Source organism: Pseudomyrmex gracilis, unplaced genomic scaffold (assembly GCF_002006095.1).
Source record: "Pseudomyrmex gracilis isolate BER0280 unplaced genomic scaffold, ASM200609v1 scaffold_58, whole genome shotgun sequence".
In the NCBI taxonomy this organism is placed as follows: Eukaryota; Metazoa; Arthropoda; class Insecta; order Hymenoptera; family Formicidae; genus Pseudomyrmex; species Pseudomyrmex gracilis.
This window is the reverse complement of record NW_018020642.1, coordinates 701665-817271: the sequence shown is the minus strand read 5'-3', so window position 1 is coordinate 817271 and position 115607 is coordinate 701665. Positions and strand designations below refer to the sequence as shown.

The 115607-nt window shown below is 37.1% G+C and overlaps 16 protein-coding genes across 32 annotated transcripts; 9 read left to right on the top strand and 7 right to left on the bottom strand.

Moving 5' to 3' along the window:
- Nucleotides 1-1988: 1988 nt before the first annotated feature.
- On the top strand, nt 1989-20750 carry LOC109853977 (TBC1 domain family member 1). Of its 5 annotated transcripts, XM_020426610.1 has the most exons (16): nt 1989-2429; nt 2687-2835; nt 14574-14723; nt 14858-15049; nt 15216-15527; nt 15655-15853; nt 15944-16057; nt 16307-16532; nt 16622-16942; nt 17039-17328; nt 17480-17653; nt 17741-18057; nt 18167-18419; nt 18531-18649; nt 18753-18977; nt 19094-20750. In XM_020426610.1, the coding sequence occupies exons 3-16, from the start codon at nt 14595-14597 to the stop codon at nt 20033-20035; spliced, it is 3813 nt and encodes a 1270-aa protein (XP_020282199.1). In that variant the 5' UTR covers nt 1989-2429; nt 2687-2835; nt 14574-14594; the 3' UTR covers nt 20036-20750. The 5 variants fall into 5 exon arrangements, with proteins under 5 accessions (XP_020282199.1, XP_020282201.1, XP_020282200.1 ...); XM_020426612.1 differs by lacking the exon at nt 2687-2835; XM_020426611.1 differs by lacking the exons at nt 1989-2429; nt 2687-2835 and adding an exon at nt 3374-3711.
- A 1126-nt stretch (nt 20751-21876) lies between these two features.
- On the bottom strand, nt 21877-26493 carry LOC109853978 (U4/U6.U5 tri-snRNP-associated protein 1). 2 transcript variants are annotated; one of them, XM_020426615.1, is made up of 11 exons: nt 26172-26492; nt 25641-26092; nt 25385-25513; nt 24881-25300; nt 24612-24756; nt 24116-24390; nt 23955-24042; nt 23678-23876; nt 22407-22593; nt 22108-22262; nt 21877-22028 (listed from the first exon to the last, which is right to left on the bottom strand). In XM_020426615.1, the coding sequence occupies exons 1-11, from the start codon at nt 26332-26334 to the stop codon at nt 22001-22003; spliced, it is 2241 nt and encodes a 746-aa protein (XP_020282204.1). In that variant the 5' UTR covers nt 26335-26492; the 3' UTR covers nt 21877-22000. The 2 variants fall into 2 exon arrangements, 1 of the variants encoding a protein (XP_020282204.1); XR_002250169.1 differs by lacking the exons at nt 21877-22028; nt 22108-22262 and adding an exon at nt 23369-23492 and having other exon boundaries at nt 22513-22593; nt 26172-26493.
- A 331-nt stretch (nt 26494-26824) lies between these two features.
- Nucleotides 26825-30747, top strand: LOC109854042 (zinc finger CCCH domain-containing protein 3). Its single transcript, XM_020426736.1, has 8 exons — nt 26825-27096; nt 27485-28114; nt 28299-28404; nt 28504-28592; nt 28698-28869; nt 29163-29321; nt 29458-29653; nt 30235-30747. The coding sequence occupies exons 1-8, from the start codon at nt 27033-27035 to the stop codon at nt 30640-30642; spliced, it is 1824 nt and encodes a 607-aa protein (XP_020282325.1). The 5' UTR covers nt 26825-27032; the 3' UTR covers nt 30643-30747.
- A 248-nt stretch (nt 30748-30995) lies between these two features.
- LOC109854006 (LETM1 domain-containing protein 1) lies at nt 30996-32781 on the bottom strand. 2 transcript variants are annotated; one of them, XM_020426670.1, is made up of 3 exons: nt 32004-32781; nt 31770-31919; nt 30996-31673 (listed from the first exon to the last, which is right to left on the bottom strand). In XM_020426670.1, the coding sequence occupies exons 1-3, from the start codon at nt 32724-32726 to the stop codon at nt 31494-31496; spliced, it is 1053 nt and encodes a 350-aa protein (XP_020282259.1). In that variant the 5' UTR covers nt 32727-32781; the 3' UTR covers nt 30996-31493. The 2 variants fall into 2 exon arrangements, with proteins under 2 accessions (XP_020282259.1, XP_020282260.1); XM_020426671.1 differs by having other exon boundaries at nt 31601-31689.
- Nucleotides 32782-34253: 1472 nt separating this feature from the next.
- Nucleotides 34254-41640, top strand: LOC109854036 (transmembrane GTPase Marf). 4 transcript variants are annotated; one of them, XM_020426723.1, is made up of 15 exons: nt 34254-34531; nt 34709-34868; nt 35022-35104; nt 35938-36223; nt 36375-36501; nt 36603-36996; nt 37081-37188; nt 37407-37427; nt 38581-38734; nt 38827-38965; nt 39113-39426; nt 39622-39917; nt 40027-40197; nt 40286-40482; nt 40580-41640. In XM_020426723.1, exons 4-15 carry the CDS (start codon nt 36037-36039, stop codon nt 40782-40784), a joined length of 2313 nt encoding a protein of 770 aa, XP_020282312.1. In that variant the 5' UTR covers nt 34254-34531; nt 34709-34868; nt 35022-35104; nt 35938-36036; the 3' UTR covers nt 40785-41640. The 4 variants fall into 4 exon arrangements, with proteins under 4 accessions (XP_020282312.1, XP_020282311.1, XP_020282313.1 ...); XM_020426722.1 differs by lacking the exon at nt 35022-35104; XM_020426724.1 differs by lacking the exon at nt 35022-35104 and having other exon boundaries at nt 34706-34868.
- Nucleotides 41641-42080: 440 nt separating this feature from the next.
- LOC109853992 (proteasome subunit alpha type-6-like) lies at nt 42081-43481 on the top strand. The gene is made up of 5 exons (XM_020426644.1): nt 42081-42278; nt 42448-42542; nt 42651-42732; nt 42812-43241; nt 43328-43481. Exons 1-5 carry the CDS (start codon nt 42203-42205, stop codon nt 43383-43385), a joined length of 741 nt encoding a protein of 246 aa, XP_020282233.1. The 5' UTR covers nt 42081-42202; the 3' UTR covers nt 43386-43481.
- Nucleotides 43482-43493: 12 nt separating this feature from the next.
- On the bottom strand, nt 43494-44468 carry LOC109853993 (probable small nuclear ribonucleoprotein Sm D2). The gene is made up of 3 exons (XM_020426645.1): nt 44358-44468; nt 43854-44109; nt 43494-43698 (listed from the first exon to the last, which is right to left on the bottom strand). Coding segments are annotated over exons 1-3 (363 nt in total). The 5' UTR covers nt 44360-44468; the 3' UTR covers nt 43494-43593.
- A 286-nt stretch (nt 44469-44754) lies between these two features.
- LOC109853997 (pleckstrin homology domain-containing family F member 2) lies at nt 44755-47425 on the top strand. Of its 2 annotated transcripts, none has more exons than XM_020426651.1 (8): nt 44755-44795; nt 45276-45340; nt 45520-45657; nt 45745-45808; nt 46375-46500; nt 46636-46742; nt 46844-47101; nt 47301-47425. In XM_020426651.1, the coding sequence occupies exons 1-8, from the start codon at nt 44780-44782 to the stop codon at nt 47328-47330; spliced, it is 804 nt and encodes a 267-aa protein (XP_020282240.1). In that variant the 5' UTR covers nt 44755-44779; the 3' UTR covers nt 47331-47425. The 2 variants fall into 2 exon arrangements, with proteins under 2 accessions (XP_020282240.1, XP_020282242.1); XM_020426653.1 differs by lacking the exon at nt 44755-44795 and adding an exon at nt 44796-44852.
- A 1075-nt stretch (nt 47426-48500) lies between these two features.
- On the top strand, nt 48501-49350 carry LOC109854017 (ribonuclease kappa). The gene is made up of 2 exons (XM_020426690.1): nt 48501-48744; nt 48891-49350. Exons 1-2 carry the CDS (start codon nt 48676-48678, stop codon nt 49113-49115), a joined length of 294 nt encoding a protein of 97 aa, XP_020282279.1. The 5' UTR covers nt 48501-48675; the 3' UTR covers nt 49116-49350.
- A 304-nt stretch (nt 49351-49654) lies between these two features.
- LOC109853996 (major facilitator superfamily domain-containing protein 12-like) lies at nt 49655-52637 on the bottom strand. Its single transcript, XM_020426650.1, has 8 exons — nt 52167-52637; nt 51726-52072; nt 51407-51614; nt 51120-51328; nt 50671-51036; nt 50410-50566; nt 50135-50256; nt 49655-50031 (listed from the first exon to the last, which is right to left on the bottom strand). Exons 2-8 carry the CDS (start codon nt 52030-52032, stop codon nt 49928-49930), a joined length of 1473 nt encoding a protein of 490 aa, XP_020282239.1. The 5' UTR covers nt 52033-52072; nt 52167-52637; the 3' UTR covers nt 49655-49927.
- A 732-nt stretch (nt 52638-53369) lies between these two features.
- LOC109853994 (serologically defined colon cancer antigen 8 homolog) lies at nt 53370-58557 on the top strand. Of its 4 annotated transcripts, none has more exons than XM_020426648.1 (9): nt 53370-53844; nt 54073-54213; nt 54547-54832; nt 54935-55718; nt 55850-56088; nt 56267-56381; nt 56614-56731; nt 57747-57823; nt 57907-58557. In XM_020426648.1, the coding sequence occupies exons 1-9, from the start codon at nt 53825-53827 to the stop codon at nt 58305-58307; spliced, it is 2181 nt and encodes a 726-aa protein (XP_020282237.1). In that variant the 5' UTR covers nt 53370-53824; the 3' UTR covers nt 58308-58557. The 4 variants fall into 4 exon arrangements, with proteins under 4 accessions (XP_020282237.1, XP_020282236.1, XP_020282235.1 ...); XM_020426647.1 differs by having other exon boundaries at nt 54532-54832; XM_020426646.1 differs by having other exon boundaries at nt 54496-54832.
- A 6621-nt stretch (nt 58558-65178) lies between these two features.
- LOC109854023 (cytochrome P450 4C1-like) lies at nt 65179-71616 on the top strand. Its single transcript, XM_020426702.1, has 12 exons — nt 65179-65882; nt 66000-66106; nt 66326-66416; nt 67525-67710; nt 68566-68659; nt 68998-69100; nt 69211-69316; nt 69442-69548; nt 69642-69710; nt 69948-70116; nt 70242-70421; nt 70491-71616. The coding sequence occupies exons 1-12, from the start codon at nt 65729-65731 to the stop codon at nt 70655-70657; spliced, it is 1533 nt and encodes a 510-aa protein (XP_020282291.1). The 5' UTR covers nt 65179-65728; the 3' UTR covers nt 70658-71616.
- A 14168-nt stretch (nt 71617-85784) lies between these two features.
- LOC109854000 lies at nt 85785-95825 on the bottom strand. 3 transcript variants are annotated; one of them, XM_020426657.1, is made up of 4 exons: nt 95650-95825; nt 94270-94313; nt 93202-93462; nt 85785-90260 (listed from the first exon to the last, which is right to left on the bottom strand). In XM_020426657.1, exons 2-4 carry the CDS (start codon nt 94283-94285, stop codon nt 86140-86142), a joined length of 4398 nt encoding a protein of 1465 aa, XP_020282246.1. In that variant the 5' UTR covers nt 94286-94313; nt 95650-95825; the 3' UTR covers nt 85785-86139. The 3 variants fall into 3 exon arrangements, 2 of the variants coding, with proteins under 2 accessions (XP_020282246.1, XP_020282245.1); XM_020426656.1 differs by lacking the exon at nt 95650-95825 and adding an exon at nt 94698-94835; XR_002250170.1 differs by lacking the exon at nt 85785-90260 and having other exon boundaries at nt 93373-93462; nt 94141-94313; nt 95650-95821.
- Nucleotides 95826-96538: 713 nt separating this feature from the next.
- On the top strand, nt 96539-99099 carry LOC109853999 (dual oxidase maturation factor 1). The gene is made up of 8 exons (XM_020426655.1): nt 96539-96743; nt 96996-97204; nt 97321-97378; nt 97508-97642; nt 97798-98020; nt 98125-98336; nt 98407-98602; nt 98679-99099. The coding sequence occupies exons 2-8, from the start codon at nt 97040-97042 to the stop codon at nt 98854-98856; spliced, it is 1167 nt and encodes a 388-aa protein (XP_020282244.1). The 5' UTR covers nt 96539-96743; nt 96996-97039; the 3' UTR covers nt 98857-99099.
- Nucleotides 99100-99129: 30 nt separating this feature from the next.
- Nucleotides 99130-108489, bottom strand: LOC109853998 (dual oxidase). Its single transcript, XM_020426654.1, has 20 exons — nt 107850-108489; nt 107496-107573; nt 107175-107336; nt 106680-106867; nt 106262-106466; nt 105673-105839; nt 105279-105515; nt 104550-104995; nt 104281-104482; nt 103495-103821; nt 103013-103237; nt 102604-102822; nt 102111-102314; nt 101718-102030; nt 101205-101579; nt 100870-101087; nt 100314-100775; nt 100008-100163; nt 99797-99925; nt 99130-99704 (listed from the first exon to the last, which is right to left on the bottom strand). The coding sequence occupies exons 1-20, from the start codon at nt 107932-107934 to the stop codon at nt 99576-99578; spliced, it is 4527 nt and encodes a 1508-aa protein (XP_020282243.1). The 5' UTR covers nt 107935-108489; the 3' UTR covers nt 99130-99575.
- Nucleotides 108490-110601: 2112 nt separating this feature from the next.
- Nucleotides 110602-114835, bottom strand: LOC109854045 (MIF4G domain-containing protein). 2 transcript variants are annotated; one of them, XM_020426738.1, is made up of 9 exons: nt 114517-114835; nt 113357-113441; nt 113130-113229; nt 112490-112700; nt 112097-112331; nt 111853-111971; nt 111642-111785; nt 111235-111363; nt 110602-111014 (listed from the first exon to the last, which is right to left on the bottom strand). In XM_020426738.1, exons 1-9 carry the CDS (start codon nt 114553-114555, stop codon nt 110781-110783), a joined length of 1296 nt encoding a protein of 431 aa, XP_020282327.1. In that variant the 5' UTR covers nt 114556-114835; the 3' UTR covers nt 110602-110780. The 2 variants fall into 2 exon arrangements, with proteins under 2 accessions (XP_020282327.1, XP_020282328.1); XM_020426739.1 differs by lacking the exon at nt 114517-114835 and adding an exon at nt 113834-114197.
- Nucleotides 114836-115607: the final 772 nt, after the last annotated feature.

Here is a 115607-nt window from a genome sequence, read left to right as displayed (position 1 = left end):
TGAAGAAAAACAAGTTACAAAAATTACAAAAACCTTCATAACTTCTACAATATTGTAGATAGAGCTTCGGACCATAGCACCTCTTTGATAGATCTCGTCGAGATCTACAACTTTTGTCTGAAGCTTTTTCTTAGCCCCTTAATTTTAAAATACCAAAAACAAAAAAAAATTTTTAAGTGGGCGTTATAATTATGAGTGTAGGAGTCGACTTGAGTTAAAGTAGATATTACACTGGTGTAATTTCAATCTTCTATTGGTAATAGTTTTCAAGATAAGAAACGTAACTTTTTTTTGTTGTGTTTGCGCGAATCGGAAGTAAAGATGTAATATCATCGTGCCCCACTGTATCCGAATCTGAAATTACTTTAATATTATTTTCTGTAGAAAACATACTGACCTAATCGGTTAGGCAGTAACTTTTGGTTAGAATCTAACCCGGTTAGGGCCTATTTCTCTGTCTAGCTTTATCTAATTGATTAGGTACTAACTTTCTTAATCGGTTAGGCTCTAACGTGTTTAAGATCTAACCCGGACTGGGGCTATTCCTCTGACTAGCTATATATACTTGATTAGGTACTAACTTTCCTAATCGGTTAGTTACTAACTTTCGTTTAGGATCTAACCCGGTTAGGGCCTATGAGTGCGAAGTTTTGGGAATGACTTTTTTGGGGTGCTTTTTGTAGTGTGTGAGAGTATTATCATATAGAGAAATTGTATTATCAAAACTTTAATTTGTACAATATTAAACCCGTATTGTAAAATTCTTCTGATAAAATTGAAATAAAAAGTATATATTCCAATATATGTTATATACGATATGTAGCAAAAAAATGAATGTCGTTAGAGGTGAACCGATATATTGCTTTATGTATTAGAATAATTATTTTAAAAAATTAAGAAATTACGAAGCGGAAGACTAATAATTTATATACGCAAAATATTTAATCGCGATATACGCGGTAGANGTACAACAGAATAATATAATTAATTGACGAAGAAATTTACTTATATACGAAATTGCGTGCGAACTCATTAGAATGAAAAAAAACATACACTCAAGCGTAACACATACACAAAGTATAAAGCTCCAAACTCACGCTCCACGCATCATTCGTACTGCGAACGCACACATAAAGTGCACGCACACTGTCAGCCGCTAACTCACATCCAAACTTACTCTACAGTGACGCAAAGACCAAGTCTTAAAAAAAAAAAAAAAAAAAAAAAAAAAATCGTAGAAATGATATATTTGCATATAAAGAAATCAACTTAATTCATGTATATACTTATGGAAATGCATAACGACCTTTCGCAATTTTTTCTTTTTTTTTTTTGACAAATATGATTTCGACAGAACTGTTGTGTTATGAGGAATCATTTTAGTGCACACGTGAAAACGTGAATTCGTTTATATGTTTATACACGCACATATATATATAGACATAAGCACATTCACGAGCAACATCCTCTGAACGGCTCTTAATGTCCCTATATTCAGATATTATTTCATTTTAGTGCAATCATTGCAGAATCATCGTTATTCATGATGCCATTTTGTAACTTATTTTTTTTTTTTTTTTTTTTTATACATACTTTTATATGAAATAGGTATTATTTTTTTCTATACACTTTTCTTTCGACGTTCAATTGTGCCTTCTGATATTTGCCTGAAGATGGCGTAACTCTAACCTGACGTGATCCAACTTCAATATATGTGTATGTGTATGTGTGTTTGAATTAGAACGGTTTGACTTATTCCGATAGGTCGTCCGTCAGGATTGGTCGATTCTACCGATGGACTTGCGCGATTGGTCAATTCTCGCAGAGTACCGGACTGAACCATAGGCTGCGGTCCGTTTCAACGCTTGGGCGCACATTTATCTATAGTATACGTGACATGTACTACTAGATAAATGCGCGTTCAAGCATGAAACGGACCGCAGCCATAGAGGGCGGAAACGTCTAGTGTCAGTTGTGTAAATATCTCTTTCTTGCGAAAGACATTCCCTGGCGCTCTCTCTGTCTCTCTTTTTTGACAGTCGACTGGTGGACGAGGATAAACAAAAGCGAGTCCGAGCGAGTCGCTGTACGCACGAAGACAGGTTTTATGTCATTTGCAATCAACGGGGGTTACGCAGGTGCTACGTAACGCGAGCGACAAACACACGCGACGTGTTCGACACGGTGGTTTTGTAACGAGAATTCTGCGTGTCCTTCTGAGATGCTCCGAGTGATGCGTTGCGCGTATCTCGGCCGATGAGATGCGGAGGAGAACGAGATCGTCTGCGGTGGAACGACTGGATACGCGACGACGTGAATAAGAACGAGGTCGCGTCGAGGAGAACAATCCCTGGACGCTGACGTAAATATTTGACGGGCGAAAATTTCTGCGAAGAGTAGATTGGATCCAGTGCTGATCAGCGAGTTAGGTGAGAAAAAATATAAATCATCTTTCCTGTTGAGATTGTTTCGCGCGAACTAATGGACAATCACACGCGCTGAAATTTCGCATTCGGAATTGAATTAGGTTAGGTTATGTTTTCGTAACTTCGTACGATTTCGGGAAACGAAATGATAGCGCATCGCGCGCGGTTCGATAATTGCGGGCTTTTGTGCACGCGCAAAATGTAAACAGGAAGCGATTTTCGCAACGAGGCGATTACTATCGTTGAAATTGACGTTGCAGCTGCGATTGGATGGAGCGTACCTGATTCTGGAAACACCGTTCGTCGTTTTGCACGCGATTGCAGATTTTCGAGTGAATGCTCACGGAAGAACTTCGTGGCGAGTTTCTCATGCGACAATCTCGAGTCTACGAGAATCAGTGAGATTCAGGTATTGTGCGCATCAGAAAATATCTCAGTTTTTAGTATAATATATAACATGAGCTGATAAGAATGTGTTTAAAACGGCAATAATACATTTTTATAGGCCTTAGAACGAGCTCGTTAAGGTCTGTAAAAATGTATTATTTGTATTTTACACAAAAACGAGTAAGAATTACATTATACATTCGTCATATATTTCATTATATATTTAATTCAATTTAATAATTACAAATACTGAGAATAAAACAATATTTATTATTAGTCATTATTGGTCTAAGCCACGAGAACATTAAAATACACATTAGCGTTACATGTATATTTATTTATTATTATAATAGAATAATTGTACAATAATAGTACAAGTTTTTGTGGAGTGTCTTGTGAATGATTGCCGATTTTGTGTATGTTGCGCGATATGTATTTTACATTCGTCTCGCTCCAATAAATCTAGCATTCTAATCACTTCTAACACGTATGTTTCTCAGCGCGAGAGAGAAACAGATCCTGATCTTCTCGATATATGTAATCACCGAGTAGCCAATCGCCGAGGAATCGCTGCTCGCTAAGCGGCCAATCGTGAATCTAACAAGCGATATGTGTTGTTCCGCCGCGACTATTATTAAGTTTGTCCTTAACCATTCGTCAGGATTATCGCTCGCAGATCTCGAGCTGTCGTCGCGCCGATTGCATCGCGGAGAGACACCTTCGTATCGTATCGTGAATACAAGTGGCGAATCTTTGAAACGGATGTCTCGTCCCGCTTCGCCTTGTCACGCAGTCTCGCGCGGTGAAAGTCGATTGGGAACGGGAGTTGGTTTTGAAGTCGACGCTGATTTTCGAATAGACGAAATTGGGAGAAAAAGCGAGGAAGCGCAAATCTCCGGTGAGTGAAGTCTCCAATTTTTTGGGGAAAGACGTTCATCTCTCAAACGTTCAGAAATTTCTCATGTCACGGAGAAATCGCAAATAGCTATTACTGTCTGATGTGCTCGATGCCCGTGGTTTTTTCCTTCTTTCTTCCCGTACGAGTTCCAATGCATCTATTCGTCCCGAGGCTGCAAAAGCAGCTAGAACCGGTTTGATAAACAGCTATTTACAATTTTATTAGTCGCACGAGCTGTTTACACATGATAAACATTTGGCCGCTTGTTATGTAATGACACCTCGTCGTTGTTGTTGTTATATGTTTATTTTATCTCTTGGCGCTGTCACTCGCAACGCTGGATCAGCTGAATCGAAGACGCGATTCGAATGCGCATATTGGTGGCTTGTAAACAACTTTGGTTGATTCACTCGTATCGGAATTGAAACAAAGCCATAAATAATCTTATAGAGACGAACAATAAAAGAAAAAAAACGACAATGCAAGATCTAAGAAAGTTAAAAAAACTTTACGACATCGTACGACGATACGAATTGGACTTACACACATTCTCGAAAATTGTTTTGGACAACAATTTAATTGACAACTTTTCACGTTTTTATTATATTGTCGCTATCCGAGATATCGAGCTCTTTTTTTCAGTTTCTTCGACGATACAAATGCGCTCGCGCTGATAAATATGTTCAGTTCCCCAGAGAAACGCCTCTTTCGATGTTTCATCATGAATCACTTTCGCCGCGCGATAATGCGAGTGAATCCCCCGGCAAACTCGTACGTATAAAATCGATAAACGGTTGTTTCGGATGCAATTCGCGTCTTTCGAAATAATAAATGACAACGTCACGAAAATGACGGATACCTGTCAAGTTTTCATTTATTGATTGTTCTTCGCATGTAACGCGCGTATTCGTTGTTTTCGTCTTGCGATGTAAAAATAGACACACGCGTCAACGTGTCCAATTGAAAGCGCAAAAATTGAACGTGAGTAGTTTGTTTTGCTCTTGTTTACTACGCGTCTACGAAGAGAGCACGTGCAGTTTATACAAATACAAGGTGTCCCGTAACGATTAGTAAGCTCTGCAGGGAGTGAAAGAGGGTGAAATTTTGAACTAAAAGTTCTTTTTTCATTTTTGGCTTAGATCATTATTTACCGAGTTTTTAACTATTGAAATTCCTCAATGAGACGGCTCTCGTACAAAGTATGCAGGAGCGTCGCGCGCTGTGCGACTTCTCGCGCTTGTCCCGATTACATTGCTTCTGCATTAAAAACTTCATTCTACTATGTCGCGTTAGGTAATATATGAATAAATAAATAAAAAAACAGAAATTAATCAACTAATTGATTTATTTGGAAAAATTATTGATACATCGTCCAAAATTAATGAATCCATAAATAATTAATAAGTAAATAATTAATGTTAATCGTGTCTTTTGACATTTTTATAATTCAAAAAAATAGATTAATTTAAATAATAATTACTTACTCATTTATGTATACGAGTTATTTCTTTAAATGATAAAAACGTAAAAAGACACGAACATTAACATTAATTATTTATGTATTCACTAATCCCGGACAATGTATCAATAATTTTTTCTAATAAATCAATTAGTCGATTAATTTGTAACTGTTTTTATTTATTTATTCATGTATTATCTACTGTGACATAGTAGAATAAAGTTGTAACAGAAGCAATGTAATCGGAACAAGCGCGACGCCCCTGCGTACTTTGTATACGCACCGTCTCATTGGGGAACTTTAATAGTTAAAAACTTGGTAAATAATGGTCTAAGCCAAAAATGAAAAAGAAACTTTTAGTTCAAAATTTCACCCTCTTTCACTCCCTGCAAGGTTTACTAATCATCACGGGATATCCTGTATAATATTACGCGTGAAAATTCCCATCCGAGATCATGTAAAAATCACACCGCACGTGCGAATCTTCGCTAGTAGTAATAAATATTTTAGTATTGTATTTTTATTACGCACAATTTTTGTTTTTTGTTAGAGAGAAGAAATCGACATTACGCAACTTCCGCTTCGTTGGATTGATTTGAATCGGCGCGAAGACAGCGTCAATAACAGTGTCATTACGGTATTTAGTTGTTCGTAACGACGACGATCGTTCAATCGGTACAACGTTAATCAACTCCTAATCAACGCACCAATATAACAACAATGTTACACGCATTTCCTTCTCATTGTTAACGGTTGATACTTACCACTTGACGCTTTTTACAGATGACGCACGTGACCGAGCGCAATTGAACGTTCGTGGAATTTTACCGGAATTTTCCAGTTTTTATCCTGTTTTTTTTAGCGAAGCGTTACGAAAACAAAATGTTTTTTCCTTAACCTTTCTGGGGCGGAGGGGGAGGGAGGCGGTCACGCTTTTTATCCCCGTGACCAGTCACGTTTCGCGCCCGATGATTATCATTAAAGAAGCACGGACTCGGTTTCTTGCGGCAATAAAACGTGTTTGCGATTATGCGAAACACACACACAAAGTGCTCTTGTAACTCCAGCAAGGCCAACAAAGTTGCATGCAACGTATATAACTCTGTGTGTCATTTTTACAAGGATATTCTCTTCTATCTGCACATAGTGTGTTTAAATTAAGATTTGTCTCGTATCAAACCGTCTGCGACATAAATAGTCACTTGCATCAAATGTATTTTGAGAAAAATAATACTTTTTTTCCGATTTCTTATTATCTAATCTCGTCGTCGAACTGTGTCGTTTTGCGTTCGACAGCACTCGACGATGTGTGGTGACGCTTGAGTGCGCGATTTGCGCAATCGGAAGAAAAAGGAACGAAAAGAACCTTTCATGGTTCACCGGCGTGCATCGGCATTCGTATTTCACTCCGTTCCGGATGTATACAGGTCGCGATCGCTCGTTAGAGCGGAGCGATTACGCGGTTCGCTTTGCATACACATATACATACCTCGCGGTGCAACAAATGCAACTTGTAGGTATCGTCTCTCGCCGCTGCGTCTCATCTCCGTAGCACAAAGCGAAAGAAAAACATCGCGATGATAACACACGGGTATGTAAATTCTCGCAAACGAGTTGCCGCATAAACGAGAGATAATGCGATAACGCGAGAGGGGAGGGAGAGAGGATCGGTCGCGGTTAACGCGGTGCGATTCTGGGAACGCTGGTAAAGAGATAATTAATAATACTGTTCATAATATTCAGTGGTCTTTTTTTTACTTTTTTATTGATCAAAACTATACATATCTATCGATGCTAAGAATTGAAAAGCAATAAGACCCGCGAGAGTCGGATGAGAAATGATAAGAACAAACGTAATTTTTATTACATAAATTTTCTGGCGTTTTACACGTAATTCTGTAAACCCCGGTAAAAAAATCGCGTTAGACATAAATGTCCAGGGTTTACAGGATACGTACCTAAAAAAAATAAAAAAAAATAAAAAAAAAACCTTTACCGGATTAAGGTTAAAATTGTACTCAATAGTTACCTGATATTTGATAATTACAAGTTACACACAGGGGCACTTTCGCGTTAAAATTGACTTTTGAGTTTTAGTTATCAGCTGTAATTTCGAAGATAGACGTATCCGAAAATCTTGCGCCATATCAGAAAACTCGTTGTTTATCAGATTCGTGGAATCGTTCGGGAAATAAACTCATGCATCCTAAACAGGGGGCTGGCGACGACGCCGGCAACCTGACAGCGGCAACGCAACCACCGCCGATCGAGTGGTTTATTCGGCGTCGCGGCGCTCAGAATACGTCAGTCTGTGTTTGCTCCGCCGTCAGCGAAGAAGACAAACGACGTAAAACGGATCTAAAACGCGAAAACAACACGTTCCGCGAAACAAAACGGGTGTAGAAGTTTTTAGATCGCGCGAGGAGTTTGTCCTCAATTCTCAAAAAAGATAGAACAGTGAAAATATTATAACGGGCTTTAGATTTAAACAGTGAATTTTGCGAAATGTTTGATATTTTTGTTACATATATTTAACCATTGAACAAATGTAGTTGAAGACGATCGCTGTTCGCTCGAAATTCGTTTTCGAATATTGTTGTTACGTTCGGTTGGGATTGGACTTTCATGAGTGCAAATTTGCACATTCTCATTCGTGCAAATTAATTTGCGCGTTTCTCGAGACGCTTCTTCTATTGGCATTCCTCGCGCGAACACTTCTTGTGACACTGACTGCCTCGTTTCTGGGGAACTCTCTCGTGGCTATTGAAGACAATCAACGGGAAGTGAACGACGACAAAATTCTCTTCAAGAGAAACACACAGTGCGTGTAATTGAGAAACGATAAGTTCGGACAAACAAACTCTTCGATCCGAAAAACCGATCAGTTTCCGACTCGATCGATGATGCAACCGCGGCGAATGCAACGTGCAACCGGAAGTGTTCGGTGAAAAAAAAATCTTCGAAATTAACCGGAGACAAATTAACGGAAGACAAAATGATAACCGTGCCGATGTCAAGCTCCAGTCCCTATGTGAAAGTCACGTCCTATAGCGACGCGAGCACCGTCGCGAGAAAACCCTTGGTGAGTACGTCGGAAAATCACGTGTTTCGCACTCGTGCGAGCAAATTAGCGCAGATAAGAAAGAAGAAAGAATTATTAGGTTTGCGTAAGAAACAGTAAAACAGTAAAGCACGAGACTAAAAGCAACAAACAAAAATACTCGTCATTCGCGAAACGCGTTTTTTTTTTTTTTTTTTTTTTGGATTACGTAAATTTCATTATTACGTAAGCGCGCACCGATAGGTAATGATGCCGTGCGCTCGTCATTAATAGTTTCAATGAAACTGCACGCAAATTATCCGTTGACCACCCAAGTTTATTTGCGTAATTCTCAAAAAGCGAGAGAACTCGCGTTTTTTGACCACAATCGAACGTTAACAGAATTGACATGCGTCAAAATTTTGATCTTGTTGAAAAAATCTTCACGCGGCGATTTTTTCCATCGTTTTAACTTGGAGCGTTTGTCTGGATAATGATCGTGATTTTTTTTTTTTTTTATTCAAAATGTTACATTTTTTCCGAAATTATTCGAAAACTCGCATTCTTCGCCGAGGATTTCAATAAAATGTCGGCGGTAATTGATGACGCGCGAATAAAGAGTTAATTAGAGCCAAGTTGACGCCATTCGAGCGAAACTTGTCGTTTCAATACTTGTCGGTGACCTTATTAATTTTCTTCGTCGCGTGTGTTTATCGCCTGGAACTTCTTTATTAGCGAATCTGTTTGTCGTCGTTATCGCTCGTTCCATCGCTCCGTTCATCTCAAGGTTGCGGCAGGAATGTTTTGTTGCGAATAAAACTGAAAGCTTCGCTTTCGAGTTCTTCTCGAGTCCGTTGTTTCACCGTTTGAATTGTCGCCGAAAACAATCGCAATAAAAAAACATATATTGCGTTAATTGAATCGTTGATTGAATTTTGATTTTTCAGCGAATTTCAAAGTTGTGCGCGCGCATCGTCTCGGCAGAAAACGTTCACAGCGAAACTTCGCGAGATTAAAATCGTTGAGCGAAATTTCGGGGATGGGAAAAATTATTTTCGATTTACCCGAATTTTTCCGAATGAATCGTGAATCACACTCTTCCCTCCTTTCTTCTGTCAAGCGCGTGCGGGCGTATTTTCGCGAAACCGAGCGTACAGTCGATCTAAATTTACATCCGCCGAACACGAGCGACGTGAAATCCCAAACTCGTCTCACTAACCGTTGACTGATCGTGTTTCGATGTCTTCGCGAAGAAGCGCAACGAGAGATCTCTCTTTGCAAACATTCCTTTTGCGAATAAGCCGCGAATTCAGAGAGTTGCGTCTTTTCCAAAGTCATTTTCCTGTCGCGCGCGCGCGCGCGCGCGCAAGAAGTTCATTTCACGCTCTCATTTATAAATACCCTGATTCCTGACCAAAGGTTCTGGTCCAAAGTGCGGACTGCTTTCATTAATTTTCGCGGACGAGACAGTTTCTCGCGCGTGGACGTGTAATTCCGAAAATGTTGCCGCTGGCAACGAGTCCGGCATACGCAAGCGGATCGGATGGGGAGAGACACGCGTCCTCTTTAGAAACCGCTGTGTGACTTGGCAATGAATTTTTTCCTCCTCCCCCTTCCAGGTTGATACCGATTTGATTTACAAAAGATCGTTCGACACATGCCTTTCCTTCTCGTGCAACACATGCACACACGTATGCATTTGTTAAATCGGATCGTCGGAAGATTGAGAGCCCGGGACGTGAATCGTACGATTGCTTCCTTGTTATCATTTGTTAAAGAACCCGCATTAACTTCGCATATGTCAATTATTGGAGCAATTGATGCCGCGTAATTGCATTCGTGACGAGAATGAAGCCGCTCGTCTTCGCCCGCGCGCAAACGCGCGGTAATAACACGACCGATGATTGAATAGTAAAATGATGAGGTAATCGAGTGATCGAAGTATTGATTTATCGCTTAACTCCTGGCGCGTAAAACGATCTGAGAGCAGATCGCGCGTATCTTCGATTATTTTTTACTGAAAATAAAAAAACAAATAGAAAAAATACTAGAAAATGTAACAAAAGGGTTGTTCCATTTCCCCGAACTAGTTCAGAGTTTATATTTTTTTCTTCCATGAATAAAAAAAGATAGAACTAGTGCAGCCAGTGCAGGAAAATAAAACCTAAAGAAAAAAAGCGCAGAAAAAACGAGAAAGACTTAGAAGAATCGGAAGGATATTGAGAAACACTGTGCCATAAGTTAGTGCCAGTTTTTCTTCTCGTTTCGTCAACACTTTGTGTTTATCAGGTTAGATGGCCGCGAGCGACGATAGATTTTTTCCGAGATCTCTCTACTAGTTCTCGCTGCTGCATCTCGTTGTCGCGTTGCATCGACGATGCGGAAAAAATTTGCCGCGATGCCTAATTACTCTTCCATTTTCATGCCGAAAGAAACAAAAGTTTCTCGGTGCGAACGCGTTTCTTTGCAGAATGCGTGTAGTTTTCCACGTCGGTTTTACGTGGCCGTTGTCGCGAATAAACTCTTGTAAATGTCCTTCGGATCGGTGTGGAAGTCGTACGTGCAGACTATCTCCGAGTTGATTTCGAGAAACTTTTGAAAATCCGATTGACTTAATAATTGTTACGACGGAATCGCGTATATTTTTTATAGAACCTCGCGAATAAAAACAAATGTAATAAAGATATAAAAATAAACTGATTTATCAGTTCTTTAAGTTTCTCGCTCTGTTTTTTAATTTTTAGAAATTATTAAAAATGGCGAAATGTTGCTGAAGAACGTAACGACGCGGAATTGTATCGTTTCTCTTGAACATCGAGCGTTCCCAAACTTCGCTCGTTCGAGCGAAAGTCCGAGTATTCGTGAAAGGATTAGGACAAGTCGCCCGTATGTAATAAATAATTATCACGCGGAGTTTACCGTGTGTTCTGAAATGTATCCGGTTTATTACTCGGATACTTTGAGCTATTTATACGCGGTGAGGCATACGAGTGTACGTTCTACCGCAAGAGAAAAAGAATATTTTAGAAGAATAAAAACCAAGTATCTCGCTTTAACAATCTCGTTCTGTATAATAATCGCTCCTCGACGAGGAGCTGGTTCTGACGTAATTACCGATATTATTGAAACCGCCGTTTACCCTGAGCAATAACGCAAAATTCGATTCTCCGGAGAAGAAAAATAGCAAAAAAAACAGCGATCCCATTTTAATAATTGCATTTGGGGTGTGTGTCCCACGATCGAAAGTGACACAGTCCTATTATCGTTCGATCATTAATAATTGATGCGTTGTTATTCTCATCGTGTGCGTATTTACATAATCGTGGTGCTTTCAGCACGGTTGCTAACGAGGCGTATTATAACACGGACGCCGGAGGTCGTCCGTGGGAGAGAAAGAAAGACAATGATGAATCCATCGTGTTCCTCGACACGCCGAAGAAGTTTCGCACGAGGAATAAATTAACGCTACTTAACATTAACGCACACTTCAATCTCTCGTCTGCGCGACGAATCGTCGGCGTAACTGCACTCACACAAAACGAGAGTTTCCTCGTTCGTTGAATAGAAAATAATACGGCTAAAATAAATATAATAGTACTCGTGAGAATGACATATGTATATATATATATATATATATAATTTAATCGCGCAGTAGCGGCAAATGTTTTATAATTACACCCGAGCGTATATTCGTTTCCTGAGCGAAATGTATTTTGTTCGTTTTAATATTCCGATTGGAGATTTAATGCTAAGTTGCAAAAAAACAAAAAAACAAAAGTCGAATCAATTACCTTGATTGAGTTTATATAAGAAGTAGCGTAATTATTCTACACGACGAGAGAATGTTAAAAAGGTCTTCTTGGTGTCACGATTTTTCTAGAAATCGACTGAACTTGGAATAACACAATGATATAATTTTTCTATTATATATATTTTACGCACATGTTCTTTCCAACAATTCAATGGGATCGCGAAGTACATATTTAACAAAAATAAAATAATAAAAATATCCAAAATACGAGGCGGAATAATTATATAATGGCGAAGGAACGATTGATCTTTTTGTGCGATTTTTTTTATTGCGTTCGTTCTCTCTCGTGAAAAATCGCGTCCACGTAAACGAGCGGGTTGCCGTTCGGGTTGTATCATTCTCGCAATCGTTTCAATTGAAACGAAACTCTCAGCGTTCTTCGCGCGCACGCAGCGAGATTGTTTCCCGCACGTGAATCCAATCGCTGCCACGCGCTCGCACGACATCGATTCGTGCCATCCTCGTATCCAATACACATGACGTACAATTCATATAGTTACAATGACGAAATTTAACTCGATCAATTGAGATCGAAGACAAAGTCGAGCGTGTGTGTCTCTCTCTGTGTGTGTGTGTGTGTTCACGCACCGCGCAAAGTGCCAAGCACTTAGAAGAAAATAGTATCGGCAGAGTCGAACGTTCTATTTTCAGCGTTCCCGACGAATCGGGTCCTATCGATGAACGCGATGATTTTTATTTCTCTCGCGTAAAGTAATATATTTTTATTCTTCCGAGAAACGATATCGTTTCTTTATTTGAAAAACAAGCTCCGAGTTTGTTCTTCTTCTCTTGTTTCTAATTTCTCATTTGATTTATTTCAGTTTTCTTTTTATGCAACATGTGTTTTGCTATCGCGCGCGACATATACTTCTTGCTCTTCTCCCGCACACTCGGGATTATTTTATATTTGTGTATATTTTCGAAACACGTTTATTTTTATACGACTGGAAAATCCTTAATGTCGGATGTCGGACGAATCTACGCGATAAAACTTATTTTATTACAGTGTATTCTACAAAAGTGTTAAACGTGCACTCGTCCCTAAAAATTTAAACTACCGTGAGAAGCGCGTTTTGTTTTAAACGAGCTTTTAACATTCTTCGTCAAACTGCGTGAGGAATCGAGGAACAAGTTGTAACGACAGGCTTACGGCGTTTCTGTATCGGATGTCAATACCGGGTGTGTACCTACAACTTTGTGAAAACGCAGAAGGGGACGTAATAAAGTAAAGCACGGAGGCCTTAATTGGATACAAGAAGCCCCTGTTATTTAACCGACTATCTGCATTCCGTGTCACCAAACAGAACACCTTCTTCGGTCAAATATTTATCGGTCGTCAAGATAACCGCGCTGTGTCGCGGATTATCGAAGGCTTTTGGATTATATATATATATCAACCTCTCGACGTCACGCGGACGCTTGCTTTGTATCGACGGTGTCGACGACGACGACGACGACGACACATACCGTCCGTCATTCGCGGAGATTACGATTGCAAAAACAAGACCAGATGTTTCTGTCATTATCGCGCAAGTATCATATGTAGACATTGTCCTGTGACCTCCGTAATTCTCATCGTCCATGTCTATTGGTCGCGGCGAGACTCGTTAGAGGAGAATTATGTCGCGCTCAATCCCACGTCTGTCGCAACGTGGATAAACGAGTGACACGCAATAATAATAACACCGGAGAAATCGAGCGACCTTACCGGGAAAATCTGCGCGTTCCGGTCTTGCATTGAAAAGCAAATTGAAGTCGAAACGAAACGTATATGTACACGTGAGTTTCGTTTAGGTGGTGCGGTGTCTGCGATTAATCTCGTCGAGATAAAATGTGAAATCAATCCGATGAATCGTCTCAAGCCTCGTTACTTTTCTCAATTTCTGCTGCGAGCGTTACATCCCTTTTTTTTTTTTTTTTTTTTTTGTCAAAGACGAGCGTTGCCTTCATTACGCGTCCTAAATTCTGGTTGAAATATTCTCTCTCTTCGGGCGAAGTCACAAAGATGAGCACCAGATGCGGAACGTGAGAAGAAGTTGAGGAACGAAAGAGAGAGAGACGCAAGAACGTGCAAGAAAGACAGGGAATGAGAGAGCCATGCAGTCCACGAGTGCTGCTGAAATGAGTTATTTTGGTCCACGGCCACCGGCCACGTTTGGTGCACGTTTTCTTGCGAAATTCGTTTGGTATATCAATGATCCCGCCGTCGACGAAATGTTGTGTTTCAAATTATTTCTGAACAGATTGAGCGTTTTCGTAGCAAATCGGTCTCCGGTCGAACGTCGGATTCGAATTGTGCATCGCTCTTTTATCAGTTTGCGAACGTCTCATCTTTCTTAGATAATAATGTTTAAATTTAAACTCTATCAAGATCTTCTTGCTTAGATAAAGCAGCAGCGTAACAAAGTAAGACACAAGTATTATAAAAAAGAAAAAAATAAACTTAGCGACAATCGTGCAGCTTCTCAAAGAGCCTGAAGCAAACATGATGTTTCATGCGGGTGCCTATTAGTTGCTGTTACGTAACGTTGCGGCGTTTGTTTCATTCGTAGGTTCAACAGTTCTTGAGAGACATGAAGGAGCATTCAGCGGCCCAACGAATGGAGAGAGATAAGGACTTGCCGCAGCGGTCGCAGAGCAGCGCGGCTAGCTTGACGTCTATAGGTGCCGATATATCTCCTAGTTCTTCCCAATTCTTCGAAGTAATTATTTTTTCATTATAGTTCTTCTTGTAGTTTTCTTTGCTACTTAAGGAAAGATTGAATAAAAAAAAAAAAACAAACAAATTGTATAAATTTTCATTTGTATTTGTAATAATGACTCAAAAAACTTTCAGGTGTTTTACGTTGGCAAGATTAAAGTCTCGCATGCGAAAGTGCCGGAATCGTTTATCGACGACGCTTTGATTAAATTTCGCGTTCATGGACTCGAAAAATCGAGATCTTCAACGAGCAATCTTCTCTCAGATTGTCAACGGCTAAAACGCCAAGCTCTGATGGCTTCTATGAATAATAGAAGAAACAGTACGGTAAGAGTAACTCTGATATTCGCGTTCTTTGTTTTCAAACGTTATCGTCGAATCGGAAAACTTTTTGATCTGCGTAAAATACACGTTGCAACAGCCAGTAAAGTATATTTCGATATTTGTCACACGTTTGGCAAGCGGAAATGTTAACCGTTAACATTTTCAACAGGAATCCACTGCCAGTGAATCGGGCAGTATCGAGAACGTGTCGGGAAACAGCAGTACAATTCCAAGCGTGAATTCGCTTGGAGTCCCGCCAGTGCTAACCGGTTCGGTGGAAACTTTCCCAAGAACGACCGCCGGTCTCGCTGAGAACGATGCTCGTGATAAGAATCGGACGTCCGAATCTTCCGTTAATTCTAATATTACCGTACCTGAAACGATGCGAAATCGCGCGGCATCCACCGGCAGCGTCTTGAGCGGCAGGCGAGATTCTGCGAGCAAGGGGAATGACGATCACAATCGCACTATGCTGTTCGAAGTACGAACCAAGCTTTTAGACTAAAACAAAGACGTACCTCTAATATATTATAAAGTTTTTTTTTGCATTTATTCTCCGGTTTTGTTAATTTTAAAGATATTTTAAGTAAATTTTTTTATATTTCCAGGTAGGACAGTGTGAGTTGATACTGATCAGTCCCGACAGAAAGCGCATAGTTCTGCAAAAACAAGTAAGGGACGTAGCCAGTTGCGCGAAGGGCGTAAAAAATACCGAACACTTTGGAATTGTCTGCAAGGAACCAGACTGCTTTATCGGATATGTCTTCAAATGTCAATCCGGCTCTGTCGCGGATGATCTTGTTGCAGGCAAGATATTTTAACTGTAACGCAGGACATATTGTTTGTTAAAAGTCCGATATTCAACGCTATTGTCACAATTTTATATTTTCTTTGCAGCGATTAATCAAGCTGTCACATCTTGCGATGTCACAAGGAAGGAGAGATATCCTGTGTTCTCTTGCGAACATTGTCCTATGTATTGGTACAATAAGCTGTGTCAAGAGATCGAAGGTATGTACAATATCTGCATCAGTTGCGTCTTTGTGAAAGTGCGATAATAAATTAATTTTTTTTGCGTACGTAAATCTTTTTATGTGATGCAAAGTAACATTCTATATTAATTAGAATAGAATTGTTGTTCAATTCGAATTTTTGTACGTGTATTAATTTACATGTTAAAAATAGATTTTACATGTGTAATCTCCAGCGTATGGATCTCTCAAAGTTCAATTTCTTGATTTAGCGAATCTTTTCTTCCAGGACAAAATGATACAAGAGTACAAAATATTATCTTTTCGCGCATGGTGTTGCTGCCGGAAGACGAGCAGGAGCTCGTCGTAAGTAAATATAAAGGCGCGGAAGCCGCGGGCACCATTGGCGCCGGTTCGTCGAGCCTCCGTGAGCAAAATCAATTTCTCATGCGATTGTTGCGCGCTCACTGCGAATCGAAACAGGCTAGACACGTGCACGACACAGCCGAGAACAGGTATCACATCGCTGAACGTGATTGTAAAGATTCTCCATCGGTAGATTGAAATAATGCACAAACGAAACATTTTATATTTTGCATTACAGGAGTGAATTCCTCAATCAGTATTTGAACGTCGGCGTAGGCAGCACGATATTTATGAAAGCGAAACGCTCTCTCACAAACAGTTTTGACAATCTGATGAAGAGGAAAGGTTCACGTGACGACTTTGGTTTGGGTCCGCAATTGCGTGATCCGAACCATTTGAACGCAAATGCGGGAATACAAAAGAGCAATAGTCCGGACACATCGCGACATCCGTCCATAATGGACACCTCGCCGGAATCGAGTAGACCGAGATCATTGCGTGTCTCGCCCGAACAACAAATCATCGCGAACAACGGGCCGAAGAGTTCCATGATGGACATGTTAGTATAATTTTTGTTTCCAGGTGTATTTTTAACTACTATCTTTTTTTTTTTTTTTTTGATTTGTTATCCTTTTCGTACTTGTATTTCTTGTAGTTTTTTGAAAGTCGGTAACTCACCGAAATCGTCACCGACGGAAACTGATGGAAACGGTACGATGCAAGCCAATGGCTCGTGGCGGCAGACGATACTGAACAGAGTTGTGACACCAAACAAAGATCGCAATGCCAAAGAGATCGAAGAAGTTGGAAATATAAGTATCGTCAAAAGTTCAGAGACACCCGTGAAACGTAGGACAAAACAAGAATTGCGCGATTTGTGGAAGAAAGCGATCAATCAACAGCTAATACTCATAAGAATGGAAAAGGAGAACGCAAAACTTAGAGGTAAACAGAGATCTTATGTATCTGGAATGTATATTTTCAAGAATATTACATGTATTTTATATGTTTTGTATGTTATTACATTTATAAATTTACAATTGTCTCATATACAACATATATATATTGACGTTAGTTTTTCCACTGAAAATTTTAGAACGCCAGGAAGAAGCAAGTAAGAAGGAAGCGGTGAAGAGAATCAAGTTGGAATACGACGAACTCAGCAGCTGCGCGCGCAAAGTGGTGGAAGTTTGGGATCTCCTCATTAGCAAAGAATCGCGAGTCTCCACAAAATGTGATAACCAAATGCTTTTGCACGCTATCAAACAAGGTAAGCAGAAACAATATATCTCGCAATTGCAATTTGAAAATCTTTACTCTCGAGATATATTAAATTACACAATGTACGCATACACAGGTGTGCCGAAAGGAAAGAGAGGTGAGGTCTGGCAATTTCTGGCCGAGCAGTTCTGCCTGAAGCAACCGCCCATAGACACTCAGGATTTTCCGAATTACAACACACCTTACGAATTGCTTCTGAAGCAACTTACGTCTCAGCAACACGCTATTCTCATCGATTTGGGAAGAACGTTCCCAAATCATCCGTATTTCAGTTCACACTTGGGACCTGGTCAATTGGCGCTTTTCAACTTGCTGAAAGCTTATTCCTTGCTGGATCACGAAGTCGGCTATTGCCAAGGTCTCAGTTTTGTCGCCGGCGTGCTTTTATTGCACGTAAGTTTGATATTTTTGTTTTTACATTGGTTTTTTTTTTTTTTTCTACAATTCGGTAATAATCGAATTTCTATGAAACATGGACAAATTTATTTGATTTTCTTATTAGATGGCAGAGGATCAAGCCTTTTTCTTATTGCGACACCTAATGTTTCGTCGAGGGCTCAGAAAATTATATCTGCCCGACATGGCGGCACTGCAGTTACACTTGTATCAACTTTCTAGATTGCTACATGATCGTTTGCCGGATATTTACAATCATTTCGATAAACACGAAGTGTCGCCTACTTTATACGCCGCTCCATGGTTGTTGACTTTGTTTGCCAGCCAGTTTCCTTTAGGTTTTGTTACCAGAGTTTTCGGTAAGATACACACGCGTTTGTTCAATTTGTAACGACAATTTACAAAACTATATTTAATTTTAAAAAAATTGTTTTTAATGATTTGTCTTTTTTTGACTTGATTTCTTACAGATTTGCTATTTTTGGAAAGTTCTGAAGTGCTCTTCCGTGTAGCAGTCGCACTATTAGAAGAGCATCAAAGTCAATTATTAAATTGCGACAGTTTTGAGGAAATTATGGAATATCTCAAAGTAAGGTCATTCTACTTTCTAACGGCATTCTACTATCAAGCTTCGACACAACAAGAGGAAAGAAAATTTATTTCAATTATTATATTTCTATTTTTGACTTTAGGTGCGTGTACCAGCAGTGGACAAAGAAAGCTTAGATCATATCATGAAACGAGTGTTTTATCCCGATTTGGATATGACGAAGCAATTGAACGAATACAGAGTCGAATATCAAGTATTACAAGAGGAAATGATCTCGATGAAGCCGCAAATGGAAAACTTGGAAAAGTACAAACTGATGAACAAGCAACTCACGCAAGAAGTTGCGCAACTTAGTGAGCAGCTTGAGGTAAACAAAAAAAACGCAGTAACATTTTTAAAAAACGATTCTAAACTTACCTCATTTTACACGTCTTTTATCGCTTTCTCGGAAAATGTGTTATAAATGTTGAAATTACATTTCAGATTACCATGAACAATCTGCGTAGACTCGAAACAGCGCGCTCGATGCAACAAGCGACCATCCACAAACTTGAGTCTCAGAATCGCGGTCTCGAAGTGACCGTGACCACGTTAGGCGAATTCATTCAACAGTTAGTAGATACGCGCACCGACATCGAAGTGTCGGGCGACGTTCGCAGAATACTCGCTCAACTGAGCATGGTCGAGAAACGACGAAACGCAGGCAAGTCTTATCCGTTGAAAGTAATCGAGGACAACAAATACGGGATGATAAAGAGCAATTCGACCGGAAGAGAGTCTCAGGCTCTTTTGAAGAACAACAACATGGACACGCCGTATCCGTTGAAATCTGCTCTGAGCCAACCGAATCTGGCGACCAAGTTCTCCTCGTTCTTTTCGAACTCGCACAATCATATACAGAAGCAACGCGCGCAACTGGCGGCCCTCAGGAACGAGTATACCGAACAACCGATACGGAGCAACAACAACAACAACAACAACAACAACAACAATAACAACAACGACGAGAACGATCCTAAAACGGTCAACATCGACATTCAGATCACGGATACCATGAATCTTGCCAACAATCCGATTCCCCAAAGCGAGAGCAATCTCAAGGTTCCGGCTACGAATCTGGAGAAATCGATATCGTTGCCGCTGAAGATCAAATTGAAATCGTCAAAGTCGGCTTACGAATTGGGATCCGTGAAGAAGGTACCCACGAGTAAGCTCGAGGCCACGAACAACGACTTGCTAACAAATTTAACCGGGACCGTGCATCCGCTCGACACCTGCAGCGACGTGAACTTCCGATACGGCGGTACCACGAAACTGAAGTCCATCAAACCCGTTAGATTATTTAGTCCGAGTTGTGGAAGCGAGGATGTCGGTGGAAGCAACAAACAAAAGTCTGATCAAACCTCCGACACTTTAAACAGATAACAATCACTTTCGAATTCGTCTTCGAGGAGTGTTTTATCAAAGAGAATTTTTATAAAGAATGTATATTTAAAACGATATTTCGGCGACGAGTAATGTTGTCGTCGGTTTTAAGATTTACGGTAGGATTACGTCTTCGTGTTTATAACTGCTCCGCGTTCTTTTTGAGTAAGTTTTTACAACAGCAATTCGTTTAACTTGCGTAATTTTGGAGAATTATTTTTTCTTATGACTTGAAACACTTGGATCTGATTTTTGATGTTTGCGATTAGTGGAAATCGAATGATGAATATCGCGTCAGGATCACATTGAACGGCAATAGTAGTTGCGTGTAGATAAACAAAGCCAACAGAAAAATCCATTGTTTTTAGATAACATTAAAAATCTCTCTCTAATATAATAACGATCAAAATAACACACATATCTGTATTCAAAAAGAAAAGAATCGAACCAAGGTGCTAAACCGAACGTACGTGCAACCAGTGTGTCAGAGATTGCCAAAGAAAGTGCCAAACTTTCTCTGCATGAGAATACACATTTCACAGTAGAATTAAAAACAAAAAACAAAACAAAAAAAAAGATTTTAGTTACCCAGAAGGTACTGCGTACATACTGCGTACATACGCATGCATAGACGCGGTTGTGTGTCATCGGCTGGAAAGAGACGGACGCGTGTATTTATAAAAAAAAAAAAAAACAAACAAAAAAAGGCCATTAATAATGTAATAAGCCGCTGTGTAAGATGCAAAGAATTAACTATTAAGTATTTTTGCACAAAAAAACGAGCCTTGTGATATCAGGGATATATACTTAACAGTATGTATGTGTATATACGTACGTATGTATATACATATTACTGTTTTTTTTTTTTTATAGTGAAGAAATTTTATCCTCATTACGAAAATAGTATTGACAACGTTTAATATCCATATCAAACTCGTTGTAAACTTAGCGAATAAAAAGTTTACTCATTATTATTCGCGTAAAGATATATATATATATTATATTTAACAAAAAAAAGTAGTGATATATATCTCGACAGATACTTACGATATACAAAAAAAAATAGAAAAATAATATATTCGTAAAGATAAAACTATATTTTGTAGTATTTCTCTCTTTCTCTCTCTCTCTCTCTATTTCTCTCTCTATTTCGAACTGTTCTATTTAGCAATTATTTGTAGTAGAGATGTATGGTTTATAGAAAGATGGCGCAAGTATATCTTATGACAAATAAAAGTATGTATTTTACACGTCCAGTTATTTAAATACCGCAAATTATATGCGCAAGAGATATATATTTAATTTGTAGATTTTCACATTTTCACATTTTTCTTCGTTGACTTGTTAATTTTTTTTATTTTTTTTTGTAATATATGGTAGACGTGTGAGTGTACTAAAAATTTTTATCTCATCTGCGACAACTCGGATAAAATTATGTGCACACACATTTTTTCTTCCGTCGCTTAAGTTCTCTTTCTGGATATTTTTGGTTCGTACATGTGTATTCGTAAGTGCGATTCGCACTTTATATTCTGCAAACTATCACAAAATTAAAAACTACACATTTCTTTTTTACACAATATATATATTGCGAAGTATAGAACTCATACGTGTGTGATCAAGAAATATTGTTTATGTATTTTGTGTGTGGAAAAAAATGTTTCATTATATAAAGTAATATCCATAAAATTGTTGCTTTTTTTCATCATTATTTTTTAAACATTGCACTATAGAATTAAATAAAGGTTCAAACCGTGAGTTTATCGATTATCAGAAACGAATAGGTTTTCCTCGCTCGTCTTTTAATTTTTCTGTGCCAAGTCACGTTAAAGTTGAGAACATAAATTTTTTTTTGTTTTTATTTCCAAGCACTACATACGTAAGATTATGTACAATTCTTGCCTTTTTTTTTTTTTTTTTTCTTATATATATATATACTTTGCTTTTTATGTATTTTTATTTTCCTTAGTGTTTCGTTTTAGCTATGCTAGTCCTGGAAAAAAAATTCATTAAATCATTGACATATTTCGCAAAATTGTCAATCGCAGATAAAGTTTTGGATATTCTCTTACGTTTGCATCTGTTTACTGCCGCTAAGCACTATATACGGTGACTGGGTTTCCTTCTGTTTCGCTTGCAACAAGTTCAGCGTACCTAGAGGTGTATCCGTTGAGGACATTCGTTTCATTAGAACTTCCTGTTCGGCTTTTTTCATTCTCTTCTCAACCTAAAATATCCATATTTGAAAGCTCATTATTATTTTAAACATGAATTTGATATTTAAACGAGTTTAACACATTGCGACTTAAATTTGTATTGTGAGTTAAATACTTTTTTTTTTACTTCAATCTATTTGATCTGTTATAAAAACCTTATTTTTGCCCGGGCCTTTTCCGTGGAACTTGTGCGACAAATATCGAAAAGCTTCCTTGGCACTCAAGACGTGACCGTCATCGTCGATGTATTCGAGCTTGACGTTCGGTTTGAAACCCTCCTTTTCCTTGAAATCGGACGTCGGTCCGTTAAAGCGATCTCTTCTGCCGAACTTGTCGTCGTCTCTGAAACGAAAAAACCATCACATAAACGTAGCAGATAAACTGACACCTCGATGCTGTGTTTCTTCTTTTCATGTCAGCTAGAAATGTGCCTGTATTTTTTTTTTTTTTTCAGTATTTATGTAACTCATTCAATCAAGTTTTGAATACAGCAGATGAAAATATAAAAAGCCCTTTGAAATACGGTGTTCTGAAACTTGTGTATCCACTACCAACACAGACAAGTGAAGAATAACGCTCGTCAATCTTCGGAATACGCATATTATGCGATCGAACTGAAGTAAATCGAAACAAGCCCGATGAAGCAACAATTTTTTTGACAACGCCGAACATAAAGTTTTCTTCCTTCCGTTTTTCTTTCTTATCTTGCGACATGTTTAAACTATCTAATCTACTACGTTATCTATATAATGTGTCTTTGATATATATCGTTTTTTATATATTATTTATGAAAAAACCCGATAATTGTTTATGTAAGATAAAAAAAACATTTGTTTTTTTTTATATTATTCTTATTCGAAAATGTAAAACATTTAAATATTAAATTCTATATTGAATCTATGAATCGCGATAAAATTTGCCGATATTTACTGAACACGTGCAGGTTCTCTGTATGAGTACTGTTAAAAATTAATTCTCTATAACATTCATATGTTGTGAACAATCCAGCGATTTTCGGCGCTGAGGCGATTGCGCATCGATGAGGTCGAAAACTTGTCTGGAATCTCATATCGGGAGATCCGCACAGCTTTACAGAAATCGCATAACATAAACATACCTTAACAAATCCTACTCTCTTCTCGGCCTTCTGTTCGCCTCCGATTAAGCGGTAAACTCTCGTAGTGGTAGCGGATCACATCCGTTCCGAGCACCGATTTCCGGGCTCTACTTTAAACTGTTAACTGACAGTTCGAAATTCACTAGAGACTTGTCTAACACAGTATTGTATAAACGCGTTCGACGCAAGACCCACTTCTCGCGTATTTTCCCTCGCGACACGCATCTTGTGTTAAAAAATAAAAAAAGTAAAAAAAACGTAAGAAATGATCTTGTGTCGAATCGCGCGATAATACCATGAGTCGCTTACCCGTAAGTTTTGTCCTCTATCGAGTAATTCTGTGCTTGAAGATGTGCAAATCGCGACGCCGACGGCCGATTGCTATCTTCTTTCTGCAAATAACCTTTACTCATAGCTAATTTCAAAGCACCACCTACCCCCTGTCCGAGAGACGGCTCGGCGTCCAAAATTGCCGCCTCCATCACGACTGGTTCCGTGGTGTTCTCGTCTATATTAATATAATAAATTTTACAGAGATGCACAAAAGAGAGATAAAATACAAATTTGCATTGACTAATAAAAATACCTAATTGCACTGTGTTCCAGGCACCGCGACCGTCGTCTTCGTCTTCGTTCACTGGTGGCTCATCCTTGACCTCATCCATGTCGAAATCCTACAACATTCGCATAACGAATCTGTAACGTCACATCCAACACAAATGCCAACATATCAGTTTCTTTACGTACCATAAGTTCCTGTCCGTTTTCCTCTCTATTGCCAGAAAGCCCATACGTAGGTATGTCGCCTAAAGTTCTACAAAATTCCGCGGTAGAATTGAGAACAATATTTCCAGATTGACTCTCTTCCGAGTTAAGAATTTCTTGTTTTATCGTGTCTATGGTTTTCTGAATTCCGGATAAATGTCCTTCCTTCAGTCGTTGAGCTTTCTTCAGAGCCAATTGCAACTCCAATTCTTTGTCATCTTCTTCCAGCTTTATTCCAGTAAGATCTTCTTTGGGAGCTGATTTAAGTAATTTACACACGTGTATATAAGTTGAGAGAGCGCGGATAAAATAATATATTTATTGCAGAATTAAGTTTTTTTTTATTCTCAAATTAAGAAATGCAGCTGATATCTAAGTAAATCAACATACACTCATTCGATGTACAAAATTTTAATACTTATCAACTTTTGTAGATAAATATTAAAATTTTACTTCCATCTACTTTATAGAACTTTACCTTCCAAATCATCAACATCTAAAGTATCACTGTCCTTCGAATCATCTGGTTTTTTTCTCCTCCTACTTCCAAGATCCCTAAGGTAGTCATTTTCTATAGGTACCAAATCGTCAGCTCTGAGTTTCTTCTTTCTAATTTTTCGAATCTAGAATCATACATTTTAAATAATATCATATACCGTATATAAATCGCAAATTAACTATGTATTTCTTAAAAAATAAAATTGAGCAAATACACAAAACACCAAATTGCACAAGTTTATTCTCTACCTTTTTCTTTGGTTTCTTAAACTTAGCAAGTTCCTCTTCGTTGTAATATTCACTTGCTAACTTCGGTTCTGCTATCTGTAGCGACTCTAATTTTTTATTGGCCAGACGTTGCTTCACTATCTCCACTTGACGTCGTTTTACATCCATCGCGTTGTTAGTTCCGAGAACAAAATTATCCTTCTTCTCGCCATCAATTTCCTCGTCATATTTCTCCAAAATACTGCTCTTAGAAAATCCATATTCGTCGAAGTTTTCATCAGCGTACGGATCGTATGTGGGCTTTTTAGTTTTGTTTAGAATACTGCGTTTGTAACGCTCGTTATCAATTATATTGACATTTACAAGTAAATCGTTACTTTCGTCCAACACTTCTTTATCTTTCAACGTTAAGATCACAGTTTTACCTTCTTCAAATGATTCCTGTAAGACATTTTTAGTATCTAAGCACATCTAACACATACATTCAAATTGTGTGAACAATATATGATAAATTATTATACTTACAGGATTGTGTTCAACTGTGAGGCCTTTTAGATTCTTTTCTGTATATGCAGCGTTACGAGCAGTATTTATTTCTTCTTTCACCAAGTTGCCAATTCCAAACTCTTCATCTAGTTGATCCAATACCTTTGCCTAAAATTACAACACAGTATTACACAATATTATATTTATTATTATGACATTATATTTATAATAATCTATAATAGATATTTATCTTACATATAAATTATTGACAATAAAAATAATAGTAAAACATTACTCTTTGTTCTGCTTTCTTCTTTTCTTCCTCTAATTTTCTGGATTTGTTGATCCACACTTGGGTGTCATCATCTGAGTCGCATTCACCCAGAGTTTTCACTTTTGCCAAATTAGCTTCTATCTGTCGCTTTTCCTTTTGAGTTCCTAACTTCTCTCTCAGCTTCTGAGTTCTGATCTTGTCGCTGTTGTTTGGTGCAGGCTTGTGATGAAACTCTCCCAAATCATCCTTGATTTTAGTGGGATCATCCTTTGGTGTATTGTCAACTTCCAATGGCTTCAGGCCCAACTTTGCACGAAGTTTGTTGGTTTCCTCAATCGACAACGAGGCTTGTGAACTACCACTCTTGGTAATAGGAGACGGACTGCGCTGCTTGGAAATCTCCGGCGGCGGGGGCGTAGACGGATGCGATGATTTCGAGATCTTCGGTGGCGGTGGCGCATTGACAATTTCAACTGCAACAGAGAAAAAGAAGATTATAATTTTTTGCAATTCGCGGGTGCAAAGCTTGTTTTTTTTCTATCGCGCATGTACCGTCGCTGTCGTAATCCTTGCGTTCTTTTCTCCGGTGCTTCTTGTGATGCCTGTGCTTTTCCGATTTCTCGCGCTCGGGCGTGTAGCTCCTTGAGCGACTGCGGTGACGCTTCTTCTTGGCATCGCGCGACTTCTCCGTCTTGTGATGTTTGTGCGAGCCCATGATTCAGAACTTTCTCGTTCAAGGATCTGATCGTTACAAAACTTCTCCAGTGGATATCCAGTGGTATCGAATCCCGCACACGCAACCCAACGTTACTGGAAAAATGTATTATCCGCCATGATTTTCTAGTTGATTGGTTTGGTGCAATATTGTCTCAGCGAACCGGTTAAAGCTAGTCCATACGCCATTCTATGTATTAATGATATTCTGTCGTGCGTTATTCCCGTGTATTCTTCTAATGACAAGACCCGCGAACGTCGATTGGTTGTCGGATAGAGAAATTCTAATGGCTTCTGCATAGAGAGCGGGTGATTCGTGGTTTAAAAAAAAAAACAAACAAACAAACAAACTACACGATAACCCGTCATGACGCTGCTTTTAAGGAACAAACCAATCAGAGTTCTTGATCAGGCTAAAAATGAAAGACTGCGATTGGTTTATTCCCGGAATGCGTTGAGCGAAAAATATTTTTCTTCACCCATGATGTTTCTCTACGTCATGCTCTTGTCCTCGCGTAAATCCTCCATGCTTGTTTCTTTGTGCAAGTGTTTCCTGCGAATAATCGTCGGATAATCGTGCGCTTAGATAAGCAAAACGGAAACGAAAATGTGCGTTGTAATTTACTAAAACGGAGATCGACAAATTGAAACGAATCGAAAGACGAACGAGAGTGAGTTTGAGTTGAAAGTAGTTGAAATATGGGAGGTCCTTCATCCGCGATCGCCGAAGCCAACATATTCAACGAACTTTGCATTATAAAAAGTAAGATTGCAACATATTGTAGTAGATGGAACCGATAATTTTTTACTCTTGATATCTCTATTTGTACGAATAGAACAAATGCACACGGATAAGCGACTTTAACCTCAATTCGTCTCTCTTGTTGATAAACAAGAGAAGAAAAGGTCAAAATTACCTGCGCGTGGAAAACTAAAGACATAAACCGAAACGAAAGAAAAACCTATTTGTTTTTTTTTTTTCTTTTCACATGTCTATTGTATTAGGCATAAGTTTAACTGCAATATTACCTGCGCGTGGAAAAACTAAAGATATGTAAATCGAAACGTAGAAGAAAAAAAACTTTTTTTTTTTTTTTTTTTTTTTTACATGTCTATTGTATAAATTTAACTGCTTTTTTTTATAACCGCAGATCAGATAGAGAAATTAATTGCAATACAGTCTGCCAAAAAGATGAATTGTCCAAACAGAAATTTCATATATGTGAAGCCTCAAGTTTGTACAGCTCCAAAGAATGAAATCAGTTTTATTTCTGCGTCAGTACCCAAGAAATCAAGTCAAAATCAACATATAGATCCGAAATTGCTTCCTACAACAAGTGTACATATTAATCCCAACTTTATACCGCAAAAACCAACGGTGCATATCAATCCAAGTGTTCATGCTAAAGATGTTCATATGATCCATGTAAATCCAAAAATAATGAATCATATAGTTAATCCAAATCAATGTACACCAAGTAATAGAGCGAATCTGAGTGCAACAGAAACAAACATAGACAAGACTGTTAATCCATCAAATGTCAAAACATCTATACATGTTAATCCAACATTGTTAAAACACTTAAAAGAAACAATGACAAATTCTAAAGAACCAGTCACAAAAGAGCAATCTGTTTGCTCCAAGTCAAAGCCTTTTAAAAACATTAGTAATCAGATTTCTCCAAAGAGAACTAGTAACACTGGCATTGTGCATTTGTCAAGAAGAAAACTTGTGAGAGTAGCTTCTACTACAAAAGTATCAAAAACCCCAATATCTCAAGGTGAGTTTTTCAGTTCTACAGAATTTGTAGATCTTTCTGTAAGTAAGTTTTTATTTAAACATTAATTATCCAATAGATTTACTTAAACATGTAACTATTTAAATATGACGCAACATTTACTTAAACATGTAATTGTTAAAATATCTAATAAACTGTAATGGAACGTTTGTTCATATAAATTCAGGTAACAAATCTATCAATAGATCTAAAGTGACCAAGTATAAGATAGACAGAACTGTATTGCAAGTAAAGAAACTTAAAAGAAATTGTTTAGAAAGAAGAAAAGTGAGGTGATTATATCTCGTTATGGATTACAATCTCATATATTTTAATTGATTATACACCAAATAAACAATTTATATAAAATTGTGCAAATATTTACGTTGCAGAGACGACATGACAAAGCTTGTCACTATTGGTGATATTGTTTACAAAGCTTCGAAAAACAAATTAGTTCGAAACAACTCGCCATTGAAACGTACGTGTGTTACTGTTGTGTACATTTTATATTAATCACTTATCTTAACGTTTTACTTTGTCAATATACGTATTACTGCGGTAATATGTTTTGAAAAATTTGCAGGGAGAAAGTCGATTAGTGGAAAAAGCAGTAAACTCAGTATTGCTACTAGTGCTAAAAAACAGCGAGCTCTTAGAAGAAGCTTTAACATGCTAAATCGCACGTTAGAAACAAGTAGCAAAACGCGACATTCTTTCAATATATCGCCAAAAACAACATATAAAAATAGTATTAGGTACCATTTAACTATAAATACAAACTGATCAGTTTTTATTTTTATTTTTTTTTTTTTTTTTTTTTTTTTTTAAAAATTGCTTAAGTTTTTTATTGAATATGAATTGAGTTTTCAACAGGTTTATTTTAAATATCATAAATTAAAAATAATGCAATTAAAAAATACGCTTCAATTTGTATTGCATCTTAAAGAAGAATTGTTCTCAAACCATGTGCTCATATTAGCTTTTTGTTTGTTAAATGTTTATAAACATTTTTATATTTATTGAATCACGATATTAATTTTTCTCATAGCAACAAAGCAAAACAGAAAAGCATTCGCATTTTGCGAAATAAAATGCACAAAAATAATCAGCCGTGTTTAATATTTCAACGATTTGGTTCTTGTCCGAATCACAACAAAGGCACTTGTCCCAAAAAACATGATAAGAAACAAGTATCACTTTGTAAGAAGTAAGTTGCTGCCTAAATTAAACACAATACTTTATATAGAATTTTTACGCTAACTCTTGCAATAGATGAATTAAAATTTTAATGTTACAAATAAAGGTCCACTTTTTAACTTACATCATGTAAATTACGTACACAGATTTCTGCAAGGGAAGTGTCTCTTGGACAAGTGTCCTCTATCGCACGACATTGGACCCGAAAAGATGCCAACGTGCAAGTACTTCCTCGACGGCCGTTGCACAAGGGACAATTGTCCCTATGTCCATGTCAAAGTGTCTTCGACCACACTGATATGCATAGATTTTCTGCGAGGATATTGCGCCAAGGGAAATAAGGTCAGTGAATTCAGTTTCTGTTTAATCTGTTGTTTGTCTACATGTAAACTTTTATGATGTAAATTGTTAATTACTTGTTAACCTTTTCGCTCTAAAGAGCATGTGCATACGCCCTCGAAGAACAAACGCTCGGATAAGAAGAGCGTTTACGTTTGTTTTTCAAGTTTATAGAACAGAAAATCCCGTCGTAAGAACTCCGTTAGCGACGCGTTCCTCTCACAGCAATCATATTTTGTCACAAGCGCACCGGAGCGAAAGGGTTAAACTATTATAATCGATTTCATTCTTAGAGTTCCTGAGTAAAGTTATTATAACAGAAATCTCAGACGCGGGCCTGCGAGTTGCAAATTGTTTAGTTACACTGCTGGAATAGATTTCTCAGGTAGTGGCACTGACTTTTGTTTGCTACGCAGCCCGTAGAAAAAAAATGCATAAAAAAGATCTAAGATCGCTGATTTAAGCATAGACGAAAATTTTATATCCTCGATGATATTACAGACTTTAGAATGAAAAAACCGTCTCATCTCAAACTAGTGATAGTAATTTTGTAAAGCGTGGAACACTGATTTATTTCTCTATAGTGCCAGCGACGTCACCAATATCTTTGTCCCGAATTCGACCGAGCGGGAAAGTGCAAACTCGAAAAGTGTCCCTATCCCCACAAGTCCCATTCCTCTCATCCTGAAAAGAATGCGAAATATTCGAGCAAAACGCGCGACGTGCGAGAACACCAAGCCGCGTCAACTGCAAGGAACGAGTCCGAGACACCGAACCCAGAAAGCAGACCAAGATATTACGAAGTAACAAACGACGTATCTCGAGAATTTGAGAAGAAAAAAGACACTGTGCATTGTATCGACTTTGATTCATCTGTGAAGGAAACGGACAAGTCCTTGCCGCGAGAGAATGGACACGCGTCGGAAACGAAGAGTAATACGAAAGAACAGGTTTGTATCGGCGGTTATATTCCTATCGATCCTTCTAATTAACGTTTTATACATGTACATTAATTTTAGAGCAATGAATTTTTCAGTTACTTTAAAGGTTTTGCCATCGAGTCACTTACGAATTAAGTTAATATAGTATTTTTAATGTATATAAAAATATATATATAAAAAAAAAATAGTAACTTTCATATTTAGAAATTTTATTTTTAACAATTCTTATATATAAAACGTTTTTTTTCTTTTCATGCAAGCATTTGTACAAATATTAGAAAATTTAATTTACAAATTAAACTTTCCAATATTCTCCATGTAGTTGTGGTAGATCTGTGTATATATATATATATATATATATATATATATATATATTATATACATGTATTATATAACTACGTAACAAATATAAAGTATTATAAATTATGTATATATATGTATGTTATAAATATATTAATAAAGAGAAACACTCGTACGCAATATACATCCTTGTTTCTTTGGTACAACCATCATCACATTTGGTAGTTAGTTTTTTGTACAATTAAACGACGATTTCACAATTTCTTTAAATTAATTACAAATTTTTCTAAATTACTTTTTCTAACATACAAGGCAATAAATATTTAACTGTGTACAGGAAGCAATTTGTTTCATCTGCTTTTTTTTTATTATTATTTAGAAGTTACACAGAACCGTACTGTGTGTAGAAAATGTAAATCACTGGTACACACATACAGAATAAAAATATTGGTTATCTGCACTCATGAAAGCATACTAATTTTTTTAGAATTATTTTTTAAGAGCTAATATAAGATATAGAAACTCTTTTGGTCAGAACTTTTAATATACATAAGTGATATCAAATATTTTGCAAAAATGCCACAAGCAAACTCCTCGTTTTCTTATTTATATATAAGAATCCAATTTGTCGAATGATTATAAGCTAATAAAATTGGACTATGTAATAATAAAGATATATTATCTTTGTCAACGGACGCTGACACTACCAACCATTGCTCAAGCCAAGTTCTCATACTTTCTACAGACATATTTGTTGGGTTTACGCCTCTAAAGGATAACGCCTAAAAAGTAAAATCACTAAATAACAAAAATATATATTTATAAGACAAGATGTTTTTCAAGAATTACAACAATAAAACATGAATTAACTTATCTACCCATCGCATTGCTTCGTTAGGCATCGCCTTCACACCTCCTTCTCGTACGATAGCCCGATCCATACGCAATATCAACATACCTCTTTCCATCAGTCTTTTTCTTTTAAAAGGCCTCCACAAAGACATACCATGTATCGCTAATAATTCTTTCTGAAGTAAGATAATACATATAATGCTACAAGGTCTTCAAAGTATAAATTTTCAAGAGTATAATAATGAGATGTGCAGACTTACTAGGTGTTTCCTTTTGAGACTGTTCAGAGAATACGGTGGGCCTGAAAATAATTCGGAACAGGCTATAATATTCTTGGTAGTTGGGTGTGTGCCACTTCCCAGACAAGCTATAGCATCTCGCCACTTTATTTTTAGCGCTTGGTTCTTGATGCTCTTGAGCTCTGCCTGCATGCATCTGAACAACGACCTGTTGTGTTTAAGTCTCTTCTTGTGATCTAACAACATGAACTCCAGCTTCTGCTGCAGCGTCCAGTAATGGGACGAGAGCAGGTAACGTGGAAAATAGATGGCGAGAGGAAAAATAATGTAATTCGTGAAGGGTATGGCCGACAGCAGGAACAACGGCGACAGCTTTCGTAGGTCCTGCGGCATTGTGTGCATCAGTTGCAGCTCTTCTCGCGTCAGGCTGTCAGTACCGTTCTGGTTCTGCTTCTTGATCGCGCTGACAAACCGCTTCAGGTCCTTGTATACGTCCTTGCTGCCGACGCTGAACACGCGATAAACCTGGATCGTGCGCGGAAATTTCTGTTCCAGCGTGTGCTCGTAATTCTTGATGTAATCCATATACCTGCTGAACCAATACTTCTTCAAATTCGCTACTTTTCCCGACTTCTCGTCCGTTTTCATCACCGTCACGAGACGTTGCGTTGTCGAGACGCATTTCGAGGATTCCAACGTACCGACGCCTTCTCGTATTAATGTCCTGCATATCGCTTTGTACATTTTGAGATCTTCCGCGATAATAAAACACAAACCTAACCTAACCTAACCTATAACGAACTACGTATTATACCCGGGGAATTGCAGAGTTCTGTCAAGTAGTATAATAGCTGAGCAGCCAATCAAGTTGTTGCCTCAAATGTAGCGCAAAATTCAAATACAATATTATTAATAATTATAAGATCAGACTATAAAAGACCATTTTTAATATTATAATATTAATTAATATTCGCAAATAATTAATAAATAATAAAATTATTAAAATTAACTATATTATTATTTAATAAATATCAATCATTAATTTTTATGACTTACCTATCTACATAATATTTATACTTTTTACAAAAAAAAGACGCAAATATATATTTCACTATAAAAACGACTTGAAAGCTAACAAACTTGACACTTAGGCTGCGTTCGGGGAGCGCATTATCAGCGCTGTTGCATCATTCTGTCTTTGTTGCTCATTAGATGTGATTACCAAAGTAAGATTTTGGAATGTAGCCCAGAAGATCGATGTGTATTATGCAATGTAATGAGAAAATGGGCGCGTTCAGACAACTCAACAGTTGCACAACGGTTGAGAGATAATTACTTCTGATTGGATCATACTTTTGGATCCGCTCAGATTTTGAAGAATACTCCTATCATAAGTGATGATCTCTCAACCGTTGAGTTGTCTGAACGCACCCAATGACAAAAGTGAGCGAATTTACTAAGGCCTGGTTTATACGGGCAATAACTGTTAATTTATGCCGGAACCGGTAGAGTTTAACTATAGGATTTCAATGCTTCTGTTTATACAAAATTGCCGAATGCGTATAAACAAAAGTATTGGAATTCTATAGTTAAACTCTACCGGTTCCGGCATAAGTTAAAGGTTATTGCCTGCATAAACAAGGCCTGAATCGAGTGTACTTTGCCCGCTTTTCTACTTTTCCCTGTCCTTCCGTGCGCAGTAAAATTCTCTTCTCAAATTGAACGCAGTATATATTCTATAGTTTTGAACAGAGAGAAACCTGAGAGCGGCCATCCTATTGTAATTTTTTACGACGGTTTCAACCGCTGGTTTTAGCCGTATTTCCACAAAAGTGGAACTCAAAGGTCGTTCTACATTAAACGCAAGTATCTGATCTCGTGGAATTGATTAATTGCAGAGTCAAATCAGCCAATCGACCAACGTGATTGATCAGTTCCACGAGACCTGCTACTTGAGTTTCATGGAGAACGGCCTTTGAGTTCCACTTTTGTGGAAATACGGCTAAAACCAGCGGTTGAAACCGTCGTAAAAAATTACAATAGAATGGCCGCTCTCAGGTTTCTCTCTGGTTTTGAAAAGGACTGTTCGGATCGCGCATACACGTTAAGTCTATGTCACACTACGGATTAGGATTGAGATTGGATTGCAATTTGGCCAATCAGAGAGAAGATCACTAAACTTAGGATTGGTTTTCTTTTTTCTAATTGGTCAAATTTCAATCTAATCTCAATCCCAATCCGTAGTGTGACATAGGCTTTACGTCGAAGTCGTTTTATAAAAACGAGGAAAGTTGCGCACCACTGTATTGGACTCCCTTCTCTCTTGTGAACGATTTGCGATCCGAACGGACATTGCAAAAGCTAGCAGAAGAAATTTGTCGGAGAATAAAACCACGTGTGTGTTCAGCGTTGTCGGATTTTGTTAAATATTCGGATAAGTTTCTTATTGCACACATATTATTTGTATACACTTGTTAATCTTGCAACGAACATTTATTAAACAGACATGAATATTATTATTCATCTTTCAACGCACAACTATTTATAGGGTATGTCAAATATTCTTTATTGTTGATTTACATTTGTTATTTTTTAATAGAATAGCTATATATACGCATAACATACATATATTTGCAATTTTTGTTATATTTATATGTATTATATATATTTTTAATACCAATAGAGGTTAGTTTTCAGAGTAACAATGTACAAATTTTTTTTAGCAGCTTTATTTGCTGAAAATCTTATTTTACTTTGTTGCTCCACGATTGCAACTTTGTTAAAAATAGGACTTAAACATGACCTAATGTGAAATACATTAACAAAAGTGTATACTTGTTCTTTCGTGTAAAGAAGTGAGCCGAAAATTTCGACAAAAGATCAAAGGTATGTTAAAAAAGATTAAAACGTTTTTTTTTTGCATTACTTTCTATAACAATACAAATAAATTATATATACATATATATATACATATATGTACGTGTACACATATTTGTATGTGTAACAATATTTAACAGCGATGTTATAAATTGTTTTTAGCTGTTTTGGACACACAGAAAAAACATTCAAATAATTATATCACAAATTAGTCTACGGATACACCAATGACTAAAGATAAAAAGGTTGCATCATTGTTGTTGATATTAATGTTATGCTTGTTACATATATCTGTTTGTTATAAAAAAATATACAGGGTGTTTAAAAATTATTATTTTAATTAAAACAATTTGTTAAGGAAAAATTGAATTCTTTTTCTTTATTTTAACGTTGTATACAAAAAAGTTGAGACATATTTATTTCTTTTTTAGAAATATGTATTATAAAAATTCTTTACAAGATTTCACAAATTAGATCATTATATACTTAAATAATATTTGATAATTAACAAATTTATTCTTAGAATTTTGTCTTATTGCAACTCAATTTTATATAGAGCAAATAATGTCAGTGATGCCCTGTATGTTGCGTTTTTTAAATTATTTTATGGAACAAAAAATAGATACAAAAAGCTGTACACAGATCAGCACTGAATTCTCCTCTGGACAGATTGATTGGAAAAGAATGATGCAATCAGAAAAGGGAAAAGAATTCCTTCTTTTCATAGACTAGTGCTGGTCTATGTATATTTTTGTAAACTTTTAGTGCTTGTAATATGTACATATACATTTGTCTTTTACTTCTGTTTTTTTGTATGTTTTCATTATATATATATATTATGTTGCTTTTTATCTTCTTTGTCCTATTGATTTTTCTTTTTTTCTTTCATCAGTCAGTTTTGCATAAATGCAAAAAAAAAAGATTGTTTGCTTCTAAATGCAAAATTGACTGAGATCTTGTAGTTTCTTTTCAACAATGATCAGCATTGTTACACCTCTTAGTTTTATATACGTATATATATATGTACCAAATATGTATGTGCTAAGCTAATTTTAACTCCTGCTTTTTATGATTTCAGTTGATGCATGCTGTGCACTGTGTATCAACGTCCTATTCACATTGCACCATATTTTTATTATTTTTGCCAAATACATTAAATTTACACTAGAGATCTAAAATGGCTGCCTATATCAATCGCACAATGGTACAACCGACCAAGATTGGAGGGGACAGCCAACTTCGATCATCAGATATTAGAAATGATAATTCTCCTCTACAGATTTTCGTTAAAGCTAAGAAAAGAATAAACGATATATTTGTGGACATAAGAAAATATGTAGAAGAAACTGTAGAATTTATGACATGTGAGTATACAAAATTATAAAAAGAGATTTTTATTACCTGTAGTATTTTTATATTAGAGTATTATTATGAGATATACACTGTATTTAAGTGTTTTTCATGTTTTTGACATCGTTTATATCTACAATTTCAATTTAATTTGTAAACTTGTAGTATTGCAAGCTGATAGCAATATTGTAACACTAGAAGAGGCAGAAAAAGTCAAAAGTTACATTGATAAAGTGCGTGCAATAAAAGATGTTCTTCGAAGAGATCACATGAAAGTCGCTTTCTTCGGCAGGTGAGTAATTACATTGAGTAACATCTGTATAACATACACATATTTAGTATATTTAATTGCTTGTATTATAAATGTATATAATATTTGTATGTATATTACAGAACAAGTAACGGAAAAAGTACCGTAATTAACGCTATGTTGCACGATAAAATTTTGCCGAGTGGAATAGGACACACAACAAATTGTTTTTTGCAAGTGGAAGGCTCCGATAATGGGGAGTCGTATCTCATAACGGAAGGATCCAATGAGAAACAACCAGTTCAATCTGTTGGGCAGTTAGGTCACGCTCTTTGCAAAGAAAAATTATGCGAGAGTCAATTAGTAAAAATATTTTGGCCGAAGGAGAAATGTTTGTTGCTGCGAGACGATGTAGTGTTTGTAGATAGTCCAGGAGTAGATGTAAGTCCGAATCTCGACGAATGGATTGATAAACATTGTTTGGATGCTGACGTTTTTGTTTTAGTAGCTAATGCAGAATCGACTTTGATGGTTACAGTAAGTATATTTAATTTGTAACAAGCAATGCTTAATATTAAAGTTTAAAGACAAAACTCATTTTCTGCTTTCTTTCTTTTGTAGGAAAAGAATTTCTTTCACAAAGTATCAACAAAATTATCGAAACCGAATATATTCATTTTAAATAATCGATGGGATGCCTCTGTCTCTGAGCCGGAATTTTTTGATCAGGTATATATTTTTCAAGTATTACGTTTAGAAAAAAGAATTAGAAATTGTACCAATAACATATACATCGTATTTTTGAAAATTGAATTTTAGTCTATAATTTTTCTTTTATTTTTTCGCAATTTCTTTTGTAATTAAAAATGTTTTTACTGTAACTTTTAAAACTTTATATTATCGTACACATAATCTAAATGAACTTTAGTAATATTTTTATTTATTAGCTGGTCCAAGAACAAAAAGAGGTAAGTTTACATATTTTGTATGATTCTACAACTTATGTTGTACGCTGCATATGTAATATGATCTCACAAACACGCACATGTCACACATAGTTTATTTTTATCGTAAATCACTTATGTCTATTAAGTTTGGAAATTCAATTTTTGTTACAACGAGAAAGTAAAATAATAATAATAATAATAATAATATGTTCATTTCTATGTATGTTTTTTTTAATTATCGCACTTTATAAATGCTATGCACAAAAAAGTCTACAAAGCATGAATTATTCTTATAAGAAAAACTTGGGAATTTCGCACTTAGCAATTGAGTTGTTTACTCAATAGTTGTCACAATTTGAGACAAAGTTTTGTGTGGGTGTGTGTGTGCGTGTGTGTGCGTGCGTGCGTGCGTGCGTGCGCGCGCGCGTGAGAGAGAGAGAAGAAGGACAAAAAGTATCAAATTTTACATATTACATTTAAAAACTGTTTATGTAAAATGTTTAATGCACAAACTATTATTTTTTTGTTTACATCTATTTGTTTTTTTTGTTTTTTTTTGTTTTTTTTTTGTTTTTTTTTTTTTTGATAGCAACTTTTTAATAAAAGTCTATGCGCTATCATTGTGATTAAACACATTGTAAGTTGTGTAATAAATAAGTATAATTTATTTATATATTTCTTGCTCCGATAGGAAAACATTTATGAAATTACGTGACAAAATCTTGCATAAAAATTGTGATTTGCAATTATGGAGATATATTTTAAGAAATAGATGTAAAAATATTGATCTTTTATAAAATATTTGTAACTGTTTGCAAAATTAATTTCCAAATACTATTTCGGCAAAACAATAACGATATGGCGAATCATCTTAGCAGTATGTTTGCAAAATTAAATTTAAAAAGAAATTGTTCAATAATTGAGAAAAAAATTTCAGCTATGTGATGTTTAAAACATGTAGAGAAATATAATTGCATATGAAGAAATCAAATTAATTCATTTATATACTTAGAGAAATGCATAACGACTCTTTTCTAATTTTTGACAAATATTATTTACAAAATTTTATTTTGACAAAACTGTTGCGTTATGTCGAATCATCTTAGTGCAATTCTATTTTTGTGCAATATTTTTTTGTACAATTTTCACAATTTGTCTGTTGGGGTGTGTGTAGGTTCGAGCACAACATCAAGAACGCGCTGTTGATTTCTTATCGAGAGAGTTAAAAGTGTACAATCCGAAGGATGCCGAAGACTATGTTTTCTTTATTTCAGCGAAGGAAACTCTTCAAGCTCGTTTGCAAGAACAACGTGGTCAACCTGCTCATAGTAATATTTCTCAAATCGCTATTACATTTTCTTAAATTTTGAAGTTGTTTTATTAGTACATATTTAATGTTTAATTTGTTATAAACACGTAGACGGAGCGCTGGCCGATGGATTTCACAATCGATATTTTGAGTTTCAAAATTTCGAACGAAAATTCGAAGAATGTATTTCGAAGTCCGCGGTAAAGACCAAATTCGAGCAGCATTCTCAACGTGGTAAACATATCGCAACGTAAGGAAATGTATTACGTATTTTTGCAGTTGTGCGATTTTGTCTTTTATTTTTATTATTATTATTATTATTATTATTTATTTATTTATTTATTTATTTATTTATTTTTTTTTTTTTTGTATTTGTAAAACTACCGTCTTATTGCAGCGAAATACGTGACACGTTAGACGAAATATTGGATCGAACGCAGAAAATGCGAAGTGAACAGTTAAATATCAAGAAAGAAGTGCACAATAAACTGAATTTCACCGAACAACAATTGATACAGCTTACTCACGAAATGAAAGAAAACATTCACCACATAGTAGAAGACGTAGACCAAAGAGTTCGTAAAGCTTTAAGCGAAGAGATTCGTCGATTGGCTGTTTTGGTGGACGAATTTAGCGTTCCGTTTCACCCCGAGCCGCTCGTGTTAAATGTGTATAAGCGAGAACTTCACACGCACGTGGAAAATGGTTTAGGTGAGATGAATGTTTTAAATAAAAATACATTTTTTTGATACGACACGTGAAAATGTTACTTAACAATCTTAATAATATTTTTATATTATATTTATAGTTTTTTTATATTATATTTTTAGTACAATATAGTTTAATAACAATATAATTTTATTTAGTTTAATAACAATTCTGACATTTCTGTTATATTTTTCTTAGGATCAAATTTACGAGCTAGACTCAGCGACGCTTTAGCGACAAACATGGAAAGCTCGCAGAAAGAAATGACCGAAAGGATGGCAAGTTTATTGCCCGAAAATAAGAAACACTTGTCGCTCAACATTCTGCCACGGCGTGAACGGTTCGAGATACTGTATCGATTGAACTGCGACAATTTGTGCGCCGATTTTCACGAGGACCTGGAGTTTCGTTTTTCATGGGGTTTCACGGCTCTAATCACAAGGTTTGCGGGGAAACAGGGTCACAGAATAGCTGTAGCCAATTGTCCGCAGGAGGTGAGACTGTGAAATTGTTTAACAGATAAAAATAAACATAATATAAACATTTATATGTAAATTTAATACGTATAATTTATATGTTTGTTTACCTTTTTTTTTTTCACAGATACCGCCCTGTATTTCGTCACCTGCGGATAGTATAGATTCGTTAAAATACGTGTCGGCCACACCGAGCAACTTTCAGGCGAGGTCCGACGACTGGTCTCTAGCTAGTCGTATAGCAGTTGCGTCCATAACGTCTCAGGGCACCATGGGTGGCCTTCTTATAGCTGGTTTTGTACGTATCGCGTTGTTTTTTTCACCGTGTTGAATTTCTCTATTACAAGAAAACTAATCTTGAAATAAATCCATTTTCGTGTATATAGATGTTAAAAACAATAGGTTGGAGATTGATTGCAATAACTGGTGCTATATATGGCGCTTTGTATCTCTATGAACGTTTGACATGGACCAACAAAGCGAAGGAGCGTGAATTCAAACGACAATATGTTACACATGCTACGCAGAAGCTTCAAATGATTGTAGATCTCACTTCGTCAAACTGCAGTCACCAAGTTCAACAGTAAGAACGCAACATAAGTTTTTATATAATAAATACCTGCACTAGTTTCTTTTTTTTTTTTTATTGTTACAATCATGTTATATTTCTCATGCAACAGAGAGCTCTCAAGCACATTTGCACGACTCTGCAATTTGGTGGACGAATCGATATCCGAGATGAACACTGATCTTCGAGGTATAGCGACCACCTTGGAAAAATTGGAAAAAGCGGCGGCTAAGGCGAAGCACCTTCGAAACGAGGCGAACTTCTTGATAAACGAGCTCGAGACGTTTGACGCAGCGTACTTGAAACCCTTGAATTAGATAAAGTGTTGAGTTTGAGGCAGCATAATAACGTCGGAGAATTAGTACTAAATACTTATTTTATAATTAATTTACAAATTTGATTGCCATCCTGCTTTCAGTGAGCGATAATTATGTGACATCCAAAATGATTTAGACACACTCGTTAATATAAATTTCGTGTTTTTATCGTACGTTTGAGAGATTTAGTAATAGTTTTTTTTTTCTCTCTCTCTCTCTTTCTTGTATTCTTTTTGTACATATACGAAAGAGTCAAAGTTACGTTGTCTAGAGAAATATATACATATAAGAATTGAGAAAACACGTTTTTGACAGCTAGATTAAAAAAATGTACTATAATAATACAAGGCGCAAGGTCTTTTACATAGTATCATTGAATGTTTCTACTTGAGAGACACAAAAAAAACTTGAATCGTGCAGCGGGAGATAATAACGTCTTATAATCGATTTTTATGTTACATAAATTATCTTTATTATTTCAGCAAATTGGTGTTTCGATCTGTAATTTGATATATAACATTGTGTGACATTTAAAAGCAAATGCAAAATAACGTTTTTATGCGTGTGTATCTGTATGTATATAATTTTTGAAGATACATGTACAAATAATTCCGAAATTTGATTAGATCGTGGCATTATTGTATGTGTATATATTTCTGTTGAATTTTGTTTGTGATGTAAATCGAATATAACGAGCTTCTCTTTGATCTATTACAGATAGTTTCTTTTATTTGGCTAAAAGAATCAGACGCTATAGAAATCTATTCTTTTTGTTAGGATGTATTTATTGAAGAATGTATGTTACACTTGTACAACCACTTATAAATAAAATATTATTAAGTAATTGAATAATGAATTCCACAACATGCATTTTGTATGGTTTTTTGTGCGCATGGTTATTTGTTACACGCCACTTTTGATATTTCCCGATTGATAATATATAAATTTGATCATCGTGTATTATCTCTTGACACTGTGTTTTTCCGCTTCGTGTGCGTTGCGGATTTTTTTGCCTCCAATCGTTAAATCATTTTAATTTTTTTGCTCTCGTAGAAAAGTGGCAAAATGATTGGTTCGCGTGATAAGCTAATTTTATACACTGAGTTCGATGAGAGAAGAGAGTCGGCGCATAGGGGAAGAAAAGCGGACAAAGTGGAGATAGCGCGAAACACTCGCTGGCGGCCAATGGCTGTGAACTGGGAGGAGGCTTTTATCCGCTCCGATTCTCCTCTCTCATTGAACTCAGTGTAGAACCGAAATATATCACAGAGGTCTCTAACATCGTAGCCGAGAGACAAACGTCAAGATGGTCGTTCTCGAATTCATATGATTCTGCTCCATATGAGTTGACGCTTTTGCAGAGCGGGTTGAGCTCAGTAAAAGGCTGTATAAATCGTCGATTTCTTTACTTAGTGAATATGGCTCGCGGTAGCAGTGCAGGTTTTGACAGACATATCACGATCTTTTCGCCGGAAGGTCGGCTTTACCAAGTAGGTAAGAATTGCTGAAAATTTATTTATCCGAATCGTACGTATTGATGGCACAAAGTCTAGGAAGTCTAGTCTGTGTACAACACGATTGTTTGTCATGCAGATAACACTGCGTGCGATTTGTACTTTTTTGGATGTGCTAATTAAAATGTGTATTTACAAAATTCTCATAGAATATGCCTTCAAAGCCATCAATCAGGGCGGTCTGACCTCTGTAGCCGTAAAAGGAGTTGATACTGCCGTTTTCGCAACACAGAAGAAAGTGCCTGTAAAGATCTCTTAAAAAATTTATTTTTGCAATATATCCAGCACACTATATACTTTGTCAATTTGTCAGCAATGTGTGTCTCTAATGTTTTCTTTGTTTTTCTCATAGGACAAGTTACTCGATGCCTCCAGTGTTACCCATGTGTTCCAGCTGACAGAATATATTGGTTGTGTCATGACAGGCATGATAGGTGAGCTTTGGACAAACATTTAACAACTACTGTCAAGTCATCTGTCTTGTCATCTTTCTGATTTGCTGATTCTGTGCAGCTGACAGCAAGTCCCAGGTGGAACGTGCTCGATACGAGGCAGCCCACTTCAAATACAAGTACGGCTACGAGATACCTGTGGATGTACTCTGTCAGCGTGTCGCCGACATCAGTCAAGTGTATACGCAGAACGCGGAGATGCGACCGCTCGGTTGCTCCATGATGCTCATCGCGTACGACAAAGAGAAAGGTCCCTGCATTTACAAAACTGATCCAGCAGGTTACTTCTGTGGTTATAGAGCTATTTCTGTAGGAGCCAAGCAAACAGAAGCTAATTCTTATCTCGAGAAAAAACTCAAGAAGAAACAAAATTACGATTACGATGAGACTATACAACTAGCTATCACTTGCTTGTCGAACGTTTTATCTGTGGATTTTAAACCGACAGAAATCGAAGTGGGAGTTGTATCGAAGGATAATCGCAAATTCCGGTAAGCGATTTCCGACAGTCTTGGTATTTGCAAGTGCCAGCTCTTATCACGTTACAATTTTATTGATAAATTTTTTTTGTTTACAGGGTCTTAAGCGAACAAGAGATCGATAAGCACCTAACTGCGATTGCTGAAAAGGATTGATAATTTTTTATACATTTAAAAATAAATACTATGTGTCCAACACAATTTTCGCTACATTCAATATTCAATAAATTATGCATATGGATAAGAAATCAATTGCGTACAAAGTTGTGTTCAAACGTCAATGATATTGTGCAGTCTTATACATGAAAATTTTATTCTTTTTTTTTTGTAGATAGATTTTATGAAACATTTTTCTCTTAATTTATTACTTTCCTGCGGCAGATGCCAGTGGATTCCTGAGCACCAAGATAACAGAATCTCCACGTAGAAACATTTTTGGAATATATCTATCTTTGTTTACTGGTTTTGCCTGTAAATAAATAGCAAAATGCATATAATATTGACAATAAAATAAAATATTAACTCTATGTTAAACTATCGCAATGATTTGAATCATTTGGAATTCTCAGGATGAAATATTCTATCAATTCAACTGATAATATGCGAACTATGTACATTAGTTACCTTTTTCTTGCCCTTTCCTGTGCGTGGTTGTTCAGTCCACATTTCTTTAACATTCTCCAGAACCATATTGCAATGCCTGTCAAATGCTTTTACTCGTCCAAGAAGTTTCTTGTTGTTCCGACAGTTTATCAATACTTGTGTATTATTTTTAACCGATTGTGTCAGAACACAGAGTGGTCCGGTGTTAAATTCTTCTTCTTCCCTCTTTGCTAATTCCTCCGGAGTCATCTCAGACTTGGGTTTTGTTAGAGAAGACCTGGTACACGGTAATACGATTGTATAAAATAGCACGATCAAAATGTATCTCAAAATTTTGTTTCGATTATATCTTTTTATAAAAATTTTTTATATCAATAGCGCTATATCAAATAAAAACTAAATTTGTCTGAAAATCAAGGTTATGTGCGCACATCATATTGCGTATGTAGCAAAATAAATTGATATTGGCAATTTGACTCAAATGTTGAGTAAAGTTGTAGGATAATAATAAAAGTAAAAACTTACATTTTTTTTTTGCAATATTAAAACCCGTTAAGCCCAAAAATTTGCTTCACGCTGTCTCACGCCGTTTTCAGCTGTTTTGAAGCCGCTAATCGCTATGCGTCCAATCTCTGCCTTCAAAATAAAATTAACTGCGCATTTCAATATAATCAAAACTTCCAATAGAAAGACGCTTTCTTACTGGCTCTTGCACACGGAACGATTCAAAACGTAACGCGACAGCCAATCACTTTAACATTTTTTCGTGAGGGCAACTTGTTGATTGGCTTCCGCGTTGTTTCGTGTCAAACATTTGTGGGCGAGGAGCTTCATTAACCAATCGGCATCGTTGATTCTCCGTCTCGCTTTCTCTCACTTTCTCGAACGAGCGAACTGACGAACGTGATTCATACTTCCTGCTGTTGTCAGCCCTGATTCATAGGATCATGGTCGACCGATTGGGTTAGTTCGTGCTCTGCTTGTTAGCATTTAATTAATAAAACGGGAGTTTACAAAAAGGTGAAATCGAAACCGCGAGAGTGATGCGAGATAACGTTCGCGTTCTTCTTTTCTTATTTCTTTCAATTGGGGACGCGATGTTCCTTCCTTTCCCACATCGCGCTCATTCACGCGCGGTTAACGCACCTAAGCCGAGCCTGTGTTTTTGACAGCTTCGAGATGCCAAAGAGATAACTCGGCTCTTAGCTGTGTTTCTTTTGTCGCGTTTCTTCTCGCGTTTGAGACAAACATGACCGTTTTCGGGCGCGTTGTTCGAATAGAATTAAGAAAGGGAAATACGACAATTATGTAGCTGACGAGAGTAAACTCGACTCCTTAATAGAACAGACATTTCGTTATACTTTAACTACAACAAGTTTACTCGAAAATGACTCACAAATTCTTCTGTGGATTTAATCTCTCCCCTGGCTTGATCTGTTTTAGTAAACAGCGAGGCCAATGCCAGGCGTATTGCGATGGTTGAAAACTGCTTCGGCAGTTCAGGTCAGGTAAGGAAGATTCACGTGCAAGTTTATGTGAAGACAGTTTCCCCCCGTAGCATGTAAAACTGTCATCGTAACAAGTTAAAGTTTATATGGCTAGTGACGATGGTACGCTGATAGGTACTGATAATCCTACATACTGAGATAACAACAGCTCACTTGTGAACATTTCTTTTCTTAACTAGCCACTTGCAGTCCCTGGCAGAGTGCTGGTCGGAGAAGGAGTCCTGACAAAAATGTGTAGAAAGAAACCCAAACCCAGACAATTCTTTCTTTTCAACGACATATTGGTTTATGGCAACATCGTGATTAACAAGAAAAAGGTATGTGTACAGAAAAATGTTGGTTTATATATAGAGACACACCACACTGTGGTATATAATTAATAAACTTTAATAATTCCATTATAGTACAACAAACAACACATAATACCATTGGAGGAGGTAAAATTAGAGTCTCTAGCTGACGAGGGACGTAAGTATATTATATCATAATTACTATACTGCAAACTCCGTGTTGAATATTATCACAAGTGAATTAATGAAATAAGATCTTTTTATTTTATTACAACTCTATGTTATGTACGTGGAATGTCCTGAAAATGTCTTCAAATTATTGTACATAAATGTTTTATTAACTTTCTTAGAATAATGGTTTTACTAATATTCCCTTTCTCCTTTCCCTTTTTTCTCTTCTCTATCAGTCTCTTTTTCTCATGTGCGTATGTAAGTGTGTGAGGAGTGGGTGGATGGTAAAAATACATAATATATATGTTGCTATATGTTGTACACGCGATATGCAACCTGCTCCGCCACAAGTGATCATCTTTTTTATACTAGAAAAATTAATATCTTACATTTTCTGGCTTAAAACACAACTTTATTGTAAGCAAATAGTTAGAACTCCTTATACATTTACTATTTTACTGTAAGTAGACTTCTTTACGTATGTATATGTACTGCAACATGTGTGGTGCATTCTAATCGAATAAGATCACATCTAAAAAAAATGTTGGTATAGTATTGGATCATTATTTATAGAATATCGTAATGGATGGCTCATTAAGACAGTAACAAAGTCGTTTGCTGTTTATGCTGCTACCGCAACAGAGAAACAAGAATGGATGGCACATATCACGAAATGCATCGAAGACTTGTTACGAAAAAGTAAGTAGAAAATTTTTTATTATAAATATATACGCAACCAAATCCTCTGTCTCTCTTTCTTCCTCATTTCTTCTTCCCCTCTCTTTTTCTCTCTTTCCCTCTTACTTTATCGAGGTGTTATTTTCTGTGTTTTAGGCGGCAAGAAGCCGGTCGAAGTTCATGCAGCTGTTTGGGTACCAGATAACGAAGCTACAATTTGCATGCATTGTAACAAAACACAATTCACAGTATTAAACAGACGGGTAATTTCAATATATTATATTAATTATATACATTATATCGATTCAGTTAAGATTCAAATATAATTAAGATTGTATGATTATTTTGTTTTTTTCTCTTTCAGCATCATTGCAGACAATGTGGAGCTGTGGTCTGCGGTCCCTGCAGCAACAAAAAATTATTACTGCCGGGACAGGGAAACGGAAAGGCCGTCAGAGTCTGTCTGCAGTGCTACGATGCTGCCAGTAAAGTCAAAGCTCTACCCGGGACTGCTGTGAATAGCTTAAATAACAAGGACCCGCAACGCAATTCCGCCGACAGTTCGGGCGGAGATAGTTCTGGCGACGACGACGAGGGAAACAAGGAGGAAAATCACGATGAGGTGAGCAACCGAATTTTAATCTTGTAAAAGTAATATTTGTCTAAGATCTTATAAAAGTAATTTGTCTGAAAAAATTAGATCTGTTATGTTCATCTGTTTAGTAATGAGTTCAATTACAAAACGTCAACGTGTTTATTCGCGTTTGCGCTATAAAATCTACTCAATATGCGTAATGTAGACTTGTACTTTCTCTTTACAGCCTAAATTCTATTCCACACTGGGCCGATGAAAATAACTGTACATCACGACGAACAATATAAATAAGACGAAAATTTTATGAAGAAATATTTTTAATATTGTATTATTATAAATATATAAAATATATATATATATATATATATATATATATATATATGTATATTTGCCGATAGAGAGAAAATTTACAAAATTATTCTGAAGAATGAAAGAATTATATGAGAGAGTACACACATATCCCCCCCCCCTCTATGATACATAATGAGTATACACTCCCCACACAAACATACACAAGCACGTGCGTACTTTCATTCTTCAACAAAACGTAACCGTAACATGTAAATTGATACTAAACTTTGCATATATATCTCATTAGATTATCTATACTTTGTTAAAAATTATAAACTACAATGTTCGCTAATGAAAGAAACTCGACTATTAACGTAAGCTATGTTATAAATAATATAAGACAACTCGCGCGAAAAAATAAAAAGATAGCATTTTTTCTAAGGATAAGCCAAAAATTTATATCCGTTAAGAGTCAATCTAGAACTTTGTAACTCGTTTTGTGATTATTACGATCGGGCTGATTAGCGAGAATTTGACGTAGATATGATTGTTTTTATCAATATATTTTAAGAAATATACACCACATTGTGCCTTCTTACATCGATGAATACCAGATATATATATATATATATATATATATACGTGTAAGAAAATTGATGTAATGCAACAATGAAAGAATGCATTTTCAGTATGCAAAGTCCAATAAATTTTTAGTGTATAGCGATTTCTATTATTGCAAAATACATTGTAACTTATATACTATTGCATTGTATATATATGTGCTTTTTGTGTAACTGCCCAGATGAAACTGTATACACTGTATACGCTGTATTATGAATAATTTTAAATGTGCGGAATGTGTGTAAACACAAAAGATTGATAAGCGATGAAAAAATGTTAAAATAATACGAAGGAAAACAAAGAATGAAATAACTTTAGAATAAAATACATTTGCTTCTAACTCAAAAATATTGTTATCGAAATCACGATTGTTGCAATTCTCTATTTTTAATTAGTTTTTGAATTAATTTTCTACATCTTCTGAAGTTCTAGTGATTTTCTCAAGCGCGCATGCGCGGAAAACCGACAACAATGCTGACAATTTGAATTCCCTGCAATCTCTCTTGTAAAACGCCCTGTCGATATTAGTCGATATCACTGGACCGTCACATGATTACAAACCTTATCGTTGTGCGCGAAAAGAACGGCGATCGCAACGAGATTTAATTAATTTTCAAGCGTTCGCGTGAGCAGCGAATGCAATTGAAGTGAATCCGATTGCAGTTTGACGAACGAATCCATCGTTGAAGATGAAGATCTGCGGACCCAAGTACGCCTTGTGCGGTTTAGTGTTATCTGTTTGGGGCATATTCCAACTGGTGAGAATAATTACGGAATACCAGTTTATTATCTTTTAATTATTTATTCGTTTTCTTACACTTTGCTCTACATCTACAGATAATTTTATATTTATGAACTGTAACTAGAGAAAAAATTCAAACATCAATCTTTCTTTTATCTTTAGCTCCTCATGGGAGTGTTCTTCTACGTACGGAGTGTAGCACTGGTGGAAGACCTTCCGCTGGAAGGAAAGAACATCACAAACATAAACACTTTCTACGATTTAGTGGAGCGCGGCTACACGCAGAACGCTTACAACTGTTGGATCGCCGCCTGCATTTACGTTCTTACCTTTCTCTTCTCCGGACATCAGTTCTATCTTAATTCTAGGTCGTCACTCAGTGTGTGAAACAATATTCATTGGTATTTAAAGATATTAAGAGCTATTCTATTTGTGTAACTCTGTAAAAAAGTTAGAAAATTATCAAAGAAGGTTTTAAAGTGCGATCACACATTGTATTATGTATTTCTGTATAGTGGCTCTTGCTGTTTTCATTAAGTTGGTGCAAGTGTAATATCTTTCTGTAACAAAATCAACTTCCAAATATTTAAATAAGTGCAAAATAGATATATATTGCGTTACATTTGTCTATCAGTTTATGGGTTATTTTTTACCTGTATGTATTGAAATATTTTATATATTTGAAATATTAACAATATTATCAGATTCAACAAGAACAAGAGGAAGAAAAAGAAAATTTATACATCAAACTTTACATTAGCTTTTAGGATTAAATAAGTTTACTGTAAAATAATTTATTTTTGTTTTATTTACATCATATATAACAAGTAGAAATATGTATATACATAGATATATATATTTCAATGATTAAAAATTTATATATTCATTGTTATATAGTTATAATTTAATAAAGTAATCATTAACAGTCTTTTTAATAAACATAAATCCAAATATATAACAATTCCACAATTGTAAATTTCAAATACATATAGAAATCGTTCATAATAATGTATAACATTATAATGTATAAGTTGCATTTATTTTTTTGTTAACAACAATATAAATATCAGTATCTTTGCAGTTTTTTTTACACATCTCTTGTGTGCTAGTATACATATTTACAAAATACATATTAATGTACATCTTGCGATTGAAGGAAATTAGTATGTAAATTTAAAATATGTATAATTAGAAAATGGTCACTGTACATTAGCGTTATCTTGTTGTTGACTAAAGGAATTAGTGTAGTTCTCGTTTGAAGATTCTATAAAACTCTCCTCCCGATTGTGCAACGTGTCAAAAACTGAAATAATTTTTCACAAAATTATTACATACAGCAAAACGAGCTAATGTCATCGATTATATGTAGAAGTTATTCCGATAAAAAGAACACATTTTCAACATACTTATATCATGAGAAAACGGTTTAATGTACAAGATCATTAGCAGAGCAAGTGTCGCCGATGAGCCACAAACGTATGCAAGAATGTTTCTGTAATACTCATTAGCGTATCCTTGTGACAAGTGTCTGCAAGATAAGCGACATCAAAAACAGTTCGCTTTTTATTATACAAATATCATCAATTCTTTCACACAAAAAATAATTGAAGAGAGTTTGCGTTTTTGTGCGTGTATTGATTCAAACAATAATTTTATATTGTAATTTGTAAATTATACTAACTTTACTAGATACTGAATGAGCATAACCATCAGGCCATTACTGAGCTTGTCAGTAAAACTCATAATTCCGTAAGCAAAAGCACCGCTCTCAGTGTGTTTCCCTATGAGATCCGCGGTAACACCGAGACTAGTCACCAACATTATCGCACTGGCAGAACCTGGCGGGAGATGCAGCACAAAAGTTAAATTGTTTTATATAAAACTTTGTAAAATTTATATTTCACATTCTCTGTACTTTAGACTTCAAGATCTCACACTTTACCTAACAATATCGCTACAACGTAGATCTGATATTTGATGTAGTTTTCATTATCATCACCGAGTCGTATCCATATGCAGGAACAGATTCCCAACAGCGCGCCAATCGAATACGTAATCTTTCGACCCAATTTCGTATTGAGTCTCTCGATGATCAGGGACATCAGAAAGCTGCTCAGGTACATCGTCAGCGGTATGTAAGCGAGAGAAGTCGCGGGCATGTTCAGCGATTCGTGCAAATACAGAGGTATGTAAATCTGACACAGATTAATGAACAGTCGCGTCAACATGTAGATCCAGGCTACTTGATATAATCTGACATCTTTCAGTAAGGTTGACGCCGATCTGCTACTTCTTTGCAAGAGGCTACCTAAAATCTTCAGAATTGTCACGAAATCCATTTATATACTTGTTGAGTTGTTTGAACGTTTGGATTATTGTGTTTCGCACTACCATTGGCACTGCCATTAGCTCCTTCCTTGACGACACAGTGGAATATCATAGATGCTGCGAGGCCAGTCGCCATTCCGATTAGAACGACCTTCTGAAACTTGTAGATATCATCAGGCCCGATCTGAGTGTCATATTGACCACTTGTTATGTGCAGTATACTCCACATGATACAGTAAACTAGCACATTGGAGAACACAGTGAATGTAAATCTGTTTGAAACAGAACATAAAAATCTCTTAAATCTACATTTGAGTCTTTTGACACAAAAATCTTTGTACAGTTGTCACCTTATTGCTATAAGCTCTGTCCTCTCGTGTTCAGAAAGCGTAAGCTCTGGTACCAAGGCCAGGTGCGATATTTGCACCGCTGCCCAGCCAAACTGAAAGATCACTACAAAAGCGGCGTAATAGATCAACTGTGCATACTGATGCGCATTTTCACAGCCAATGCACGGCGAGAATATAAACGGAAATCCGAACAACACACAGATAGTGCCTGCAAAGCAAATGTTAAGCAACATGTTAACAGAAATACAAATAAATTGTGTATTAACAAGTATATGCAAAAAACACGTTAATAAATAAATATCACATGAGTGATGTGTACCTATCAAATGCCAGGCTTTTCTTCTACCGTATCTACACAGCCAGAAGTCGTCTTGTCTGTCGGATTGGAAACCGACAAACGGAGTGACAAGCGCGTCCGCCACTTGGCCGATGAGTAACACAACTCCGGCTAAGGTCGGATCGAAACCGAGCACCAGATGAAAGAACACCAGAAGATAAGTGAACCACATGGAAGCGCAAATGTCATTCAGCACATGACCCGTACCGTAACCCAATTTCAGATAAACGGGAAGCTTTTGGATTATTTCCGTGTAATCGTCGTGCGAGTCGCTCGTCGCGTGCTCCATCGTGACGGATCAATCGATTGAACAAATAATTATGTGGATCCTTTTGCAACAATTGTATCGACTTGTGTAGACGAGAGAAGAGAATGTTACAATAATATTATTGTTATCGGTGTTTTGGAGCCGAGCGTCTTTACCTCAGATTACACCTCGTGCGATACGATAACCAACGTGACACGTCGAGCTGTCAAGTTACTCCATGCCGGAATAATGGACCCTCGTTGATATTTCGTCGACGAACGACGAAAACCGCATTTAATCGCGTTATAACGCGGATTAAAAACCGAACATCCGTCCCGAGTTCATTAGTCACCGTTCTCTCGTGATGACAGTGATGACACACATCTGCACGCGCACGGGCAAACATACATACACGTCCAGTTCTACCGACTACCGGTGATGTCACTAATGTCTCCCAAATCAGCCAGTGTTGTGAAATGATAAAAAGATGTTAAATAAGAGGCCGAAATACAGCTTTGGGAGCAAAAACACGTTGCATGAGGTTTTCTTAGGCTCTTGTTCAAAATGTGGTCTTATCTACGATGGTACATGTTCAATAATTTGTCGCAAACCAATTCGGAACGTTTGTTAGATAATCAGCCATCGCTGACAGACGCGCAAAAAACGTTGCTGGTGACTTCCACAATGTAACAGATTTTATTACATGTCAATAAATATTGTATGAATTATGTTCAATTTGCCACAAAAGAAGAGACCTGGAACGTTTCAATTTATTACAAAAAAAAAAAAAAAAAAAAAAAACGCTACGACGCGTGCGAAGCAAAAAATATTGCTGACGTCTTCCTCCATGGCTTCCTCAGACTCTTGCTCCAAAATGTAACAGTCGTATTTATTATTACATATCAATAGATATTATACGACGATGTCTTCAATTTGTCACAAAAGAAGACACCAAAATCTTTGCATTTATTGAAAAAACTATACCTTTTACAAAATATATTCCTTTTTATTGCTTCGTATTTTTATGTAAAGATATGTTGAAAGATGTAAAAAAAAATAAGTGAAAAATTTACGGAATTTATTTACGTCATTATAGGAATTACATTTAAATATTTTTATCAGGAAACGTTTTCTTATAGCTCTGTTTCTCGATAAATTAAATGAGAAACACATAATTAATCAAAAACTTATTAAAAGAAGAGCATTTAGATCAGAAATGCAAAAATCTGATTGTTTCAAAATTCTGTTGAAAGAATTTTTTGTACAGAAAAGTGAAAAGTATCCTCTGATTTTTAATCATTCTCGTCTTTTCGTCGCCGACGAAAGTGCCTCGATGTGCCATCAAAATACGTTCACAGCTAAAGTCGAGTCACGAAACTATGTGGTCGGTGGTACGGGGTAACAGTACGGTACCAATTTTTATCCTTTCTGCCACTATAAAGGGGCGAAGGAAGGGATGGTACCACCTCACGCGATCCACCGCCAGGCTCTTCCAGTCACAATGTTGAATTCGTCGTTCGATTTTCTTCGCCGAGTTCTCCCGTGGTTGGGAGAGTAATCGTGACTATCGATCGCGGCCGCTCGGCCAAGCAACGGTTTGTTTCCTGACGGCGATATGAAGAGCCCGCGATGGAAGGTCACGATAGAACGCGCTTAGAATGCGAGCAGCGAACACCGTCTCGATCGCCGTTCCTTCGGAAGTAGCTGTTTGACGATCAATTCGATCGCCGGCACAATCTGGACGCCGAAAGTTCTCGCCGCGAGGATCGCTGCTAAGATCGAGAAAACGTTAGCACGGCACGAGCAGCCACATCGTTGAATCGACACCGCACGAATGAAGCGGATGAAGAATAGGTGAAATTAACGTCTGTTCTTTTTCTCATCGGAACATCGTCACTAGATATGATAACTACGAAGTTAAATGTGTGGACGTGCCTATCTAAAGAAAAAAACAATCGAAAAACTTCAACGACAATTTTTAGTACCTGTTTTATATAGACCTCTTTGTCGGAATATTCTATTTTGATTAATATTTTTGTATTCGAATAGAGTTTTACCATGCGATAATTGATTATTTTACAGAAAAATTAATGGAGCTTCCTCAAAGATGGATCTGACCAAGAAAAAGCCAGCGGACTATATAGAGCTAGCGTACAGGGAGGCTATTTCAAAACTCAAATACTTGCTGGCCGAATCTTACGCACCGACAGGAATGTTCAGAACGTAATATACACATTATACATGTATATTGTGCGCATATATTGAAGGAATATATCTATCCAACGGGAATTTAATTGTACACACCGTCGTCATTTATTAAGAAAACACATCTGTTTTCAAAATACTTTTCTTCTTTTTTCAAACTACTCTATACCGTGTGTTTTACACTTCGATTTGTAGACTTTTACATACCTTACGCGTATATATATATATATATATATATATGATAAATAAATAAATAAATACATTATGTGTGTGATATGAAAAACAACGATTTCCACGTAGAAAGCTGCAAAGCATTCGGAGCGTATACAAAAGCAGTAACTCCCGATTTAGCGAGTCCGCTGAGGACACGGACGATCAGAGCGTAATCAGCGATGACTTTCGGAGGAACCGGAGCTTCGCTGAGAAGGCAGTTTCCAGCACCTTCTCGCCATTTCCGAGGACCATTCAGCCGTCCAAGGTGTACAGCAGCGTGGCGTTGTCGAAGGCCGACATCCAGTCCGCTCCTCCCGAACTGACGTCCTTCATCAAACGGCAGGAGGACTACATCGAGCAATTGGAACGAGAGTCTCAATACTGCAGAGACAAACTGATCAATCTGTTGAGTAAAGTTCGCGAGGTACAGCTTCTCTCCCACGAAGTAACGCTATTACGTAGAAAAATTTATGCAGAAAAGAGTAGAAAAATTTATGCAGAAAATGATTTAATTAATTCTTCGAAGGTCGTGGCAGAGAATGAAGCACTGCACAGCAGGAATCAGGCGGTGCTGTCGAAGTGCGCTCTGCAGGATCACCGAGATTACTGCAGTGTCGTCAGGACGGATCATCGCGAGCACGCGCCCGCGAGCGTTTGCACGATCGACAATTTGGAGAGCAAGCGTGAGAAATCGTTGGAGAGACCCAGCATTATGTACGAGTCGAGAATCAGCGAGTTGGAGGCGCAGTTGACGCAGGCCAGACTTGAATTGCGGAAGGCGCAGGAGGAGAATCAGGTGATCTTGAAACGTTTGTCCGAGACCAGTTCGAGCGAAAAAAGCGTCGAGATGAAGAGCGAATTGGACAAGGCGTTGCGCGCCAAGTACGAGGCTGAGATGAAGCTAGAGGAGCTACGAAACCTGCTGTCGGCCGCGAAGGACAGAGAGACGGAGGCGTCGCAGAGAGCGAAGCGATCCGTGGATAACCGTCAGCAAATTGAATTCGAGAGGAATCAGAGCGAGATGGAGATTCGAAGGTTGAAGGACGAGTTGGAAAAGCAGCACGAGAAGTTGCGCGAGGCTACGCAGGAAATGAACAGACGCGTAATCGAGGAGAGGCAGCACCTGGAACGCCAGTACAACCAACAAATCGAGCAACTCACTGCCGACATTATGTCTCACTGGGAAGCGGCCAATAAATCGCAATTGGAGTCCGAGAAACAGCGACGGGAGATAAACGAGCTCAGACGAGAGTTGTCCCAAAAGCAAACGGTTATCGATAATTTGAAGAAAGAGTTACAAGACAAAATTTGTAAGTCTCACATAATATTTTAAATGATCGTTTAAAATTATGACGTACATAAATCTTTTCTCTTAATAAAGAGAAATAATTAGGACTTTTTGTATTTTATATTATCTGTAATTTATTTTTTTTTTGCTCAGCTAAATTACAAAGTGATCTCAATCAAGCAATGAGCGACAAAGACGCGGCGGAACAAGAAGTTTTAACGAGCAAACTGACGGCTCAGCAGTGCGAAAGACAGGCTCGTCAGGAACAAAAAAAGTCGGAGGCGGAGATCAATTCTTACAAGCAGCGTCTGGAAAGGACGGACGCTGATCTGGTGTATTGCAGACGAGAAAATCTGCGACTGTCCGAGCAAATTGCATCCTTGGAGAAAGAGGTGAATAATCGTTTTCATATTAGCTTGAGATCGTGTCGACGAAGATGAAAAACTGACGTAAAAGATTTCAGCAAAATAAAAAGAACAAACTCAACTCGTTTATTTAAAATAATTATCTCGTTTCGGGAACCGAGCGTAAAAAGCTCTCTGTGTGTATATTTTTGTGTGATCTTTTCAGATCAATATAAATAAAATCGCACATACCGAGGAGAACAATCGTAACCAGAACACGCCTAGATTGGAAAACGAGAAAGAACTGACTTCCATGATAATGGACATGGAGACTAAGCATGGTAAGATATCGGCTTAGGTATGCCTATGTTAGGTATATTGTCCGCGAAGGATGTGTTACCGTTGTTATAACATTGATACTTGACTCGAGAAATGAGATAATTAGAGAGTATAGATAATTTGTGTGTGAGAAATCGGCATGCCGACACTATGCCTAGCATAGGCAGGGATTGAGAGATTTAGTCAGATTAATGTCGCACCACAGGCTGATCACAGGCAATCGAATTTCTGCAGCCGCCACGGTGACAGGCCTAGAAGATGCTCTGAATAATCAGGCCACGCTCGTCTCAAGATTGACTGCCGAATGCCAATCTCTCACACAACGTTTGGAAGCTAACAATCTTAAACACGAGTATATATTCTTTTGATTCGATTCGTAGAGTCATTAAAAAAAAATATAGGTACAGTGCACGTAGTTTGAATCGTGGAATAGTTTACTTTGTTTAGTTGATTTCGATTAGACCAAAACTTAATGAGAGAAGAGAAATAATGTAAAAGTGTTTTTTATTTTTTTTTTATTTATTCTGTTATACTGACGCGATACATTATAATTGTTAATATACAAGATGTCTGAAAAATTTTGACCGAGCCGAAGTATGTAGATTGCGTTAATCTGAACGAAAACGTTCATTTTGCAAAATTTGCTATATTTATTAAGTAGTTAATTAATTACATGTAACCCGAAGAGCACGTGGAAAATGATGGTCCGGATCGTATATGACTTTCAGTTATGAAAATCAGTTGATCGCAAGCTGTGTCGCTCGCTTGTTTGCTCCGTCTCTGGCTGCTAGAAGATTGCACGAGATAATTTTTCGTTACAACTGAAAATCATACACGTCTACAGAGTCCGAATCTTCGCTTCTCACGCGCTCATTGGGTTTCGTTTTTCAATTAATTCCTACTCAATAAATATTGTAAATTCTGCAAAATGGTAAATGACATTTCTGCTCTCGAATTGACTCAATCTACCTTCACACTTTAGTCAAAATTTATAGATATAATATGTATGTATAGATATAAGCGCATGTGTACAACACTTCTCATGATATTATATCCGAGGCTATTCTGTGTTGACAGAGAAGGTTGCTGAGAAAGATGTGACAACAATTGGGCAAACCGCTTCGCCTTCGAGCAAGAAACGTACCGTTAAGGTCGATCTAAAAGTAAAAGTAATTCCGAAAAAGAAGTCAGATACTTTAAAAACGTCTCTATCAGCACAGTAATAGCAACATCAATGTCCCAATTACCGATGGAAATCACACCATGTTAGATTTGACAATGATTTCTTTTGGCTGATAATATTGTATATGTATTTTTAAAATCCGGTGTCTTTGTTTTACTAATTCGTTTTATTCTGTTTATCGCAGGAAAGAAATGGCAGACCTACAAACCAACATAGAACACTTGTCGAATAAAATACAAGGCACTATTGCGAGCCACGAAGGTAATCGACAATTCACTTGCTCAATCTCTCGCGCAATTTCACGATCGCGAATGTCAGCGTGAAGTAACGATATTACTTTCCAGGAGGGAATCTGGAAAATACTGACGAGTCTGCGGTTTTTCATTACAATACCGCACTAGAATCGGCGATCCCGTCGCAAGAGAACGGATTGCCGATGAGCGATCAAACGTCGCTGAAGACTCACGAGGGATACGACACCGCGAATAATCACAGACTGACCGAAGACTCGGAAATGTACTCTGTCATACCGACGAGAAACGATCAATCGCAACACGACCTGTACGACTCGTCGTACGATCAGATACACGTTACGGAAAACAATTCTGTGCCGAATGCAGTCGAAACCGAAATGTATCAGCAGGTGGGCGACGCTACTGAAGAAAGTTACGCTAACGTGAACGATCCAGGAATGGACACTTATATGGCAGAGCAGGAACACAATCAATATAGCGAACACGCGTAATCTTTCGCAGTGCTAAAGTAAAACACGACCATTGTATTTACGGCCGACAATTCGATTTAATGATCAAGGTGTCAATTAGATTAACTCCGAGAGAGATAATCTAATTTAGCCAGATCGAACAAGACCTTTATAATAACATACTTTATATTAACGACATAATTTTGCATAAGTACATAAAATACACAAGTATCGTATTTGCATACGATATACAGAGTGTCCCATAATTGCCGTATCACCGCTCGTAGGCAAGAAGAAGGGGTTATTCTAAGACGAAAAGTCCTATACCACTTTAGAAGATTCGCAATAATTAACGAGATATGAATTAATAAAAATTCGCTAATCAGCGTGCATGCAGCGTAAAGACAGCCCAGTCTGTCGCGCCGTACCGATGGAATACAATAGCGCGGATAGCGCGCTGCCCGAACGCAGTCTATATGCTGTCTATGTATGCACATGTTATTCTATTAGTTTCTTCCATTTCATCGCAACAGACTGAGCTGTCCTTACGATGGATGCACGCTGATTAGCGGATCTTTATTAATTAATATTTCGTTAATTATTGCGAATTTTCCAAAGTGATATAGGACTTTTCGTCTTAGAATAACCCCTTTTTCTTGCCTACGAGCGGTGAGACGGCAATTATGGGACACCCTGTATATAAATCAATATATATATGTACGGGGTGTCCTAGAATTAGTGTAACATCTTTCGTTGACAGGTAGAAGAAGTAAAACTGAGCCGATAAGTTCTATACCATTTTGCTAGATTCGCAATAGTTACCGAGATCTTAATTAACAAAGATCAGCGAATAAGCATGCATCGCGCGCTTACGGTGTTACCCCTAGCAACATATGGGAGGAGCTAATATAACAGCATATACTATAACATATACATATTAAAATGCAATCGTGCGAAGCGCGCTGGGCTGTCCTACGCGCGTAAAACAGCCCAATGCACGCTTATTTGCGGATCTTTGTTAATTAAGATCTCGGTAACTATTGCGAATCTAGCAAAATGGTATAGGACTTATCGACTCAGTTTTACTTCTTCTACCTGTCTACGAGAGATGTTATACCAATTCTGGGACACCCTGTATATACACAGTGTGCACAAACATATAAAATATTATAAAAAACATACAATATTAAAAAAAATAATAATATAATATAGATATTTACGACAATGTAAACAAGAAATAAATATAATGTGATCGGGTATATGTGTCAACGCATATAAGTCGAACTCTTTTTTAACACTTAGAGTACTACGAGCGAATACATTCATCCAGCGAAAACTGTTGCTATGACCTATACCTATCGCAAAATGTATCGCTGCGGCGTAACGACGGATATATCCACTTGGTAAAAACTGTTGTTGCGGTTTACCGGCAGATTTATCCGTTGGACTGATACGTTTGCCATGATCTCTAATGATGATATGCGCTCAGTAATTATCATTTCTAATTAAACCACATATTAATAATACATATTAATAATAAAAAAAATACACAATTTAATAATAATATTTAATAATTGAAGTTTATAGAATTGGAATTAAAACCTTAAAAATTAAACACAATTATGTATTGTGCGATTACTCAAAAGCCGAAAGAAAGTTCTGATCATAACGTTTATTGCTGTACCTAAGCATCGGCTGTACGGAGCTGCAGCACCGCATTCTGCTCCTGGTCCGTCAATGCTGACCCGCACGTCCGACGATCGCTAGCACGCCTACAAGCATCGTCGACGGCGTTCTCATTGACCGCTGCTCCACCGCTCGACATATCGTCCATCCAGGAAACAGACGGGTCCACCTTCATCAAACGACGTATCAATTCTGCCTTTGTTCCCGTCGTGTTTTGCTTTAACGTCTTCAATCTTTCCTTCAGTTCCAAAACTGTAAGCAAGCAAGCGTCCTTCATTGTTTTCGTCGTCAACAATAATTAACGGTCGCTCGGTCATACCGAATATTTCAGCGGATACACCGTTCCAGGTTCACTTTCGTCTTTTTCTCTCTAAATTCGTCTTTTAATTCGTCTTCTTCGTCTTTTAATTCATTTTCTTCGTCTTTTACACCTCTAGTACATCACTTTTATCTGGAGCCCGTTGATTACTTGAGAAATCTTCAGTTAAAGATGGATATGGTAATTCGTCCTGCTCATCCAGTTCGTGTAAAATTTGTACCGATCAACAAAATATAAATTAAATTAAAATAAGAATAGAAGGAATATAGCAGGAAGTTACGGGAAACGCTTGTGTTTTACTAACAAAGTACATTAATATATTTGCAATACTTTATATTTTACATATTTTTCCTGGTAATAAAAGACCTGCAAATACAGACAATTTCGATATCTATTTACATACACTTATGTACGAGACTGAATATATAGTCTCATATATAATTATATCGATTGCATAATTGCGTATAAGTATGCATAATCAGATAAAAATGTTGTCTACATGTAAAATACTTTTTTTTCTATATAGTTTCAAGACGACGATATCAAAGAGCAAAGTTACGTTATACTGTGTGCAACAAAGCAATTACTTTATGAATTATAGTTTAAGACGTAAACAATGATTTATACAAAGTGAACTTATCTAATAATAATTAAAACACAATTATTGAAATTGGCGAAAGTGCATCTTTTTACTCGTATTCACATTCTCTTGATCCTTTGTGATAAAAACATTTTGAATGTCTGCATACACATAGTATGTGTAGTTGTTCATGCCTTGATAGAAAACGGTAAGATATCTTTCATAATATAGAGGATCAGATTTATGAGAGAGAGACTTTTTAGTGAATGTAGAAAGGTTTTAGGTTTTTTTACTTTTAAAACTAAAAAAAGAAAACAAAAGTTTAATTAATAAAATAACTAGAAAATAGAGATACATAAAAAAACTTACTCGCTACGTTCAATTTTACAAACAGACTCATAAATGCCACGTAACATTTTTTTTAGTAACAGCTATTTCATATACGTATTTAACAAATTAGATATATATCGATGTGTCTCAAAAATTTTAACACAGTCGTAATATGAAATTATTGTATATTGGGTCAATCTGAATAGAAAAGTCATTTACCATTTTGCAACATTTGCAATATTTATTATCATTTTAGACTTTGAATTCTGACGCGCATATATATATATAAATACGTAAGAAGATATATAGAAGGAAGCCGTACGCAAGCATCGTGTGTGTATAAATAGTATTATATAATATAATATATTACGTATGTAACATTGTATACACAAGATATACGCGACTAAAATCAAACAAATATTGACAATCTGAATAGTCTCATAGTTCACTTGCCACGCGAGACTTAGTGTTTTTTATATTTTGTTTAGATTTTGCGAAATATTTATATTTTAGAATACTGAGACAAAAATCAAAGAAACTGAAAAAAAAGAAACGTTATCACTGTTCTATACGCGCGTGAAATACGCAGAACTAGTGTAACGGTGCTACGACGGAATACTGGAAAAACTTTGAATCTATTTAAAGCAGTTTACACTGCGCTTACACAGCAAATCATAATTACAACAATATTACGATCATTGATTTTGCGTGTACTATTCTATGATTATTATGTGCATCATAAACGAAGTGAACGACTTATCGATACTTATACCAAATTTACCAACTGTACCGAGTTTTGGTTCGGAACTTTTATTTGAATGTTTACGAGGCAAGTATCATATGCCTCTTTTTATACATTACGTTAAAACGAATAACCGAGAACTTTTAAATGTTACATTTACTAGAATATTATCTGTATTTAGTACACCTCTCCGAAGATGCATAACATATTCTGTGTTTTTTTCACCAACACAATATATCTCGTTAAAAGTCTGTGCAAGCTTTGTAAATGCTGTGATCATTTGTCATCCAGATGGATGGCTTGGAGCTACTAAAATATTTAAAAACATACTCTTTAACATTGACGGTCTATAGCGACTAAAAAAAATTGCCGCGTTTAGCAGAATAATTATTGAATAATTGCTGTCGTCTGATTTCAACAAAGTTTGAAAAGTTACTTTATAAAAGTAACTCGTTACCGTTACTCGTTACCAATTTTAAAAAGTAACTCGTTACCGTTACCGTTACTTGAAAAGTAATGAATCGTTACAATATCCGTTAATTTTTTTGTACATATTACAAAATTTATGCACAACTTTTTCATTTCAAACGTTAAATATTACAAGTTTATAGTAATCACTAGAATTTTTTAAATATTATTTTTTAGCAAAGTAACGAGCTCGAATATAAATTAAAAATTAATGTTATTAAGGTAAATTGTAAGAATTTTAATAATAAATAAAAGTAATAATTTTGACAATAAGATATTTGAAATAAGAAAAATGTTCAAAAATATATAAATAAGCTTTTTCCTGAAAATTTGCAAATGCTATAAATGTAAATTTAAAAACTTTTCATATTGCTAGTTTTTCTATAATTTCATATTACAGTATTTACAAATTTTAAAAAAGAGCTTATTTACAACTTTTTAAAAGGTATTCTTATTTAAAATTTTATCAAAATAATTAAGTTTACATATTATCAAAATTATTAATTTTATATATTATTCAAAATATTACACTTTTTATGTCAATAACAATATAATTATTAAAATTATGTTGTATTTGTTATTTTACTACAAAATGTTTGAAAATTTCTACTTGTTTAATTTAACATCGTTGTTTCAAAAACTTTTAACTTGGAAAAGTTTGTTAGAAATTACAGGATTTAAACTAAATTTTGCAAATTTTATTTTCGAAATTCTTTATTTATTGATAAAGTATTTGCTGCTTAATAGTATCATAAATATCTGTAATGTGATGGTAATGAAAATTTTATTCCCGAAAGTTTGTATTTATTTTTAAAAGAATTTGCTACTCAATAGTATCGTCACATAAATGTCCGCGATTTGGTGTTAACACGGAACCGCCGACGCTAAACATACTTTCTACTAATGCACTGCTAAAAAGTACTGTATTATATTTAATAAAATGTTTTTTGATTTTTNGGTAATCGTTTAACATTTCTATATTACAAGTTTTAGATTTTAGAAAAGGTTGCAACTCTTCCGATTCACTTTGGGATATTTTTTGTTGCTCAAAGATAAAACAATCTTCGTGATCACCAGATTTTCCAGTTTGTGAAGAATTTTCGGTCGATCGAATTCCTAATAAATCTTCCAAATAACTTTCAGCAAGTTTTTTCTTCTCTCCAGTTAACCAATTTAACTTAAATTTAGGATGTAGACAATTTGCTACTATTAATTCTTTGTTTTCAAAAGTTGTTAGAAATCTGAAATTAAATATAAATATACAACCAGGTGACATTGTTTTTTTCTACTAAAATACTTTAAACAAATATTTTAAAATAAAAAAAATATTATGTTAATTAAATCTCTATATTTGAAACTAAACATATTAACATATTATTACAAATTTTTAATAAACTTTGCTGGATAGCTAAAATCAATGAATGACAATTTATTAGATTAGATTTACTGAGAGTTTCTAATTTTTGTTGTAATATAGTTAGAACTGGTAATAAGTATCCTATATATATTCTTGTATCACCTTGCAAAATATCTAAAGCACGTGCCAAAGGTTCCATTACCTAATCTAATCCAAATTAAGAAAATTATAGATGATTAGATATAATAGACAACAACCTTAAATAATAAATAGAAATTATGCAAAATAAACCATTTTAATGTCTCTATATATTTAAAGATTTATATTACTATAATATATGTATACAATATAATTACAAAATATCGTAAAATTTATTTTAATATGTTATTTAATAAAATTATATTTCTACATATTTTAAATATCACATAGCTGAAATGTTTTTCTCAATTATTGGACAATTTCTTTTTGAAATTAAGTTTGCAAATTTACTGCTACGATGATACGCCATATCGTTATTTTTGCCAAAATAGTATTTGGAAAGTAATTTTGCAAACAACTACAAATATTTTATAAAAGATCAATGTTTTTACATCTAGTTCCTAAAATATATCTATATAATTGCAAATTACAATTTTAGTGCAAGATTTCGTCACATAATTTTGTGTAAATGTTTTCTTATCAGGTTTTACGTATATCGACTGCATTTACGGTAGAAAGCGTTATACACAATCTCCTATGACATAAATTCCAATTCCAAAATTCATATCTCTCGCTCCCACTGCAATGCTCTTTCCAGTCCTCAATGACTTCAAAATAAAAAAACAAGCACGCGCGTATTGAAATCACTCGAAAAAAAACATGATAAATGTTCAAAATAATTGCATGGAGAGATGACATCAAGATAACTACAAACAAACAAGTGAACATTTTTATAAATATATCACAAAACAACTTGAAAATAAAAAAAATAATCAAATTCAAATGTGTTCAAACACCAGTAAACATACCTATTATATAAATGTAAACAGCAAGATATTGTGATATGATATGCGAAATGTATGTGATATCTCAGTCACATATTGTTTGTGTTTTGTGTGTTGGTGATTAATTTAAGTAATAATCACACACACACGCAGTTCTCTAACAAAGCTTGATCACTGTAAATTTATATTATTCATGTCTGAATTGAAGAAAAGTAAATAATAGTTAAAAAATAAAACCTGAAAATTATAAAAACTGTATTTAATGTAGTAAGTTAAACGTTTAGTTTTTTGTAACTTGAAAACATATTGTGGATGCGTAGACTCCGCTTGACTTTTGGATATGTCGCCGTCTACCAGCTCATGACTAACAGACAAGAGAAGAGATGAATACAAAGAGTATATATATATTCACATTAAAACCGCAGTTTGTGACAGTTCTTCCGCTTGATCAAGTGTGTTCAGATAATATATAAAAGCATGTGTGATATATGTCTTACACAACTGAGGAAAATAGTTCAAAAATTGTCTTAAAAAGTCAGGGAAAAATTTATTCTTCCATCGATTATTATTAATTTGCGTGAAGTTAACCACGGTAATCGTCTAACGCAAACGCACAGAGGACTTTGATACACATCCGTTTTGGCGATGCCACAATGTGACATTTTTCTTCTATTGTGCATACTCTGCAATAAAATCATATAGATAAAAACAACGGACGTCATTGCACAGTTATAATTTAATATTTTTCTGACCTTTGATTCTTTTCACGAACTTAAGATATTTCAGTTTTCAAATTACATTTATCAGTTCTATGTAACAGTTTTGAAACACATGTAAAACATACTAGTGTGTCAGATCTAAAGAGATCGGAGTTTATTCGTTATCATAACTGAAAACAAGTTATCAGTGTTCGCACGTGAAATACACAGAATTAGTATAACAGAATATTGTGAATAAACTTGAATCTATTTGATACATTTTAGACATCAACGTGAATCATGATTATAACAATATTGTTGTTGGGGATTTTATATGTAATATTGTATGATTATTATGTGCATCATAAACGAAGTGGGCGACTTATTCGTCTTATACCAGGTCCACCAAGTGTTCCGATTCTTGGTTCGGCACTTTTATTTCAATGTTCACCACGCAAGTATTATACTTCTTTACACATTTCGTTAAAAAGAATAACAAAACTATCAAAAACTTTTACATGTTGTGCACACTTTTACTTTGAATATTATCTATATTTAGTACATTTTTTAGAAAATATATGGATGATTCGGCGTTATTTTGTCGTCATGTATCCCGTTACAAAATTCTGGGTGGGTCCTGAATGTGTTATAGTACTTCGTCATCCAGATGATTTGGAGGTATAATAAAATATAAAAATAGTGTATACTTCTTTGCAGTGTACACTGACACGTAGTTAAGCGACTTAGGAATTACTTGTTGTCATCTATAATTTAAGAAAAGCAAATCTCCAAAATTTAAAAAGATACATACATGACATAATTTATAAACTAATTAGTTGTACTGAAATTAGATTAGAAAAACTTAATATTTTCACTGTCTTTCTTTTGCAATTTCAGACAGTCTTAAGCAGCACGAAACATACTGAAAAAGGTAGAATATACATCGCGTTTCGTCCATGGCTTAACGATGGTCTTCTTACAAGCAAAGGTAATATAACGACATTAGTTTTTATATATATAATAACTTTAAAATATTTAATAACTTCAATATATTACAAATTATTATATTATTTTAAAAAACCGAATTAAAGCAAAAATATACAACTATATTTGTACTATAAATAGTGTAAGGAAAACATGTACACAAAACAATGGTCAGAACTTTTTTATCGGTACAGTTACATCAATAAAATATAAGAGCAAATATGTAATAGTCAAATAATGCATGACGCGTTAGAAAATGCACATATCTAAATATGTGTGATGTATAAAGCATGGATCTTACACTATCACTCAATTAATTATAAGAATTATATCGCGTTACGCTTACTACATAGTATATATTAATAATTTAATGTGTACAAGTTAGAATGTTTTATTTTTTTTTTTTTTTACTATAATAATTTACATAAAACATTGGTTTTAATTTGATATACAGAGTGTCCGACAAATACTTAAAAATTTCTCGTAGGCAAGTAGAAAGTGTAAAACTGAGTCGAAAAGTCTTGAACCATTCTTTCTATTACATATAATAAAGGAGTATTTTAATTATTGAATAAATCAAGCCAATCAGCGCCGACATTTAGCCGAGCGCACGTCAGAGAGCTACGTAGAGCGCTCACTCACGCGCAAGAAGGGTGGTTTATTGACGTGCGTTCGGCTAAAGGTCGGTGCTAATTGACTTGATTTCTTCAATAATTAAAATACTCCTTTATTATATATAATAGAAAAAAATTTTTCAGGATTTTTCGACTCAGTTTTACTTCTTCTACTTGCCTACTAGAGATTGTATATATATACAAGGTGTCCCATAATTGCCGTCTAACCGCTCGTAGGTAAATAGAAGCAGTTATTCTAAGACAAAAAGTTCTATACTACTTTGCAACTTGCGTAATAATTAACAAAATATTAATTAATAAAACTCAGCTAATCAGCGTGCATTCAGCATCTGATCGCGCTCGTTCGTTCACTCCTCTCGTTGCTCTGACTGTCACTCTCCTACGCCCACAAAGTCAGAATTATCGCTTGTATATATATATTTACACATATATACTAAGAATATATATATATATATCTTACTGTTGTTTTTTTTTCAGGAAACAAATGGCACACCCGACGAAAACTACTTACGCCTGCATTTCATTTTAATATATTACGGCACTTTGTTGATGTTTTAGTTGAAGAGGGAAATCATATGACAAAATCTCTGAAAGGAAGTGAAGAAACAGTTATACAAGATTTAGTTTCATTTGTTAGCGAGCATACACTAAACGCAATATGCGGTAATATATGATATTTTCTGTCTATGCATGTAGGAATATACAGGTTTGCAAACGATCAAAATCAAAAGAAGATTTATTATCGCAAGTAACATATCAGTAATATTATATTGTATTATATTATACATGATAATATGTATGTATATATACAGAGGAGTGCACCATATCGTATCGCTCCAGGGGAAGTATTTCTCAGAAATTTCTCCTCTAGCTGTCCCTACTACCGCGCGCCGTTTTCCTTCAATCTCGGGCCGCTGGCAGAGAGTACGACGCGCATTAGTAGAAGCAGCCAGAAGAGAAATTTCAGAGAAAAACTTCCCCTGGAGCGGAACGATATAGTGCACTCCACTATACATATATAGGTATATATACAAGGTGTCCGACAATTACTTTAAAATCTTTCGTAGGCAGATAGAAGAAGTAAAACTGAATCGAAAAGTCCTGAACCATTTTTTTCTATTACATATAATAAAGGAGAAATTATTGAATAACTCAAGCTAATCAGCGCCGATCTTTAGCCGAATGCACGTCAGTAAATCACGCGCTTGGTGTACGTGAGCGCTTCGTGCGGCTCACTGACGTGCGCCCGGCTAAAGATCGGCGCTGAGTGGCTTGATTTATTCAATAATTACTCTATTATATGTAATAGAAAAAAATGGTTCAGGACTTTTTGACTCAGTTTTACTCTTTCTCCCTGCTTACGAGAGATTTTAAAGTAATTGTCGGATACCCTGTATATATATATATATATATATATGCAACATATACAATTAATGAATACTAACGTCCAAATACTCAAATCTATGTGCAAAGTGATTTTATATTGTTATGATACAGCTGTGCTACATGTATTTTTAGAAACCACTATGGGTATTTCTTTGCGTAATCGTGACACGTTTGAGAAACAGTATCGGAAAGCAGTACACGACATAGGTCATCTTATTATACACAGGTAATTAGATAGATTTAGGTATATATACACATATATGTATATCATATAATACATAAATACGTAGTACATATGATACATATAATACAATTAAAATATACATACATAATACATATACATATATATACATATAAATATATATACATATATATATATATATATGCATATATATTCGCACATTTTAAAATTGAGGTAGCTACTAAATTTTTGAGATTATTAATATTTTTCTCTATCCTCAACTTGAACAGACATATATTTTGTGACACTTTGTATACTAAATTAGAATATATATATATACATATATATACATATATATAAATTAACGTGATTATGATGCGCAGACTTTTCTCTCCGTGGCTGTTTCCCGATTTGATATTCGCATTATCTCCAACAAATAGAAAGCAAGCTAAGATGTTAAAGATATTACATGGATTTACTGAAAAAGTGTGTACACTATTTTTTCTGATTACTTTTCTTTACAAATACAAAGATACATCTAACAAAAAATATAGAATTAAGATATTATACACAAACTATTGTCTCTATTTATATAGATAATTAAAGAAAGAAAACTTTATCACGAACGCACAAAGGACCGATATTTAAAAAACATTGAAATTAACATATCGCCAGAAACAGATGACGCAGAAGTGATCGGAAGTATGTAACGCAGTCAGATACTGTTGATGCTAAAATTTGATAGGAATATAAAAAGAGAAAATCTAATATTTCTTTGTTATATATATAAGAAGTGTCACATAACCGTATATATTTTGTTACCTTAGTTCGCAAAAAGCGACTTGCTATGTTGGATCTTCTAATAGCGGCATCTCGAGAAAATGATATAACCGATTTGGACATCAGAGAGGAAGTTGACACCTTCATGTTCGAGGCACGTATAATGTGTAGTATGCGTCCAATTTGTTTCTTCTTATATATATTGAGATATATATAATTACTAAGAAATAGATACGTATAATTACAGGGTCACGATACTACGGCAATGGGTGTGTGTTTTGCTTTATTATTATTAGCTGAGCACAAAGATATTCAGGTATTTTGTGATCAATAAATATGACAAAGAACCAATTAAGTCATTCTTTGTTTTGGTCAGTTCTCTTTGAAACTATTTTTCTATATATTTAATTATTTCTAAACGAAATTAGTCAGATATTATATCTTTTAAAAGTAATTACAGATGATAGTCTCGTAAAGTCACATCTCAAAACCTTCACAAAAACGTTTATAATGAAAAGTAGCAGAATACCATAACTTTCAACAATTTATACAGGATCGTGTCAGGACTGAAGTTAATGATGTGATGGAAGAGACTAAAGGAAATTTGACTATGGCGTCTTTACAAAAGCTACAGTACTTAGAGAGATGCTTGAAAGAAGCGCTGCGATTGTATCCCAGTGTGCCTAACATATCACGCTCTCTTGCAGAAGATATAAAATGTCGTACGTATATTAGTGCGTTGCGATATAGATTTTTAATATGTCATTATCATAGATTATGTTACATTGTTACACGTCATTGCCATGCAAGTGTATACATGTAGATATTATTTTTTGTTCTCTCATAGAGTCGTACATAGTGCCGGCTAATGCACATGTGAGTATTGATATCTACGCCGTCCACAGAGATCCTCATTTCTGGCCGAATCCGGACGTATTCGATCCGGATCGATTTTTGCCCGATCAAGTGCGAAATCGTCATCCTTATTGCTACATACCGTTTAGTGCGGGACCGCGAAATTGCATAGGTAAATTGCGTTCTTTGTCCGTTTTTCAGACGAGAAAACCATTTTTTTGATTTACTGTGTGTGCGGCAGGTCAACGGTTTGCTATGTACGAATTGAAAGCTATGATCGCACCTCTAGTATATCACTTTTATCTGGAGCCCGTTGATTACTTGAGAAATCTTCAGTTAAAGATGGATATGGTAATTCGTCCTGCTCATCCAGTTCGTGTAAAATTTGTACCGATCAACAAAATATAAATTAAATTAAAATAAGAATAGAAGGGATATATAACAAGAAGTTATGGGAAACGCTTGTGTTTTACTAACAAAGTACATTAATATATTTGCAATACTTTATATTTTACATATTTTTCCTGGCAATAAAAGGCCTGCAAATACAGACAATTTCGATATCTATTTACATACACTTATGTACGAGACTGAATATATAGTCTCATATATAATTATATCGATTGCATAATTGCGTATAAGTATGCATAATCAGATAAAAATGTTGTCTACATGTAAAATACTTTTTTTTCTATATAGTTTCAAGACGACAATATCAAAGAGCAAAGTTACGTTATACTGTGTGCAACAAAGCAATTACTTTATGAATTATGGTTTAAGACGTAAACAATGATTTATACAAAGTGAACTTATCTAATAATAATTAAAACACAATTATTGAAATTGGCGAAAGTGCATCTTTTTACTCGTATTCACATTCTCTTGATCCTTTGTGATAAAAACATTTTGAATGTGTGTCTGCATACACATAGTATGTGTAGTTGTTCATGCCTTGATAGAAAACGGTAAGATATCTTTCATAATATAGAGGATCAGATTTATGAGAGAGAGACTTTTTAGTAAATGTAGAAAGGTTTTAGGTTTTTTTACTTTTAAAACTAAAAAAAGAAAACAAAAGTTTAATTAATAAAATAACTAGAAAATAGAGATACATAAAAAAACTTACTCGCTCAATTTTACAAACGTTCAATTTTACAAACAGACTCGTAAATGCCACGTAGCATTTTTTTTAGTAACAGCTATTTCATATACGTATTTAATAAACTAGATATATATCGATGTGTCTCAAAAATTTTAACACAGTCGTAATATGAAATTATATTGGGTCAATCTGAATAGAAAAGTCATTTTGCAACATTTGCAATATTTATTATCATTTTAGACTTTGGACTCTGACGCACATATATATATATATAGTTTTATGTTTTTTATAGATATAACTTTTTGACATAATTGTTTGTGTAGTTTTATTGTATCAATAAATAATGTGTACCAATAATATAGATATTAAATGGATAGTATATAAACAACTATTTGTTATACAAATACTTATGTTATACACTTAATTAAGTAATATTTACAAATTGTCATAGGAGCCGTTCGCTAGGTGTTGTGCAGAAATTATATGTGTATATATATCCATATATATATACGTGTTCACATGTAAATTTTTACACGTGAAATTCGAATTGAAATAACAATTCTAAAATTCATATTGGATGCTATACTTGCATCTCGTATATGAGAAATCCCAAATACCCCCCTAATTGAAATTAAATTTATATTGCGAAAAAAACTCCTCGGCCAGGAGTCGAACCTGGAATCTCCGACTTTCCGTGCCGTTAATAAAAGAGAACGCTTCTCCAACATACGGTACAATATTACAGTATTATATTACAATATTATATTATATTCCGTTCTCATAGCGATTATACGGCATCATGTTGGCGGATTAAAAATTAATAATTTATAATCAGAGACATATATAATATTTCTCATAATTTATTCCTTACTTTTTCATTATATTTGTATAACACAATATACTGTCTATGATGCTTGTAACACGGTGTTCCTTAATTTTCCAGTGATCGTAACAGGCACAAATATGACATGGCGGTATTAATAACCTGTTCGTAAAAACATCAAAATTGCGTTAATATAAATTCTCGCATAAAGAAATCACAGTCGGCTCCGCTGTATTGAAGTGAAAAATTATTATACTATAATTTTTCTATATAAAAGAGTTCCAAATGCGCTCAAAACGGACACGACAGGATGTGCATATCGGACAGACATACTCGGTCACGATTACACGTAATCACGTTTATTTAAAACTGTATCCGAATAGATCATATGTCCGTTGCTAGTGTGTCCGTTTCACCTCGTGTTTGAATGAATCCGTTATGTGTTCGTGTCTTGTAATGTCCAATTAGATCTGTATCTAATTGACACATTTTGCTGTGTTTGTTTACTTTTGTGCGCATCTGTGTTCTCTTTCTTCTATGTACATGCATATAAATCCATTTATGTTTTATGTTTTTTTAAATGTAACTTTTTAAAAGTAAGAAAATAATAAAAAAGAATTCTAAGAAACAAAACCTGTAAGAAGTTTCTCAAGAAATCTGTAGATTTATAATAAACAAGTTTACTTCGAAAAACATAAATACTTACTCCGCAAAATGTTTCGAGATCTAGAGTAATTACCAATGCACAAACAGACATCGGCTTCTGCATCAACGCTATCGTAACACTTGATTTTACATGTACATCTAAAGCTGTGTCTTGCCACTTGCTAAAATACACTCCCTCACGCAATTTTTCACTCTAAATGGATAAAATTGACTACCAAAGTCACTAATTTCGTATCTTTGTTTTTTCGTTTAAACCCTATACTAAACATATGAGACTTACGCTATTCATGATACAGGTGCCATACCAACAGTACGTATACGTTTGGAAAAGTTTCCCAAATGCGTATGTAAAAAGATAAACCATACTGCCCACTGACATTTCTGTAATCTTTTAAATTTTGTTTTACTCACGTTTTATGTTTGAGTGATCATATATATTTTGACACATATACAAAAGATAGTTGGATGAGAAAAATAAAAAAAAGCTAAGTCCAACAAGATAACAAAAGAAAAGTAAAGAAAAGTAAATGTGTGTATGTGTAAGAATGAGAAAAAGAAATAAGGTAGTTTGCGCCAAATATATTAATTTTTTGTGGACAGACCTCAAAACTGACGACTAATTGAACAGTTTTGTATCTAAAATCCTCGCAAAGTTAAACTCAAATATCTCCGCGGAAAATCAATTTTTTCAAGTTTGTTTTTTTGAATAAAAAATCTGAACAAACGATCGACAGCGTCGATAAAAAAAAAAAAAAAAAAAAAAAAAAACAACTTAAAACAATCTCTTAGTAATTCCCAAAATAAAAAAGTTTTTAAAAACACTAAGTTCTACTGGCGACGTCAATGCACTTTTTTGAGTAAGTCTAAGAGACCAATGTCTGTTCGCAAAAGATTAATAACCGTCACTCAACTATTTTGCAAACTGAATCTTATGCTATTTATTTGCGTACCATTAAGAGATACGTGAAGACACACATTTGTATAGAGTTGGTGACAATGTGCAAAAATGCGATGGGTCCGTAGATATGCACGAGACACTTCAAACATTCTATTAGTTCATTGTGCTTTTTCAAACTCTTGTGTATTAAATCCATAAATTTATGTTTTGGTTGAGAATTAGTTAGTATACCAGACAAAGCCGTAAGATTCGAACAGAATAGAAAGGAGTAGAAACTAAAGAAGCAATCGATCGAGATAGCCGTGATGCAAATGATAGTAAGTTGAAGTAACTCGAAGAGAAAATGTAAATGATAAAGGAGTCCTTTGGGAATAGTCCACGGATATCCATGTCCAAACGTCATCATCAATGTGTAGTTCGTATCTGGTATTTGACAGTGAATTAATTGACGGAGAATGTAAAGAGTTGACGGAGTGGCATATGTTACGCACGCGCAAAAGAATGAGACCATTTGAATGTAAGCTGGTATGCAAAATTTGTACACAGAACATTGCAGTGTTGATTTGGGTCTCTGCGCCAGATCTTTTTCGAAAGCGTTGAGCAACGTTGTTTGAAGATTCAAAATAGTTGTGAGATTTATTACAAAGAAGAATAGCTGTAACAAAACTAAATATTATAATACATTTTCCAGTGCATTGAAGATAAAGTTAAAAACACAGCTGAAGAAGAATATAAGATTCATTTATTTTGTGCTTTCAGTTTTTTAAAATAAAGTACAGGTAATATCTTCATATTGTTTCTATTCACACACAATTAATCTCTAGTTTCTTTTTTGTTTTGTCTGATTGTACCTTGAAGACGATGGCTACACCAGTTATTAGCCTTCCTATGTTGACTAGTAATGCGGGCACGCTATGTCTATTCCGAAAAACATTATTTGTGAAGAAATACAGTACTATAACACAAGAAGCAAATATATACATGCACGCAATCGTGTGCAACTTTGTACGAATGTAGCACAAATTGTAAACGCTAAGAAGTCTCATGTGGATACGTTGATATATACGAAACGCTCGTATCTGTTCATAACCCATTCTACTATCCGTTTAATTTGTATTTGAAATTAAAATTCAAACTGATATAAATAAAAATACTGAAAAAAACACAGTATTATAAATTTGCAAAAGTTTGTTTTATTTCGTCGATAAATTATGTGTACTACTACTCTGTATATCAAACAGATAATATAATAACTATCTGTTTCACAAATATTTATATACTGTACAAATATTTATAAATTATACAAATATCTATGTATTATTTATAAATTGCTATTGTTGTACATTTACAAATTTTTTGGGGAGAAATAATACAATTAAATTATAACAATATCTATGATGCTTCCTACCTTTAGGTGTCTTTTTTTGACGTAACGTGCGTAGCTTTTAAAATATTTGTAACACAATACGCAAGGTTTATTGAAAAATAAAATTGGAAATTGTACATAACAAAGCTCTTTTTGTACTTGCAAACAGTTACACATCCAACTCTCACATTATGTTTTACAATGACACACACGACTTTAAGAATGAATATACTACACAATATTTTCTTTTTGCGATTTTAAAAAGAAAATATTACTGGTGGTTCGGAGTTCTTCATATATTATAGTATTCTTTATTCACTATCAGTTTTATATACTAGAATTTCCAAAGTTAATGGATTCTTTTTAATTTCATTTTTGTCTCATATCATATTCTAAGAAACTCTTACTGCCGGACTATTAATTTATGCATGAGAGACGATTTGTACGGTAAAGGAAGGAAAACCAGCTGACATTGGGTGTCGCGATGATATCGTATTAAAGTGCACCTAACTATTGATGAAACACATGCAAGTGAATATTTTATTAATCTTCCATTATTTTATTTTATCTTTTCAATTTTGCATGGTTATTATACCTTTGTATTCTTAGTTTTCCTGTTATACAGAGACGCGATTGCACATCGATACCGAGCAGTTTTTTTTTTATTTTTGTAATTCTATTAATGTTTTTTACAAACGATTTGTCTAGTGTAACTGTCAAAATCTGCCGTTTCTTTGTCGTTACACGACTAATAATTAGTGTACCATGCACCGACAGTAAATGAAATACATTATTTTAATTTTTTTACTGTCTTATGTGTGGTTGCTCTTTTGGGTCATTTTCAAGTGCGAAAGTTTTCTATTTTACGAAGAATTACGTACCAAATATATACTGTGTGTGTGCTGGCTATATACAGACACTATTAAATATCCTATTTATAGGATGAAAAAAACACTATAAACAGAAAAAAAACTAGTTTGTCGGATACTCTTTACTGCGCAGTAGTCGCGTGTTCTTTTTTTGTAGAACGTCACATAAATAACCTTTGATACTTCACTTTCAACAATATATGTAAGTCGGATTTGCTTTCGTGAAATGAATTAGATTCGTATATTCACCAAATCGATTTATCTTACGTAATTCCCGAGCCGAAAACGACAGCGTGTGACATTTGTAAGACAAAACGAACGAATAAATATCGTGCCTCGAGTATGTTTTGTCACTCATAAACAAAAAAAATATCAGTTTTTTATAACAGGTAACTTTCCTATAACGCGAATATTTCGTTCCACAAAAATGTCGCGTTATATAAATGTTTTATACGATTCTTGCATATTGAAAAAACAGTATTTAAACTCCATTTTACCACAATTTGTAAACTGCTTTATTGAAGTGCGTTATAAGTGAGTTAGTTGTATTTTGTTTATTTTTTCAATAAAGCGATGTTCTCTTTGACAAGTCGCGTATTGAAACTGCAACGTTTTATGCAATTTAATCAGGATCAATGGTAGTTAACACTTAACTATCATTTTATAGTATTTATCATTGGATAAACATTAGTTTGTTAGTTTTGTAATACCATAAAAAAACGATCGCTATTTTTCATGTTATTTTGGAAACTGATAATGTATGCTAACAAATTTACACATACTTTAGTATTTTATCTTAGATAAATTGTTTTTTGTAATTATTAGATAAAACAAGAACGGTCTCATTTCTGATTTTCCGATTGATACGTAAAATAAATTACTTTTTCCTCTTCGAGAATAGCTATAAACAGAGAAATAATAATGGTTTTACTTGCTATAAAACGGATATCTTTTTGTTTTTTGCTGAGAGTTTTTATTTGTATTATCTTACAGCAATCAAAAGTTTTTAAAATCTTTCTGAGATATGTAAAACTTTTTGAAGAAGTATACACTCTAAAATATATTTATATGTGTAACTATACGTTTATGCAACTTATATTTGTCTAATAGTTGAAACTGCTCTTAAAATAATCAATAATATGTAGAAGAGGCCATTGCGAGCAACAATACAAGATGTTCGTGTATGATTTATTAATACTTTAATCAGACATATATATTATATACTTCTTATAGTCACTATATTTAGATAATATTTCATACTGTCTGTAATGCTTATACTGCGGCGTTCCTTAAGTTTCCAGTGATCGTAACAGGCAAAAGTATGACATGGCAGTATTAATAACCTGTTTGTAAAAACATCAAAATATAACGTTAATATAAATTTTTGCGTAAAGAAATCACGGTCAGCTTCGCTGTACGTAAACTGAAGCGATTATTATGCTGTGCTTTTTTTATATGAGTGAGTCTCAGATGAGCACAAAACAAACACGGCAAGATGTGCCAATCAGACACTGACGTAATCGGTTTCGATACGATATAGATACACATATCAGACTTAATCGGACACAACGGGAGGATCCCGATAGCCAAGACTTCTTTTGCGCAGATCGACGATTGCACAGATCCCGTTTGACTAGATCCCGATTGTCCATAATCGTCATTGCACAGATGACGTAGTTGTCTAAAATTTTATTTGTTCAGAGTGACTATTGCACAGATCCCGATTGTCCAGAATTCTGTTTGTACAGAAATTATATTGCACAAATCTCGTTTATACATAAACTATATACATTGGACAGACCTCATAATTGGCTACATATAACGCAGAATATTAGTGCACGTGAAAAATTGTACAATCATAAAAACTTTTGCTACAACAAACAATAGCTAAAAGTAAAGCAAGATCCACATAAGTTTATTAACTTTCCACGCAAAGTGAGGGGTGGTGCAAGCGGAGAAACGAAGCCACTCTCTCTGCAGAAAGGTGAAGCCTCATTTGCAGGGGAGTGCAGCTCCCCTGTCTACACGCTTACAACATGAACAAAAATAACAAAAAGAGTAGTCTTAAAGTGTCAAAGAACAAAAATTATTTCAAGAAATTGGTTTTGTTTATAACTTTTAAATGCACAATAAGCAACAGCTAAAACCATTACATAGTTACTCAGGGACATGCCCTTGACAACATATGTCACAATCAAGGTCATCGGAGCACTTCCCCTATACTGAACATTTATCCGTGGTATCGAAAAATGAAAAATTATTTCTACAACTCTGTTGGTAAATAACAACTTTTTGCAAACAAACAACGACCGCCGGATAAAACCTACGGAACTTTACTCGGAGTCACGACCTTGATAATATATGTCAAGATCAATACCATTAAAGACTGCTCTTTTCTCATCGGCAGTTTTACCCAAATATTTTGTTTGTCTTACATATCATTCAACTTGTGTCCGATTGAAACTGTCTGAATAAATCCGTCGTGTGTCCGATTAAAACTGTGTCCGACTGGATTCACCATGTATCCACCATTGCTAGTGTGTTTGTTTCTTGTTGTATTCGATTGAATCTGTGTCCGATTGACACGTCCTGCTGTATTTGTTTTATTTTATGCCCATTTGTCTTTTATTCCTTCTATATACAAATATATATACAGTTTTATGTTTTACGTTTTTCATACACGTAACTTGGTAAAGGTAAAATAGTAGACACAATTACTTATAAAATACAGAGTGAGTTGTGACAAAAGATGCAAGAAGTTTATGAAGAAAACTGTGGCTTTCTAATAAACACATCTACTTCAAGAACCGTACTTAAATACTTACTCCGCAAAATGTTTCGAGATTTAAAGTAGTTACCACTGCACAAACAGACAAAGGCTTCTGCATCAACGCTATCGTAACGCTGGTTTTTACGTGTGCATCTAGAGCCGTGTCGTGCCAATTGCTGAAATACACTCCCTCTCGCAATTCTTCACTCTAAATAAGTAAAATTGACAAACAAAGTCATTATATACGTATCTATGTTTTTTTTATCCAACCCTGTATTAACCTTATACTTACGCTTCTTATAATACAAGTACCGTACCAAGAATACATAAACGTTTGGAAAAGTTTTCCAATTGCGTATGTGAGAATAGAAATCACGCTCATCAGTGGCATTTCTGTAATCTTTTAAATTTTGTTTTAAACATAATATGATTACTTGATCATATAATATAGTTTGTCGCTTAAACAAAAAATAGAAAATATAAAAAACATAAGTTAATTGTACAAAATAAAAAAACGTAAGTCCAACAAGATAGCAAAAGAAAAAGAAATATGTAATTGTAAGAATGAGAGAAAAAAAGAATAGTAAGCAGCAAATATATTGTATCACTCCTTTGTGGACAGATCTCAAAACTGTCTGCTATTCGGACGTTTTATGTCTGTGATGTCTGCGCGAATTTAAAATTGAGAATCTTCACAAACAATTATAATATCTTTTCAAGTTTGTTTTCTTCAATCAAAAGATTGAACGATTTTGCGTCGATCATATAAAATTCATATTAAGACATTGCCTTAGCAATTTCCAAAATAAAAGCGTTTTAAAAAAAACAGTAAGGTTTTTTACAGACGCTGATGCGCAATTTGTTAAATTAGTCTAAAAAAAACAATGTCTGGTCGCGAAAAAGTAATAAACGTCACTCAACTATTTTGCAAACCGATTTTTATGTTATTTATTTACGTACCATTAAGAGATACATGAAGACACACAATTGTATAGAGTTAGTGACAATGTGCATTAATGCGATGGGTCCGTAGATATGCACGAGATACTTCCGACATTCTAGTAATATGATGTGCTTTTTCAAACACGTGTGTATTACATCCAAAACTTTCTCATTTGGTTGAGGATTAGTTAGTGTAACAGACAAAGCTGAAAGATTCGAACAAAGTAAATAAGAGTAGAAACTGAAGAAGCAGTCGATCGACATAGCCGTGATGGCAATGATACAAAGTTGAGCTAACTCAAAAAGGAAATGCACATGATAAAGATATCCTTTAGGAACAGCCCATGGATATCCATTTCCAAACGACAGCATCAATGTATAGTTCGTGTCAGGTATTCGACAATGAAGCAGTTGACGGAAGATATAAAAACTTTGCGAAGTACCACTTAACGCACAAGCAAGAAAAAATGAAACCATTTGAATGTAAGCTGGTATGCTGAAGTTGTACACAGAACAATGCAGTGTAAATGTAGTTCTCTGCGCCAGATTTTCTTCGAAAGCGTCGAGTAACGTTGTATGAAGATTCAAAATAGTTTTGGAATTTATTGCAAAGAATAAGAGCTGCAACAAAACTAAATATTACAATACATTTTTTATTACATTGAAGATGGAGTTACGTACACAGCTAAAGAAGAAGAATTCAAGATTCATTTATTTTGTGCTTTCAGCGTTTTCTAATTAAGTATAGATACTATCTTTATATTGTTTTTATTCTTAATTAATCTCTAGTTTCTGTTAGTTTGTACCTTGAAGACAATGGCTACACTAGTTAGTAGCCTTCCTAAGTTAAATAGTAACGCGGGCACGTTATCTCTTGTCACAAAAACATTAGTTATATAGAAATACAATACTATAACAGCAAAAGCAAAGATTAACATGCACACAACTGTGCTCAACTTTGTACGATAGTGCCATAAATTGAAAACACTAAAGAGTCCCAAGGTGATACGTCGATATGTATGAAACGCTCGCATCTGTTTATAACTCATTCTACTGTCCGTTTGATTTGTATTTGAAATATGAAATATCAAACTGATATAAATAAAAATACTGGAAACAACACAGTATTAAATTTGCAAGGTTGGTTGTGTAGTATTACTTCATAAATAAATTATGTACAATATATCTTTACTCTGTATATCTCTCTCTCAAACGGATAATATATAATAAATAATTATCTCTGTTAATACATAAAAATAACTATTTGTTTTGCAAATACTTATAATATATAAATATTTATGTAATATTTGCAATTTGTATTTTATTCAAAGAAATAATTCGATTAAAATAACAAATAATATTTTTGATATTTTCTACCTTTAGGTGTCTTCTTTTTTCTCACGCTGTGTAGTTTTTAATATATTTTATTTTTGAGGCAATACGCAGATTTATCAAAAAATAAAAATATAATTTTTATATAACAAGGTTCTTTTTTGTGCTTGCAATTGGATATACATTCGTTTTACACATCATTTCTTAATGTGACAGACACGACCTTAGGACTGAATATGGCACGATATTTTCCTTTCGCACTTTCGATAAGAATAAATAGTGAGAGGTCGAAGTTCTTGGTATATTAAAGTATTCTTTATTCACTACTGATTTGATATATTAAAATTGTCGATTTTAATGTATTCTTCTTAATTTGATTTTGCGTATCTAATTTGACTTATATCATATTCTGAACACTCGTACTGCCAGATTATCAATTAATACATATGGAAACGATTTGCGCATTAAAGAAAAGAAAAACAGCTAGCGATGGGCGTGTCGCGATACCGCGCGTATCAAAGTACACGTAACTATTACACGCAAGTGAATATTTCATCAGATTTTCCAGTATTCTATTATTATTCCATTTGTGCATAGTAGTTATGGTCTCGCACTCTTAGTTTTTCCGTTATACAGAGGCGCGATTGCACATCAACATTGAGCACTTATGCTTCTATTTTTGTATTTCTATTATTCTTTTTTATAAACGATTTTTCTATTGTAACTGACTCAAAGTCTGTCGTTACAAGATTGATAAATAATATAACGTGTTCCAACAGCAAATGAAATACATTATTCTAAGTTTTTTTTACTGTCTTATGTGATTGCTTCTTTGAGTCATTTTCAAGAGTTTTTTTTACGAAGAATTACGTATAGAGTGTACTGCTCGCTATATACTACGGACACTATTAAGTATTCCGTTTATGCCATGGTAGAAAATTTAATATAATAAAAAGCAATAGATTGTCGGATATTCTTTATTGAGCAGAAGCCGCGTGTTTTTTTTAGAACGTCACATGAATAACCAGTGATACTGTATTTTCTAGTCAAAGTTTGGTTTTTAGTAAAATGAATGAACTGGAAATTGTCTCGGTTATTCTGAAACGAGCGACCAAAGTGAGAATAAAGTAGATGCGAATATTCGCCGAATCAATTTTTCTTACGTATACTTTCGGAACCGAAAATTACAGTGTGTGACGTCTGTAAAATAAAACAAACAAATGAACATCTTATGTCAGATGTGTTTTGTGACATTGACTCATGGGCGAAAAAAAGACAAATCAATATTTTATTACTTTATTTTGTTTTTTAATAAGGCGACGTTTTGTTTGACAGTCGCATACGAAAATACAAGGTTTTATGCGATTTTACAAGATTAATTTCTTACAATTGTCCATTATTGTATATTATTTATTATTGAAAGACAGTATTTTGTTATTTTCATAGTAACATAAGAAAATCGATCTCTATTCTGTTATTTTGTCCAGATTAAATTCCAAAAGAAATATATATAAGGCTACAAAATTTATTAATACTAAAATATATATATGTGTGTGATCCTGTAAAAGAAGAAGAAGATAATCATTCTTGTAATCACACATTGAATTTACATTGTGTGTGTGTGTGTGTGTGTGTGTGTGTGTGTGTAAATAGCTATTGTGTGTTCCTTGACAAAATTAAGTTGTGCTATAGATTGCTGCATCGTATGTAAGTTAGTCGCTACATAGTTATTCTTCGTCCTTAAAACGACGATAAATGGATTGAACGTATGTGAAAACGCATTTCCAATCCGGACGTTGCATCATTACCATATCTTCGACGTCGAGTAGTGGCGCGATCCCAGCAATTTCGCTGCAAAAATAAAAGCTATTCTTGGTTTTTTTTCAAAATATAAAAAATGATTAAGTAATATCAATAAATTCTTTAAAAATAAAAAAGAGACAAAATGTCAAGAGAAAGAAAGAGAGAGATAGTAGATTCGATTAGATAGTTTTTATTTGTAGTGCGCTCTGCAAAACTTTTTTTAAGCGGAAAAGAATAACAAAATAAAAATGCATAAAGAAAAATCAAAATAAAGATAAAACAAATGAACGATAAGTGAGTATTAACAACAAAGAAAGAAAATATAAAAATATAAAATTTCATACAACAAAAAAGAAAAAAAATAACAAAATCAAAGTTTACTTAATAATAGACGATATACAGTCTTTTTTTTGAAAATATAAAAGAGTTGCTTGCAGACATTTACTGGTATCATATTTCAAATGTTCGCACAGGAGCGTACCTAAATAAACGCCGAAACAGCTACTTCCGACACGGAGGAAGAACAAGGTCTTTGCAATACTCTCGTATTACGCGAGAGAGTAAGAGAGAGAGAGAGAGAGAGAGAGAGAGAAAAAATAGAGAGAGAGAGAGAGAGAGAGAGAGAGAGAGAGACTAAAAGCTTATTGACACAAAACGAGAAAACAATTAATAAAAGAGTCTAGATTCTTTAAATTAAATTACAACACGAAATTTAAACGGTCATGGAAGTCTTACGCTGGATGTTTGTTGCGGAATAAATAAATAAATAAATATATATGTACATATATATTTGTTTCTTTTGTGTAGATTTTTTTGAACACGTGAGTTTGAGTTAAAATTGTAATTCGTAAATCATATAGGATTCTATACTTGCATCACGTATATGAGAAATCCCTGTTTACTCTCTTATTTAATTTTAAAATATTGCGAAAAAACACCTCGGCCAGGAGTCGAACCTGGAATCTCCGGCCTTCCGTGCCATCGCCTTCCCAATTCGGTCACCGAGGCACTTGTTTGTCTCGCAATATTTGTATATCAAGAAACTCTGAAAATAACGCTATTTTTCACCGGCGTGAATTAACAATTAATGAAAAAGTTTAGATTAGGTTAGTTTAAAACAATAAAAATTCAAAGATGTCTTACTCGGCCTTAGTAAAAGCAAGCTCGAAGTTTTTCCTACGATTTTCCGGGCGTAAAGAATTGTAATCGAAAGCGTCCGGTCTAAAATGATGGACTAACGCGCAAAACGCTAAACCATTGTTCCAGCTGGTCGAAAAATTGTCAAGTTGTACATTCTGTAACAAAACAAAAATTATAAAAATGTACATACACGGGTCTACGCATTATTTAATATGCGCGTGACGATCTTATCTACGAACAGAGATATTTATATGAATTTTTGCTTTCACTTTATTAAAGAAACCATAAAATGTGATTCAACGGAACACACACTTTGAGAAAATAAAAACAACTAAGTTACCGACAAATTGCAACAATTTTAGTTTACGTGCGTAAACAAATGGGAAAAATAACTTGGTTAAAACGTTTAAGAGGGACACTTGAGATCACGATAACGTATTAGAATCGCCTTTATGCAGTTCTCCACCAATTATTTTGATAACTTGTTCTACATATTTACCTCGTATTCCTTAGTCTTGGATCGACACCACGCCAATAATCGCTCTTTAATCTGAGCAGCATTGTCTTGCACATTTGTATCCGTGAATTTAAATCGAAATTCCGTTGTCGGTGATTTTACGGAACTATAATAAAAACAAGTCACGAATCATTTCGGCACAAAAATTCGTGAATGTCAATATGTATACGTCTATCTGCCCTTTAAACGTGCAACACTGTATAACACATCTGTATGTAATGAATAATTGGCGTTACATTATTTTATAGTGAACTGTTTAGCGCGCACAATTACCTTGGTGATAAAGTGGCGCTATTTTGTCTATCGAGTTGACGAAACTTGGCGAACGGCGACAGCGGCTTCTTCGGGGCTGAAACAAGAGCAACTGTGAGGCTAGAAATTTTCTCAATAATACGCGTGTCACGCGTGTTTGTTAACTTTATGCGTCGGAGTGCCTATGTACTACGTAATTTGAAACTTGGAATGTTACTGCCTCTATTTATTTGCTTGTTCACCTGTAACTGAATTCTCAACTTTTAACACATGTCAAAGAAAAAAAGCTCACACACACAGCGGTGTGTAGATTATTGGAAAACTGGAAAAAAACTCGGCAAGAGCTTGAACATTTCTCACACACTCTTTCTTGGCGTTGCATGCCTGTGGTGACATGCATTAATGTGTCGTAACGAAAAACTTAACTTTAGTTTAGTATAAAAAAAAAAAACAAAAAAAACAAAAAAACAAAAAGATACAATTGGACAATAATTAAGAGCATATACATGTTCTTTTTTTTTTATATGTACACACAAATATCTATTAATTTTGTCAAGAGTATAAAGACAATAGTCTTTGTCTCTTTAACTTTGACCGAGCGATCGGACAAAAACAGAGGATTTATGAAACACACGGTCTAATCGCTCTCAATAAGAGAACGTAAATATATCGTGTAATTACATTCGTTACACAATGTGTGTAACATAAATATATTGCATAAAAAAATATATATTTATAATAATTATGTATATATTCTTTGTAAACTGTACACAAGCTGTAATTGCACAGCAGTGAGAATCGGTTTTGCTCAAATCATCCGGGAAACGTGTCTCGGGAGATTAAAGTGAATCTAACATCACTACGGGATATTGCTGTGTAATTTACTATGTTCTAAACGCCGCACTCTTTTTTTTTCACACACTCGCACAAACCGTAACGTTACTGCGACTGACAAACAGATCAACAAAATCAAAGGCTGTGGACTCACTGTTTCATTCGGGAGTTGGCATGGTCCTCTTTAGCGACTTTCAAAAAGCAGTTTTGTTTTTTTTTTGTTTTTTTTTGTTTTTTTGCGAAACTTGAGTTTAGAAAAGTCGAACGGCAGAAAAACAAAACGCGTAATTGCACGACGTCGAAAAAATTTACGATCGCAATTTGCGCCACTAACTTGTTGCACAATGATTATTTGTGATCGTTTTATGTATATAGAAGCGTTCTTATCACGATTTTTTTCGGATGCGGAGCGCGCACGCGGACCAGTTAATATAATATAATCGTACGTAGAATAAATTTCAAAAGTCCCGAACGACGACGTCTACTTTTATTTTATTGCAACCAGTCGTTCGGAATCGCACCGGTGCTCAACACACAACACTAACGAAAACACGAAACCTAGCCGATCGATTTGTTTTAGTGACTGTCGGCTCTCGTAGCTTCTTCGAAGATGTCCTCGAACACGCGATCCACTTCGGCGCTGTTGAGATTCGTTGTCGGAATCTGCGGCGACGTCGGCGCAGGAATCGACAAGCGCAGCCTCTCATTGCATATTCCCGGCATGGTGCGACTTCGGGACAGTCCGAGCATACCCTTGGCCGGCGGGTTGCACGACGAAAAACGTCTGTTTTTCGTGTCGTGATCGCATGGCGCCGGTGTGTCGAAGTAACGGCGTATCTTGTCCTCCATTTTTTTCACGCTGTCCAAGGACGAAGATGCCTCGTATTGCTTCTTCAGGCGGAAGGACGACAACGTTGATTTCGGCTTGGGCGGTTTCGGAGAATATGACGCACCACCGGTGATCGATGACAACAACGACGACGACTGCGGGAGTAAACCGCCGTGCGATGGACGCGGCAAGACGGCGGACTGTTTCTTCGTGAGTGCCAGCTGATGCCACGACTCGGACTTGGACAGAACGATGGATCTGAACGGTTTGCTGGCGCAGGACACCAAATATTTGTCGCTTGAGTCCATTGTATCGCTCGTGCCAGTCGGAATCGGCGAACGCTCCTTTTGCGAAGATTTTGAATGACTAAGGGCAGAGGGTTGCTCGTATTGTTCTCTGAGGGCGATAACTCGGTTCGCTCCGAATCCCGAGGACGACGGTGGTGCCAGCAAATTGGTGACAATCGGCGGCTCCAACTTCTTCAGTTCCGCTTGTTTCGGTCCAGCTTCCATCCGATTTGCCGATTTTTCATATTTAACAGCCTGATCGATACCGGATCGATTGCAAGTGTGATCGATCTGACCGAAACCGGCGGACTGATTGGAAACAATCGTATTATGATAATCGTTCAGCGTCGCGCGCTCGTTCTGCAAACGGCAGACCAAATTTTGCTGCAGTATATTGTGTCGGCGTATCTCGTCCTCGGTCGTGGTGACCTCCTCGCTATCAGTCGTCAACTTGGGACACGACCAAAGCTGCGAGGACGGCGAGGTCGACAGCGACGCTTTGTATTCCGTGTCGTCTTCTTCGATACGTGTTTTTGGCAGAACATTTTCCGCCGACGCGACGGTTGCGATCGCGCATGCGTAACGTGTCACGACGCCGACGTCCGTGCTGATATCCTGATTCTGAATATTCTGTTCCTCCGGCAAAGCGTCGCTCGTGCGCTCGTAATTTTCTTGACCGATTTCGTCCGACACGTGATTCTCAAACGAAACTTCCTGATTCGCGAACGCAATGTATGGGGGATGATCCTGATAGGTCTCGAGCCGTCGAGTGTCGATCGTCGATTTAGGCGGCAAGTAATTTTGCGGACTTATCGGTGGAAAGATCTGCTCGCCTTTCTTCAACGAGTAATCGGAAGTAGCTTGAACAGGAACGTTCCCAATGGGACTGTGCACGCTTACGTTCGCCGAGGGCGAAGTTTCGTTTCGCAAAATGATCTCGGTCGGAGAACGATAATTCTGATTGTAGTCCAGAACAAATTGTTCAGAATTCTCAGGATAAAAGATCGATTCTAACGTCGGATTGTTATTATTCGCGCGCTCGTATCGGAACGCTGTCCCTTGTTCCATTTCCGGCTCGCGATTGGTCTGAACAGACGCGTTGTTCTGAGCGCGCAACGGATTTCTCGAAACCGAAGAAACAGCCTGGTACACGCGCATCTCTTCCGGCGGACTGACATTATTTGCCCCGATCTGAGTTACCACGGACGAGTTGCTTTTGAACGTTACATCAATCGCGGATTTGAGCAAATTCTTATCGTTATCCACGGTGATTGATTTATTCCCGCATGAAAACCTGTCCCGATTTAATTCTTCGATCTCGGGACGTAAGTCACCCAGGCGATGCTGTTGTCGGATCTGCGAGTCTCTCTCGGGAGTTACTTTAAACGAGATCTTCCCGTCCATCAAGTCGAGTTTGTTGTCCCTTGGAGCGACGAAATTCTTACCACGCGCCTTTGAATGTTCTAGGATGTTCTGCGGCGACCTCTTAGATTCCGGTACCGCGTTCTTGCTCGCGATGAAAGGCGCGAACTGCTTGCAGAACTGTCGATAATCGAGCCGGCCGTTTTCCGTGACCATCTTCATCGGTTTCCTCTCGTTTCTATCGTGTTCGATCCACGGTGGTCGAGAGAAAGTGGACTTTTGCGAATTTTCGTTTACATCGCACTTGGACAAAGGTTGAGACCGAATGCCGCCGCCGCCGCTGTTGTCCCGCTCGAATGTGGTTCTCGCCTTTTCGCGCACGGTACTTCCGAATGGCGCGTTGTTTCTCTGCCGTTGTTGGCTCGGCGGTGACTTCGGATTCTGCGATTTCTCGATCTTCTGAAACAGCGACGAGGGCGCATGCCTGAAGCCCACGTCCGGCTTTGGCACGTTCCTGAAACCGTTGTGCACTGTCGTCGTGTCACCGGACGCTTTCTGGTTCTCGAATATTTGCGCAACCGGAAGGCGTTTTGCCGGATGCGGATTGGGAGACGTGGGTTTGTTTCCGTCGTTCATCATCGGTTTGTCGAACGCGGTTTTGATGTTAGAGAATCGACTGTTCCAGTTCTCGCTCATCGACGACGCGTCCGCGGTCTTTGTGTAGCCAAAGGACTTGATGAAGGCGGGCGCGGTGGTGAACGTCTGCGTCTCGTTGTTCCGATTGATCAGCGCGAGGAACTTCTTGTCGTTCTCCGTGCGCGGTTGGAACGACGGGGGTATCACGAGGCTCGGATTCGAGACGATCTTGTCGCTCACGTTGATGGGACGTCGCAGGGAAACGCAACCGGTTCCATCGTAACCGAGATTCTCGGTCTGCAGTTTCAGGTAGCTCGGTATGTCGATAGTATTGGCGCGCTTGATCTTCGACTTCTTTGCTGTGAATTTGTTGTTGTTGTTGTTGTTGTTGTTGCATCTGTTCGCGCTGACCGCGTCTGCGCGTTGCCGAAGCGCATTTGCAAGACTCGCCACCCGATTTTGCTCCTCCTTCGCCTTCCTCATCGCAGTTTGCTCGTCGTCGATCGCGTTTTCTTGACAACTATCGACGCTGCTTCGACGTCGAGTTTGACACGCGTTCGAGTCACCCGGTTCCGTCGCAATCGGATGGTCCACGATCTGGGTTGGAATCAGCGGCCGATAGACTGACGTGTCTCCGTAAGAATCCTTGTTTTTGTCGCGTAACGACTGACGCTGATTGATCGCGTCCTTCGTATACTTATCGTGAACTTCTTCCACGTACTTCTCGCTGCTGCTCATCGCGTAGGGCGGCGCAGACGGCAATGGTTCCTGCTTCTGGATCAACTGCATCTGATCGTTCAACTTCGCCAAGTTCGCGTTGCTCTCCTCTAATTGTCTTCTCGCGTGCGCTATCTCTTCGGCGGACACGCCGATGGTGTGCCTGACGGCGCGTCGTTTCTGCTCGAACGGCATGATGCCGCCGATTCGCGCTGTGCCAGTTTTGTTCTCGCTGCCTTCCGCTTTCTTCTCTGGCACCTGTAACCGCGACAGCAGACTCGACACCAGTCGCAGAAGCTGCAGCTTGCTCGTGGGATTCGACGCACCGCCGTATTTGGCGAGCGTTTCGACGTTGGTACGCTCGAGCGTCTCGCGCAGACGAGAGAGCGCGGTCTGGATGTCGGACAGAAGCAGATCCTCTAAGAACTTGAGTTCGTTTTTCTTCAGTTCGGAATCGCAGTCGTCGCCGCCGAGCAACGCCTGTTCCATGGAACAACAGCGCGCGTAAACCCGATCACCACCGCCGCCGCCGCCGCCGCGCTCATTGTCAGTGCCGACGACAGGTTCCGCGGACGGCGTCGTCGTCGACTCATCGCCTCGCCGATAGCTCACCGCCAGAGACAGCTCGAGCGCTTTGCGTAGCCGTTCTACCAGTACCGGCAATGAATTCCACTCACCAACTGCTGCTACGTTGGAACCGTTGTTGTGCCGTTGCTGCTGCTGCTGTTGCTGCTGATGCTGCGCGTTTCCATTGTCAACGACTGTCGCCGATGATATCGGTTCTACCCTCGATTCGTCCGGTTCCGTCTGTCTCAGAGCTATCACGCCGTCACCTGACGACGTGCTTTTTGTGACGGTTGCCAGCTCTGCGAAGAAGAAGCAGACGGAATTGTGTATATTTAATTTAATTATTTATACATTTTGAACAGTATTTTATGTGTGAGAAACATGTGTGACTTAATTTAAAACCTATGTGGTTATACATCAATAAAAGAAAGTGAAGTGTGTGTCTATAGAATTATCCGGCGCTCTATACCCAGATAAAATCTATACATAGTTTATATATAGTATTTAAGAAAGAAAGAGAGAGAGAGAGAGAGAGAAATAAATCTAAGAAACATACCTACTACGTTTCCTGACGTAAGATATGTCAAAATATCGCACGCTCTTTGATAGTCTTATATTTAGTAGAAGAAATATTACCTACTTTTCCTGTAAAATCTTTAGACACAAGTGATTTCAAAAATTACTAAGTGTTGGGATGTGTCGCTCCGACGTTTTAGATAACTAAAACAATTATTCGCGCAATAAAAAGTAAGAAACAACGATATAAAATTTTTACTAGATACGCGTCGCTGTACTCAAGCGGACAAATTTGAACTCGATTTTGCTAATTTTCCGAAATATCGATCGCGCGCGCGAGTGATTTCGAAAGAAGGGCACAAGGAAAACGAGAGAGTTTCGATTATTTGCGTCGTCGCTCCGTGTCGCGCACAATATTTTTTATACGCCGAGCCGAGCGATTGTACGCAGGATATGTGCAAGCGATGCGTCCGGTAACTTTTTCACGACTCTCGTGCCGAGAGAAGAGAGAGCAACGAGTGAATAGCTCTGGCCGACCGTACTGACCGGCTTTGGCTATTACCCGCTTTCCTTCTCTCCGCGCTCCTGTTTTATTTAAAACAAACAACGTACGATGATTCTCCGCGAGGATTTATTTTCGGTCGTTCGTTCGACGCTCGCGCTCGCGCAGCTGTTCACGAGCCGAAGCAAGGCGAGGCAAAAGTGCGCGCGCGATGCGCGCGCGTTACAAAGTGAGCGCGCGTCTGTCTGGAAATTGTTCACATATTTCTTTATTGTACAACGCCCGTGCTTGTGCGTCCAAAATAACATAAGCTCGCAATTCAATTCCGCGTCATTGATCGTGTCACGTTGTTGTTGGTAACGTATGATAATTTTGTTCCATACAATGTGATATTTTGTAATATATATTTTACAAATTAAACATATATATATGTCGATGGAACAAATAGATGAATTTGGCAATATTCAATTGCGTGCTGGCGACGAAAAGCGTTTCCAGTGACTCACGTGACTCGACGATAGTCTCGCGAAGAAGTTCGATTCTCGATATTCGGTTCGCTTCGGTAATGTAAACACTCCGCTTTAGATCGGCTTCTCTTATTCGTGCCAATTTTTCTGCTCTCTTTCTCTCCCCTCGTTTTACTTTATCTTCTATTCATCGCTCTGCTTTCTCTGAAAGCGCTTTGTAATTGTACGTTCTCTTTTTACAGTTCCGGTTTTCACAGCAATTTTATTTCCGAAGAGAACGAAGGAAACGAAAAATCATCGGTTTCTCGTGGCATCGTATATGTAATATTCGCAAAGTTTTTTTTTTTACGTCAAATCAATTTTATTTAGTATCTAGTAATTGTACATATCGCCAGGAGAAACGCGAGATTTATAAATAACACACAAACCTGCGCTGTGATCAAAATAGGTTTGTATAGGAAAGTTTAGATTTCCTTGGAACATACTGCGAGAGACGCAGTTTCTCTGTATATTTGTACTAAGCTATCCACTGACGTTGCCATCGAAATAAACACACACACATACACAAGAGCGTTTTATGCGAACACCGCTAACGCCACGCGCAAACACGTCAACGCTCGGTGAGCAACGTTAATTGGTCCCGACAAGTGTAATAGAAGAGGCGCAAGCTTGTCTCGTACGCGCGCGTAAATCTTGGCGTAACTCCTTGTACAAATTAATATAATTGTCATTCTATCGACACAAAATGTATTAGTAGTAAACACTCATTCTCTTTTCAATGGCAGATCAAAAGATGAATTTATTATAGATTTTATTATAGATTTGTATTATTGAGTCATTAAGTCTGAAACTTCACAACTATATATATGTACATGACATATATACATACATATTAAGTTTTATACTTACTAACCTCAATAACTTCATTATGACAGAAAGAGACAGAGAGACAAAGAGAGAGAGATATCAGATTAGATTAGAAAACTTTATTTTTTTTTATAAAGCGCTCTAGGAAGATCCTCTCAAGTGCAAAAAATTAACAAACGAAAAAATTATATAAAAAGACAATAAAAATAAAATACATTTAAAGAAACGAACAATAAGTGAGTATATAGGCAGAGAAACAAAAATATAGTACAAAATTAAATAAAATAAATCAAAAGCAAGAAAATGAAAAAAATGACAAACATAAAAAGAAAAAAAGAAAAGAGAAGAGAAAGGGGAAAGAGAGAGAAAGAGAAAGAGAGAGAGAGAGAGAGAGAGAGAGAGAGAGAGAGAGAGAGAGACGATCGAATAATCTAATAAAGTGATCAAAACTGGTTGTTTTTCCAAGAAAAAGAAAACTAACCAATTTCTATTACAGTCTATGTCTTATATTTGGTTCTTATCGGTCTGTTATTCTCTTGTTATCGAAAATCATAAAGGTTCAAAATTGTTCAAAAAGCTTTTTATAAGCAAATAAGATGTTAATGCTCACCTTCTAATGGAATTAATTTCATGATCTCTCAGGTTAGAAATTTAATTTTAATAGTGTAGGTATTTATTAATGTTTCGGAATTAGAAATATCGAAACGCGAAATGGCATTCGACCAAATTCTCAAATTCGTCGAGACGAATTGCACGATCGAAAATGTCAGAGCAGTATTTCATTACAGTCACATTTTATACATGTATCGGTTGGCTCGTGTATAATCGCAGATGTGTAATACGTTCGAGTAGTCTCTTTTGCAAGAACGAAAAGCGCTTCTTACAAACCTGACTCTGACGTTTCGTCGTTTTGCGTCTTCTTCCGTTCTTCTTCCTCGTCAATTTCCTCCTGCTCTTTTCTGTCAGTTTCTTCTTGTTCTTCTCTTTTGTCGATTTCTTCTCGTTCTTCTTCCGTGTTTCTCGCGGATATACTTTCTGACAAATCGGAACTGTTCGATTCTTCCGAGGGACTTGTCGCCTCGTTGCTTGTTCTCGCTTCTTCTATTGTCTCTTCTGGTGTGTCATTTTCCTCCGTCGCGTTCTGCTGATCTACGGAAGCGAATCGAGAATCACGCAAGTGCGTTGAATTATACGCTCAATTGAGGAAAAAAAAAATGAGAGAAGCGATTGTTATAAAAGTGAATGTTCGTTTTTTTTCTCGAGAATGAATGCGAAGTGCAAACCAAGTTGCGAAGTCACGATGTGTGTTAGTCGTGAAAACTTCATGTAAATTACTGAGAGAAAAATAATGTTTGGCGTGTCGTCAAGTCCGACGACACTTTACGTGTTTGAATCTCTTCAAAAAAAAAAAAAAAAAATAAGAAAATAAATTTCTCGAATATACTTTATCAAATAAATTTAAAGAGTTTTTAAGTAAAAATTACAATTAGGAATTTGAAATTGTGCGTTTTTAAAACTTTTAAAATTCAAATTTTTTGCGGAAAGAAAAGGGTACGAGTGCACGTTATTGTTTTTGAAGCAGCGGTGTGTTTCATAAAGCTTGATGTAACCTGATATCAAACACACTTCGTTAATGAGTCGTTGTCAGCGGCGTGATTACGCCGGCGTCGCATCGCCGAAATACAATGAGATATGAACTTTATGAAGCGCGTCTTAGATATACGGAAGTGCGTGATAATAGCGATCGATTGTCCGAGATAGGGATTTTGTTGGTTAATGCTGCGTTCCGTTATAAAGTCATAGCGAAGTCACATATTTGAATATTACATTTTTTGCGCGCATACGCCGAACTACGCCCGGTTCCTTTGTGATTTCCTCTTCCACGACACTCGTTTATCTATCTACGATGGCATTCAAGCAACGCGGTTGCGACAATGCTGGTAAAGGGGCCCTCACCTTCTAATCCCGACATTTTTGGCACGCCGCTTCGGACCGTACGCCTACAAAAGGGAAAAAGAACACTGATATTACGAAACGATTATATTTGCGAGACTCCTTATCGATACGTAAAAAAACAGGCTATTATCAAAGTTTGTTTTCTAAATAAAAACAAGTTATTAACAAAGTTTGTTTTCTAGAAAAAAACTGTATAAGAAAATCATACATTAAACATTTGCAAAGAGAATTTATAGAGATGTCATAAAATTGGCCAGAAGACAATATCACAAATTACAAAAATCGGTGTTATTAATAATTTATATAGATATTTTGTTCAATGTGAAACAAAATTATCCTATTATTTGCTGCGCTTCCATTCTCTCTCTCGTTTGATTATTCCTTGACACTGATGCATATATAGATATTTGTAATTGCATTACCATTACCTTGCCAATTTAATACGCAATGAATAATAATAAAATATTTTACGCGACACACAAAAACACACACGGCGCGTTTGCCGAGGTATCGTCATTCTCGGCACTTTCAAGGCTTTGAGGACCGTATCGCGCGAAAATAACTCTCTGACCCATTTTCGAAAATTAGGAAGAAGAAGGATAGACAGCGCTGATTTGCACGCGGGACGACCATGATAGGCAAGCGGTAGCGGCGAACGCGGCGCGCTACGTGGTCGCGTTTTATAAATAGGCCGGGCGAGTTAACGGTGGTAGGTAGACGCTACCAAATGCTTTTTCAAGAAAGTGCTTGCGTCGCTCTTCGCTCAAATTTCCTCCGAAAGAAGTACCTATGTAAAACGAATTTTCGCGTAGACTTTTGTTCTCGACGACACTTCGCGAATATAAGAAACATGTTTCAAGAAGGAAACTTCATTCACACCGCGACTTGCTCTATCAATACTTTGGGCGACTGAAACCAGAAGTAAAACGATGTAATCGTGAAAAGAAGAACAAAGCTTCTTTCGACGATCTTGCGGGGCAAAAATCAAACAAAGCGAGGCAATTGGTCGACGAGTTTTGGAGTTCGTTTTGAAGTTTGAGAAATCTATATTGACTGTTGTTATCACTGTACAATAAGGGTTTGATTCTTCGGGGAGATAAATTTTTTTTCCATGATAGTCGAACATTCAGAAGGACACTGAGAACTTGTGTTCAGGTATACAAAGACTCGTCATAACAACAAATTAAATCGGCAACTGCAATTGAAAAATTAAAAATTAATCCCTCTTCCTTCTTTTCTTCTTTTTCTTTTGTATTACTTCAACAATTCCACATTTTCAACCCTCCTATTGTCCCAACAATTAAATAAATACGGTAGTCGTCTCGATAAACGGGGATTCGTTCGCGAGAAGATCTCCGGATGGAGAACGGACCGTTTTACCTTTAAGGATCGGAGGACCGGAGCGCCGGATGGCAGTATGGGAGGCCCAAAGCCTTCGGGTGACTGCAGCGTGAGCCACCACCAAACTCTCCGTCGTTCCCGGTGGTTATTGCTGGGCAGCGGTGGTGGTAGCCGTCGCGACAACGGCGGTGGCGGTGCGCGCTGCACTGGATGATGTCTCGCTATCAACGCCGCCGTTAAAAGCATAACGTCACCGGCCCCGAATTAGACCGCCCGAAATAGCGGAATTATAGGAGGCAGCGGCACAACACTACGGTCGCTACGGCATACCTGTCTTGAGCGCGACGTACGCGCGCGAGAGAAGCGGAATATGATCAAAGCTTCCGCTACCGGTACGCACATACGACCGAATACCGATGATCCTTTCAGTGGTGTTCGGTATTGAAAGGTGATCATCTCTTATTGATCACATCACCTCATATTGCTGCAACATCGCAAAATTTTTATTTTGCAAAATTGAAATATCGCAACTTTTTTCTGAAAGATCGCTACAATATAGATGAGTTTCCGACGAACATATAAATTTTTGCAACGATATATGCTGATATATTTCAAGACACAATGTATACTTCTGCAACATTAATATAATATTCATACAACGTTGCAGAATATTGCTTTTGCGTCATTTTTTTTTGTTTTTTTCAACTTGAAGTTTTATTGATGCGAGTCAGATTGCAATTTTTGAAAGATCACTACCGGCTACATTTTCAAAGATTTTGAAAATATTAGACCTTGCAACACGCATGAAGGTGAATTAACGCTGTTGCCACGTGTGTTTGAGTCTTGGTAATGTGTAACAGACACATCCGTGTCTTTCTCTCACAGTTCTTTTTCCTCTCTCTTTCTCCCCCTCTTTTTCTCTCACCTCCACGAAGTGGAGTGCACGAGGTCGCTTATGCTTTGGGAGAAACCACTTTCCAAGTGCGGGAGCGTGTGTTAACCTACTCAGGCTCCAGTAGACTCAACGCCTTCGGTTCTTTATGTTGTGCGATTGCGTTTTTCGCGCATATGTTGGTAAAGACTTCTACAAGCATTTTCCGAGCAGCTTCTCTCGCGCACTGGTGCGGTTCTAGGTAAATTTTCTCCGAAGAAATCTTCTCTAATAGATAAGCGACGAGTCGGAACATGTCAGAATTGAGAAGGAGATACGTTCACTTTCGATTCGTAATGTCTACGTGATCGTTGTTCTGCTGCGATAGAACGCGATTGAAAATTAATTAAAATTTATTTCTCTATTTATTTGTATATAATTATTTGTTTAATCTTTTTTATTTCTTCAAAAAAAGAAAATGAGGATTCTATTGAAATCTCGGGTTTACGTACAGTTTAGATTTCGTCGAGGTGAAAAATCACCAGCTGATCGAGAAAAATGAAAGGATGGTTCGACGCGTTTCGCAGCGACGGCGGCCCGACTCTGTACAGCTACAACAACCGCACTCCCGTTACAGGTGACGTTCCTCTGATTATCATATTCGTGATATTCGGCACCCTGTTCACGGCATTTCTAGTCATATTCCCAGGTGTCAGAAAAGAGGTAAGCAATTTTCGTCAAGTTAAATCTTCCCCTTCTTTTTCCCTTTCCTCTCCCTCCCCCCCTCCACCGTTTTCCATAAATTCGGACGATAAATTTCTAGTATTTCTTTGTCGCAGCGATTAGCCACATTTCTCACGGTCACTTTGAGTCTGTTCGTGGGTGCGACTATTCAAGGTTCGTGCGCGCTTTGTTTTTCTTCGATCTACTTTTCGAATTAGAAAAAAAAAAATCTCGCGTCGGTGACGCGATTGGTTGCGAAATGAGAGAAGGATAATTACGCGTGCGTGTTCTCGGTGGATCCAGTGGCGCAATACGGCTCATCCTGGCACACAAGTTCCGCCACGATTGTCAGCTCGTACAGTGCTTTCTCCCGTCACAAAGCAACGGCCGACATCGGCGGTTACATCGGTTTGATGCACATCAACATAACGTACAGATGTAGGTATTTTAATGAATATATTTTACGCAAATGTACAAACTGCATGTGCAAATTGTACACGGCCGATCCTTTTAAATGTCCACGCTTGGCTTTTTATCATTTTCGTCAGAAAAATTCAGTTGTTACGTTGTTCGAATCTTGCGTGTTTTTACAGTATTGCCGGGAAGCGAGCAAACAGCTAACGGCGACATCGAGTACAACGAGCGGTTCTCGCTGCGGAACTCCGGCGACATGAACAGCGCCTTCAAGCAGGCTCTTTATCAAGGCGCGCCGTTCCCGATCGTCTCCTTGGCGGAATACTTTAGCCTTCATCAGGAGGGTTTCTCATGGGGCTCGCAATACCGCGAGGCCGGCTATTACGCTTCGATAATGCTGTGGTACGTTAAAAAAAGTACGAATTGGTCGCAGGGAAAAAATTCAATAGGAATAGAATTCGAAATTTATTCTGTTCTTTTCTTCTCAACCAAGATGTTTCTTGCAGGACCTCCTTCGCCTCGTGGATACTGATGAACCTGTTGCTGATGGTTGTGCCGCGATACGGAGCCTACAGCATGATAATCACGGGTCTCTGTATGCTGTTGACGAACGTAATCTACAGAGCCCTTTTACCGTGCGAACCTCTGATAGCGCACATCGAGGGCTCGATTCTTTCCTTCAACTTCGGCTGGAATTACTGGCTCGTGCTTTCAGCCGGTTCGTTCTAACGTGCAATAATCATCAGTTAATTGTCGTTAATTGTATGAATAGACGGTTAAAATTCTAGGTGCCGCGTGCCTCTTGTCGGGACTCATAATAACAGCTATTGATATGATTTTCCCTCATCAGTTCTCGACGATACTCGAAGTCGACTACGACACGCCTTACGACAGACACGTTATCATAGAGGAAAGTTACGACACGCGCAATGTCAAGCGAAAAGCACCTAAGATCGAGGATTCGTTCGGCGATCGGATAATGAGGTTCGTGTGATTAATTATTATAATCGACGTCTGATTTCATTGTTTTTCGGAAAAAAAAATTCCGGAATTGTTTCAGTCAACTCTCGTCCAAGCTTCAGAACAGATACGCCACCAAAGACGACACCGAGGGTGTCATTAATCGAGCTTACGTGTCGCACGAGTCATCCGGATTCCCGCAAGAAATCGGCGACGACTCGGCGAACAACTGGTCGTATCCCTTTCCGCCAGCCTCGCGCAGAACCGTCAACGGTTGATGTATATTTTCTATGTACTATAGATATTTAATGTTTGTCAGTTTTCCGAAGCATCATCGAGTGTTTCGGACACTTATTAACTTAGTAAACAAAAAATGTGCAACAATTTAAATGCTCGTGAATATTTACAAATAAGTATTAGGACCGATACGAGCCTATGTATGCTAGATGTCTGTGCAAACATAAATATAATTTTCATTTAAATTAAAATTTATATTTTTATTTAAATTTTATTTATATTCAAATTAATATACATAGACTTAATTAATTAATTTGAATTTCTATGTGTATTAATTTACACGTTTAGGGAAAGTTAAAAAAAATATATTTATATTTGCACAGACATCCAGCGTGTAGGCTCGTATCGACTCTAATACTTTTTTGTAAAAGATAAAAAAATCCTCGAAGATATAAATTATTTACAAATGTTCTAAAACGTTTATTTACAACTACAAATATGAGGACGTAGATTTTTACGACTTATAATAAGTTAATAATAATGCGAATTGTACACTGGAATTAGGAAAATAAAAGAGAGAAGAGAGAGAAACGATCTTATTTTCTTCGTCATAAATAAGAAATTTAATTCTCGCGATAAATTCATAAATAAAAAACGCGCTCTTAGCGCGTAAATATATATATGTACACTCGCAGCAAGTTCACTATGAAATATTGTCAACTATAATCAGCTCCGAAGAAACAGGAGCCGAAGTACTCGACTAGCCAAAGTTTTCGAAGTGATGAATGAAGTACGGCAAACGCCGAGTTTTGTTGACTTCGTCGCAGGCCGACATGACGCTCTTCGTCAGCGGTCGCGGTCCGCAACTAAATACTCCTATTTTGCTTACCTGTGGATATCAGTAATAATCTTGTTCAATACATGAAACAAAAACATGTTTACACACAGTCGGAGAAAAGAAATATTTATGTGTAAACGTACGTAGCTGTGTTTCTTCTGAACAAATTTCAGGAACGATGTCATGTCCGGTCGACCGAAGTGATTTATGGCTTTGAGCCCGGTGAATATACTCTTCTTCGACAGCCTCTGAAAGTGATTCTCACATATGTACTGCATATGTGAGGTGTGCAATTAATAGACAAGCAAACGGTTCTCGTGGTTTTTTTGCAATTTGTTATTTGATCCTACTCACCAGCATGGTGGTGCGCAAATCGAATTTATGGAAGAACTGCGTGATGAATATGTGTATCTCAAGCACGTCCGTGACGTCTTTTCTCTCGACGTCTCTGAGAACGTCGATAAACCACTCGAAGTGCTTGTGCGACGGACAGATCCATAGAAAATAAACCTTTGCAATGAAAATAAATTAAAACTTTTTCTTCTTATTTAACTCTCTCCTTAAATAATATTAAAAAAAATACAATAAAATAATATTAAAATGTGACAATACAAATCTCGTTTCTTGATTTTTATTCAAAAACTCACATTTTCTACTTACTTTTTTACAAGCAACTCCCGAATATCTGTTGGTCGACGTTCCGAATACAAGATCGTTGAGCATCGAGGCGTAAGGAGTAACTCCAATGCCACCGCCGACCATCACGGCGACCTCGAACTTATACCAATCTTGATTCCCACCACCAAACGGGCCCTCTATGCGAACTTTCGGATACTCGTCTTCAGGATTGTAATTGCACGGATCGAAATAATTTCGAAGCTTCCACGTCCATGGTCCCTGAGCTTTTATGTGGCACGAGAGGAAGTTCTCGTGAGGTGCCGAGGTCAGTGTGAACGAGTGAAACTCGTTCGATCTGAAGGCGGTGCAAGCGAGACGCACCCACTGACCGGATAAGTACTTCAGATTCGGCGGTCTGTAGAATTTAATCTTTAGTACATCCGAAGGTAGTAACTCCGTCTCGATGATGTCCAAGGCCATGTACTTGGTCCGCAAACTAACGACCTGAAATTCAAGTGACGACACCGTTGATACACGTTTCACTCGACTTATAGGCTCAGAGTCATAAGAGCATCTTAACATTTTGAAATTATCGTACTTTGTCCAGTGCGTAAATAATCGCCGGTCCAATAAAGAATATCCAAAAACGCGGGGCGCCCGTCAAACGGGCCAAACCGTGGATCAGACACAAAGCGTACAGAAGCACATAAAGACTGTGCGTCGACCAGAAGAACTTGTAAGCTTTTTGCCGTATGGTCGGATGCGCGAAGACAAAAATTATTGTCATGACGACGAAGAGCAGAATACCGGTCAAACCTGCCGACGAAAGCAAAACACTAATGGATTATAAATTCGAGATAACAAAAACATCTGTGTAGCAAACGTTTCGAGAAAATCAATTGATCGCCACAAAACGAAACTTGTTCTACTTACCGGTTACCGTTCTGAATAGCCAAAAGGAAATAGTGGGTCGCGCGTCGCTGGGAAAGCTGATTTCACTGGTGAGACAGCGAAGATGCGCGACCGGCTGCGTGGAAACGTGATAGAAGTTGACTATGTGACCGACCGTGTGCAGCACAGAGAAAAAAAGTGCCGTGCACGCGGCTATCTTGTGAAACTGAATGTGCGAGTCCAGAGGAATGTATTGCTGTATCGAGAACTCCTTCAGCTTGGTCAGCAAATTGCGCGACATCGTTAGCAGCAGAAGGCTGTAGCAAAAGGACAAGGCGGCAGCCGAGCCTCTGGTTATGGCGATCCCCACGCCCATTATGTGTCTCAGATCCGTGTGTTCCGCCATGAAGGAATAATCTGTGACGAGAAAGCAGCAACAATTGTTTTGACTCACTTAAAAAAAAAAAAAAATTAAGAACGGACTAACTAAAAATATATTGAGAAACTTCTTAGATGTTTGTGTTAGGTTCGAATTTGATTCGAGATAAGACTCACGGATAAATCTCTCGACGAAGAGAGCCGTGGTGACCACGTAAAACACAAAGAGATAGAATATGTTCTGTCTGTTTTCCTCGAGAAACGTCGATATAGCGTCCCACTGTTTGCGCGACCAACTTTTCGAGTCCTCCGCCGGCAGCTGGTCGAGATGAAAGCTGGTCATGCGTGCGACGTTCGTCGACGTGTCGAGGAAGTTCTGCTTCGCGCCCTTGCAGTCGAGACCGATCGCCACGAAGTCTCCTTTGTATTCTTTCATCATTAATTTGAAGTCGTTGTAAGTGAGATAATCCTTTCTCTCGAGCCCGGCATCCTGCGAGTAAAAACAGAAAAAAGAACAATTAAATGCGTTATTAAAAACTTGTTGATAATGCGAAGATAGTAAAAACGCACTTGAAACATGCCGTCGATCAGTTCCGTTACATGATCGTCCGAAAGACTCGTAGTGCGCGCTATTTCCACCAGTGATCTAAGCATCTCCGACAATTCCTCTTTGTCGATCACACCGTTGCTGTCCTTATCGCACATATCAAAAATGATACGCAATTTGTCTTCCGTCTTGCCTCGCGAAAACAACAAGACTGTGTCCAAGAATTCCTGTAATTCAACAAATTGCTCGCGTTTTATTATCAAATTAACAAAAAATACATAAATTAATCACAATGATCAATCTTCATTGACGAAGACAAATGTTTCTATATGACAAAAACATCGAGCTGATGACGCATGTGCAGAATCCGAAAATCAACTTGGTCCCACCTGTTGCGAAACGAAACGTGTTTGTCTGTGACAAGCGATTACCACCAGAGATTTTCACAAAAAATTTTCAAAAATATGAAACAGCGATAAAAAAAAACCGGTTAAAAAAACATACGATGATTTATACCTGAAATGAGATCCGGCCGTCGCCGTCTTTGTCGACGATGTTGAACATTTTTTTAACGAAGACCGCGTCCGGTCGCATACCGAGAGCGCTCGCGAACTCGCTCTTGGAAAGCGACGTGCGCATCACCGTAACGACTTCACCGGTGTCGCTGTCCTCGGATCGCCGTCTCCGTTCACCAGGTCGTAAACCGAAAGTCAAGGCGTAAGCTTCTCTGAAGAACTAAAAACGTATCATAATCACAAAAAGAGAAATGCAGAACTTTTTATGTGTGTACAATAATGTTAATGTTTGTAATTTTATATTTGTGTGTGTGTATATATGTTTTGAGTTACATATATATATACACATATATAAATATGTTGTATTTACACAATAAATAATTACATGAAGGTGCAGGGGAAACACAAACCTGTTCGAGTTTCTTTTGTCGGCGCTCTTTGGTTTCCGCTTTCGCCAACATAATATCTCGTGCAATTTGCGTGAGTGTGAAATGCTTTTTTTGCGACGCCAGAAACGCCTCCAATTTCGCAATAAACTTTCTCCGCGACGCCAGCGTATCGAGTTCAAGGACAAGGTCGTAATCGCGCGGTATACGTAACAGCACTAGGGCCTTGTGATGTCCGGTTTCGCTCTCCTGTAACGGGGCGATTTACAATTACTGGTACATACGTATGTGCAACGTTAAAGAAAGAGAGAGAGACGACACTTTTAGCTAATAAAGCGTAGAAATAAACACGAATGTATCAAAATTGTCCGTATAAAGGTTTTTTTATCTGTTACATCGTTTTCTTAACAAATTAATTAACAATAAAATTTTAAACAATTATTTTTATAGGTTTTGAACATGTTAGGTTGCAAAACTCTATTGTATGTTAATAAAATAACAAATACCTGCGATTCTTCTATAGTTATAGTGTTAACGTTGCTAAAGTCGAACGTTCGCAGTTTCTCCCCCTTTCGATCGACGATGTGCAACGCCGCTTCCGGTCCGAACTTCACTTTTACAAGACGACGATGGTTCGCGTGCAACCACTCACGCACGACCATTTTGTCGACGCAGATTCGGCCGTCGTTTCGTTTCTGAATCGCCTCTTGGAGTATCTTCAACCTTCGTCGTCGTCTGTTCTGTAGTTTTACCAATCCGTAGCCTGCACCGGCGCAGAGAATCGGAACGAATCCAAGAAACACACAGGCGTATATGTAGACAAGTTCGCTACCCTACAGTGCATATTTATTCAAAGAAAAAATTATGCATAAATTAATTTATCGTCAATTGTAAAAGTTACTTAAAGTGAAAAAAAATCTATTTCTAAATTTTTGATCAATAATAACTTTTTCTCAGCAAACATAATTTTATTTAAGACCAACGCATCTATCTTCTATCTCAAAAAAACTATTTTATAAAAAAAGTAAAAAACAGACGCTACTCATATGTTTTTAAGTACAAGTCTAAATCCAAACTTTTTTTTCCAAAAAAAAAAAAAAAAAAAAAAAAAAACTACTGTTTTACATATGATGTGATCTCTAGAAAAAGTATTAGGTACTATATATCATAAAAAATTTTTTCCTTACAACTTATTCTACAAAATAAGTGATATCACAAAGTAGTGCTATGTAAAATTTTATATTTCATTAAAACAAGCGCGTCTATCTTTTATTTTCTGAAAAGTTAACTACCTCAAAGTAATCATAACGTTGCAAAGGGACACAGGGTTCGAGTATCGTGGAATTCAACTGGAACGGCTGAGGACACGGATCGCCGTCCTGCCAGACGAACACTCGTTTCTGTATCGCGTCGGATGAGATGTCGGTCGCGTTGGTGATCACGTCCCAGAGGGTGATGCGACGTATCTCCTCTATTTCGTTTTTCGTGAAAATGCTACCGAATAAACGAATGTTACAAACGACGACATAAAATTCGATACGGGAAGTCACGATTCGCTTACCCGTTCTCCTCGTTCTCGAACCAGAACCTGTCGGAATCCCGTAAACGGAGAAATTGCTCTTTGATAACGGCGGTGAAGAGCTCGCCGGGTCCACCTTTGGACTCGAGCATGCCGCCGACGTACACGTCGACGTTGTTGAGATTGTTCGAGTAGATCTCGATGAGAGTGCGCAGCAGCGACGGGTTCTTGTTAAACAGTTCGGGATTGATTTCGTTCCACGTCTTCCGCCGGTCCAACTTGAAATACGCTCGGGCCGTGTTGTAATCGGAGAGACCGTTGTCGCGACCTCGCATGATGTTCAGGGCGCCGAGATCTCGGCGCGAAAACTCCATCGGGCCGAACAGATTGTTGCGTATGTCGGTGCCGAGAAGATTGTCCTCTTTCTCCGCCACCTGCGACGCCATGCCCATGATCAGCTCTTCAATCGTGCTGTTGGCCAAAACCTCCTAAGGAAATATACATTACGTGAACACGTGTTATTATGCGCATTTCATAAATTGCCATTTATGGTAATTTAAATACTCGGTAATTAGAAAACAGCGTTTCGAAATTATACAAAGGAATTTCCCAATAAAAGGTTGTAATTATATTGCGTGTTTATGGTCATTTTAAATTTAAATACAAATTTTCACGATGTGATTTTACATTCTGAGTAATTAATTCCGAGAAATTGCATCGATTTAAAATTAATTTTGCAACACGTGCGGTATTACAATGATGAATGCTCACGTTCGAGTCCCACCATGTAGAACACAATCTGATAGCCGGCTGGCCCGTGTTGGTTTTCCTGTATTTGCAATTTTCGTCTCGCCGATATATGCCGGGCGGTATGAGCGTATGACCGAAACGAAACGCGGCGCTCTGGAATATGTGACTAATACCCGGATGTAAATCTGGTTTGTAGCCAGAGTACACCGGCAGATCCTCGTTTAAGAACGCCGGCAGATATTCGTAGAGGATTATGTTCTATAAAAAAAAAAAAAAATCGATCTCAATAAAAGAAATTTATTGAGCTATTGCATCTTTAAAATTATAGATAAATGTGTAATTTTGTTTTTATTGTGTGTGTGTGTGTGTGTGTCTAAGCATTTTGAATAACAACTAATATCAAGCTATTATCCACCTGAATTGTTCCGATGACCACTCGGCGTGCCTTCTGAAAAATCTCTTCGTCGGACATTTCGGGATGGCGTTTTTGCACGCGAGCGGCTATGACATTGTGGTATCTGTAGAACAAGATACCCAGCGCCAACAATGGCGGGTGTTGATTCGTTCTTGGATCGCCGAGCACTGCGCAAATGTAATTACTATCTCTGTAATCTCTCTTTTCCGAGAATCAGAAATTTATAATTGCGAGAAAGTTAAAACGTATTATAACGGGAAAATGAATGACGAGCACGCGGCTGCGCGGATAATTGACGCCATTAATTTATAACGCGATGTACAAAAGGCGTTACGTGATAAACCGACGTCGGTGATAATCGAGAATTATAAAGATAACAATATAAGATATGTTTAATAAACTTATTTATATCATCATGAAATGTTTTTATTTTAATTAATTTTCAAACTAAAGCGATTCATTAAATGCAAAACATAAATAGAAAGAGAAAGTTCTATTGTGAAAAAGAACAGGAGATAAAAAGAAGTTCTATTGTAAAATTTACACTGTATGTTAATTAAATTTATATAAGAGCGCAGTCTTCGCTTACGATATAAACGTTCCGGGCTGAGCAGTCGCATCACGTGCGGCACCGCGTGATTGAAAAGCGGCGCGCGCATCGTGTTCCTTACAGGAAACCGTCGGGTCTCTTCCATGAGAAGACTACCGTTTCTGAATGCGCGCATTGTATTAGCCCATGCTTCGCTACTCGAATAAACAAAGCTGCCGTCGATCCAACTCGTCACTTTATTTATCTGCAACCTCACATTCAGATTTCTATTTCTCACGACTTGATTTGAAAGCTTAAAAACTGCGTTTCAGTTTCGCATATTACAAAGTAAAGCGAGAGGAAGCAATTTGTACAAAATAAAATGTCATTTTGTAATTTTTTGTAAATAGTAACTAAATATACGTCGAATATATTTAAGATAAAAAAAAAAAAGAAATTAAAAAAAACTGGGAATTACCTGTTCCCGGGGACTGTTTGGACTGCGCCCTGTTTGCCGGTCGTAATCCGCTCGAAGAAACGGAATGTACTTGTTACCTTGGCACTCCTTATCGAAAACCGGATCACATTTGTCCACGTCTATTCGATGAAACTCTATGGGACAACCGCTTTCGCTGGCCATGATTATCTCAGACGTGACCAATTGTCCTGGAAGAATTCGCGGTACACAACGTTCGTAAGTTCCGGCAAGTAACGTGCATTTTAAACAGCTCGCGATTAGATCAGTTCTATAATGAACTCTATTGTTACATAAAATTACAATTCTAACGCGAGAGTTTGGAAAATATGACTTTTTTCTATTTGTTATTCATGTTTTTTTTATAATTACAAAATTAAAGACACACTTGTTACTTCGGATTTCATTGACGTAACGTCTCGCGCTTTTGTTTACTCTTGGTGGTAGCTACAAGAGAGAGAAACTAGACTATTATTATTTATAATTTTCTTTTCTCACCGAAAAAGGCAAATAACGCGGTGCGATTTTTCACAGAAGGCAGACCATCATCGCCCTGCATGAAGAGATCGCTGAGCTTCCGAGGGGACGGCCTGTCGTGGCCGGCCATCGTGTACACGCCGTCGGAATACGCAGCCGGAATTTTTCGTATTAGTCTGCTGTCTGTACAAATAGGTATGTGAGTCGCCTCAAAGGGAGAGAGAACAACTTTCTATAGAAAATCATGTCGTTGCGCGGACGAGTCGTCTCTGTCCTCGTTTGATTGTAAATATATATATAAAGAGTCTAAGTACAAAAAAATAAAGAGATCTGAACACTTGCCGATCGCTCCCCAATCGGAATGAGCCAAATTGTTGTAGAATCCGTCGTATCTCTGTTTACTGTTCGCGTAGATGTGACCTGTAAAACAAGTCTTCTTTGTATAAACGTACCTTCGTCTCATTTAAATTTTTTGCATCATCTGTCTTGTTTTATTATGTAAATAAAAATGAATGAACAAATAACAAAGTTGCAAGGGTAAATATAGGACGGAGCAAAGTTGCATTTTCGCGTAATGCGATTGATCAATCGGCAAATTAAAAGTTCAATTATAATAATATTTGCACGACTCGCGACCGCACAGTTTTGCCGAGCGATCAAGGCGAGTCTGCAATTTATAAGCGGCAATCGACCTACCGGTTTGAACGGGTGACACGAGCCAAAGTGTCCAAACGATGGCGCAGAACGACGCGATGCGGGCCGGTCGTCGTCGTCGTGTCATCTTTGCCGATTGATATCACTTAAATTTGTTGGATTCGGCACGCCCATACATTTCTCTCTATTCTCGCGTTCGCTCTTCGCCGTCGTCCTTCTCTTTCCTGTGTCAAAAACAACGTCCTCGGCAGCACATCTCGTCGTTCACGAACAGACAGCACGAGAGCGCCCTGGCCGTTGCTGTGCGGCACATACGAAATTCTCGTAGTTCCTCGACGACTAGTCACCCCGGGTATCCGGTTACCGAAAGCGACTTAACTAAACGCGCGGCGCGATCCCGAGCGTAAATGTCACTGCGAGCGATTTTTTTTTTTTTTTTTTTGATCGGGAGACGAGAGTGAAGAAATCGCGTGCGCACACGGAATTACACCTGGCGTAAGTATCAAGGAACAAAAAACGATCGAACCTGCTTAACTTTGCCGCAGGATCGACGGGACCACTCTGGAAATATCGTCGCCACAGAAGCGCACCAGAGACGACGACGATTCGCGTCGAGAACAGTTGGACGGACTGTGTTCTCTGCTGCTCTCCACGTCTCTCGCCGACGTGCACAAACCGCTCTTGGTCGTAAGGTGAAAGTCGCCGGCGGCCTATTTGTTTCGTTACCGCGAACGTGCGCGCACCTCCTTTCCCTCTCTTTCTCTCTCGTTGTCCTCTCCTTCTTCGTCGAGACTCACATATATCGTCGATCTCTACACGTCAGTGTTTTTCAGTCGGTCTCACGAATGTTAAGATCACACGATTAAATAAAAAAAAAATCTGGATTTTTTTGCGCCAAAATTTTATTGACGGTAATGGAAGCTCCAATCTTTCCCTTATTGTTCTGCGAGGAAACGAACTTGGAAAAGCTTCAAGACTTCCTTCCAGAACTTCATATTTAGAATGTTGCAAGATTTTTTTTTACTACCGAAAAAAATTTTATATTTCATTACGAGCGTATACATAATTACTAACATAGTTGCCGTGTCACATTATCGCGATTGCCATTTATTTAATAAAATTTTAAAAATTCTTTTTTTCTTTTTTTACTATAAAAAAGAAAGAAGAACACCTTGTACAGCTTTTTCTTGACGATATGATATCCGTAATTTCAAACAACCAACTTTAGCATTCGCACGCGTCACGAACGTTTGAGGTGAGTTGCGGCGTGGGTGACCCGAGCGCGGGCATGAATGGAAAGTCACGTGAAAACAGCTCGATCCGGAACGCGCGTTAAGAGGAATACCTCCTTACTGCAGTAAATTGCAGTTTGATGGATATAAAACCGGTTGAAAAGCGCTAGATCTGCGGTTTTCAGCGAGAAAGACGCGCGTGACGATGCGGCGACGACGGCGGCGGCGGCGACGTCACCGCGCGGGGACCTAGTTTTCGAGTCCGCGGCACTGATTACCCAAGGCGAAACCGCTCTCGAGTCCTCCCGCCGATTGTTTCAAGGTCGATCGACGCCGCCGGTCAGATCCGTGCGAGAACGCGCGTTTTAAGGGGACACCGGTGTGTAATCGATCTTTTTACAGCCCTCCTCGCTCTATCCGCTAAACGATCATTCTTTTTCCGGATGCAAATTTCGAAGAACAACCGTGTCGTTAATGTATCATCATCATCGATCTTTAACACCGATGACCATAGAGATGGAAAAAAACTGGTGTATAATAGTGATGCATTAATGCGAGGTGACGAAACGACCTGTGTATTTGCATTGACATTTATATACATTGATAATTAGACATATATCATCTCTGAATACGGAATATATGTGATCGTATAATTTTTCCGAGCGAGATGCAAAAGGTTTTTAAAAAAAAAAAACCAGTTTGAAAATCCACGCCTATAACGCAAGAGAAACGCAGCGCTCAGAGAGGCTTTAACTTTCTTTAAACGATTGCATTGTCCGAGATAATTATCATCCGTGATTCGTAATAGAGTGCCTTCGTAATTAATAGCCGCGCGCGTGCGCGCTACACTGCTACTGCTTTATTTCGAAACGTTGCCGCCGGGTTCAAGTTTCCCAGGACGCGCTCGCGGCGTGTTGTTTTGCAAGTGCGCGCACTTTCGTAACGTAATTTATATATGCGTGTCTTAATTAGCGTGATGAGTCTAAAATATTAAATCTCGGAAGATTGTAACGATAACACGCCACAATAAGACGCAAAAGCTTTGTATATGTAGATATAGTTGTTCCGCCGTATGTATGGATGATTCAACCGCGCGCGCGGAGAAATCGCACTGCACCGCACTCGTCGATCCTTTGCATCTTCCCGCCCTTGGCACGGATCTCTCGGCACAAGGAATTGCTTTGGAAAAAGAATGTTGCGTTGTTATTATACACGTACTCTGCCCACGCGCGTCTACATAAAGGTGTATTAATGAGCTCCGTTTTACAAAAAAAAAATTGTATAACGCACATACACACACATAGATGATATTTGATCTGTAAATATTTTGCTTTCGATATAAATTACTATAATAAACTTTTTTCTATATAAAAGTCGTTTATTTGTCTCATCCACATACAATTTTTCGAACAAAAATTTGACGTTTCGCAGAAGGAACGAGATCATTGCAAGTGTTCGCATTTCGTTGAGAAACAACACAATCGTCGTCATCGTACGTTCGTCCGTAAATTTATTGTCGCGTCAGAATGACACGGTGTGCGCGGTGGATACTTAGAAGCTCCTTTTTTTTTTTTTTTTTTAAATTGAAGTAGTCAAAATGCATCCGTGCGCGCGCACACCGTTCGATTCTCTTAGATACTCGTGCAAAATTTTCTTGCACGTATTCCAAAAAAGACGGACGGAAAGAAAGAGTAAGAGAAAGAAAGAGAGAAAGAGAGAGAACGTTGTAACGAAGTTGCGGTCATTTCGAGTTCGAATTCGAGGGGTAGTAGTAGATCACCGCCGGTGCCGGTAGCTGCCAATGAGCGGCGTGAAGCTCGATCAGCTGCAGCAACATCCGCTTCACCGACACCAGCGTCGTCTCTTCCGCCAGAAAGGCGTCGCGCACGCTTCCGAGCAGCTGCTGCAGCTGCGCCGGCAATTCCGCGTCCAGATCCTTGCCGATGCACGTAAGAATGAAGAACAGACAGTTCGTCTGAAACACACATGTAATTGAGAGAAATTAATCATCTTTTCTTCATTGAGTAAATTTTTCTTATCGATATTTGTTTTTAAATTACTTAATGTTTTTTAATAATTGGAATACTCATCGTCCAGAAAACAAATTTTCGAATTGAAACGTAATGATTTTTAATTAAAAATGTAAATGACGTATTTATTTAACGACACACGCAAAATAAATGTTTTAATTTTACCTCGGCGAGCGAGTTGATAACGGGCGGTTGTAAACAATCCTGGCAACATTTCCAAAGCAGCGTGAGGAGCATGCGTCCGGGTGGCACGCCCTCTTGTTGCGTCTTCAGCTGCAGCTGCCGTCGCTTCAGCTGCAATTACGCGATTACGTGCGTTGTAGGTGCGGGCGTATCAATATCCATAGTAGAAAAAAGAAGAAAAATAAAAACCAATGTCCGAAAAACATTTAATCATTAAAACATGTTGAAAAAAGTTACATGTTATCATTGAAAATGCAAGTGGTTTTTTTTCGCTTCCTGTTAGTGAATTATTCAACTTTTAAGGCGTTAAGCGATTTTGCAAAGATAATGTGTGTGTGTGTGTGTGTGTTTTGAATGTGACAAACAGTTTTATATGCGTTTAATTATACCTGACAGTACATCTCATTAAGAAACATCATAAAGGCCGAGTACCGATGACAACTCAAGTCATCGTGTAATAATTTAGCACGATCTTGATACCACTGTTGGCACGTGTTCAACAAGGACTCCAGAAAAGTTTCCTTTGTCTCTTTCTGCGCAATGGGAACAGATTAAAAAACTGGTTTTTTTTTCTTAAAATAAAAAAGAACAATAACGAACCTCTATAATTGTGATGCAAATTTTAGCAGCCGGCTCGGCGTATTTACGATTCTCCACCACTCTCTCCAAAATGTGCCGCACCAGTTCCATCAAAGTTCTGGCATTTAAAAGATTGGGATCTGACAAAACACACCATCAGATTAGCGTCTTTTGTTTTCTAATTGCAACTTAATTTTCTGGTCGTCAAAAGTTCAGTATGTGTTATTAATCAATTTTGCTTATATTTTCTTAATGTGCACGTTACCTTCTATCGCTCGCAAAAGTATATCCTGAACAGGCGGGGGAAATTTTCCGAGTTCGGAAGCGTCCGCGATGTTGTGAGCTTTGGCGGCCAGCACGTCCGTCGACGTTAAATTTTTCGAACGTTTCAGTCCGTAGGTGGACACGAAGGTGTGCGATTTCGTTAGTTTGCCCGGTTTCTGCACCGAATTCGTCTTGGCTTCGTTTTGATCCATGTTGAAATGCACTCGATTTGCGGTCTGTGACGGGAATCACAATATCTCTAAATAATTATAATCTACATTTAGGAGTTTCACAGAGAGAAAATTCTTCCTCAAAATTGTTTTTATTTCTAAATTAGACCAATCCACGTTTTTTGTCGATGTAATATATTCTGCTTATACTACAATCTATTTACATGCAAAATATTCCCGCTGGACGCAGATGTATCCAAGGGATAGGATTGACGTAGCGTGGAATTCGTTGGATAGTGACTACTTTGACGGGACGTGAGTTGATGCTGTTGCAACTGTTGTTGCTGCTGAGGGTAGAGATACCGGTGAACATTGCCGCTCGATTTGCTGTGTTGCAGATAGTACGAAGATCGCTCCGAGGAGTTAATGCGGGACCTAGTCGAGATACGTCGATTTAGAGACTATGTGTAGATCGATCTCAATTCAAAATCCAAAGGCATTTCTTCGTCTAAACTCATTTATAGTCGAATCTCGCCAACTTCGCTAATTCGGAAACCTCCACGTAATTCGAATTTTATTATTTTGTCTTTTTTTTTTTAATTCTCTAGAGAAAACTTCATCAAATAAAATAGATTTACTCGAATAATTTTTCAAAAATTGACGAGGTTTAACTATAATTGAAAAATAAAGTGCACGACATGAAAATCTGAAGTGTACGCATATAGATCTGATTAATTGCAACCTCTTCCTTTTGAAATTTGGACGATTTTAGAAAGCGAAGTCTCTGACTCAATGAGAGAGACTGACTCAGGTTCACGTGACAACACTGTTTAAAGCGCAGCTCAAACCGGGTTGCACACTCACTTGGAAGAATGCGAGTCGTTCTGCTTCATAGTGAACTCCTTGGCATGCACGTTCAGTCGGAGATTGGTGACGTTCGCCGTGGTTCCTTCCGCTCTCCCACCTAAAAGCCGACCATGAAAGCGAACAACAACGACGTTTCACACTCACAATCAAGGACAATCTCTTCGCGTTTACGAACATGTGCGCGCGCGAGTTCGCTTTTCGAAGCGAAGAGAGAAAATACGAACCTGGAGGTCGATATATCTCGATGGATGGTTTCGGCTTCGAGGTAGTTACGTTATTACTTCTTTTCGGCAAAACCGCATCCTTCATCTAGAAGATATTAAGCAAAATATGTCGAATATAGACATCTCGTCTAAGAAAAAAATCAAAATTATTTAATACAAATATCGAGATTTATATAATTGAACATCTCCTAAGCAAAATGCGTCTTCTCAGGTAAAGAATCAAGGTGTAGTTTGAAAATTCCAATTATCCTTAATTAATTCTTTTAATAAGAACTCGCGCGTATTATTCGTGACAAGCGGTACTTGAACACGGCGCACACAAGTTACGTCCATTTGCGCGCATAGAAAAGACACATGTGTATATATAACACACCGACAATTGAACTCGCTAGAACTTCACGATGATGATTTCATTGTCCGAGAAAAAGGGGGGGGGGGAAGGGGGAAGAGAGGAGAAAAGAGAGAGGAAGTACTTACAGTGAAGAGCGTGCGAGAATCATCCTTTCCGAAGTGTAACAAGCGGATGCGAACTGAAATCCTTCTTCTTGCGCGCGAGTCACCGGAGAATCAAAGAATCGGTCTACGCTACACCGTCCAAACGATTCTCGAAGACACGCACGAAGACAAATTTCCCGAGGGCGACGGCGAGTTTTTTTTTTTTTCCGAACGAGAGGCGCGACTTTTCCGCGTCGAACGTGCATGCGTCGTCGCCGTCGTGTCTTCGCTCGCGCTCGCGCACATTAGAGACTCCTCTACGATGACCGCGGACTAATAATAGCGCGGCACGGCTGTACCGCGAGCGAGCGTGCGTATATATGTGCGTATTTCTCATGTGCCCCGCTGCTGCACCGCGCGAGAGAAAAGCAGACTGAAATATCCGACGAGACTCATCGCGACGACGACGCGCGACGACGCCTCTCGATGTGTCCAACGATTTAAACTTCTATTATGTGCAAAACGCGCTTTTCTCATTTACGCGCCATTTGGCGCGTTCGCGCGCGCGCCAAACATGGTCCGTTTTCCGATACCGCGGCTGCACCTCTCCCTATTTTCCGACGATTTTCGTATGATTTATTCTGTTTATCACACACTTCGCTTTCGTATTTTTTCGAATATCGAAAATATTAGCGCGACACACACAAACGTTCCAGCCAGCTTACCTTTGTCGTTGCTCCATGCGCGGGAGTCGCACGCACCATTTTTGTCTGGTATTTGCATCGACATCAAACAATCAAAGCTGTGTATGTTTAATCGTTTTTACGACAAAACTCACCTCGCGTCGGGATTGTGAAATTCGAACATCGAGAACATGCGACGCAACGTTAAAAGCTACACTACATTACAATTCGTCGATTGTACAGAAATCGCTAACACTTTTGTTACAAATCGAGAGTCGATTTTGCAAAAAAAAAAAAAGACACAGGATGCGCGAGTCGCATCAACATTTGATGTCGATGCTGTCACACCGATGACTGGAAACACGATACGCATATGTAATAGCTTCGTAAGTGATTCACGTGGTAGGCGGCCGAACACCGCCTCCGTACGCGTTGACTGCGTTTGCATTTTTGTAAATCGGTTTGCACAATGTGTGAATACGGCCGATCGATCGATGCATGAAATGAAGAAACGGGTCCTTTGATTTGCAATACCGGCGCGCGGGTATAACTGTCGCGACTATTCCGCAATAATTACAGAGATAAGTGCATTCCTTGTAGATTACATCCGAGCGCTGTTGCGCTCTCATTGTTCCGTCAATATTGCGACATACTCGTTCTTGAGTGATCGTTCTTTCATCACCGAGGTAACTTTCAGAAGACAGCCGCGAGCTTTGATAACGAGTCTTGGTAGTGCGTTGAAATCAGCAAGAATTCCCGCACGAGTAGAAAACTCTCGAGTGTTCTACAAAATAGAAAATTGTCTTTAAAAGCGAATATTGTAAAGTGATAGTTTTATACCGATATTGTTTTTTTATTGTACATGTATGTTGAAATAAATGTACAATTCCATGCACGCATGAACAAACACATATGCACACATGTGAGAAGAGGATATGTTACAAATTGTAGTATATATTTATTTATAGATACGATTTATATAGCGAATTACAAACTATAGCAGTGATAAGTTAACTCGAGTGTCTACATTTCAATTCTTAAATGGAAGCATAAATCACTTATCACTTTTCTCTCTCTCTTTCTCTCTCTCTCTCTCTCTCTCTCTCTCTCTCTCTCTCTCTCTCTCTCTCTCT

Coding starts and splice junctions, on each gene's coding strand:
- LOC109853992 (XM_020426644.1), top strand. CDS start 42,203: ATGGCTCGCGGTAGCAGTGCAGGTTTTGACAGACATATCACGATCTTT. Junction 42,733..42,811: donor TGTCATGACAGGCATGATAG/GTGAGCTTTGGA, acceptor GATTCTGTGCAG/CTGACAGCAAGTCCCAGGTG. Junction 43,242..43,327: donor AAGGATAATCGCAAATTCCG/GTAAGCGATTTC, acceptor TTTTGTTTACAG/GGTCTTAAGCGAACAAGAGA.
- LOC109853998 (XM_020426654.1), bottom strand. CDS start 107,934: ATGACACGACGACGACGACCGGCCCGCATCGCGTCGTTCTGCGCCATC. Junction 107,574..107,849: donor CGTGTCACCCGTTCAAACCG/GTAGGTCGATTG, acceptor CTTGTTTTACAG/GTCACATCTACGCGAACAGT. Junction 107,337..107,495: donor TTCCGATTGGGGAGCGATCG/GCAAGTGTTCAG, acceptor CTATTTGTACAG/ACAGCAGACTAATACGAAAA.
- LOC109854036 (XM_020426722.1), top strand. CDS start 36,037: ATGGCTGCCTATATCAATCGCACAATGGTACAACCGACCAAGATTGGA. Junction 37,189..37,406: donor AGCCGGAATTTTTTGATCAG/GTATATATTTTT, acceptor TTTATTTATTAG/CTGGTCCAAGAACAAAAAGA. Junction 40,198..40,285: donor GCCTTCTTATAGCTGGTTTT/GTACGTATCGCG, acceptor TCGTGTATATAG/ATGTTAAAAACAATAGGTTG.
- LOC109854000 (XM_020426656.1), bottom strand. CDS start 94,786: ATGACGATACCTCGGCAAACGCGCCGTGTGTGTTTTTGTGTGTCGCGT. Junction 93,463..94,269: donor AAAAATGTCGGGATTAGAAG/GTGAGGGCCCCT, acceptor TCGCTTCCGTAG/ATCAGCAGAACGCGACGGAG. Junction 90,261..93,201: donor CGACGAAACGTCAGAGTCAG/GTTTGTAAGAAG, acceptor TCTTCTTCGCAG/AGCTGGCAACCGTCACAAAA.
- LOC109853993 (XM_020426645.1), bottom strand. Junction 43,699..43,853: donor CAGGAAAGGGCAAGAAAAAG/GTAACTAATGTA, acceptor ATTTATTTACAG/GCAAAACCAGTAAACAAAGA.
- LOC109853994 (XM_020426646.1), top strand. CDS start 53,825: ATGAAGCGGATGAAGAATAG. Junction 54,214..54,495: donor CCGACAGGAATGTTCAGAAC/GTAATATACACA, acceptor ATTTCCACGTAG/AAAGCTGCAAAGCATTCGGA. Junction 56,732..57,746: donor GCTAACAATCTTAAACACGA/GTATATATTCTT, acceptor TGTTTATCGCAG/GAAAGAAATGGCAGACCTAC.
- LOC109854006 (XM_020426670.1), bottom strand. CDS start 32,726: ATGTACAAAGCGATATGCAGGACATTAATACGAGAAGGCGTCGGTACG. Junction 31,920..32,003: donor GTCTCAAAAGGAAACACCTA/GTAAGTCTGCAC, acceptor ATCTTACTTCAG/AAAGAATTATTAGCGATACA. Junction 31,674..31,769: donor CTAACGAAGCAATGCGATGG/GTAGATAAGTTA, acceptor TTTACTTTTTAG/GCGTTATCCTTTAGAGGCGT.
- LOC109853977 (XM_020426609.1), top strand. CDS start 8,166: ATGATAACCGTGCCGATGTCAAGCTCCAGTCCCTATGTGAAAGTCACG. Junction 15,528..15,654: donor ATCGCACTATGCTGTTCGAA/GTACGAACCAAG, acceptor TTATATTTCCAG/GTAGGACAGTGTGAGTTGAT. Junction 16,058..16,306: donor GCTGTGTCAAGAGATCGAAG/GTATGTACAATA, acceptor CTTTTCTTCCAG/GACAAAATGATACAAGAGTA.
- LOC109854042 (XM_020426736.1), top strand. CDS start 27,033: ATGGGAGGTCCTTCATCCGCGATCGCCGAAGCCAACATATTCAACGAA. Junction 28,593..28,697: donor AAACAACTCGCCATTGAAAC/GTACGTGTGTTA, acceptor AAAAATTTGCAG/GGAGAAAGTCGATTAGTGGA. Junction 28,870..29,162: donor ACATATAAAAATAGTATTAG/GTACCATTTAAC, acceptor TTTTTCTCATAG/CAACAAAGCAAAACAGAAAA.
- LOC109853999 (XM_020426655.1), top strand. CDS start 97,040: ATGAAAGGATGGTTCGACGCGTTTCGCAGCGACGGCGGCCCGACTCTG. Junction 98,337..98,406: donor CTGGCTCGTGCTTTCAGCCG/GTTCGTTCTAAC, acceptor TTAAAATTCTAG/GTGCCGCGTGCCTCTTGTCG. Junction 98,603..98,678: donor TTCGGCGATCGGATAATGAG/GTTCGTGTGATT, acceptor GAATTGTTTCAG/TCAACTCTCGTCCAAGCTTC.
- LOC109853996 (XM_020426650.1), bottom strand. CDS start 52,032: ATGGAGCACGCGACGAGCGACTCGCACGACGATTACACGGAAATAATC. Junction 51,615..51,725: donor AAAAGCCTGGCATTTGATAG/GTACACATCACT, acceptor TTTGCTTTGCAG/GCACTATCTGTGTGTTGTTC. Junction 50,257..50,409: donor CTCATTCAGTATCTAGTAAA/GTTAGTATAATT, acceptor CTTATCTTGCAG/ACACTTGTCACAAGGATACG.
- LOC109854045 (XM_020426738.1), bottom strand. CDS start 114,555: ATGGTGCGTGCGACTCCCGCGCATGGAGCAACGACAAAG. Junction 113,442..114,516: donor CGCATGGAGCAACGACAAAG/GTAAGCTGGCTG, acceptor AATATCTTCTAG/ATGAAGGATGCGGTTTTGCC. Junction 112,701..113,129: donor AACGACTCGCATTCTTCCAA/GTGAGTGTGCAA, acceptor TATCTCGACTAG/GTCCCGCATTAACTCCTCGG.
- LOC109854023 (XM_020426702.1), top strand. CDS start 65,729: ATGATTATAACAATATTGTTGTTGGGGATTTTATATGTAATATTGTAT. Junction 65,883..65,999: donor TTTATTTCAATGTTCACCAC/GCAAGTATTATA, acceptor TACATTTTTTAG/AAAATATATGGATGATTCGG. Junction 69,549..69,641: donor TTGACACCTTCATGTTCGAG/GCACGTATAATG, acceptor GTATAATTACAG/GGTCACGATACTACGGCAAT.
- LOC109853997 (XM_020426651.1), top strand. Junction 46,743..46,843: donor TCACAGTATTAAACAGACGG/GTAATTTCAATA, acceptor TTTCTCTTTCAG/CATCATTGCAGACAATGTGG. Junction 47,102..47,300: donor AGGAGGAAAATCACGATGAG/GTGAGCAACCGA, acceptor TTCTCTTTACAG/CCTAAATTCTATTCCACACT.
- LOC109853978 (XM_020426615.1), bottom strand. CDS start 26,334: ATGGGCTCGCACAAACATCACAAGACGGAGAAGTCGCGCGATGCCAAG. Junction 25,514..25,640: donor AGAAGAAAGCAGAACAAAGA/GTAATGTTTTAC, acceptor TTGTAATTTTAG/GCAAAGGTATTGGATCAACT. Junction 25,301..25,384: donor TCACAGTTGAACACAATCCT/GTAAGTATAATA, acceptor AATGTCTTACAG/GAATCATTTGAAGAAGGTAA.
- LOC109854017 (XM_020426690.1), top strand. CDS start 48,676: ATGAAGATCTGCGGACCCAAGTACGCCTTGTGCGGTTTAGTGTTATCT. Junction 48,745..48,890: donor TTTGGGGCATATTCCAACTG/GTGAGAATAATT, acceptor TTTTATCTTTAG/CTCCTCATGGGAGTGTTCTT.